This window comes from Dromaius novaehollandiae, chromosome 1 (assembly GCF_036370855.1).
Source record: "Dromaius novaehollandiae isolate bDroNov1 chromosome 1, bDroNov1.hap1, whole genome shotgun sequence".
NCBI classification, from domain to species: domain Eukaryota; kingdom Metazoa; phylum Chordata; class Aves; order Casuariiformes; family Dromaiidae; genus Dromaius; species Dromaius novaehollandiae.
The window spans coordinates 121,390,260-121,534,438 of NC_088098.1; the positions used below are offsets into that span (position 1 = coordinate 121,390,260).

Sequence of the window (144,179 nt, forward strand, 5' to 3'; positions counted from 1 at the left end):
ACATATTTCTTAAATAAAACCTAGCTTCCTCTTGACCATTGGGTTTGCCCTGAAGGGAAAGCACTTGGATATGATAGCCAAGGAGAAACTCATTTGGCCTGAGCCAATGGTGAAATAACCTATGTGACAGAGGGGCATAAATCTCTACTTCTGAGAATATGGAGAGGCTAAACTAAACAAAACAGGATTTCATGCTAATGTGTGAAAAGGATCTGGGGAAATCAGAAGGGGTTGAGGAATAAGAGAGTTCTTTCTTCTTCCACACTGGTAAGTGATGTTTTCTCTTTCTGATATGTGGCCTCATCCCACTCCCATGTAGGTCCCTCCCATACTGATGTTCTGTGGACTTGCTGACATTTACAGAAAAGTAGTTCTGCTCCTCTGAAACAAAATCTGTCACTGGAAACCCCTTTCCTGTACATGCCCTGTTCCAATTAGGCTTTACACAGAGCCTAATGTAGTAGGCCTCTGGACACTGGTGTGGACACCAGGAAAACCACGGGAGCAAAACATTTAATTTCCAAACTTTTATACTTTAGAAGGATTTGTTGTAGAGATTATAAGGCATCCTTTAGGGGTCAAGTAGACCATGTTAACGCAGACTTTCAAAGCTGAATTCATTCCTAATCATATTTCTGCTAATAAATAGAACATCTTCATTGATATGAAAGGCACAGAAAGGATTTTCACAACCATCATTATGTCTTCACTGACAAACACAGCAGCTGCTTCATCCTCAGAGAAAATCTTTAGCTTGGTTCTGTGGCTCTGTTTGCTGCCTCAAAGGAACTTGTTCTTCAGCCATAGCTGGCAGGGCAGATTTGCCTTTCAGAATTCCAGGCAGCAAATTTTTTTTTAGTTTGCTCCTTTTTGATATCAGATGCTTTTTCTTTGCGGGAAGGATATTATCTTCTTGACATGCAAGAGTCCCGACTGCACATCAATACATGGAGAATGGAATGAAAGTCTACTATCAGCATTAATATATTTCGCCAAACTCATTATTTATATTCCCAACATTCATGCAAACCTTGTTCATTATGCACTAATGCATACTGCCTCCATGTGGCAGAATATATCTCAGATATTCTTTTCTCTGACTTGAATTTCGCACAGTCTGTCTGTGGCTATGAATTTTAGAAATAGAAGGAGCAGAATCCACACACTATTTCTGCAAGAAAGAGCAATATGGAGATGAAAAAATTAATGAATCACATTGGTAACAGTGTTCTTCACACAAATATTCACCAGGAACACACAGTAACATACAAAGGCTATATATGTATATATAAAAATGCTTTCTCAAATGTTTATTACACAATGAAAGACTAATTGATAAAAATTCACATCCTGAACTTGATCAAAAGGGACTGATTGCTCTTCAGGCCTATTAGCTAAAAGCAATATCGAAAGAGCAGTTTTGAAAAATTACATAAAATTGTATCACATTCTGGTTTCACTTCATAACTGTTTTGAATCAAACTTGACTAGAAGACCATTAAAGTTGCTTTAGCATTAGACCGGCTATCTGATTCAAGTAGTACTAACACTGTGTTATGGGTACAGGGTTTTTCCCATCACTAAAATGGATAGTTTGTGAAATTGGGTACATTTTCTTCCACACCACACTCATCCCCACCCCCAAGCCCCAACCTCCACCTACTTTACCAACGTTGTTAGATACAAGACCTAAAGAAGAAAAAAAACAACTACTGTTTTGCCCATTTGTGTCTTTACATTTCAGTCTCTACAAGGTGACCACGAGTGCATCCCAGCTCACTGTGAACAAGGTCTCCATATTTAATTTCCAGACTGGAAAGAAGTGACATGTTATGGCTAAAAGGGTTTTGTAAATCACCACTGCCATATTATTTAGGATTTCCCTGCTTTGATTAAGATGTATTGTGATGCTTCTGTCATATCTCAATCTTACTGCACAAAATACACAGTGCAAGGGGGTGCTAAATTTAGGGTGAGATTTTTTCCTTTTTCTTTTTTTTTCTTTAAAGACAGTGCAATGTCTAGAGACAGTGTGAGAATCTCGAGATTTGGGTGTTGCAGGGTGCTATTCCAATTTTAGCTTACATTTCATTGTATAAACATTTTCACATCTCTGTTTGGTATCCAGCAAACGATCCTATTAGAAATTTTCCAAATGTTTGTGTGTTTTTGTCTCTAAGTACTGTTCATTTCAAATGTTTTTCAAGTATAAATTAGTAGCTATACATCTGTTGTTGCTCTGTTTGAACCTGCTGCTGTCCTGACTGCTGTTGCGTTGGCTGCGCCTGGGGCTGCAAGACATCAGTTTGAGGCACTGCCCTCCATGTCAGAGGATGCTGTTCTGTTATTTGGTTCCCTAGAGGAGCAATGGAGTTCACCAAGGTGGTCAGATTTATAAAATGGGCCACAGACTGAGGATTGGCTGCCTCTGGCTGCGGCTGGATCTGAATGTCATTTTGGCGGTTGTGCAGCATAGCAGAACCACTGACAGTGTCAAACGTCACGGTGAGAATTGAGTTGTCCAGCTGTAACTGGCGTTCAGGTGCAGTGAGATGGCCCACAGCCACTGGCTGCAGGTTTGTGAATTGGGTTCCAGCTGCCGTAGTAATGGGGGTAACAGTGATATTTGTCAGCCCAACAGAACTGGAAGGGGCTGTGACATTTGGATCGCCGAGGGTCACGACCACCTGAGAAAAAAACACAAAGGTAACCTCAGGCTTGTATCTTGCAGCTGTGTACCAAATAACTAGCATCAAGACAAATCAACTGAAAGCTGATGAGCTCGAATGTTGCTACTGTGAGTGAAAGAAATCATGCAGATGGAGGGCAACATAGAAAGCTTGGACTATAACAACTTCCAAGTATAAAACTAAGAAGGTAATAGGAGAGAGGCATGTGTAACATTCAAAACAATCAGCTGAATTGACTTTCAAGCTTGTAGTCGCAGCTTCAGCCAGGTATCTGGTGAATAAAGAGACGGTAACACCACAGAAACTAAAAACAAGTATAAGGAGTTTATCGGGACTGACTTACTCCTTGTTCTTTTCTTTTTAAGTGTCTATTTATCTTTGTATTACCATGACTTATCACACTAGCCTTCAATGCTCAAATCATTCTTGTGTTTGCCATTAGGAAAACAGAAGTATCATCCCTCTAAGCAATGCATTCTGCCCCTCACCGTTCTACTGGAGCTCACCTGCTGAATGCTCTGTACCGCTGAATTAGTCTCATCTCCAACATTTCCTGTGAATTCTGCTTCCTTCTCTGTGTATTCACTGAAGGCAGGATCCTCACGCACTTGAGCTTCCTCCTCGTCACCTGGCTTTTGCTTTCGTTTCTGGCCACGTTTAGGAGCTTTCATATGCTGTTTACCTTCTGGTAACTCTCCCTGTTCCAAGGCTAATTCCGGCTGGAGGGAAAAATTTCAAAAGAAAACATCAAGTCATTTTGCTCAGTGAAGTTCTGAGTAAAGACACTATCAACTGAAGTCAGTTCACTGTTGATTCTCAAGTGAAGAGACAAACTTCAGCAAAAAACACATCTGAAGGAATAAGCACTCGCCCTGTAATTCCCTCCATTTTATCAGCACCTATGCTATATAACAAAACAGATAACAACTTGCATCTGCTTATACTGTTTAAAAGATGGCATCCATCTGGTTAGGCTGGGCTGACTCTCTAAGGTCAGACACACATTCCTTGCCAATCAGCCTATGCCCAATTTATGATACTTAACAAGAAAGTAATGTTGCCCCCCTTGCTCCCCAGTAGTCCCGGGGCCTGGGACCTAGTTCCCCTCAGAATTCTGCAGTGGTGAGTTTACCTGAACAATCCCAATAGAGGAGGCATCAATGGTGGTAGTTTCTGGCAGCTGCTCTAAATCATCAATCCTCACTGAAAGAACCTAAGGACAAATGGGTATCAGCCTAGTAAATTGCAGCAGTGCAGACCACAGACGAAGAGTATAGCATTGTCCTAGTATGTCCTATCACAAAGCAAAAACGATGTAGTCTAACCTCAACCATTCTGTGATTCTGTGATTTTACATACATCATCAATATAATGAATTTAACCACAACATTTTTTAAAATAATAAGCTACATCTTCTGGCATATAATATTTTCCTTTCTCACTGCAAACCAGCAACAAAGTTTAAAGACAACACTAAAAGACAGCTTTCATATGCTAGACAGAAAACAACCCTCTGAGAAGTGAAGAATTCTACATAAAACAATGTATTTGTCAAAAACCTATTATTTCAGCATTTCTGTTTATAAACCTATCAACTGTGTCCTACTCAGTTATTTACAGTAGAATCTATAAAATCTATACATCTCCACTTATCAAAGAACAGAAACAAATTGCTCTCTAAATGGCAGGGATTTAGCTGCACTCTTAATGCAAAAATCAATAAACAAAGCTTTTTGTTGACTTCCTTTCCCAGACATCATATAAAAACTGCAGATAGTTCAAGGCAAAGCAATACTGATGATAAACTGGTTGTAAAATAAAGCCTTGAAGGGAAAGGACAAGCCTTAGCCAACTTAAACAAGAAATGCTGAGAGAAAACACAATAGATACTGAGAAATTTAGAACACAGACACAACCCCACTGGGGGCATACCAAATATCCCTCTAGCCCAGATTATTCACAGTCAGCATTCATCTTTAATACTGAGAATAATTTTGTATCATCGGGAGATGCTATTAGCACCTCCCTATTCACCACATTTCTGAATACCAGTAATACAATGGGGAAGAAAATAATCAATTATGCTCACTAATGGCTGGAGACAAAACAGGAAAAAAACATACATTTAGGTAAAAAAAAAAAAAAAAGGGGGGGGGGGAGGGAGGAGGATTTACATAATCAGACAACTTCATTTTTAGGCAATTTAGACAATGTTTACTACCTAAACTTAACACAACAAAAGGTCTTACTCAGTTAAGTGCATGTTTAACAGACACCATTTAAACAGGGAATGGTTTATACTTGGCCAAAATTAGCCTCAACAGAAAAAGAAAAAAAGAAAAAAATAGTAATTCCTTTCAAGTCACTAAAGGCCACAGAGCTTCTTAAAAAACTCAGACAACCAAAAAGCCTCACAATCTACCTGCTGTACTAACTCACCTCGGGATGTTTACGCCTCATATGTCGACTCATGGATGCTCTGGTAGAAACCTTTGTCCCACACAGCTGACAGCTCTGGGCTTCTACCTTATCATGAGTGAGTTGGATATGCTTCTGGAGCATGTAATCAGTGACATACTTCTTATCACAAACTGAACATGTCCACTGTTTTCCTACTGGTGGCAGATGGAATGAAAAGCTGTTAGCAACAGCACCTGAAGATGAGTATTGTATTGGCAGCATCTCAATGAGGGGAACATTTTTATGTTGGTATTACATGATATATAACACTAGTTCAAGACTAGCAAGTCCAAAGCATGCCTAGGAACATAATTAAGTTTTAGTCTTTGGACACTGTTTTCCAGAGGACTTACCTGTATGAATCAGCTTATGAGTCTCCATTGTGTTTCTCTCACTGAATGTCTTCCCACAGAGCTCACACATGAAATCTTTGATTCCTGTATGAAGAGTACATTTACATCAGAGTGATAGTAGTCTAAGGCACCTGGGACAATTATAAACCTCACATTACTAAAAAATACCTCCAGCCAAACAAATAGCAAAAGCCCAGCTTCACCAGCTATTTTTATCTAAGCCATGCCACTGTATCAGACGGAACATGAATTCCAACAGAAGTTTATGTGGAAAGTGAAATTTTTTGGGGGGAAGTGAGAACTTGAAGGCTAATTTAAAAGAAAAACAACACTTTAGATCTATCCTAGACCAAAACAACCTCCCTTAAAAAAGCAAAACAAGAAAACAACCAAACAATATTTCTTTAATTGCATACAAGGTGGTCTTTGCTTTCCCCCCTTTTTAAAAAGCAGAATGTGCATATTTTTTCTAATAGTGTTCCTCATACTCTCTGACTTAGGAGTTTTTCCAGGAACCGCTTAACTGATTCAGTGCAACTTTTACACATCTTTAGAGACCTCACCTGTGTGTCTTTTGTAATGCTTCAGCATATTCACTTTCTGTGCAAATTTTCGGTGACATTCCTTGCATTCATATTCTTTAATCCCCTTGTGAAGTTTCATGTGGTGCCGAAGTGCATGTTTTGTCTTCATTCCTGTGAGACAGAAAGATACAGCTGAAAGCACTGTGAGACAATTAGTCCACTTCCCTACCTTCAGAGAGGAACTCAGGACAATCATGTTGTTAGCCAATAGCTTTAAGATCATCTCTCTTAGGTATCCACAATTGTGTGGATACCAACAGCAGTGCACATTACCATTATGATTTTAATTCCAGGCAAAAGCTCTGGAAAATATCTGAATAACCACTGAAGAGAAAGCAAAACAGCAAGGAGAAGCAAAGACAAAACATCACTAGCGAGGTCAGACTTACTGCCTTCCAGTAAAACACCAGTTCAGATTTGTTCAAGTTATACTATATATAAATCAAAAGTCAAAGGGAATTTACTCTATTTGTTAAGCCTGAAAACAGTCTAGAATGAAAAAAACGTGTTCACTTTTGTGCTGCAAATGCAGTAGAATTCAGTCAGGCAAGCACTCCTCAATCTAGCAGAACAGAGCCAAATTTTATTAAAATCAGATTTGTCTTAAAGGGCATAGAAAACTAAGGAGTGTAAAATGACAGGTAGTTTATACACCCATAAGGGTCCTGATTAATATAGTTTCTAAAACTAAGAAATACAGTATTTATAGCACTCCAAGGATTTTCTCAATATTCAAAGAATCGAATTAGTTTTAATTCACATAAATTCACCTGCTATTCAGTATCACAAGTAATGGAAAATAAGGCAATAGACATACCTTTGCCACATTCTGCACACAAGTATTCTCTGATATTATCATGGACTCGCATGTGTTCTTTTAACATGTCTTTCCTAGCAAATGATTTGCCACACTGTTCACAAGCATGACTTTTTACACCTTAAAAATAAATTTAAAAGACAGCATAAACAAAGAGTTCTAATGAAAAATGTGCATCCCCTAAAAACTGACTAAACTCTGGTAAATTAAGGACAACAGTCCATCTGCATTGTCAACTACCTCTTTCATAGGCATTACAGCCCTAACTGAATTAGGAGACAACGGAAAGGGAGAAAAGCTGACTTTTTGTGTGAGATATGAGAAAAGATAAAGGCTGAGGTGGAAAAATGCTGCATAGCACAAAATAATAAAGAGCTGTTAAAAAAGATTTTGCAATAGCAGTTTTCAGTCTGTGTACAGGTGGCATGCATAAGGATTTGAGGAAGAACCAAATATAGAATTAGGATTTTTAGCAGGTGAATCCTGCATTATACTAACAAGCGATCTAGGTTGTGTGCCTCCACCAAGTATCTTTCTTAATACTATCTGCTTTAAAAAACTGCTGTACACTAAAATGATAAATACAGCATTTATCTTATAGCATCTTACAGTAAAAGATGACTAATTTCTTCCTGAAAAAATAAGGAAGGCACTGGAAGCAGAAGTTTCTTTTTAATATTGATAATGAATAAAGAAACACAACATTTTTACCTGTATGTATAAGCTTATGTCTTTCCAGATTCCCTATACTGTTAAATATCCTTCCACAGATTTCACATGGATGGATGTATCTGAAACCAAAGAGACCAAGGTGATATTTTTTTCTTGAGACAGAAGTGGTTTCCAGTCAGCTCTGTCAGTCTCTATATTTCATCTGTTAACATGAATTACTAGAAAGGTTTCCTTGAAACGTAAGTGCAGTTTAAAAATGAGCCTTAAGAAATCTGTAAGTTCACTGCAAGTTTGGAGCAGCCTGGCATTGCTGTGTCCTCAAATTACAGTTTGTTTTTTTTTTTTTAACTTTTGCTAAAAATATAGATTTATACTTTACAAATCCCAAACTGGGAGGCTTCTGACTAATCATGCATGTTAAGTGAATTGTTAGGTGACATACAATATGTTTCAAGCTTTTAATACGCATTTTGACACCTATTAGACAGGTATTTCCCAGGTAGTTTCAGGTATTTCAGTATAGCCCAATTCTCTAACAAAATCAGATGGCAGAACCATGTGACTTCAAAAAGATAGTCTTCTTAGCAATCAAACATTGCATCTTACTTCTGCACGTTAGGATCAGGTAGGTTCTCCCGATGAATGACCATGTGAGCATGGTAGGTTGCCTTCAAGGCAAAACGTCGATTACAAATGCTACAGCCATAGCCTTTCTCCTTGTGCACGTCCATTATGTGCTTCAGATACTCTTTCCCTCTGCCGAAAGTTAACTGTGGAATGAACCAATAGTGAATGAAAGGGGAAACAAGTCCTTGGTAAGAAAAACAGATCTGGTAACACATTACTGGGATCTAGAGTCAGAGCTAGTAGTCAGAAACATCCTGTGCATTACTACATAAAGAGAGTATTGCAAAAGCCAGACTTAGTCCTGTACCTGTTTGGCCATTACAAGCACACAAACACATCACTACCGGACATCAGTTAACTCACTTGGGGACTGTAGTTTGAGATGCTATCTCTGGCTCCCTGCTGACAGAGGGCAGAAGTGCAAAATGAGAAGGTGGTCACTCATTTTTGGACAGAGAGGTACTTCTTACACTGCACAGGTAGACAGCTGCAATTATACGTGCAGCGAGCAATGGCCTTGAAGAGAGCCCTATCTATCCCCCTTTAGCTGTCAAAGCAGGGACCCTACAAATGGAGAGAGTATCTTTTGGGCTCTAAGGGTATTTCTATTCTGCATATTAAGCTTTCGGACTAGTTCCAAAAGAGTTGATATTTTTGCACATTGCAGGGCAGTGATTCCAGCTCAGCTCATAGAAGCACTACAGCTGTGACAGACAGCTACTCTCCCTGGACTAAGTAACCCTATATATGTGTATATGCTCCTGCACATCAGGGCAAAGTGTGATAATGACATGTTCTTTTGTTCTGATTTTGGAACTAGTTGGGGTATTTTTGACAGCACTGTACAGCTTGGTGAAGAGGTGCTTTGGGAAGAGAACACAGAGATCCTCAAAAGCTCAGAAGAGATATTTCAGTAAGACTAATTTGTATGTTGTCCTTCCTTAGGAATATGCGAACAGGTATTTTCAGCCAAAAAGAGCCTCCTCATCACAGGTAACACTCATTTTCCACAGCTGTTTCCTTATGCAACTGTTTACTTCACAAACACCTACAAAAGCACTAAAACCTAGCTTCTAAAAAGAGCTTTCTAATTTCAATGGTGCAATTCCTCTTATTTAGCAGGATGTATTTTTATATAGCTCATGTACCCATTAAGTATCAGATATTTAAACTACCACACTGAAAGCAAACGTGCTTAACTGCTATGAAACCACATCTTCTGTTCGCTGACATAAGCCCCACTTCAACCCAGTTCATCTTACAGTAGATATGGTATGTGCACATTTTTAAACTTGCACTGTAAATGGACAACAGACAAGAACAGAAGACTGAAATATTTTTGTCATTTTAGAGACACGGATATAAGAAAGTCTAAGCACCTTCACCACATGAAGTGTAGGCTGTGAAACAGACTCCAGTTTCCAGAGGCCAAGTTAGTGGCTTAAATACCAAAATCCCCCTGTCCCACTTCAGTTTGGCCAGTTTTGTTGTTCTCACAGATTGCTTTTGGATCGCATCCACCCCATCACAGTGTGCTCCCCCAGTTAGGGTACAGAACCCAAATGGGCCTTGAGGACCCATTCTTCTCCATTACTTCTATGCAAAATTCAAAAGCCACGCCGTGAGAAGATGAAAGAGACCTCTCCCAACTGACGACCCAGTAAAGTATATTTATGTTCTAGAGGACTATCTAATCTTGAACCATATCATTCAAAAATTCTATAAAGATTTTAATTTGTACGTAATTAAAAGGTAGCCTAAGAGCTGAATGCTTCTTTATATTTCTTCCTACAGTCTTGCTTGTTTCCTTACACAAAGGGAAGCGTATGCATATGTACTTATCCGTTTAAGTGTTTAGCATTCGCTTTGCAGAACACCAGCTGATGTTTTATGGAATGGCATCAGTCCACAGATCAGAGGTTAACAAGCACTGCACAGAGAGTAGCCCCTCAGATTGGTCCTCTCTTTGCTAATCCTCAGTGTCTTTTAAAATTCTGAATAATTTGTAGATATTTCCTCTCCCTTCCCCCCATCCCAAAACACATTAATTTAGAAGTATTTAAAACTACCTGGCACCTTTTGCAGCTATACTTGTGAGGCTCAGAATCTGCACTTTCATCAGAGTTGTCATCGTTTTCCTCTGATGAGATTCCAATTTTACCAATGAACTCTTCCCTCTGGTGATCATCCATTAGTGCTATGTCCTGTTTGGGTGGGGAAGAAAATTCTTTCTTAACAGATCAAACAGTCTTAACAGATCAAACATCTGCTTCAAAAGGTAACACCTTACCAGCTCTTCTGCCATGCAGACTGCCTTGTGTTAACAACTACTATAACACTATTTAAAATATTCTCCCATGTTATTCGATTCAGGTAAATATGGTCCCTCTATGATTAAACAAGGAACAACCACTTGTTTAAGCAGATAAAACTCAATTTTTGTCTATAAAAAAGAAGTGAACTTTAATGTACACAGAGACTCAACTGGTGCAGTTTTATACTGATGGAGGCATCTTTATGGGCATCACTGTGTGATACAATTTATTTCAGTTCCATGTAAACCCAGTTCTGTTACAATAATCTGTGTCTGTTAAAGCACTATTAATAGGGTTTTTTTTTTTTTTTGACTTAGAGCATTTTGACAAAACCAGGTTAGGGACTGATCACACAAGCAGTTATGCTGGCAGATACAAAAGAATGACCACCACTGGCATGGAATAGGGCAGGACCAATTAGTTTTCTGGTTTGTTTTTTTTGGTGTAAAGGGAAGAAGATGGCCGTGACCTCTCAGCCCAGCTAAACTACAGTGGGAACAACACATCTGTTTGCAGCCTTCCTGTGAAAGAGGTATTTATTCTCCTGATTTAAACTGAGCAACCTCTGTGTTTCACTTAAGGTCACAGGGGTGGTATTTACACTACATTCAGAAGAGTGTCCTGCGGTGGTACTTGAAATAACTTTAAATACAGTAGTCCAAATACTCTGTAGCAATCCAGCTGTGGCAACACAGAGCCATGGATAAATTTGAGCACATGTGCTAGGCTGCTGTAGCAACATCACTGCATGGAGTACATAATCATCGTTGTGTTGCCAGTACGAACACATAGCCTTACCATTATCAATAGGTTTATTGATAGGTTTATTAACATTTGCTAAGTAATGTGCCTTTTCTAATAAATTATTAACACAATACCTTAAAATGGACATGAATATGATCTCGCAACACATCCACCCTGAAGAATTTACGTCCACAGATTTCACAGGTGTATTTCTTGTCTCCGTGTGTTAAAAGATGTTTATTCATATTGCTTCTACATGAAAACACCTTAAAAAAAAAAAAAAAGAAGGCAGGCAGGCTTTTTCATTGTGTTCAGCAGGGCTACAGTTCTTTAGAAGTTAGCCAATGAATAACACAAAACATATTTAATTTCTTGTTCCCCACTTTATGTTCATTCTAGCCTGAAACATGTGGGAGGTCCTGTTCTCCAGTCAGCAAACTACCTTAGAAACTACTGACACAGTAAAATACATGAATACAGTTTCAGAGAACTGACTGAAAATAACTCTTGAGCAGAGGTGGGCTTCCAGCAAAGCTAGAGCAGAATTACATAGCATACATTTAGAAATATTTAGACAGAGTCTTTTGAATCAAGAATGCCGTGTCTTCATTGATATGTAACAAGTCCAAAGCATCAAAAATGAAGGTCCACACAACCCCAGCTTAAGAGTTTCTTGAGTACATCGTGCGCTATTAATCATTAAATGTTTATAAAATCACTAGTTGAATCCCCACTCTTCGTTATCTGTGACAATACCAACTTCAGATCGTGAGTATTAAACACCCAAATGTAACAGTGCCATGACTACACAATGACTTCACTTTAAATTCTAAGAGAAAATGATTCCTAATGGACACAGTCAATTCCACCTTTTTACATTCAGGCATAAAAACTTCATTCTAAATAATGTAAGTCACAAGGTTTCCCTGACAGAGACAGTGACCATGTTATCCTCTATATTGTGTTATTTGTCCGGAAAAGAAATCTAGTCTGAACCATTCTTATCTACCATGGGCTTCGACATATAATGGAGCTAAGGCAGTTTAAAGAGTCACACATTAGCTGGGCCACAGCTGATAACGTGGTAACTGACCACGTGCCTGTCTGAGTTGCAAGGTAATCTGATTTGGCATATAACCTCAGTGAAAGTCATTCACCTCAGTCTTCTGGCAGGTGATGTGTCTATTCAGGTAGACTGTTATTGTGGTTTAGTACATGGGTGGTAACTTGTTATGCCACAAGAACTCAGTTGGAGACTCTAGGTTCAGGTGCATAATATCCTTGGAGTATTCTTGGAGCTACAACACAGAGCTTCACATGGCAGACGCTGGCAAAAAAGCCTACCTTCCCACACACAGGGCATCCTGAAGGCTCCTTCTTGTAGCGAACCATGTTTTCCGTGCTGTGCTCAAAGTCTTCTCTTTTGACACGCCTCACCCCTTAACAGAACAGTCCCCATCAAAAAAACAAAACAAAAAAAATAAACCATGTTTTTCCACTCCAATCTGCATGCCCTTTCAGGTGAATACTGTAAAGAAGAGTGAAACACTGGGAAGAGCCTCAATGCAGAAGTTAATTCCTAACAAAGAATCACCTCTTAGTTAAAACAGTCTCTCAAGAATATAAGAGCAGTCTTGCAAAGTGATATATTGTATCCTACTGGTTCTTACACCAACCCTAAAGTGTCTGAAAACAGATATTTATTGTTAAGAACAACAGAGAAAAGCCAGACATAGTAGGCCTTGGCACTTCAGTCAGATATCTGGCCTAGAAATTCCCTCCCTCAGTCTCTAAGGAGAAAACCATCTAGCATCACCTTCAGTGCTCAAGAAGGACATCAGATCTCTCTCTGCTACTTTCAAGGGGAAAGAGGGCTATTACTGTTCTGTGACAGCTAAATGTGAGACTTCTCGCTATTGTCACTCCACCCCTTGTTCCCTACTTCATGACACAGAGCTGAATCACAGGAGAGGCCAGTGATAGTATGTCCAAGACATCAAATTAGATAGACTGATTAATTTGGTGCTATCATCTAGACTAGTAGTACCATTTTAATACATACCTACACAGTCTATAATCACCAAAGTTTTTCCAGAGTCTTTGAGTATCTCTAACATCCTTAGATATTTGTGATTTTAAACAGTCAACTCTTATAATCTCATTATCATATATTCTCAAGATTTCAAAAGACAACAAAGCACACAGCACTCCATTTATACTATACTGGTCAGTTAATAGTTTTTAAAACCACATTTATACTTACTCAGTGCTCATTTTGAGTCTTACATTGCAAGTAACTCTCTGCCCTCAAATTTTCAAGTTACCCCAGACTTTTTTTAAATGAACAGAATTTAAAGAAAGAAAAAGAGATCATTAAAATCAGCTAGTCTAAGCTATTGCATAATAAGCCAAGCAACTTACACTTGACCATTAGCAGCACCAGATTCAACCATATGAGGCTGAAAAAGAGATGCCCCTCCCACAAAGGTTTCACAGAATTAGACAACTCCCCTCTAAGATCCCTTACTATTATTTTTAATAAATGTCTTATTTTGCTGAAACCTGCTACCCTAGATTAGCTGATTAAAAAGTGATAGCTATCATCCTGAATAATGTGCAATCATTTTTTTAATCTTTCCACCTCAACTGCCATTTCAAGCGTAATAATTAGGTTCATCTGCAGTATACTTACCTTCCAAGTGTCTTCTTTGATGGTCCAGCATGACATCCTTCCGGTAGAACATCTTATTGCAGATTTCACATGCAAACTTCTTGTCTCCATGCTTTTTCTTGTGTTTTGAGAGATTACTGTTTGTAGAAAAGAATCTGAAGCACATCTCACACTGGAATGTCTTGTCGTCTGTAAGCAAGAGAAACAATGCAACTCTTTACAGATGAAAACAGTTTTTGTGTATTTGTGAGGCAGACAGTTCTTTTGTTAGGCCTGAGTATTCACATATAACCCATCATATCCAAACTGAGGGGAGAAATGTGAAAACGTTTTTTTTTCTTTTACTTTTAAATTTGTCTTCCCATTAAGAACATAATAAGCATCAAACAACCTACTGATTGCAATCTATGAGATTAAATATCACTGAAATGCACTAAAGGACACTTGTTCAAAAGCAATAAACATGTATGATGCCAACCTGAATGCTGACTCTAGCATCACAGTTTCCTCACATGGGCCATTTCCATTGTGGTCTAGTATACATTAAAACTCTGTTTGGAGTGGATTCTGTTACTGTTGATCCAAGTTTTTAATGTTTGTAGAATCGCTGAGCACATGACAACCCTGCATCACATGAGTAGCTACGTCTAAACGACAGCATACCTCTTCCACCACTGGGTCCCAATAACAGCCGGTACAAAATGCTCCAGAAGAAAGTATAAAATCTCTAATGCGGATCATTACATGATAATAGGCCTATAGGCAATTTGTTTTGTCTTCAGTATTTAAGACTTTCCTTGGAACATGAAAGCATGCTCCAGTAGATAGAATCTGCCAATGCTACAGCAATCACAAAGAAGTAGTAGTTTGATTTGTAAAAGAGCAGAGCAAAAAACACTGCTCATTTTGGCAACAGTCAGTTTAGAGAGAGAAAATAAGTTGCTATCTTTGAATGAAGAGAGAATACTGAGGTCACTTGGCATTACTTTCCATTCTTTATGAGGCAGGGCTTTTATACAAGTTGTAGCCTTTGAAAGGAAATGGAAAAATCTACTTTGGATAGTGTTGGAAGCGGCAATTACCCAGGTGATTCTGGTAGTTATCACAAGTCCATAAAACTAATCAGAATGTCATTGTGTAAGCATAAGACAATTCAGAATAACTAATGTGAGTAATCACAAGGGATGGCTATGGGAGAAAAAGACAGGTTCTAGTTGTATTAAGAAATACCTAGTGGTATCAAGAAATACCTAGAAAAACTAGTGCAAGTATAAGGAAAGCATGAGAAAGCAGAAGAAAACTGTATTATCAGGAACTACAAACTACTGATAGTCTGGCCCTTTTCCAGTTCCTCTATCTCAGAGAAAAGAGGTGAAGCTCTCAAGAAGGAGAGTTTCTTTCACGAAAGAAAGTTAAACAGAGATGGTGATGGGGTATCTGTGAACATACAACTGAAGTACCAGTGAGAGTATTAGACAAGTGAGCAGGAAATACCAAAAATGCAATACATAAGTGGAATTGTTGATCTACAGATTACTGATTGTATATTTCTTAACACAACAAGACATTTTTTGAGGAAAGAGGAAAAGAAGAGGGGCAGGTTGTTTGCTGTGATGATGAAAAAAATCTAAATAACTACTCCCTCTTCCTAGTTACTATTCTGAGATGAGTTAGTGGACATACTCATAAAACTGAGTTAGCATGACAATAAGCTGAATATCACCTTCTCACCTGTCCTGCAGTTATGGAATTCCAATGCACTCTCTATCCGAAAGGCCTTTTCACACGTGGTGCACTTGTATCTGTACTCACTGTCAACCTGAGGATCGCAAACAGTGAGTGTTTAAGGGGACAAAAGCCAAGTCACACCTGACAGAGAAAGTCTGAATCTGAACTACTTTTTCTGTTTTTCTGTCTTGTCTAATTCATTTGTTTAACAGGACATTTAAATATATATTGGTGCAAAATTCTGGTACTGTATTATCATATAATCTGAGCTTTATACAAAAACAAGAGTGGGCCATGCACCTGTAAGTGTGCACTGGTCTTCCTTGTAACCCCCGGTCCAACATGGAGACACTGAGTTTAGGAAAAGCAAGATATAATCTGACTCATGACATCTAGCTCCAAAACAGGGCTAGCAATTGCAATAATGGAAATATTCACTGATAAGGCTCCACCATAGGCACGTTTACTATTTACATGGCATCAGCACTGAAAGGCCCTCATCAACAGACAGAACACTCCTACTATAAGCATCGTATGCTTACACATGGGCACACAGCTCTTGATGAGACAACCTTTATCCAGATAGTTCACACACTAAATGATGTTATAGGTTGGGATAAATGAAACAGGACAGGCAAACAAGACTGGAACAATCCTACTTAGTATAATAAACTGAAGTCAGATCTCACCTCTAGATCCTGCAGGTTCAGCTAACTCCATCTTGTCTTGCACTAAACGATGCCTGAAAACTTTCTACAGGAAATTCAGACACAAAGAAGGACTTGTATGCCCCAAAGGGTGTCCACATTGTCCAAATTCATAAGCTGGTCTAACAGAAGATGTTACCTGTCCCTATCAGTCTTGTCTCACTTACAAGAAATTCACACAGATATCCACTCAAATATAATTGACCCAAACTCCCCAGCTAGCACCTGGGAGCCCACTGTACATTTTCACCTTTCCTCAGAAAGAGCCTGCTAGTCATTTCCACTCACTTCGTTCCTGCTGTGCTTGTATGAAACATGCTGCTTCAAGCTCTCTTTACGGCTGAATAGCTTTGCGCATTCCTCACATTTAAATAGTTTGTCACCTGAAGGGATCAATCAAGATAAAGAAAAAAAAAAGTCGTCAGAGACTGATAATAACCATCTCCAGGCAATCAGGGGAAACCAAAGCACAAGCAATTGCAAACGAACAGGCTAGAGGTGGAAAGTTTTAGCTATTCAGGAGATCCACAAAGTAGTTTTTGACCTTTTTCATTCTATTTAAGTTTTTCTACTGACAGTTATTTGGTTTGGTTCCCCCACCCTTCTTTAATATTATTTTTCACAGAATCCTTAGAAGCAGATTATGGACTCCTGGAACAGCAGATCACAGGCTAAAAAGCACTCAGCTGGTATTTACACAGCAATGTTTCCCATAAACCTGTGAAGATGAGGGACTATCTATATGTAAGAGGACAGAACAGTTTTGATTTAAAGACCAGATGTAATGGAGAAGCCGCCACATCCTTGTACCTGTTTAAAAATATGCACCTGAATTCAAATTGTAAATGTGCTAATTTCAACTTCCGACTATTACCTTCTCATGCTTAGGTCTGCATAACTAAATGAATACCCCAATGAGAGGGTAAAAAAGAGCTTTGTTAAAATTATGTATATCAGTATCTAAGCATAGCCTAGCTCTTTTACTCAAAGGTGAAACCAACAAGAGATAAAAACTATATGCAAGGGAGACAAAAGCAAACCCACCGTGAGAACGGATGTGCCTGCTGAGGTTGCTGCTGTTCTGGAAGATCTTACTGCAGATACTGCATTGATAGACTCGTTTGTGCTCCCCAAGTTGTTTTATCAGCTTCCGACGTATACCATGTCTACTAGAGAGAATTAAACTTCTTTTGAGGGACATGGTGTTTTGGTGATGAGCAAACCTACTGGATTAGAGAAAGAAAGGCAGGGACTGAAAGGTATCCCACAGGTTGCAAGAAAGAGTCCCATCAGCTGGCAAAAGCTAAAGAGTGTTATGCTCAGCTTCTGGCGGAAGGGGGAACACTGGAGCTTCATAATATCCAAGGTGACTTCTTGGCCACCCACTGGAAGCAGCAGATGTCAGAAAGCAGTGCACTTTAAATTATCTTCACCCAGGCCAAAAAAAAAAAGAAAGAAAAAAAAAAAGCAGCAGCCACCAGCCTCAAAGATTTTCTTTTCAGATGTCTCACAGGAACATAAAGGAACTGTTCTGCTTATCCTCTAAAAACATTAGCACTATTTCAGCTTAGAAACCTTGGCAGTATTCATGCAAAAAGCATATATGGTAAGAGGGCAAGAATGCATCAACAAGCAGTACTGCTCTATTGCCCAGCAATTTTTGATGGCTCTCCACCTGCTACGGACTTCAATTTATAGTATTACGAGCTAATCTTGAAACATCAGAGACTCTGCTACACAAAAAATCATTCAAAAAGCCAATCTTACTGCGACAAAAAAGACATAAAATAATCTAAATTCAAATGATCAAGAATCAAATGATATGTCACTCTCCTTGATGTTGTGTTATACTGAAATTTTCCCCTTCCCATCTCTAACTCTGAAGTGTCACATACACAAATCAATTTGAAGTCATTTATGAGTTAAGACACAAGTAAGATTGAATAATAATGGCTAACACACATTTTTTAGCAAAAATATCTTTGTCTGTATTATCACCAACACTTAACAGGAGTAACATTCCACTGTGCAGCTGCAAGAGGCCTTCAGAATCACATCAAGTAAAACCAGTAACATGATGGAAAATAAAAATCATGTGGTCTGTGCTCCAAAATTCATACCACCAATATCACACCAACTACACACTATCTTATAGCGCATGAGCCATCTTCATGCCATTTAGAATCAGCTCCTCTAGCAGAAGCACACAATTTTGTACTAATAGAAAAGAGAGCTCCGTGGGCCCAGAATTTGAGCAGAACTGTTATATGCTACATAATCTTAATTGAGAGGAAATTCTGCATCCCAGAACACTTACTTTGTCACTGAACTGATGCTATTTGTGGTGCTAGGCATCTTTCCTAAAACCAATTCCATAATCCTCTCTTCTGCAGCTGAAGGTAGGGCTACCTCATCAGGTGGGACCTCAGTTACAATTTCAGCTACCCGTTCCACTGCAAACACATCACAAAAATATGGCATTAATGTGGATAGCTAGATAAAAAACTTAAATGCAGAATTTTGCTTTCGGATTTGTAATGGGATGTGGCACTGAACTGGCATCTATGACAAATAATGGATGGGTAATGACTTCGTAAGACTTGCAATATAGTGAAAGAGGCTACTGAGTCACAAGTAACATAGCCAACAGACAATTTCTTACAGCAGGTGCTTTCTTGATATAGCAGTTCCCCAACCTGTTACTAGGGGCAGTTGACTATGCATCATGCAGCTTCCTACTAGAACTAATAGAATTTCCTGCTAAGGTAGAGAAAGGAAGGTAACCTTGCTGCAAGGATGCTTCCTCTCCTATTTCCGCTTGCAGGAACCAGGGCAGGTCTCTTGTAACTACTATCCTCTATTTTTCTGGGCTTCTCTATTACTAAAACTCTTGCAGGAGAAAGCAAGTAACCTAAGTGTAGATGCTGCAACATTTAGTGTAGAGACAGAACTCAGAGGTAATTAACATAAATTTGTAAATCATCTGCTTTAATGATCTACATACAAACTAAAAACCTCCACCCTGTCTGTGTGCAACCTTTTAGGTCTTTCTGAGAAAGCATATGAGGGCATATGTGGCCACTATTTTATTAAGTCTCTTTGTTTTACCTGCAGGATCTTCCTCTTCAACAATGACAAGGGGTGCTTCTGTTTTTGCTGTTTTTGGCTTTCTTCCCCGTCTGGCCTTCCTTCTTGAGTCTGCACTGGCACTAGTAGCTTTATCACAAATCGTGGTCTGATCCACAGGGGGAGCCTCCGTTGCTTTCTCTGGAACAACCTCATTTTGGCTTGTTTGGGGGGCACCTTTGGCTTGTTCCAGGTGACTCAGCAAGTGCTCTGGATGAATGGTAAAGAACATGAGAGCAAAGAGGGAAGAAACTGTTATGAAATGCTCAAAGATATAAATCAAACTGAAGTCTATCTATCAGGTCAGCCTCATTTAACAGACAATTCAAATTATTTCAAAAGCAGTCAAAATATGCTCTATTAAACTCTCAAAATACTCTCTATTTAACTCTCAGCATGCTCTCTATTAAACATCCAAATGATTACTAACATGGACTGAAATTTTTAAGAGGTTTGTTAGCTATCACTGGAGAAAGGCTGTGCCCCACTCATAATGGGTACATTTTTTCCAAATGCCCAAGCGATTTTGCAGCCTGAGTCTCTCTTTCAAAAATGATTCATAAAATAATCTTCAGAGCTCAAATTCTTTTGAAAAACATATAAAGTAGTTCAAAATGAAATGCAGGAAAATAACATGTCTTACTACCATTATTTAATCTGTCCTGTAAATACCAGACAGAAAATATCATGAAGTGTAAGTTGTTATCACTGATCTTATACACAGTTCACTGAGTCCACTATCTTTCATGTTCTTAGCATCCATATGGTACCTTCTAGACAATAATTTCATTTCTTCTGGATTCAATACCACAATTGTTTGTCTAGAGAGTTGCCAGGTGACAACATCAGTAATGTCACTGTTCCATCTTCCACCCTAACCCCTTTATTTTTAAGAATATGTAACCAAAATACATAAAACCTTTATCTTACTGCATCATGGATAGGGAAATGGCTTCACAGCATCTTGCTCTGGAAGTGCAGAATTTTCCTAATGGCTCTTAGTAGTCTCTCATGATTTTCTCCCACTTCTTACCTGTCAGCAGCTGAGGCTCCTGGAAAGCAGATGAACACACTTTACAGGTCCACTGGCCGGACTCTGCTTCTGCAGCTCTACTGCCTTCTGGAGTGTTCACTAAATCATGATAAGAAGAAACACTCAAAAGCTTTGAAAATCTCTGTCACCTTGTTTATCTTGCAAGGACTCCCTGCATATCACAAGGCACCATTTAAACAGTAATAGGCCCACTGAGGCAGCTGCTTAAATCTCAACTTCCCAGCTACATTTCATCAGTGTACTGAACAAAACATAGCTGAATGCATATAATTTGCAAGAAACTGTTATACATTCTGAAGTATGATTTATTCTCTGTGACCACATGAACATCTGAAAAGTCAGAACAGAAACCAACTGGTGCCAGGAGAGAATACTGGAGCTCTTGTAAACTCTTGAGGGACCCTATATTACTTTCTAAAGAAGTGTGATGATCAAAGGCACAATATAAAGCATCTCTGCTGTGACTAATCTTGAGCACCTTTAAAACTGGAGTTACCAGTACTCTTCTAGGCCAGAAGACAGAAGGAGAAAAAGCCTCCTTGCTCCCTCTGAAGAGCATCAGAGAAGCAAGAATGTTTAGATTAACAGAAGAAATGGTGATGACAATCACCAAAAAAAACCCCTGTTTTTGAATAGTTTCATTAATTGGATATTCTATAAACTACCATATTAATGTTTTAATTCACATATGAGCTCACATGCGCAAAGAAAATAAAGAAAAAATTAAATACCATTCTAAATAAACTAGTAGAACATGCTTTTCTTTACGTAAGGGGGAAAATGGATATGGAATGAAAAAAAAGAAAATCAGGAAAATGGTACTCTGTTCACAGCCCATTGTCCTTTATGTCCTTGCATGATCTGCCTGAATTTATCAAGAGGATCTGATAAATGTGGACTGGTTCACCGATTTGTTGGTACACACAAAGCTGAATATTCCACAGTCTACAAGAATCCCCCAGAGAAGGATGACAATGCAATCAGGTTAAGTGAATAGCAGCGCAGGAGATTCAAACTGTACTTAGTTCCTGCTACAGATCTCCTGTATCACAGTGAGCAAGTCAGTTAATCTCTCTCTCTCTCTGCCTCTGATTCCTATCTGTAGGGCAATGATAAACATAACTTCCTCCCTCTCGCTCTTGTCTCTTAAACTGAAATAGGAGATTTTATGGGGCAGAGATTATTCCTTGCTACAAGTGTGTTCAGTGTGCTGCACTACAGAGGTCCGATCTTATTCATGCTATAATAAATAAAAAAGACGAGGTAATTCAACAACAGAAATTCCTCCTGCAAAGGCTATGGAAAGAACCTCCTATCTTGAAAAGTTTGTCCATGAGGCCAAAACAGCCAACCTAAACCCCAGTATTTTGCATAACTAAAAGAAAAAAACCATGTTAGTAAGCACCACGTAAGCTATTAGCCCTGTCTTATGAAGTTGCACGCTAATAAAATTGAAAAAGTGCTATTTGCAAAACTGAAGTCTGTTTTGGAAAATTTTCCCTGGTTCTGCACTTCCCTTGCTCCTTACATAGTTCAAGCAGGAAACCCAGAGACCCTAGTTGTGCACTGGTTTGCCAGGAAGATTGCTATGTCTTCAGGCCTCCAGGTAGGCTGCTGGGCAACACACTTTACTTGGAAACACAGCTCTGTCAGTCTACAACAGCTTTGTAGGCAAGCAGTCAGAATCAAAAAAAAAGCACATTTTGTTTTGGAAACACCAAAACATTGCAACACTGGGAATACTTTAGGATTCCCAAAGTATAGTACGCAGCATTCTGTTTCTACTGAAGTTGGACTTTCCAATGGCAGGATGGAGGTAGGGGGGGCTGTTCTTCAAAATTTTTTTTTCCGGAAAAATTAAAGTTGTGCCAAAATGAAAGACAGCTCTCTGGCCAGTTTCCACATTTTAGCTGTTACAGTATACACTTCTGACAAAGTGCTCTGTACACATCTCCAGTGACTCTTCCCTTCCTCTCCTGGCTATTTTTGATACTACCAAGCAAAATTTAGCAAAATAACTTTTTCAGAGAAGACAGAGATTACTTCCTTTTGATCCAGATTCCTGCACTATGTATTCTGATTTTACATTTAGATGTGGCAGTTTGTGTTAAATGGGTTCTTACTTTCATTGTTCTACTTATCAGAGATTAGGGGGTTTTCTTGCTTGACAATTAACCTTCGCGACTGAGCTTCTGTGACACAGCTAGGGACTTCCGGAGCCATTTGTTCTTTGCCAATAGTATTTGCTTTGCTTATAAGTTTATCTAAATTTGAGTTCCTGTGATCAAGTACAGTCTGAACTCTACCAGCCTTCTTACCATGCTGTAATTTGGGGACAGCCGCTGTTCTTGTCATTTCCAAACAGCACTGCTCCTATGCTCAAATCCTTTTGTTTTCTTCTAGCACCTGATCATTCAAACTATTGCACCTTGCACAAGAAGTTAACTGACTTTCTCTGGAACACCTGCTCACCCCCTTATACAACCCTAACCACCTCCAAAGTCAGAAGCAGTTATGGAATTAGTGAAAAATATTCACCTAAAAGTTTTAGGACTCTCTATTTTCAACCTGCATAAGTATTTTAAGTACAGACCCAAGCAAACAAAAACAGACTTTCAAATCGTCACTGAATTCATTATTCACTGAATGATATATGACCATAATAGATGCATAAATGTGGTAAACCTAGTAGCTCTTTAGATCTGAATCTGTCCTCTAGCTCCCTTAAAAATACCAAAATTTTGCATACCTGCTATGTCAGCTACTGGTATGCTGGATTTCTTTGCTTTTTTATGAGGGAAGACAGCAGATGAAGGCTTTGAAGAGATTTTGTTCCCTTCTTTATCATATTCCATTACTACCAGGCACATATCTGTGGAGAGGAAAAACAGTTCATTTTCATTACTTTCCAGGCACTTTGGTTCTCTTGCTGTGTACTAAGGGGTAATCATCATAAGGTGTAAACTTGCTGTATGGCAGGTATACAAAAAAGAATTTTACATAAAATCCTAACCAGGATATTCTTATGCTTGAATCTCATACAATGTGCCTTTCATATTGTGGAGTGTATATTTAAAGTGCTGAACAGAGCATGAAGGATGTACCTGAACAATTTGTGTAAATATAGATATGCACACGAAAACACATGAACGGGTTAAACAAAAGAGGAAAAAGAGGAAATATCTTAATTAATACTGAGTGGAAATATCTTGTAATTCAGAAACATGTTAACAGCACTGATTCAGCTGCAGCACTTAAGACTGTGCTTACCATTAGGAACAGCCACAAAGCATGTTGATGGCAATGGCATCTCCCCAAGCCATTTGTCACCCCCAAATTATATTCAGCATAGCAGTAACACTGTATGAGAATACTCCCAACTCAGCAACAGAAAAATATGCCCTTGCAATGCTTAAGGATTTTGCCTTTTAGCTATAAATCTAACAGTAGAAGAAAACTGAGGGGCAGAGGAATAAAAGACCTCTGGTAATTCTAACCCAGATTCTAATGAATCTGCTGTCTGTCCTTGCCAATGCACAAGCTACCATGTGGAATGATAGCTCCGTTTTGAGTTTATCTTGTTCTAGTGGGTCCTGTGTAAGGCTCCAGCTGTAATGCCATTACAATGGCTTCTTTAACAGATCTGCATATACATTTAGACTCACTCTGACATTTGGGTTACTGTGCAAAGAAGATGAAAGCTCTTCTACCCAGATGTGTTTTGATGCAATTACCAGTTCTTTAGTTAAGAACTATTTATCCAGTTTGCTCAATCTGAAGAGGCTGAATGATCAGCTAGGTTATCCATCTCTTTCTAAAAACCCAGATACATCACGGTGAAGAATCTTCTGGTAGGACAATCATGTATGCTGGTTAGCCTGCCTCTAAAGGCTAACAAATTCAGGGTCAGAGCCTATTAAAAAGCATCGTCAACTGCCACAGCAGGGGATCGATCATCAGTCCCCAGGCCCTTAGAAAGGGAAAAAAGGCCCCCAACACATACCATTGGCAATACTAGCGACCTGCTTCAGCACTGGCTTTTCCATTTTTTTGGCGTAAAAAGCTGCATACCACACTCGCAGCTCAGTTCCTGGTGGAATGTCCCGGGAGGTGGTGAAGTAAATATCATTGTCATGCTGGAAGGCAGTTAAATTCTGATGTTCATATTCAGTGGCTGGCCGCACCATCATCATCCAGTTGCAATCATCTTCATTTGAGGTATCAAAATACACTAGGGGCCCATCCTTCTGGAACACCTGCCAGACAGGCAAACAGGCAAAATAGGCAGTAATAAAACCAAAACAAATAATGCATAGCTAAGAAAAATTTTTATTTTCTGCTTTTGCATGTCTTTCATTGCATGTGTATTAGAAACAAAGCAAGCCTCAACACTTGCATCAGGAAAGCATCAAACACATCTTTAGATGAATAAGGCTGAGATAGACTGCTGGTGGCAGAATGGGAACAGACTGAACTTCTATCCTAAGAAGTCTTGCTATAGCCAGGAGTTTCTCACTGGAATTTGAATGACTGCATCAAGGGGAATGGGGGGGGGGGAATCCAAACAGCACACTGTGAAATACCCATCAGCCCTTGCATTGCATTTCTAAACCTTTATTACTGAGTCAGGTATTACTGAAAAGGGAAGACTGAATTAAATTTCTACGTTAGTGCTTTCTCCAAGTAGGTTGTCAAGAGAAGAATAACACAAATGGAAGACAAAAAAAATATATTATTCTGCATGTTCCATAAACCTAATGCAGGTGCAACTCATTGAGAAAACAGGACCAAACTGAAGAACCTCATTAAAACACTGAAATGAACTGCTACAGTCATGACCCCTTCTGCATCATCATGTGCAGAAGGTGAAAGACAAGCAGTTTTCGTGATTGTATCCTAGCCTTGTCTCCTATAAGAATGTTCACTTCAAAGACGCAGAACGTGCCCCTAGCTCATTTCTTCCATATCTTGTCGAAGGAAGGCTTGTGTAGGTGGTCTGTTACCAGGCATGCTTAAAAGATGTCCCAAATATTTCTGTCCCTCCCGCCCCACTTCTTCATAGTTGTAGATAGGATAAAATCATCACAGGTAAAACAGAATCCATGTTACTGCTTTTCACATGCTGTGTCTTACCTTCAGGGGAAAAACTGATTCTTTTTCCAGTTTGGCAACTCTCTTGGATTCAAATGGGCCAAACTGGGTACGTTTCACTAGCTGCGTCAGGGCAAATACGCCTTCAGTCCCGTCTTCCAGTTGTCTTATCTCCAAATTGGAAGGCAGAGATGATCTAAGAATTGAAGCGAAAACTGAGAAAAAACAGATGCTATGCAGATCAGTTATGTATGGCACAAAACTGGAGGAACCCATGGAGGAAAGAAGTCAGCACCTATTTCTCCAATCTCCAGTGACAGAAAACTCTGATTTCCATCAGGATTTATAAATAAACAGAGGAGAACTACCAGCAGTGCAAGAAGGTTGAGCCAGGGATTACTTGAGAGCTCAAGTCCAGCAGAGCTGACAGGCTGCATCTGAGGGCGCTGACTGGAGAAAGGCAAATGTAGCAGCTATCTTCAAAAAAGGCCAAAAGGATGATCCAAGCAATTACAGGCCAGTCAGCCTGACTTCAGTCCCTGGGAAAATCATGGAGCAAGTCCTTTCTGGAGCCATTTAGGAGCACATGATGGAGAACAAGGTAATTGGAAACAGTCAACATGGAAGGACCAAGAGTAAATCACGCCTGACAAACCAATTGCCTTCCAAGATAAAATGACTAGATTTGTGGATGAGGGAAGAGCAATGGATGTCATTTACCTTGACTTTAGCAAGGCTTTCAGCTCTGTCCCTTGTGTCCAAGTTGGGGTACCATGGTCTGGATGGGTGCACAACTACTTGGGTAAATAACTTGTTGGATCGTTGGGCTCAGAGGGTCATGGCAAATGGTTCATACTCTACCTTGAGGCCAGGATTAAAGTGGGGTACCACAGCGGTCTGGGTTAGGACCTGTCCTGTTTAACATCTTTATCAGTGACTCAGAAGAGGCAGTGAGGTGCACTCTCACCAGTTTGCAGATCACACCAAACTGAGAGGAACAGTTGGCAAGGCTTGGAATTGGCTGGAGGGATGGGCCAGCAGGAACCTTATGAAATTCAGCAAGGACAAACGCAAAGCCCTGCCCTGGGAAGGAGGGAGCCTTGGCCATGGTGCAGGTTGGGCATAGCCTGGCTGGGGAGCAGCTGTACGGGAAAGGCACTGGGGGTCGTAGTGGGCAGCAAGCCGGACATGAGCCCACAGCGTGCCCTGGCAGGAACGAGCAGCTGCATCCCAGGCTGTATGAACAGCAGCACCACCAGGAGAGTGAGGGATGCAACTGTCTCCCCCTGCTTGGCACTCATTAGACCTCATCTATGCACTGTGTCCTGTTTTGGGCCCCCAATACAGGAAAGACATCAACAAACTGGGGCAAGTTCAGGGGAGGGCCACCAGGATGGTCAGGGGCTGGAGTATTCACTCAAGAGGAGAGGCTGGGGGAGTGGGGCTTGCTCAGCCGGGGAAAGGGACAGCTGCAGAGGGACATAACAGCCAACCCCCAGTGCCTACAGGGATGTCACTGAGAAGAGGGAGCCAGGATCCTCTCAGGGGTGTGTGGTGGGAGGACGAGAGACAATGGGCATGAACTGAAACAAAAGAGGTTCAGACTGGATGTCAGTTCTGACTGGAACATTCTGAGGTCTCTTTCAATCTGAATTATCTTCTGATCTCTAAATGTTTTTGCTTTGGCAAAGCTTAATTCTAAAGTAATCTATGTTCTTCTCCAAATTCAAACACCTTACATACTTAAGCAGATCATAGCTCTTAAGATAAAAGTCCTGTAAGTTTCTCTTCAGTTTTCTAATTCCCTTATTACATCCAGACACAGATCACAAGTGCTTCTGTCTTCAGTGCCTCTCTCACTTACCAGACCAGCTTCTGAGAAGAACTGTATGTAAGTATCTTTCTTACATAAAATACAGAGAGAACACCTTCCAGAAAACACATGTGACCAGAACCACCATATTGGTTCTACAGATACCAACTGCAACCTTGTTTTTTCAGCTCTGTGCTAATGGATGAAAACCTAAAAATAATCAGACAGCCTACTGACTGCTCTATAAAAGTTGAAACTGGCTGATCTACTTTCATGTCTAGTTGGAGAAAAATATAAAAAGATTACAATCTTAGTGATAAGCAAATTAATTTTAAAAAAAAAAAGCTTTCACTTTTAATAACAGAATATGCAAAGTTAGCGATGGTGCAGTTCAGGAGACATGTTTCTTAACATTTATTTTTCTAACCATAGAGTATCCATTTTATATTCTCAGTAGGACAGAGGAAAATAATGATCAGGTGATTAAGCGACTAGACTGGTATTTAAGAGATTCAGCTGCAGTTTGTGGTTAAACTTCCCCTCGACCTCAGACAACCCACTCACTCAGCTACCGTTCTCCAGATGTAAAATAAAGACTATAATGACATTTCTTCTTCCCCTTTGTTATCTTATCTGTTTTCAACTGTAAACTCTTTGGGAAAATAAATGTATTTTTCTTTAACAGTCATTTTTTTAATTCTCGTTTGAAATCCACTATCCAGCAGCCAACATTTCTACTAGGAAACATTTATGCATCTGCATGTCAAAAAAGGCTGAAAACCAGTGCTAACACACAATATTGACAAATGTTCTCAGTTGGAACATCTGGATGTTCCTCTAGTACTCCACTGTATGAATAAACAGGCATACTAAATCACAACGCAACAAAAGAAACAAAAGAAAAAGAGGTAACAGCTAAGAAATAATAGTTTAACTTGTCATTGCATCTACTTAGTACAGCCTGGAGATCTACTGCACTGCCTAGTTACTGTGTCTTAGCAACCCACCTCCATCATCATTTCCTATCATTACTACAGCATTTCAAAATTACTCTTATGAATGAAGCAAATTATTGTCAGGGCTATTAGGACAGCAGTCCCCACTAACATTAGCGGTTGGAGTTCATTTATTGAGGATTTTCAGACAGCGGAAGCTGTTCTAGCAGGAGCTTCAGTCAAGCTGCTGGACTTCCAGAAGGCCCAGAAAAATGGCTATTGCTTATGCACATGTATAGCAAATGTACACTTTGAGACACAAAGAGCATCGTGCCCTTGAAGGGAGAGGTCATGGCACGTGCACTGCAGGTCCAGCACATTTAACATTTGTTGTAAAATGATCCTGGGAATATACAGCATGGCCTATACAGCCAGAATGTGTGCGCTTGCTGGCCATGTTTTCTGTACATGACTTTCCAAGAATAAATACGGAAGCCTAAGCACATCTTAGAGTAGAGCAGCATGAAGCTATTCAAACTCTCTTCCCTTTTTGGTGTGGTACTGCCTTTTCATGACAGTTGTCTCTTCTCCTTAGCAAAAGCCCAACATTTTGCATCTTAATATAAATTTTGCTGAAAATGACTGATTGCATTTCCCTGTAGAATGACTACTCAGTATTGTTTTCTCCTAACTAGATGTATTCTGTTTGTTTCCTTTGGCAAGCATGAATGTTTCTGCTGTGACCAAAGTAGCATCTATATTCATTCTTAAAGACTCACAAAAATGAGAACAACTTCTTGTTTGGCTTCTCAGTGGAAGAATTACAGCGGTTATACCAAGCAGGAGGATACAAGCATTCATATCACTTGGAAGTTCTCATATACTTGTCTAAAACTGGTAGGCACATCTGAGAAGGAGAACAAGTTGCAGGTACTGAGCCAAAACAGAAGTCATCACCCCATCTGGCACTATCTGACTCTTTGCTGGAAACCTCAGCAAAGAAGCCAAGTCTTGAATGAGCAGCAAGATATTTTTTGGCTTCAATTCAGCAGAGCACTTTAAGTGTGTGCTTTAGTTTTTCTATTTAAATAAGGCCATGTCCTTTTTGTAGACTGGGCTATCAAACAGTAAATGTGCTTTAAAGAACTAACATGAACGTTGGTTAATTAGAACTAACGTGAATGTTACTTACCTGGCTCTGCTCAATACAAAGGAGTCTTTTACTGTCACCACTGGGCCCAGTTCAGGACACTCTGAATCATGGTACTGCCCACAGTCTTCGCACCCTGTAACCAAGCAGAGAGCATGCAAAAAGATTCATGAAAAATACATCTGTAGAGCAGCTGCCTTTCTCTTTCAAGAGCTAAATGCAAAATCTACCACCAAGCACACTATATATAAAAGCAGTTGCTCATTTATATTACTTTAAAGAACATGTATGATTGAATGACAAGTTAATAGCTGACACCTATGTAGATGAGGTAATGGATAATACGGGTACTATCAGAAGACACTGTTTAAATTTTTTCTCCAAGAAAATATTTGCCTTACATCCACAGTAAATATTTTGCTAAAAAATGGGATTACTCTTTAGATAAAGTGCCATAACATCTAGCAGCTAAAGAAAACCACACTACCTTCACTAAATCCAAATCCTTTAAAAAAACAACTTGGATAGTTCGGTCTGTTTAGGGTACGGACAAAAATCATGGCCGTTTGTGTCAGCAGCCGAACCTCCATAGACCTCAGCAGAGCAAGAACGCACAGCAGGTGCCAAGCTTTGCCTAGAGCCACACCTGACATGCTCGTACTCCTCACGCACAGCCAGGGAAAGACCGGCACCCAGTTAGCAGCGCTCGGAGATAACTTCTGGTGCCTTTCCAAACAAGTCAGCTGACTAAGCAATATGATTTGGCTACACCTTAATTTATTTTCAGCTCTCCCAAATTAACTTTTAGTTTAAGTGACCGTAAATTACCCAGAACTGAATGGCTCCTAAGAAACAATTCCCAGACTTGGATGATTTGAAACCTTTTTAAATAAGCCAATTTAGCAGAAATTCAAATACACATTGCTCTACTGTGAAAAACAGCTGTCAAACTGCACTGCCTGGTCAGCTGCTGACACAGCTGAAGGGATCGTCACACAGAGGTTATATTCCTAGAGTGCTGATTTCCATCTGAGCTCCGCATTCATAAGGGCAAGCCAGGTTTCCTCAGAAAGGCTGCAAAGTGTGACATGGCTAGACATTTTTGGGGAGGACAACAACAAAAAAAGACAATTTCATTCAAGAGTATACCCTGCTGTGGAAAGCATATTCTGTATTCCTAACTGGAAACCTCTCCCTCCCAGTATTTACCTCAGTGAACTAACAAAAGGATTTCTTCTAAGATGTAGAAAAGGAATCCCAAATTACAATACAGAACTCCATTTCGTTTTTTTCTGGCAACAAAACCAGCATAGCGGTGCAAATCCGCATACATTTCACAAGTGGAAATACCAGCTTAAGCAATCCCCAATCCTGGCCACTTCTTCCTCTACAGCCGCTTGTGGTGCCTCCTGGTGAATTCAGTAACAAAATAACCTTTTTTCCCCAACACTTTATTTTTCAGCTGAACCAATTTCCTAGTCCAGTTTGCTTTAAAACATCACAGACAGCTGCATCAAAGGAAATGACAAGTGGACAGGTGCCATTTATGTAGCAACAGTGGCAAATCTAAGGCTACAGCCAAGTTGCCTTACCCTCTCCTATGCTGCAGTTTACCATATCATCCTCCCTTTAGGTGTGCCAAACTCAATTACCTGTAGGTCACACTGCAAATAACATTACTGAAATACTCTGCGCTAAACATAACTTTCCAAAAACAAAGATGGTAGAAGAGCCACAGAGGAATGTGTAAACCAGACTGCTGAAATGAACATTATTCACGAACAGCTGTCACAAGCAGTGGGAACAGGAAGGAATAACCAGAACAACAACTTCTCAAACTGGATCTGGTGCCAAAGGAAACAAAGTACTTCACAGTTTCCCTTATCTCTCAATTCCACCTAGGCAGCCCCCACTTGGGCACAGAGAGCCACTGCACAGGTTCAACAAGGCGCACACGGCATTGTCCAAAACTATGTGCAAGAATGAAACTACATATTTCTCTAACTCTGTGGATGAATGATCAAAGCAGGGAAAATATACTGACACTGTGTGGCATGTCTCAAAAACTGAGGGATATCTAACAGCAGACATTCCCCAAGGCTGGTATACTCACTATATGTCACACTTGCAAGAGATCTAGACTGCAGAAAGAATACAAAACTAAACCTATGGTTAAATGGTAAATTGCCCTGTGGGGAGTATATTCACAGACTTCTATAAGAAATATTCCAAAACTCTCTGATGTCTATGAAATACATACTCAATAATGGTAACGATGGGAATTCACAGTATCATTTATAAAAATTCACTTTTTCAGACTGTAAGCAGTTCCCATATCCCATGGGACAAACTTACACAGAGCCCCAGAAAGCTCCAGAAATTCACTGACTGCAGCCTCCACTGGAAGGGGGGAAAAAAAGGGCTGTGTGACACACAGCAACTAGGAAAAGATACCACATCCCCATGCTCTTTGATATCTACCAGGGTCTTCTTATGAAGGAGAAAATAGAGTAACTTCACCACCAGTGTCTGCAACTCAAAATAAATAATGCTTATTGAGTCAACAGTGTTTTTGAAGGAACCCTAGTAAATTTATGGTAGCAGGAAAGGTGCAACTTTCTTCCCTATACAACTGTGATAAAGTTGATGTGCAGCTGAGGAGCCACCAAGGCTCAGAGCCTGTGAATCCAAACCACCAAGGACAAATGCTCCCCTCTGCTCTTTCCAGATCAGATCCACAACACTTGGGCCCCTTATGCTCATACAAATAGCTTAGCGGACTCTAGATTTCTGAACTTTTTGTCCTTGTAATATGAGGTCCTGCATGTCCGGGCACATGACAAGCAAGGGCTGTAGGACAAGCACTCCACTGCGGAACAAGCCTACTAGCCAGGCTACATTAAGCACAGGACACTGCCTAATAGACTCCCTGGGCATAACAGCTCTGTGGCCTCTTTTCACGCTCCATGAGCCCATTGGTCTGTGCATCCAAGCCTGGCACACATGGTTACAAGCGTAAGGCAGACCACAAAGCTGAGCTGCAAGCGCATGAACTGCAGGCCTAGCCGCAGAGGCACAAGAAAACACAGCAAATGCAGGGTGAGACTTGGCAGGTCCATCCGTGCATCTCCTACTGGGCTGGTCCTGAAAGGATAACCAGCCTGCCGCAGTCTCCTGCTGTGCAGGTGCAGATCTTTAACTTACACTAGATGTCAGAGTTCCCCACAGCAATCCCTGGTTGCCAAAACTGGCACTATAAACAAGGGCTTAGACTAGTCTTTGGCAACGCTGAGGCCTTCAATCTCACTTATTTCAGCTATGAAAAAGCTGTTCTACTAATTCATATTCAGAGGTCTCTCTATGCATTTGCCAACAAAAACAGGAGAATATATACACTTAAAATTAGCAATCTTCTCTCTACTCCTCCATAAGCTATTTGAGCTTCCTTTACATAAATACATTTCTAAATAAAAATGAAGTCTCTTTTAGTGTTTAATTTCAGATGTTCTGTGTAGACAAGTCACATCACGGAGAGGTAAATCATCTTCCTTCTAATACTTACAGATAAACATAGTCTCATCGTTGCCATCTTCTGCCATTTTTTAAACCTGCCAAAATATAAAAGAGGAAGTTAAGGTCCTGAATGAGTTTTATTTTCACCATACTATTGAAATATCCATTTATGGAAAGATGATGCTGACTGACCCAGAGGATACTCAAACACACTATTGGCTCCCGCAGGGGTATAAATGGAAAGTTAAACATAAAACAGAGTTGTTAACAATCCCTCAGCGATTGCTGTGTCATTACATGTGTTACTGAAATCACTACCAAGAAGCCTAAATATCTGTAGCTCCACAGACATTTCGTTTTGAGGCAGTGCTGTGTTATGCAGCTCTCCATCCCCTTTCTCGCCAACCTCCTGCCATTCCTGTGTGTCTCTGCTCCCCCTGCTATAAGCTTTTGTGAAGCCTCAGAAGGAGCAGGGTCAGGGCACTAATCCAGGCCAAAAACCAAGTACTTCAGAGACAAGGCTCATCATGCCAAGCTCACTGAACTGTCCCACACAACTAGACAGGTGTTATCGAAGGAACAGCTCAAGCTGGCACTGCCGCCAAGAGAAACGTCGAAAAGTAGTGCTTAGGCCACTTTCATTTCTCTGGTCACCTCTAATCTTTTGATGTGATGCGCATTTTCCTCCACGGTTTTTCAATACAACATCTATCAACTGTTCTATTCCCTACAAACAGACTTTCACCATTGTGCAGTAAAAGAGCATGTTCTAGTGGCGAGTTCAATAAGACAAAGCTTAAGAAAACGGAACAGCGGTGGAAAAAAATATATTACGAAATTGCTGGTGTGCATCCAATAAAACCACACAAAAGTATTTGAATTCCAGGTACCTGAACAAAGATATTTCTGAAGTTAGAAGAGGAGTACATCTTTAAGATGCCTATCAAAGCACACCATAAGTCAAAGTTTCTGAGGGTTTGTATGCTTTTAATTTAGTTAACTTTATGTTATTTTAATGCTCCTACCACATAAAATCATGAAAAAATCGATCATAAATGAAGTAATTTTAGACTATTTTTACATTTTATGCATTAATTAGAACATAACTTTGAGAGAACAAACATCTTGAAAGATACTTTGACCTTCTGCTGCTTTACTTAAGATTTTAAGAAACATTCAGATTTTGGAATTGTTAAAGAAAGTTCTGCATATGGCAGAAGCACAATTTTACCCCTAAGTATTTTGTATAAATCACAAATCGTAGCTGTTATGTTAGGGACACAACTCCCTCAAATCCAAAAAGGGATTTCCACCTGTTTCAGTGCATTTTTCATCTTTATGTTATACAAAACAAATTCGATAGTAAGGAGCTCAAATTCATAAGAGCTAAGGAATGCAGAATTAGGTTTCCGTTCCACACTGTGTGCCTCCATACCTGTATTTTTGAGTTTGAGACACCCAGCCCCAGTAGTGAGCCCTCCTCTAGCAAAGATTTCTCCTAATGCCCCAGTGGGAGGCAAAGCAACATGAAGAACCCAACCTAAACCAGAGAACGATGCTGCAGAAGCAGCAAAGCACACTGGTCAAGGAGAAAACTGGAAAGAATAAGAGACTGAATCTGTGAGACAGTGGAGGACAAGAGGAGAGCAAAGATGGACAAAGAAAACACCAAGCAAGCTGGCAGCACCCTGTTTGAAAGAAGATAAAGCATTTCCTACTCCAACGACAAAAGCCAATCCTAAGATTTGCACTAGCATAGCTGTTACTCAGATTCAGTGTAGGGGCAGGGGTTCCTGTTTGATGCACAAATAATGTTGCTCCCTTTTTGAGCTTACTCTTGAACACTAATATTTCATACTCTCTGCCCAGCTGGGCCGTGGAAATACGCCTCAGGCTGGTGCCCAGAGCAGCAGTCACTTCTGCACAGGTATAAGCTCTACTGACTTGTCAGCACCAGTGAAGCTCACCGGCCCACATTCCTCCTATTTATTCAGGCACTGGCAGCAGCTATTACATACCTACGCCCGACTCCAGACTTCTGCCAAGTCTGTGGCTAAAGCCACTACGGCACCTACTCGTGGGCATGTCAGGATGCAGGGTCTGATGCAAGGCTGTCAGCTGCACTGACGTTCCCCTCCAGCTCAAGCCTCCAGAAGTAGTAAACAGCTTCCTTTGTCAAAGCATAAACTGGTCTCAATTAGCAAGGCACAATCCACCGTCGCACGGAGTTAGGCTGGGTGTAAGGCCAGCATGCCAACTAACAGGAGTACACGGCTCCTGGTCACAGCAGCAGATACTGCTGCTCAGTTACCTGGGCAACAGCCAAGGGAGGCTTTTGGGCACAGAGTCAGGGCACCCTGGCGTGCCTTGGCAACCCTGTCCCAAGTACGGTCCTCCTCAAATCTATTTCACATCACTGCAACCTCTCGTAACACCTGTTTCATGGGTAAATGGCTTGCACTGCTCCTCTGTGGTGAAAAGCTAAGCCTTCCTCGGCTATGACTTTTGGGGACTAGACATTTATACAAAAGTACCACAAAAGCCCCATGCTGGGAACAAGCAACAATTCAGGGAATTTCCCAAAAGCTCCTTCCCTGAAAGCACTGTAAACAGTGAAACAGGTACTCAGGGAACCCCAGAGTATGCTGGTACAAGACAAGCCATGGAAAGTGTGTCATAGGTTGTTGTCAAAAATGGTTTGTTTTGCTTTTTAACAAAGATGTTTTGTGGATGGTCTGCACTATTCCAAGGAAAAGCTGTATGTCCAGTTATTTTTAGTTTTTGTCCTGACAAGACTGTCACCCTAAATATGGCTGAATTAATAAATACGATCCCTGGTCAATAGTTCAGACACATGGTAGGCGCAGGAAGACGGACAGTGCAAGTGCAGCAAGATCCCTAATACTCCTGTGTAACCTGCTCTTCAAAGGTATTTGCCTTCTAGTACTATTCTCTGTGCAGCACTCTTCACGAACAGCAGATTGACTCTAGAAATATCTTAGTTAATAATAATGACATACGGCATTACAGAAGCAGCTACGTCAATCTTGTTCTAGGAGCCAGAAGATGACAATAACGGTAAAGGAGATGAGGAATCACAGTAACATAAATAGTGTTCAGGATGATGGAGAGGAACTGTAAAGGTCCCTCAAACATACCTCACTCAGTTGATAAGGACACTAAATCTCAGTTATTATCTGGATTAGCTTAATTTTCATTTTTGTAAACAAGTACTTTTATTTTCTACTTAACAAATGATTTCTGCTTCGTCAGACATCTTTCCCATGTCAGCACAATGACCTCTGAAAAAAACAGGAACAGATAATATTACGTATCAAATACATCCAAAAGTGCTGTGTACACAGATGCTCTGGGGCCAACATAGTGTATGTGCTAAGGGAAACAGTCCAACATGCAGGTGCAAAAAGAGGACTACCTTGCATTAGTATTTCCACCCTGTTACTAAATCCTCATGGTCTTTTTTTTTTTTTTCCTTCCTACTTTACAGGAAGCGTAAGAAAGGGAGGACAACCCCAAAGGTGGGTTTAACAGTTCTGCTTTGCGGACGTAATAATTTTCACCCACAGATCACAAAACTCCTCACAAATTTCAAATGTATTTCCCAAGAGTTTTTGAAATAAGTGTCATCATGCCACATGCTCCAGCTGGTAAACTCAGTCATGGAGTGTCACATCAGCTCACACGATGGTACTAAAGACAGACTCCAGAATTTTTTACTCTGAACTGATCTGTTCTGGTCCATGCCTGCGTGGTTTTTTTTTCTTTTTAAGCCCTTATATAAGAAAAAAACATTCCATTAAGTCACTCATCCTATTGCACATGATTATGTTCTTGTCTCGCAGAGGTAATCAAAGCTTATGGGAATTCCAGATACTTTCATATAAAACAGACAGCAATCATTAAGCAGCGAATAATCAGGTGAAAAGCTGTAAAGAAACTAGACCACAGGTACAAAGCCTAATTCTGGCTGCAGAAAAAGAGCAGAAAACCAGAATTTTCTGTTTGTGTAATTAACTGAGTGATTTTGTGCCTGAGAGCTGAACATATAACTGAGTGAGCAAACTCCAACTGCAACAATGGGCCTCCAGAAACTTTAAAACTCATCATAGGTATCTGCACAGTATCATGTGTAGTATTAGTGTTATGTAACTACTCAAGCTGTAAGTTATCTGAAAATGTAAGACCAGGTGTAAAAGCGTATTTTCTTCTAGTAAAATGCTGAAAATCAGGTTCCAGTGGCAAGTTGCATAACTTTGAGCTCACAAATGGATTTAAAAAATAGGTAAGAATCAAAAAAAAAAACCTAGTTCCTAAAAACTGAATTTAATTTTATCCTGTTGGTTATCAAATAAAAAAGTTTCCCTTTCTCCTTACTTAAATTTTCCCCTAAAATCCTTACGGTGGACTTCTACTAGCGTGAATAACTAACCTGAGAACACCACAAGTTGGATGGGTATGACAAATACAGGCACGCAGGCAGAATGCACTACGAAACATGCTTTGTCTGCTTCATGATGTAGTCTGATTTGTTCATACTACTGTTCAAAATAACTAGAGAATACATTCTGGAATATTTTGTACAGTAAGGCCTTATATTTATAATAAATTATTACAGTTCTACTATTTATTGCTGAGAAATGGAGGGCTCCATGGTTACATCCAGCCGCTGGGAGCACAGATTAATAAAGCAGTTACTGAGTTTATACCACCTATTCTTCAAACATTTCCTACAGTCACATTCACCACGCCTGGTGTGAATAAAGCACACGTAAAGCTTGTTTAATGTATACGAGCAGAAAACAAGTGCACTGCAGAAAAATTCTGTTTATGAAGCATTGCAGACTAGGGATTTTCCTTTTAGTAACGTAATCAATGCACCACACCTTCTTCCAGAAGGCACGCACGTATAAAGGGAATTAAAACAGAAGGGCCAACAGGCTCTCCAATGAGCTGTCCTGCCAAGCAACTCAGCTGCAATACATAATTATTAAACCTTCCTCCTAACCCCATCCTCTCCCGGTTTGATCACGCCGTGCAGTGACCCCCGCTGCCTCGCCGAGGGGCTTCTGCTAAACGAGGAGCAGCTTAGTGAGACCGACCGGCGGCGGCGGCGGCGCCGCTCCCCCGCCAGGCTCCCGCCCCGCCTTTCACCCCCGCAGGCCGCGCTGGCGGCGCCGCTGCTCCGCCACGCCGGTGCCCGGCCCCCGCCATGGGCTGTCGCCAGCGGCACCGACCCAAGCGCGACCGCCGGCCGCCGCCTCCGCCCGCGGCCCAACGGTTTTACCGGCCGGGCCGCGCGCGCCCGCCCCGGCAGCCGCCCCGCGAGCGCCCCCGCGCCGGGCGGCCGTTAAGACGCCCGCACAAAGCCGCCAAAGCGGAGCCGCCGCCGCCCGCCTGCCCCGGCTCCGGCCGCGGCCCGGCGAGCCCGCCCTGCCGCCCGTGCCCGGCAGCGTGGCGAGGCGCTGCCGCCGGCGCGTGTGCGCGCTCAGGGGAGGGGACTCGGCGCGGCCCCGCGGACACGGCCGGGGGCGGACGGCGGCGCCCCGCGCCGCAGCCTCCAGGAGCCCGGCGGGCGGCGGGGCCCGGCCCGGGATCCGGGAGCGGCTCCGCCGGGTTTTGCTTCGGACCCGCCTCGCCCCCCTCCCTACTGCCCTCCCTCCGCGCGCAGCGGCGCGGCCGCTGTAACAAAGAACAGGCGGCATGGAGGAGGCGGCGGCGGCGGAGGCGGAGGAGGAGGGGCCGCCGCCGCCGCGGGGCCGCCGCCGTGGGGCCACCCGCGCCCCGGAGAGCGGAGCGGGGAGAGAAGACGGCGCCGCGGGAAGGGGCGGCGCGCGGGCCGGGCGCGGGGCGCGGCGGGGCCCCGCGTGGCGGGTCCCGCGTGGGGCTGGGGCCCGGGGGGGGGCGAAGGCGCGGCGCGCGGGAGCGAGGGGAATTGGCGTTACCTGCCTTGGGAATGTTCAGACCCGGATCGAATCCGGACTCCGGGTTCCGATCCGCTCCGGAAACCACGCGCCACCGGAAGCCGGCCCAGCCGGCGGCAAAGCACCATGGGAGCCGTAGTCCGCGCGCGGCGGGGAGGGGAGGGCCGCGGCACTGTGGGGGGCGGGGGCGGCCGCGCTCCCTCGGCGCCGCGCAGGGGCCGCCCCGCCGCGGCCCGGTCCTGGGCACCCGGCCCGGCCCGAGCGGCTGCCGTGAACGCGGCGGCGGCAGGCGGGGAGCGGCCGCGCTGCCTCGCCCCTAGCAGCCGCGGGCGGGGGCGCCCTCGCGCCTCGCCGCGGCCGTTGGGGAGCGCGCGGGTGGGGGCAGCGGCGCTGCGCGTGGGGCCGGGGCGGGCCGGAGGGACGGGGTTTTCCACACACATTTGTCGACGGGGCCCGCAGACCGGGCCCGGGAGGTCCCCTCCCTGCTGCCTCGCCTTCGCGGCTCTCCTCGCTCCGGCGTGGGGCCTGCGGCGGCGGTTTGGGCCCGCAAAAGGAGGGTTGCCACCCTTGACCTTGGCTTAGCGCCATGATGATGCAACGTGGGCTCTTTTTTTTTCTTCTTTCCCTCCTCCTGGAGTGTGTCACGTGGCAGGTGGGCAATCACAAACGCAGTTTGTCACCTGTACTGGGATTGAGTCAAAAGCAAGGGTTCGTAAAGCACCACATCAGGTGCTTAGTAGGCTGTAGGCCCTGTGATTTTTCCTCGGTAAAGCACAGAACCAGCAGAACAGATGGGTTATCTGAGTGTCTGTCTTGTTTGTACCTGAACCTCTTTGAGACTAACAAATTCAGCACCACTGTTCGTAAGTCTTGTCTGTCCTACATTAGTAAGACTTTCTCTGGGCTCAGCCCTACTGTTCTCAATAGCAAATACAGCAGCTGCATGCATTTTTATTCAGAATCATAATCAATGATGCCTTTTTATATAATGGGCTACTGCTGAGACTACGTGCCCAGGAAGTCAAAAACTTGGACTCAATACCCTTCTCAGTTTGAGAGGTTTTATGAGTCTAGTTCTGACTACTTGGGTACCCTCCACTCCTCCAGCGGAAATAGGCGACTATGCAGTGAGATCACACATTCAGAGACAGGCCAGAGTCAAGAAGTACTTAAGCATTTTGTGTTAAAGCAAGATGTCCAGACTTCTTCCCCTGGTAAGAAATGTTGCATATGATGCTGTCCCCCAAAGGCCCAAAGCTCCCCAAAGTTCAAAGACAATGGAAAGTGGGCTCCAGCCCTTTCCCATGGATGTGCCCTCATGCAAGGCTATGTCTTCATCAGTTGGCTAAGGTCAGACCCCCTCTCAGTTTCTGGCGCTATGCATCTTACATTCTCTTCTGCACAAGCACACGGCAGTAACAGGAAGAGGGACAGGTAGAGGCTCTGTTCTTGTGGAGTGTGTGAGTAAACTGAAACAATGCAACATCTGAATTTTGGAAATGTTGCTTTTTTAGCAAAAATTTTAATATAAAGAGGGAAAAAACCCTTGTTCTTAAGAATAACTCAACAGAAGTATTCAACAGGCACAGGAGGAGTTAGGGGAAATTTTTAAGGCTCTAAGCACACATACAGATAATTTGCTTTTTTGCGAAGAGCTAAGCCCACTGGCCTTTAATTTTGTATAGTCTGCTTTTACTCCTTTTCCCCACACACTTCTGTGCATATCACATTCACTATGCTAAGTCTTTGGGCCCCGGCCTGGGTTGCTTCAGCATCCAGTGCACAAGCATGATGATCAAAGCTGCAATGCCTTCACTCCATCAGAATAAATATTAAATAATTCAGAATATTTAGATGTACATTTCCTAGCTGTAGCAGTCTGGACTTACAGTGCATGTGAATCTGGACCCTGCTGCTCTAAAACGATTCATATATTTAAGCTTTAATATTCCTACCTTTCTGCAAAGTTAACATCACATTGCAAACTCACATCTTACACCAGGTGCTCTGGGATAGAAAGATTAGTTAAGAAAAAAAAAAGAAGACATCTTCCATTTATTGTTTAAGAATGATGAACTGGAGGCTAGAGTGTGGCACCTAAGTTAGTGATACCTTCATTCCTACTCCAGCTGTGATCTGTCTTGTCATTCTTGCTAGTGTATACTAATGGCATCACACAAGTTTAAAAAAACCACCATCAAAAAAGCCCACCCAAAATTAGAGAAGGAAGGAAAAGTAACAAGGTTTGTTGTGAGACTGTTAGGGAGTTTCAGCTAAGCACTTCAAGAATATGAAATAAACAGGCATATAAATGTGGGCAGTAACTCCCAGTAAGCTAACATACAATTTCCTTGCAAAAGGAGGTACAGCTTCACTTGCTTTGTGGAGGGAAGAGTAAATATCATTGTGGCTGTCTTCATGTGAATGCCTGTTTTTGTTTTTTTTTTTGGTTGGTTGTTTTTTTTTAGTTTGGTAGGGCTTTACGGAAACAGTAATTTAGAACCTCTTTCAGTAAAACAAACCCAAGATTAAGGTTATTCCCAGACAGTGCTCATGTTAGTATTGCTGTCTTTTATGAGATCTGTGCCTGAACACTTTCCCTTACCCCAAAGAACCACTGTTTTTAGTATAACACAATATAACTTAGAGAAAAGTAATGAACAACATTATTTTTTATGAATGGAGGATTCTCCTCCTGGATAAACAGATAAAGAGACTGTTAAGCAACAGGTCAAATTAGTGAAGGAGAGTAGAAGAATACCATCTATTATGCTTGGCTGACTAGGTACGACAGCACACTACACAGAGACAGTTAGCATTTATTGTATGTACAGCAGTAGGTATTTCTTTTAAAAATCCTCAAGCTTTTTAGTGATATAATAAATCTGTACATCATAGACTTTTTAATTGTATCAACTTATTTGTGTGTACACACACACACACACACACACACACACACACACACACAAAAGAAAAAAAAACACAGAAGAAGGGACTGTCACAGTTGAATGCTAGGAATAAATGTTCTACCCCATCCGGAATATCAGAGCATACTACATTGTTGGGAAATACAAAGTTACAGTATTGGCAAGACCCCAGTCCCTTTCTTCCCAGTTACTTTCACACCACACTAGCACTTTGCATAGCAGCAGCTATGATATCCCAAGTGAAATGATATTGTTCGCCCTTGACTTAAAGTAGTCACCCTTGTTAAACAGTTAATCTTGAACTGTTTGTCATCAAGGCACACAGTGAAGCATACCCTCACTGTAAACACCTGAACAAATCCACGTAGGTCCTGTGGGGGTCAAAGTATGAGGTCAGCTGTTCCCATTCACAATGGGAATTGTCTTAGCCTCGAGCTATGGTATACTTAATTCTTTACCAGGATAAGCACTTATCTCAAACTTCAGCTCTACAAGTTAAAAACTGTAGTAAACTGAGAAAGTCTCGTGACTCTCACCTTGTATAGAGCTCTTGCTCCTTGTAACAACTAGAATTACCAGAGCTGAAAGAGATGTTAGAGGAAGAGCAAGGCTCTACTTTGTTTCCCCATACACTTTTGATAGCATTTCATGTAGACAGCTTCACCCTTTTTTCCTATTATATTTCACACATCAGAAGAACCAAACGTTACAAGAAATACACATCAGAACGCATTCACTTGAAAGCCACCTTAGAAATAGCAAGGAGAGGCAGTGCCAGAAACTAGTGTAAAATGTCACTGGTCCTCAAAATTGGTATCGTTACCAGGCAACAGATTCCTTCCAAAAAAGCAGCACCAAAAACCAAGTTGTTTCTAGAGCTGGACAGTAACTACAGGTCTGTATAACCTAGAGCACCAAAGTCTCTCTCAAACAACAGGGGGGAAAAAATCTACTAGAAAGCATTAGAATAACACCCAATATCCATGCCTGTACAGTTTATGATACCTCCATTACGTCAAACAATCAAACAAGTTTGCTAATGGTATTTTGCTTGTTAAGTGAATATGTACTTTTCTCCACTACCGTGTTCCTTCTCCTTCCTGCTGCCTCGAACCTTTCAACTTTCATATATAGTTAGGAGTAAAATGAATGACTTTTTTTCCTGAAGTGAATTGGATATGCAATACCGGTGACCTAGGGATAAAGGATCCTTTCCCTCCATCTCAATCACTTCAATAAAGTCACCTAGCTTGCCTTCACGTTCAAGAGATAGGTAGCTTTATTGTTTTAATCTACATAGAGAAAATAAATTTCTGTAGATCTTAGCAAAATTTCCATTAAAGCTGAGGAAAATCTTGCTTAGGTGAGGATGCAGGTTTTCTGCATCAAGGCAAATGAAAACCTAAGATACCATAAAGCAAAACAAACCCCATAAACACAGGTTAAGATGATTCAATTATGGGCAGAAAAATTCTTTAGAAAGGAAAAACAAACCTTCACAGTGTAGCCTTTATAAAATAAATACTATGCTTTCTTTGCTATATATCACATCCAGAAACACAGAAGTGTAAGAAGAGGGGCAAAAAAGAAGAAAGATTCTATGAATTGTTTCCAAAATATTGTTCTGAAGTAATAAAATTAGAGGACAGAAAACAAAAAGTTTTCTATGTAATATAATGCAGAGATTTGATCTACTGTGCTCTTCTAATGTGTAGTTATTAAAATTTTTAAGATTGTAATCTTGATAATTTGGAGGTTCCTTTTGGCACCTTTCAGACAACTGCAGAGGAAATACTCAGCACCTGATAGGATTAGTCCCGGCTTTAATTCTGCCAGCTTACAAATCCTGTCCTTCCTACTCTGAACTGTAGCATAGCTCACACAGGTAGTCAGGACCTAACTCACACCAACATAACTACTAGTACACAAAATACAGGCTTACATCTCCTGATCTTAAAAGGCAACCTCCTGAGGTGGAGAAACAGGATTCAGTATTATGGGCTTTTGAGGTTATCACTACTGAGGAATTCGACTGTCTATTTGGGTTTAGTACTTTAGTTTGTTACATTACAGAAATTACTTGTAGAGGTGTAGGAAGAGGTGAGGAACACAGCAGCCAGATATGGAGGTTGAACACATTATCAAACCAAACAATGTTTATTTTCCTGAGGAGTGAAGGCAATTAAAAAACAAGCTTCCCTTTTTACCCCAAATGCCTTGTTTTCCTCATCTGAATAATTAGTTCTTTCTCAATATATGCAAGCTCAAACCTATGAACAGTTTGCAGTATTGAATACTCTCAGTCCCCACCATTAAGACATGCATTTAGGCAATCACCAAGACCTTAAGAAAGATTTTTTTTTTAAAAAAAAAGAACCACCTCCAAGGCTCATTTTTCTTTGGGGTAATATACAAGCAAACCCTACTCCTGTGTTCTGCAAGTTACTCAGCATTAATTCCACCACATTCTACAGTAAAAAAGCTTCTGTAAATTAAAATCCCAGTTCAGTAATTTGAACAGACTTCAAGTAGTGATACATAATCCCTTTACATTCCCAATTCTACAGCTGTTAGCTTTTAGTGTAAGGGGGTGTTATACATGGAACTTAGTCTCACCTTAATTACACTTTGATTTCTTGAGCTCAGTGCTCAGTTTTACTTTTCTCCTTCAACAAACAAGACTGAGCATTTAAAACACGATAGGGACTTCATTTCTCCCCATCACGCAAAGAGCTCCTACTAAGGTCAATGGGAAAAAGTGTATGCTGAGGGAACAATATCAGTCTTTCAATGCTCAGCTCATGAGCTGCTATAGAGCAAATGAAGAAGCCTAAATGAAGAAGCCTAACTTCTACTTTGTGTTAAATTAACAATAAACAAAACTTTTCAAGCACATTTAAGCAGGACGAACCTGTATTACTGACCTGGGATTTCTAAGCACATTAAAGGTCTAGAATACTCATGTGTAACAAAAATTTTTTAAACATAGAATATTAAAATGCCTTCAAGTGTTTTCATAATAAGCAGCATGCTTAAACATACAACTGTTTGATAGTCTGGACTGCTGTACTACCACAGTGATTTTACTAGGCTACATAAAAACTGTATTTTTAAACAGTAGGCTCAGTTAAAAGATTTTGGCAGTTCATTTCTTTGAATAGTTTGTTCGTAAAATTAAAAAAAATCCTCTAGATTTATAATGTTTGTAAAAATATTTGCCAGGGAACCCAGAACCCACCAGAAGTTTTGAAAGGTATTTCTGTTTTTCAGTTAATTTCTATTTTTGAAGGATGCTTTAAAGTGTAAGCCCAATTATCTGCCATTTTTATGCAAACAAGAAGTCTTTTAAGGGGAGAAGAAAATCACTGTTGGCAAAGCAGGCACAAATCTGTCATCCATTTATGTCAGTAGTTTTGATGTAGTGGGTGTTTTTCTTGGCTAAAGAGAACAGGCTTGGTCCTTTGTTCTCAGTAGGAATGTATACGATGGAAAAGTACAGGTATGCACAAAAGATGCTGCCTGTGAAACACCGACTGATATTTCACTCTTCTTTTTAAATATCTAAGAAAAGAACTACACCTTTACTTTCACCATTTTTTCATTTTAAGGAGCCAGCTGCTATATTTAATGATGAAAAAGTCTAAAGCCCAGCCAACCACTCACCACGTGACAACACTGATACCTCTACTAACTGAAGTTAGGGGATTATTACTTTTTTTTTAAAATAAGCTCTCTTCACAACTGCATTTTCTAAGATCTCAGTAAGAGTTTGGCATCTAAAACAAGCTGTCTAATGGAAAGCTTATGTAGGGTTAAATATGCTCTGTTCAACACTTATTGCTCCTAGCTTTGCATTTGATGCGATCATTAATATACTTGTCTAACAAGTACTTGAGAGAAGGAATTAGAAGCGCTAAGACAAGTTGTTGCATTAGCAATGCAGCTTCTCACATAGGGAAGAAAAGTTACATGTAAGAATTTTTATATGTTTTGTTTGCAAGTAGACTTGGGTAGACTTAGAAAAAGTTCTGTTTTTAAGCATAACTTATGCACAGAATATTATACAATATGCTAGGATAAGTATTTGCATAATTTATTGATTTATGGCTAATATCAAAGGCATCTCTCCACCTACATGGACTGAGCAGTTAATACAGCAGGCTACAGTTATTACAGCAGGCTATCTTAATCAGCATTTTAGTTCTGCCTCTAAAAACTTACCGTTTCCAAATTACAACACAAACTGGATCTGGGTCTCTCTTTTGTCTTTCAGCCTGACTAGAAAACCAAGTTGAGACTTGCGTTGCTACTATTCCGTGTTGCAGTAAGGAAGCACAGTGATATGTCACATCTTTTATAGTGGTTCACTCATATAGCAGGTAGGATTTTTCAGTTCTTAGCTCTCCGCTAATGTAAACTAGGTGCTCATATAGAAGTCCTCCCCACCTGCACCATTCCCTATCTTCCCTCATCTTCTGCAACAAACCACAGAATCCTCCAAATGCTGCCATGATACAATTCACACTTCCTGTATTTGGAGGAGCAACTCATTAATTATAAAGGAAAGCATTCTGGAAAAAATAAATGAAAGACAAGCTTTCTGTTTATTCCTGGACCACTGTATTAGTGAACATCATTTTATGCAAGTCATCAGCTGCATATGTATTCTCTAGTACTGCTCTGTAAACAACTGATCAACTGATGTGCAAGTATCCCATTAGAGAGTGTTCAGTCTTATATGGATGGTTCTGCTGAAGCACTATTCAGTTTGTTCTTGCTTTTGTTCTTGGAAAGGAGCTTCCTGCTAAGGATACGTGAAAGTGTCCCTCCCTTCTTGCGTGTTTCCTCTGACAATGGCTGCTGCAGGTAGACAAGATCGTTGTGCGATTGACTCATTCCTGGATCCTTCTGATGATGCCGCCGGCGAAAAAAGAGTTTTGCGCTTTTTTTCAAAATCCCACCTGAAGACACAAACAGCAGAGGACACTTTAGACAGAACAGTGTGCTTTCCTGTTAGGTCTCAGCTGTAACTATAACTGCAACAGTACTGCAAAAAGCCTCAGTCTTAGTATTTCTGATTTAAATTCACCCTTTTAACTATTCAGTGCAAAAGCCATGTTAGAAAGCTAATAGCATTTTAAAACTAAAGGAAAAATATCTATGGTCTCTAACCTAGTGGGCATAATAGTCCATGAGTTCTGTCTTGGACCAAGTCATTCACATTACTTCACATAGTGGTAAACTCAAGTATTTACTGTGCTTTCTGCCAAAGGCACACATACATGCACTACGTGCTACTGAGTCTGCCTCGCCCCACGGCTGATCCAGCCCTGTCCCAGCTGAACACCACTAGGAAATTTAGGCTGCACAGACATATGTATTTCTCTGCTTCTCCTCATTCCATGCAAGTATCATGCACACTGAATCGCTTAGATTCATGAAAGACTATGGTAGTTCTAGATATATGCATATACATACACTCTTAAAGTTAGCACAAAAGTTCAGGAAGATGAGCTCAATTGTACTGCAGAAACAGTCCTTCATTGAAAGAAGGAAAACTAAGGTCAAACATGTCTATGAGCAAGCAAGTATCAAATCTTCTGATTTCAATTTCTGAAGAGCCAATCCATGCATCTTGTAGAAGCGTCCTTCCTTATACTTTATTAGTTTCAAATGCTCTTCTGAAGGCTATGGTAGTGTTCAAACACGCACATGCACAGCATTTGGTGTGGGTTGTATGCTGGGTTCTCACATGTCAAACAGGCATATTCAATCCTTCCAATAGATTAATAGTACAGAATATTTTATGGAAAGAATGAAACAGGAAGTAAAGAAATGCTATAGTGCATCTCTGCTGCTTCACACATCAAAGGAACCGAGAAGAAAATTTTAGCCCATTATGCACAAAATGAAGTTGGCATTTTAATTCCAAGTGCAGGATACTGTTGGTTTCTGAGAACAGTACCTGGTAGTCAACCTTTATGCAGTAGGCCCATACAAGCAGACAACACATATTCTGTAAGAATTTGGAAGCACCAACTAGAGTAGAGATTATGAAGCATTTGCTGTTTTAAAATCTTGTTAGGAGTAACAATTCAGCTCAAACAGATTAAAAATATTACATCTGCTTCCAATAGGCTCAGAAATCCTCCCAAATCCCTTTCGTGGTAAATTAGTTTAGGTTGCTTCATTTTGTTGTATTCTTTCCCTGATACCGTGTCAAACCTATTATGTAGCCATGGTAATTGCAGCTAGCATCTCACCAGGGACTCATGTTCACAACACAAAACGCCAGTAGCGTCTTCTTTTGCAAGCCTTGATTTTTTGGTAGCCACCATTCTGAAGAATTCCACTGCCCCTTTCCATATGCACACGTGTGCCTGAGACGTGTAAGGCAGTGTGGTGGCAGCTGGCAGGAGAACCGCTCTGAGCTACCAGGGACACTCAGCCTGGTGTCAGTATAGCAGCCTAATGTTAAAATAGCAACTCTACTTTTGTGCAGAATTGGGTGGTGTCATTGTCCAGGTGGCACAAGTCAATTTGAAGAGAGGAGGACCCAGATAGCAAGCCAACACAGGAGCCTTCTGGCAGTCAGACCGGTACGTGAGGGCAGTCATCTCCTTGACAAAGCTTCCATAATTTGTGCCCATGCCACTATCAAGCTTCCCGTTTTTCCTCAGCTCAGCTACTAATTCCTATCACCATACAATCTTGATTCTGCTTTTTCTCCCTGGTTGCAATAAATACAAAAAGCAACACACAATAATTCTTTCACGTGATACTGTCTAAAAGCTAGAATTGTCTTCTAAGGACGTCACACAGGCTGCATGTCGCTTTGCACAGCAACAGCTGCAGAATAGGCCAGATGCTTCTTTGTTCAGACTGGAACAGTTACAAACATGTACTTGGGATTATTACTTTTTATTTTAAAAGCAAGCACTCAGCATCTGGGAAGATATTCTAGTATGTTTTGTCTTGCTCCTGACACGTATGCATTTTCTCACGGAGCATGATGGGATCAGAGCAGAAGTCGGCTGAAAGCAACTGGAACTCATGGATTTGAATCTTGACTGCTCTCCCATCACCTTCTGGTTGATCTTTTTGAAAAGGCCAAAAGCCTGGCTTACCACTTCAAGTTGTTGTCAACAGCATAAAAGAAACACTGTTCTACCCTGTGATACTGACAGTTGTTACTGTGCAAAGGCTGGTGGGGACTGATGAGGCCTCACTGCTGTGTAGCTTTTGTTTTAACAGTCAGCTGCTCTGCCCAGCAGCCTTGGCAGCTGCAGCTGAAGTTGTGCCAACAGAAGGGGCAGGACAGAGGAGTTCATCCGTAAGCAGCTGTTTAGTCCTATCCATTCAGACTCATTTCCCACGTTAGGAAACAGAACCGAAGTGAGGAACGCTGCAAAAATCCTGCTGGTGACCTGGTACAACTTGCCACAGCTGACGAACTGCAGGCAGCCATTGCCTGAGGACAGCACAGGGTCAGCACAAGCAGCAGCCCAGTGACGTGAAAGCTCGCTGCGTGTTCGGAGGTACTCAGGTCACTGCTACCTGGAAGCTTGCCACGTCCTCACTGCCACCAATCAATCTCTAGCCAATTTGGCACGTGCTACCTGTCAGTGGCTCCAGCTGCTGTGGAGGCATGCACCCCTATTAAGAAGGCAGGGTAAGGAAAATCACAAACTTGGTGATACTCGTGCTATTTGCATGCTTACTTCTCAAGTTTTACAGGATCCATAAGCCAACTCCACCCCTAAAACCAGGAGATAAGCAGAGAGCATGTCAATAATGCTGTACAGCCTGACTGGTCTTCACAGGCTCCTGAGCAGTAGCTTGGGGTGCTCAGAAAAGGCTTGTAGGGCTAGGATCACTTCTGAGTCTCATTTTTGTTAAAGAAGGAAGATTTGCTCCCACATCTACCTGGATATGAATAGAGATCACTTCTTTCCACTCCTTCCCAATTCCAAAACAGCTTTTACCGAGAAGGTTGTGTAAATACCTGCCAAGATACTTATAGCTCTAGGAATTAGGCTAGAAAAGAGATCTGGAAAACTGAGCAGCAGCTTTTAAAATAAGCATTTTGTGTATGCATATCCAGATATGAGGTCACACATGGTTTGCATGAGAAGATGGCTGATTGATAACCAGATAGGACAGGAATGGTCATGATAGAGATCAGGAATGTACAGTGCCCTTCCAAGCCTTCCCTTGCTGTCCATTCTGCATGACCCACCTGGATAGCACATCTACCACTCAAATGATTTGTTACAGCAGACTAGTCTGCTAAGAGGTCTGAGCACAGGAAGGTATTTTGGAGGGAGGAAAGAAATGGATGGGGGAAGAAGAAAACAGGTGCCAAACTACATTTTGCTTCAGTTTTACAGTGAGTGTTCCACTGCAAAGCTACATTTCCTTAAAAAGAAAAAAAAAAAAAAGACAAAAATAACTTACTGTGTAGGCAATTAATTCTGGTTGGCATAGTAGTCCTCTTAAGTTTACAAAAGGGAATGGGTAAGAAAGAGGAAGTCAGAGAGGTAGAAAACAAAAATATGCAAGAATAAAAAAAGATAATGATAGACAGTTCTAACTTTAAATACTACACATGAGAGTTTTTAAAGCAGGGCTTTTTTTTTTTTTTTTTTTTTTTAATAAAGGGAAAGCATTTGACAAAACAGAAACCTTGAACTATCAAAGCTAACAGAAGGTGGGGGGGTGGAAATACCCTATCTCACTCCATAAAAGCTACTGAACTGTGACAGAGCATGGATTCAAGACTTCCACAAGGAGATATGTTTAAGTCATTTTTTGAAACAGGTTTTCTATGTTTTTTAGGATGAGAAAACTCTTAGAGATCATTTGTGCTTTTTAGCAGTCCTATTCTGCAGCATGTAACCAGAATCTTTAGAAGCTTGTTCTCTTTGCAACATACCACACAGGGAAAAATGCAAGCATAGCTTTTGAAGAACAAAACTAGGCAACAGCTCACATACAAGTTTCCACTTCTTTCTTTTAGAATAACATACTAAAGAAGAGTCCAGAGGTTTTGCAAAAATCTCGTACAGCTTCCTAAAATTTTCCAGGCTCCGCATGAGAAATATTACTTACACTTACCCCAGCCCTTCCCCCCAACAACCCCCAAACTTCCTAGTGCCTGCCCATCCATGCCAAAATGATTGCTGGTGTATCATCCTAAACTATCCGATGGAATAATAAAGCCGTGAAAATGCAGGAAACCTTGATGTTCTAAGAGAGAGCCTTGGCAAAGAGATCCAATATATACTTTATGTGGGGGGAATACTCCTATCTAGCAATATACCGAGGTTTTGTACTAAGCCTTTTTACAGTATCTCTGGGTAAGGAAAAAGTACAAAATAATAAAATGAAAGAGGAATGGACATTGGTGAGAAGCACAGCAATTTCTGCAGCACAGCAATTTCTGCAGCTTATATAAGCAACCCGTGAGACTGTTCTGCTACTTGTTCAAGGAGCAGGTGGGAGCCTTCAGAGATTTTCAAATTGCAACTATTCATTGTTTAACTATATAAGCAAAATTATCTGACCATTTATTTTTAAAATCGCCCTCAATTCCATTTTCTTTAGCAAAATGCATATTGATGAAAAAGGTGAAAAGGGAAAACTGTTTTAAAGGTAGTTAAGAGTGCATTTCTGGCTTGGCCCTGGAGTTGCCTGAACATATGCTTTTGTGAAGGCAGCGAAGTTACGTGCTCAGAGATGAGGGAGGGAAAGGAACACAAGAGAAAGCAACTGTGGGACTCTTGCCATTTTCACTTTAGTAAAGGTGTAGCACAAGTCTTTATTTATAAAAACACAGGTTTCATCAAGGAATTGACAATTTGGCCACTTATCTCTCCTAGATAACTTAGTTGGACTTAGTGATCTGCCCTTCAACTTCTAAGGATAAGCCCTTCTATTTCCTGATGAATAAGGAAGCCTGGACATGCCTGTCTAAGAGCTGCATGATGCCAGTCTTTATTGTTGTTTGTAAGGCTGCTTCCACCAATATCATAATCGCAAGAAGCTTAAGGACAAAAATCAGTAACAAAGGACAAACTACTCCAGAGTGTTGTATGACACTGCCAATTGTGTACAGAAAGCAGTAGTTCATTAAAGGGGAGGTAAGGTCACATACCTTTAGATTTTTTCATGCTCCCGATTTCTGAAACACTTAATGAGCTCCCGGACATTTCTTCACAAGTCTGGTCTAGCAGCATGTTGCTGTTCCACTGCTGGCTGCCATTCTCCAAACCCCAAGCCTTACGGTCACTTTGCTGTGGGTCAGTATCAGGTACTGTTTCTGAAGCACCTAATGATAGCTTTTCATCAGAAGTGACTTTTGCAATACGCTCCTCCACAGTGGGTTGATTTGCTTTTTTGCAAGAGCCATCCATGGCTGCAGCATAGTCCATCATCAGTGCAGCTTCACTGTCCTGAGATAAAGAGATCTGCCCAGGGAAAATAAGAGACAACACTGACACAAGCCACTCTTCTGGAAAAAAACAAGTTTCCCTGCAATGGTTCTGTTCTTTTCTCTTCTTACACTTCTATTTGAGCTGCTTAGGCCCATCAGAAAGCCACAGTGTGAGGGTCCCTGGTTTCACTAAAGAAGAGGAGCATATAGCCAAGTTCTAATCACATCATTAAAGCCAAATGACTAGAAAAAATATTTGATTACATGCCTCCCACCTATCCCCAGCCCCTCACAAGTAACGACACCTTTTTCCTGTATGTGCTGCTGTAATGAAGTATCAGCTTCCATAGACAAAAATCTCTCAGCATTTTTAAGAAAATAAATATCAAAAGATTTCATCTTGTACAAGAAAGACTTCTTGGCAGCTGTATCATCTAAACACAAGTCCACGCAGTCCCAGTGCCCCCACTTTCTAAGCAGACATATCTTGCACTGTGGTGGCTGATCCTCATTCTCCCCGCCTCAGCACAGCCCAGTGATGACAACGGGATCAATGCCAACTGAGCCAGCTTTTCCTCAGAAATTTTTAGGGAAACTGTGCAGAACAAGACAACTCTACAGCAAATGATTGTACAGCAGCCTGCAGGGAAGGACTACAGGTAGGAACCAAGTAAAGAGATTGGCGGTGTGGATGAGGGAAGTCTGGAAGAATACTACATACGCTATGTGAGAAGCAGTCCTCTGTTTCCCCACCCTCTGAACAGAGCCCAGAGAGGACTAGAAGGTTTTTCAGAGGGTTTTGTTTAAAAAAGTTTGACAGGTAGAAAAATCTTTCATACCTTTTCTGTGCATCTTCACTTCATGGCAAAGCACAGGGTATGACTATCCTTTATTCTCACCTAAATTGGTCTGTCCAAATCCCTAATCATCCCAGGCCTGTCAGGCATTTTTTAGTCAGGCTGTCAATCTAAGCCTTAAACAAACAAACAAAATTTCCCCCCCAAAAAACCCACCCTGATTTGGCTTAACTTGAAACAGTCATTGAAACAGGCACACAGAGCTAGATCCTACAGAGCCTGCTGAACTGGAGACAGCAGAACACATTAAGTTAGTGTCATACTCAGCAGAGCAAAGACTTTTTGGTATTAAGCATTAAATGTGAACGTTGTTTTATGGTTTACCTTTGACACCCCTGATATGATAATGGTGCTTTTCTTTCTAGGAGACTTCAGCTTCTGCTTTGCAGACTCGCTTAACTGTCGAATAGCTGCTTCTGCAACGGGGTCAGTGCCATTCAATACTAGCAGTTCTGGATGGAAAGCAGTTTTTCAGAGAAGAAAGAGAAAAACAGGAAAAATCAGAGCAAAGAGAGGTAGAATTTTTTCTTGACTTAAAATTCAAAGCAGCTAGCAGAAATCGTTTAAGTAACATGTACCAAACCACCTTCCAATCAACTGCCTAGCTGCTGAGTTTCTTTCCTTTCCTTTCTTCTCAGCTTGGTCCATCTTACTCAGTCTTCTGAGAACAGGCACAAAAGCTTTACTTACAGACCCAACCCAAAGCATATATGAGGTTTTGGAGGCTTATACAAAACGTCAAATTATTTCAATGTATTACTACACTACAGTGCAGCAACTGTTATCCAGCCCTAAGTGGTGGATAGTGTCAGATATCACAGTCATTTAGAGCCATAGTGCTAACATGGTACATGGTACAAAGCTAGCATGTGCTAGCACTTCTTCAGGAAACTATTTTGCTCTCTTTTCCTTTCACTGCTCAGCATTTCCAGATTTGCTGATGACACTATGATAGGATGGGGAATGCAAAGTGGCAGCTACTCTGCTCTTCATAAGCTGCCTCTACAGTCTGGAAATTGCCCTTCTCCTTTTTGCCTACAAATATCGTACAGGAATACAGAACCTGCCTTCTAAAACACTCTTTAAACACAGGCACAACAAGTTTGTTTTTAAGCGTGGCTACTTCTGTCACTTAATATACATGTACTTCAGGCACAGCAAATATACACCAATCAAGTTCATCAAGCTTAGAAACAAACAACGGTGAGAAAGTTAATGAAACAAACAAAAAAACCCCCTAATTATTGGTCTGAGATGGGCTCTTTAATAAGAAATTTAACAATAAAAGAACACAGAGAGGTATAGCATTAGAGTTAATTAAACTGAGTAGTGCCTTTATTATTAAGCTATTAAGGCACTAAAAGGCAAGACCTAGTTATGCTGCACTAAGTATCTCAAATACTTTTAGAACCTAAGAGCATGTGTGCACGAGTGGTACGCATGCATACACGTCTACCCACTGATAACAAACTCCTCCTTTTCCATCTTCACAGCCACTGCAAAGCCCCACAGCAGCAGCTGACAGTGTCCAGGACAACGTCAGTGGCACTTGATAATTTTTATTACTGTTCTCATTTAGAATCACAGTAAGGCCATGGCATCTTTTCCATAGTGCTTGTTGTTGTTTTCTAGCTAAGAGCAGAGAACAGGCTTCATAGTGGCATCATGTTTGTAATAGCTATTACTTAAGTTATTGCCATCCTGAATGCTCTTTTGTATTTCTTTCTTTTGACTCAAGCTTTTGTCCTAATGAGTAATTCTTCCTGTTATGTTGTATAAACATTTCACAGAAATTCCCCTGCATTGTCATAAAAAGAAACACACTGTCCATATCTATTAATCTGCTCTTGGTTTTATTCAGATGAGTTTTCCAGTAAACGCTTTGTATCTTTGATACCATAATCAGTCATGAGAGTCAACACAGAAGTCTAGCACTATCTTAGCATTTCCTAAATTGGCTTAGTAATACCTTCCAGCTTTACGGTATCGGAGTACTTTTTTGTGTGGATGCAGGGAAAGATTCAAGTGCTAGTTGCTATTCATGGTTATTCGTTCACGCTCTTCCCCAGCTTTTTGTCCTTTGTCCAATTCATCTCTCTCTCTACCTCTATCGCCCAAGCAAGCATTCTGACTGTTCCAGCAGTCTAGATCATCTCCAGATTGTCCCTACGTGCACCTCGAATCTACACAGAGAAAACTCAACTCCACAAGATCTGCCATTTGCAGCTAGACTGGATCCCCTCTTTCATTACTGTTGCCTACAGAGCTACAGAGAGAACGAAAAGTGACCATGCAAAGAATTGAACAATATGCTGAAGATTCAGAGTTGCACCTCAATATGGTAAAATTTGACAGAGTCAAAATCAGGTTTAATAAGTTAAAATACAGTCAAAGTGAATTTATAAGTAAAGGTATTATCAGTGCTACCTGAGATTCTGAAGGCGCTTCATCTGTATGCTGGGTGACTTAGGAAGGTGGACGAATGGACGAACAGGCATAGCAAGATTATGTATTTGCCTCAGCCCAAGGCCCAGTGGCAGGGTTGAGAAAAGAATTTAGTTTTCCTACTCTTTCAGCCTGCCTTCCATCGAGCCAGCCACAAGGACTTGTCTTCAGAAAGGGGACTCTGCAATGGCTAGAGAGGTAAGCGTCATAGGGTTTTCACTCAGTATTTTGTGCTGTGTCCCTCATGGCTTAACAGAGGAGGGATCTTACATTCCAAAGGAGGAGAAAAGCCAGGCTGGCTTTTATGTAATTGCCTCGCCTCTCCAAACCACAGCTCATTGTTATTTTTTCAAAATTAGTAATTTAAATCACCAATTAACAACAGACTTCTATTGCAAGATTGTTTGTTACATCCCTAACCACAGCCTTTGCTAACATAAACATCTCAGTGCCTGTTGAAAGGCAGTAGCCATATGGGTTTGCTGTTACTTTAACAGGATTACAGTAATCCCATGTGCAGCAGAGATAGATGTATTCCGATTAGAAACTTTGAACATTTCTGTTACCTGTATCTGAAGATGATAAAGTTTTGCTGACTGGAGCACCGTGGGAATGGATAGCTTGAATAGAGAAATCCTTTTCAATCACCTTTACTTTAACTGGAGTTTTCACAGGAGAATCTGAGAAGCAAGTGTCTTGGTTATTTATTTAAGCTATTCAGGACACTTATAACCAAAATAATAAGAATTTGTTATAACTGTGTTAAAGCCTGTTCAAATTGTGCCTGAGAAAGTTGTTTAATACAAATTCTCAACACATGTCTGTGGTAACCTGACCCCAAAAGACCTTTAAAATGGAGGAATTTATTGTTTTTAAATATTGTACTGTAATATGCTAGACAATAGCCACTTAGGTAAACGACCTGCTTTGACAACTTAAAAGAATGCAGTTGTGTAACTTCACACAAAAACTGTTTAGAGGTTTCACTTTCATACTTAGCCCAAGAAGAACCAAAGAGCCTACTCCTGAAAGGAACTCTGAAAAACTTGTTCACAAGATGACACCAATCCTCATTAAAGATTATCATCGAGGTCAGAAGACACAGGATGGTCTCTCATCAGCAGACATTCTAAGAGTCTGGCACTTTTGTAATGTAGAAAGTCAGCCACCAAAACCTTGTTCTTCTGCTTATCACCCTACCATGAAACTTTAAAGCATGTACAAAATATTAAACAGAGCATTAGCCACTCCTTTGGTTTGAGCAAGGCTTCATGACAATTAAAAACCTGCTACTGAAGAATACAAAAGACACCCCTACCACCAACATATCAGAGAAGTCTGGATGATAGTGGCCTCCCTTCCCACCTTTCCCCAACTTCTGTTCCCCACAGATAATCCTAGCAGTGAACACAGAAAGAATTGGACTGCCTTACCTGTGCTCAGTGGAGAAGATCTCCCTTCTAGTCGGGGTTTGGTTTTCACAGCAGTTACAGTAGTGACCACAGTCCCACAGGGCATCACAGTTCGATCCTTTTCTATCTTGGTGGCTGGCACTGGAGAAGAAACTTGCCAAGTCTTTAATTCATTAGGTTCTATAAAAGAGAACTAGGAAGACAAAATAATTTCACTTTAGAAGCACAATTAAGCAAGGACACTAACACTCCTACCTAGTACTCTTAACATTTTTATCACCATTCAAGAGCCAAATTGCTAATTCTTCCGAAAGGCACAAATACATCCCGAGATGATACTATACAATATGAATGTGCTATTCTGACTTGGCCATACATTACGCTGTGCTGTGAATGACTGCCCAAAGCACAAGATGAGCATTCGCAAGTGCTTCCAGAAGTCAAAGAACCACCACAAAAGCATTCGAATGCAGTACCTCTGCACTAATGGATCCTAGCCCAGGCCCAAGCTCTGGGCTGCTCTCGCTGGCCTGGCTGTTCAGTGCAAAGCTTTGTTGGCCAGAAGGCTGTTTCCTGAACAAGTCAAGAGGTACAGTTGCCCTTGCCGACAAAGAACCTAGAAGAAATAAGAGCAACTTAATCAGCACTCACCTGAGCTGTCAGTATGTTTAAGGGTAAGACAGGGAAGAGGGGAGAACAAAAGCAGCTAATTGCAAGAACTGGTTCTCACCACAGTAAGTAAGTTTTCAGAGCTTTCTTTCCTTTGTATGACTATTCCTCATGCATGGCCTAATACTGTGCAACAGAGCAGAATGGAGACATGAAGCTTTACTTGTTTGCTGCTATTTATGGCCTTTTTTCCCCTCTATATGCAGAATGCTTAGGGGAAAAGAAAAAAAATCCAGAAATATTTGGAACATTACCATTAGGTTCTTGAATAATTGCCACAACAAATTACCTCTTGTCTTTCATTTCAGAGAACACTCCCTGGATTCCTGTTAAATTGGTGTATCTCATTAGAAATATTCTTTCTTAATCTGATCTTTAGTACAAGTTCAGCAGTTCTCTTGTTTCTCCCATTAGTTTATTAGCTACATTAGACTGGAACAAACTATTAGCAAAATTACTGCATGATTTCAGGGATAAAACGCTAGCTCTAAAAAAGAAAACAATCAAATATTATCCAAACACAAATCCTACCTCAAGCCTGTAGGGAAAAGAGCCATTAAGGATTTCATTACTGTTACGAACGCTACAAGGAAGGAACTTGAGAGTTTCATGCTATTATTTTTTCCTACGAAATCCAAAGACAAAGAGAGATCATTATATTCAGATTACCTGGCTCTTTCCTTGCTAATATGATTCTACTTTGAGTTTTCCATTCAAATTTTGGAAAAAAACAGCTAAGGTGGTACAGAGGGAAGAAAAGTGACTACCAGTGCAGCCAAGTAGGGTGTTTTTTCTCAAGAAACAAGGCAGAAATTTACTTGCATTCTCAGTATGAAGAGGAATGTTACTGACATTGTTTGAAAGACCCATTACTAGAGATATTTGGGTATACGCAACACGACTCTTTATTCAAGCATCAGTATGTGTTTTGTGACTGTGTATAGATCCTATATCCTTAAATTCACTTTTTGGAGGAGGAGGAGGAAGAAAACAATTCATGAAGTGCATTCCACATAGTTCAGTTGCAACAGTCAGTTTGGAGGTTTCCACTTAAAAAAACCCTACACATTTTTACAAACAGCATCCACTTCAGAGAATTTTTTTTAAAGTACTCCCTTTTTTTTTAAAGCACTACCATTGACTTCCCAATCCTGCAAATAATCACTGAATATCTGCAGGGAATTAAAATTAAAGGAAAAAACAAAATCCAATACCACACACACATTCCACTTGGCTGTATTACTTATTAATTATGGCTTAGACAACATATTATTACCCAAGCCAGATTTAATACATTTTTGGGCAATACTTTACCCACTGTAACAGACACCATAGTAAAAGCAGATTTTTACTGCTGTGTGTGGAGAGTTTTGGCCAATACTTTATAGCTTTTTCCTGAACCAAGATGAATACAACTGACAGTACTAAAACAAGGGAAAAATAGCTGAACATCAAAGAGCAATGCTTCCTTTTTTTACAGATAAAACCTGAAATAAGCAGAGGCAAGCAAATTGATTCAACAGGTGAAGTACATGGTTATTCTTTCTAGCTAAAGCAAAAGTTTGTACCAGCAAAAGAACATGCAGAGTATATTAAAAGAATCTACAATGTGTCATCACTTTAATAAAGCACAAGTAATGAAGTACTTGGAGTTTACAAGTTTATAAATCTCACAGAAAAAGCTCAGCATGCTCTCTGCTCTAAAATCCTACCTTCTCCTTAACCTCACTAGAAATGCAATGCTCCTCCAACTAAACAAAATTCAATAGTGCAATGGAATTTTTTTGCCATTGAAGGCTAATTGCAACTGCAACAACAGAATCAAGTAGTAAAAACATTTAATTCCCCATGTTTTATATTTAATCCAATATAACTGGAACTAATGTGTTTTATACCGGGTAATGGCTAGGCGGCCTCTGGGGCTTGGAAAGGAAGGATTTAGGAGTAACCATGATTTCCCGTCAGTCAGAGAAAGGCAAGAAAAGCTTAACTTGAAAACAAAGTTACCCACAGTGGATCTGTTAAAAGTTTAGAAGCCTGAAAAATTAGGATACCAGCAGATGGAAGAGCAAGGATATTGACAGGCTAGAAAGAAACAGAGGCTCAAGTTTTCTTGGTAATTTTAACTCTCACTAGGATAAACAGAGACACTTAAACAGTGTACTTTCTCATATGTCCATGCCTGCAGATGGAAGCAACTATGTACATAGATAGCACTTAACTCATATGAGTCAGGTATCACCCAAGAACTCACACTGTAATTTTCCACATGTTTTTAACTCTAGGACCTTAATATGAAGACAGGTTTACAGAGATTATAATTGTTCCTCCGTCTAGGGTTCTTCAGAGCCATTATTGAGGCGAATCTGATTTGACTACCAAGACAAGTCAGCAGAACATATCTACACTTGAAAATAGGTTTCAGAGAATTTCTTATATGGCTATACAGCCAGGTAGAACTAAAAGAGGACTTAGGTCAACATTTAGCAGTACTTGTGATTATGCAAAATAATTTAGTTTTAGTACTTACTATCCGACTTTCCATCTTCTACTATTTGCAGTTGCAATGCTTTTGATTTGGCACTTAATTCACTGTGAAGTAAATGAAACTATGTTAGGCCTTTGCATGCAAGTATTTTAATTCCCTTCCCACTTACTAGATTTTTCCCTTCCCTTTCTAGTTGCCAGCACCACAACTTTTCTTATCCTGCACTAAGCTAAGCAGTAAAACTTGCTAACTGAAGCAGGCAGAATTGTCAGAGTGCTGGGAATGCTTTGCACGTAGTTTCTCTTGGCCTCAGATAAGACTGAGAGAAGGGATCATGGTCAGCATACAAGTTTGGGTACCTCCAACATTGTTACAAAATGGCAGCTGCCTAAGATTTCAGAGGCTTTTCCTCTCCCCAGTAGTTTACAAATATTTCTGTTCAAGCTGATGCTGGTCCCTAATCATGACTGCTACACAAAAGCAGTAAGAAGCTGTTTTTCTCTTGCAAGCTTGAAAGTGAGTTTTTCCCAAATTTGTAAGTGGAGATGCTGGAACAGGTCCAATCAACAACTTACTGAAAGCTGAGCAGTATCCTGCCAAAGCAGGAAAGCGTCCTGCAAAAGCAGGATGGAAGCAAGTAAATAAAGGTAGTTACAAGTCTTACATGAGAAGAGTGAGCACTACTTCTCCAAAATAAGGCTCAAGAATGTTTCAAGAGAATAAGAACCAGCTGCTATGTAACAGAACCAATCTGAACTATTAGCAGAACTACTGGCATTTGTAATACTTTATGGGATGAATTAGACAAGAGATACAAAACCTTCCCTCCACTCAAGCCAGTGAAGCAAACAGTACCTACTCAGGAGTCTTCTTGTAAAACTTGATTTTATATCTTTTTCAGTAAGTATTTTGCCAAAAACCTTGAGGGCGTGCATGTATGTATTCTACTTTTCTTCATTTCCAATTCAGGATGATTTAATGTTAGTTGTAGACATTTCACATCCATCAAATGCTTTGGGACATTATCCGTGCAGCAGGTTTCAACCTCTCCCCTGCCACTATCATGCCCTTCTGTACCTCCAAAACGTCAAAGAAAGCACCTCAAAGGTATCAGTTGCTCCTCTTCCTATAAGGCTAAAGCACAGACTGACATAGCAGTCAGCACACTGGTCTTCAGGCTAATGAGGTATTTTGTTTGAAGGAAAAATAGGGAGGGGGAGAAATTAACATGAAAGAAAGTATGCAGACAAATCCTGATCATTTATCTTTAAAAATCCCACAGGACTTCCCCAAGCTTACTTCAGGCACTTTTGAAAAATACCCAACACCATGGAAAACCCAGCATTATCTCTAGTGTGAAGGCCAAATTCCAGTCAATTTAATCACATCCTGCTTGCTTGCCCTCTCTCTGCACTTTTGGTAGGAAAAGGTATTCTTATAAACTTCTTGTCCGAGAGCGCTGGGTACGACACTGAACAGACATGCTGTTCCACCAACAGATGGCTGAAGTGATTCACAAACCCAGTGGGTGAAGCACTTTGAGATACTCCAGAACAGAAAGTTGCTACAGAAGTGGGTTGTTTCTCTTACTGTGGAAAACAAATCACATCATGTTAATCCCCAAGTCTTGGTGGCAACATAGCACACTGTCACAGAAGAATGCAGTCTGATCTGTGGCTTTCCATGAAAGCCTTAGATCCTTGAAGCTGAAAATCAGACTATATAAGAGAGAAAGTCACTGGACTGCAGGTGTCTTAAGGAGGAAAGCTTCCTAGCTGTTTTTCTACTCGGCAGCAAGATGAGAAGCAGGAGCACACACAGGCCATATTTCTCCATTAGGCAATATAAAAAGATGAAGCCTTTCAGTGTGGTCATACAGCATCAATTTTTCTTTGCTGTCTATAGTGACTTCAAATCTCCTCCAGCCCTCACACACATTCAAGGGGACCAGTGTTCTTTAAGGCCTGTGCAACTCCGGATGACCAGTCCTGGTGCCTTCCTTTAAATCGAGCAGTCCCTGCTGCTTTTCCCCCCCAGCATGCCTGTTTCTGCAGTGCACGCACCCATAAAATTCACAAGCACAGTTCAGCAGACTGTGCAGTAAGGAAGAAGAAAGATCTGTGCTCTGAACACTCATTGCCCCTCAAAGTTGTGGAGAGGCATGCAGAAGTTCACTCCATCCTCAAGGAAGAGAGGACTCAGCACTGACAGGAGCAGCACTGAATGCATGAGCAATTCCCTACAAGCTAAGCTTCTGCTTTATGAGAGAAGGAATGCATACAGTAGATGGCAGGTTGTGACTAGACAGTGAAGAAAATGTCATAAAAAAACCCAAGCAGCACTATTCTTTGATATCCATATATATTTTTTTATATATATATAAAAATACACACACAAACGCACAGAGAGAGAGAGAGAGAGAGAGAGAGAGAGAGAGAGAGAGAGAGAGAGAGAGAGAGAGAGAGAGAGAAGCGGAGGGAGGGAGGAGTGGAACTGCAGTGGGATAGGAAAGCTACAGAAAGAAAGGACCACAGAGATCTGCTAGGCATCAGGTGCCTCTCGCATGAATACCCTGGTAGAAAAAGCCGCATCTGCAGTACATCACATGGCAGCATCTCTTCCCTGTTTTCCTGGGAAGCTGCTTGTGCTCTCGTGTGCGTGTCTAAAGCCACTAGAGAAACACACCTTTGATCCACCCCATCAGTGGCTCCCCACACCCAACTCAAACAATACAGAAGCTTCCAGGTATTTTCTACTCTGTCACTAAAGAATGGAAATGAAAATAGTTTTAGAACTGTTTGCTTTTCATTGTATGCATAGAGGCTGTGCAAGTCACAGAAAATTGTGCAAGCCACCCAAAATTCCCATTTTCATTCTACAGAAAAATCTAGTTAGTTTTACACTCTCCTTTCAGTAATAGTTAGCATTCTTTTAGACAGTCAATTTTTTTCATACATTTATATTTCCCATTGGAGGGAGGGATGGGAGAGAAATCACATTTCCTGAAATGCAGTTTTCAAGAAAAAGTGAATTCAAAGCCTTGCCAACACTTTTTTTGGCACTTACTTAAAGCACAGGGTAATTTATCATGCTTGTTATTGCTGTCATTTACTAGAGTCAGGTATTTGCCAGGGAAGATTCAGACCTATTTGCTCTCTTATCCATGCAAAAGGTAATTAGGTATCCTGAGGTCCCTACCAGTGCCAGATTTCTGAGGCCAACTGACATACTTGACAGGATATACTTCAAAATATAAAACAACAACAACAAGTAAAAACAACAACAACAACAACAACAAAGTTTTACTATAAAGTGTTCTCAGTAGGTAAGTTACTTACAAGATAAACTCTTCTTTCCAAAAGGGATTTGCAGCATTTTTGGCTACAGAGCTGGAAAACTTCTGCATAGGGTCATTCAACTGAAGTATACATGCAAGGTTTGTGCTGCCTATAAGGGCAAAGAAAAATCAATAGCCAAGTATTAATAATCCATCACCAGTAGGCACACTTACTCAAAAGAAAGTGAAGACCCTCATCCTTATGTACTGCCCATTTGAACAAACTACTGGAAACACTTCCTCACCCACCCACAGAATACACTTCTCCCTTCCATTCAGTTTCTACTCCATCTGCATTAACGGCTGTGGTCAAGACTGGGTCACCATTGTCCTACAAACTGCTCAGTATAGCGTGAAACATGATGACCCGATTTATATTTTGGCATGAAGCAAAAAGTTGTACTAAGGTGTACAAAGACCAAAAGGGCTGCGGACACAGAACAAATACCGAGCAGGCAGTGGTGGTGGACAAAGTAAAGTTGTGTTGAGCTTCTTAAAAACAAACAAACAAAAAAAACCCCAGACGTCTTCAAAGTTCCTACTGGGCAAAATCACAGTAGTTTCTTTGGAAATCAAAGTAAGGGTTTTTTTGAAGTTTTTTTAGCAAGTGAACAATCATACTGTATTAACAATGGCTTTAGGGACTGTAGCTTTTAACAAATTCATGGCATTTCAGAGTGCTGGCGCAGAAATATCTATAACCTCATCTTGCAACTTGGTAGAGTCACTAACTGGCATATTAGAGTAGTTATACTGCTATTCCGGGGGAAATAGTTTGTACAATGTGTTACTCATAAAATAGTTTCTTTTGTATGTTTTTTACAGCATCAGAAATCCTCATTCAGTCTTGGAGTTCCAAAATGTCAAGGAGAGCAGCAAGAAGCTCAGCACTGACTTTGTGCAGATCGAACACAAGACATGCTGCCTCCTGTTCTCTGGAAGAATCTAGCTTTATATTTAATATTATCAACTCAAAATTATCCTCTGCTGGCTATCTGGGCTGTGGATGAGCCCTATCACAAGCACACGAGCAGCCTGAGCCTGGCAAGGTTATTAGAGGAGACAAAGCACTATGTACATGCAGCTTATTTGCGATCTAACCCTGGAATAAGTAGTTTAGCTGCTTTCACAGCGTGCTGAGCCCGAGTTAATGAACCTGGGGCAGTTTTCTGAGAAGTCAGCCATATGTCTCTGCAGCATGCTTCTGCTGCCAGCAGTGCTAAGCAGCCTGGTACAGAAACACTTGCATAGCTGCGCCTGGAATCACACTGGAGCCACCGAATGACCGACAGTGAAACGAGGTATTTCAACATCACTGCCCTGCACCCTCTGGTCTACACAACCAACAATTTTTTCCTTTATGGCAGAAATCAAATTTTTCCCCAGATGATCCGCTGTGGACCATATGGTACTAACCTAGGACATATGTTGGTTTATATACATAAAATAAGGAGACAAAAATAAGCACAGCCCATAAGCAAAGGCCAGTTCTGCCACGGATTGCTCACCAGTTGAACTACTATGCCTATAGGTAAGCCACAAGCTCCTATAAAGCAGGTTAGCAATCCATACTTTAGCTTAATGATCCAGAGAAACAAACACCCTCCCTCCCCAACCCACCACGTATCTGTGCAGGTTAGCCTGCAATGTTGCAGACTCTTATGCGTCTTAGAGAGCTGCAACATGACGGTTAATGACTGCTGCAAGAAAATACCAAGAAGGGGGAAGGGAACAATAATTAAAAGGCAGCAGGCCAAATCCAGAAGCTAGCATTGCCAGCTGTGCAATATTTCCATCACATTTAAAGTGAGCGACCAGTTAAACCCCAATATGCGGCTTGATTTCTCATACTAAGTTCCAATACATTTACACTACAAGAGTTGCTAGGGAACCAGCAAAATTTCCTCCATCTCCTATTAGAAGAACAAATGGTTATTTGTATGATAACCCAGATTTTGACATCATAGAGCACATTAACTGTCCCCTCTTCCCCTCAGTTTCAAGGAGGGAGCAGAAGGGCTTCCCATAGGAGGAATCCTTTATTGTATGCACTCCACGCTCATAAAGGTAACTCACGACTTTTAAAGGCACTTCAAATTAGGTTGCCCTCCCCCATCCCCTCTAAATAAATAAATAAATAAATAAATAAATAAAGGACAAGCAGAGGCAGCCAAAAATGATCAGCTCTTTTGAAAAGCTTAGCTTGCACTATGAAATTGTAGCATAATAATGAATTCTTAATGAATTTTTTTTTCAATCTACAGTTTCCAGCACAGTTTTATTTATACATGACATTTCACTGCAAAGACTTCCAGAATTACTATAAAAATAACTTGTTTTTAAAAAACAGTCTGTAGAAAGTTTTAGAAAAATCACTTCCAACCAGGATGAGCAAAGCAGCATTATCCAACAATTTGGGTTAGAAACTTATTGTACCTAACTGAAAAAAGGAGTACTGCAAGTAGAATATATTTGTCCAAAACTAGTGCCTTCACCAACTTAGCAGCCACAAACTGCCACTAAAAAAACAGTTACGGAGTTGTTAGTGACCATCAGTCACAGGACCTCAAATCTGCATTTTCTTTAACAAAATCTGAAATATGCTTGCTCATGCCTCAAGCAGTGATGCAGGCATGCTTGCACTTGAAGAAGCTTTAATACTTGTTAGACAGGCTTGGAGCTTCTTTCCTAAAGCAACAGTGCAACTTCATTAGGCAGCGACCTCCTTTTTGGCTTCATTCTCCATTTGCCAAGAGGTACTCCCCCCCAAAAGGTACTTTGTTAGAGGAGGGGAAAAAACCCAACAAAACACAACCTTTAAGGAGAGTTTACATAAAGGAGGAGAGTTTTAGATACATCCACAAATTGCTCAAAGTAAAGAAAAGCAGCTGTAAAAATACAGTAATACTGAACCAAACAAACCTCACTGCTATCAGCTTAATGAAGAATTGGTTTTAAGCCCACCCCCCTGTCTTGGGTACACCCAAAGAGGTAACTTTTAGAAATTAAAAATAAACTCCAGAAAATAACTGACCCATTTTATAACTTATGCGCAATTCAATTTGTTCAAAAATGGTGGATTTCTTTTTTACAAAAAGATCAAGATGTTTACATAATCAAATAAGCTAAAACATACAGAGTTTTGTACAAATGTGACTAAGTCCGTGTCTCAGAGTACAGCAATTGCTTACAGCTTATTTTGGGACAAGTTTGTAAACTAGAACTTCCAAATGATTTCAGCAGAAAAAAAGCTCTGCTTGAAAATGAGCAGCATCATGTGGACTACATTACCTGCAGCATGGTGATCAGTCAGGTTTACCATGATGTTCTTTACTAGTAGTTTCAGTTCATGAGCCCTTGGAGGTTTAGGTGGACTAGTGCCCTGAAGGACAACGCTTATGTTTTGCACATTCTGTGAAAAGCAAGCAAAACAAGAGGGATCATGCATATGCAAATACCAAACATTTTAACTTCTGTCACATAATATAGTGAAGTAGATATCTGACGTGGTGTAACATGAACAAATAGCCACATGGGACTTTTAATCACAAAGCCTTCAGTGCCAAAGGCTATGTTATTCTAAAGTATGTGTTCCAGTTGTTTCTGATCACTGAACTGTGTTAAACTTTCTCATTCGTGGGTCATGAATAGATAATAAAAACACTGACCAAAAGACTTATCAAAAGATTTAGGTAGGAATAAAACTTACCCGCACCTCCTGTATATCTGTAGGCTTTGTACTCAACACCACAGATGCAGAAACTGAACTAAAGAGGTTCTTCAAAACATCTGTGAGCGTTTCAGATATTGCACATATCCCTGCTGTCTGTCCCTAAGAGAAAACAAACAATCATGCTTTAAAAATTCAGAAGAATAAAAGTTTAGGCAAAAAACTAATTTGGTACATCCAAACTTCCAAAGCTACCCAAAATTAACTTTTTTAGAGAGAGAAAAGATCTCTGCTGCCAACAGCAAAACATACCAAGATATCATGCAAACCATTACTTAATCTTAGATCTTAAGCATTAAAGGAAAACTGGAAATATACACTAAAAAAGTCATAAGCTGTTCTGAGAGTTCAGGAGGCAGAGCCATTGCTAGCCACAAAAAAAGAGTTTCATTATCAGTTTATATCTTATGATGTTGTTTTAAACTTTTTGTACTGTTTCGCGCTCCACCGAGAAAGCAGGTCAGGTCATCAGATGAGTAAACTGGCACAGTTCCACTGATTTAATGGGAGTTATGCCAGCCTGCAACAGCTGAGAACGAGCTAATCCTGTGCTGCACAGAAAAATTATTATAGCACCTCTTGGGTGACTTCAACTTTGCTAAAAAGTGCACTGTATGGATGGATAGTCATGCTGCTCCAAGAAACTGACTCATGTGTTTGCCCATCCAAAAATCTCCTGATAATCTGCATTTAACAACACCTGCTTACACACTTCCTCTTTGACGCATCAGAACACATCGCAGATTTTGCTCACGTATGTAGCTTCAAGCAATTGCTTGTGAGGCTCATGAAGACAATGAGCCATCCCTCCCTGCCCTGTGACCTTGCAGAAGTCTACTTTCAGTGCCACACTACTGAGAAGTTCTGTTCTGCTTAGCGTCTTCAACTGAGTGAGTTTTGAAATTAAGTCAATCACAGAAAGCGCAGTTTGATACTATATTGCTCCAAAGGTAGTTCAGGCAGACTCTCAGTGAGGTTTGTTTTCTATTCTTTAGAAAAGCATGAAGTAGGAGACAAATCTGGCCTAAACAACATGGGACTCATCCATCTTTTCTTACCTGGTATCACATTTGAGAGATTGTACTATTACAGAACAAGACTTTAAAAGAAAGGGAACTGATTTACAGATGTAGGTACAGAACAGTTGGACAATTCCCTAATTATACAAAGCAGAAAAAAATGTGTCCTTCTGCATGCTGTAGTGTAATGAGAGCATGCCTCTAGCAAGTGTGCTATGGCTGACTCACAAAGTAGTGCCTACAAGCGAGGTCCTTCTGCAGAAGTCCACGCACACTGATGATAGTGACACTGAATTTGCACCAACGGGGAGATCAAATGATGAACTGAAGGCTTAATCCTGGTATTTTAGCACTCAGACTGTGCACTATCAGCTGTCAACACTTCCCACTAGCTTACCTGATCCACACTAGTGCAGCCACACAACATAACAAAGCCATGAGGAGGTGACAGCTCAAGCCTGAAACAACCATCACTGAGCAAAGCTGGACAGCTCTGCTACCCTGGATATCCTGCAGCATGGTCCTCTGCTATAGGGACCTTGTGCCTTTGGCATACAGTTCCCAGCACAGGAGACCCCACAAGAGATCGTTTCAGCAGTCTCCATCACATTATAAGTGTAGGAAAACTATGCGGAATTATTTTTGCACTTGTAAAGGTACGCTTGCAGCTTGTACAACAGGTCAAACCAATTTGGAGCAACAGCCCTTTCCCAGGAATTACTGGAGCATTATGGAAACAATTAGGATGTTTCATAAAAATCCCAAGAATGTTGTGTAGAGAGCACTACCTGTTTCACTACCTTATGTAATCACCCTTTGATGACATATAGCTACTGTTCAAAATATACAACAGCATCAATTGATTCCACTGAAAGTGATTTTGCTTTGTTCATGCTGTGCTCCCTAAAACAGCTGCCAAACAGGCAGCAGCACATTTCTGCAACTTGCCAATAATACTCCACAATTTTAAAAAAATATTAATACAGTAAATTAGACCAAAGCTTCAGTTTCAATAATCATTTTCGTGATTTGTGGTATGTAAATAAGCATATATATTGTTGTAAGTTTTCATAATTTGGGAGGTTATTTCCCTCCCCCAGACCTTACTTAAATATTGCTTGATGAAGAAAGTTGTAAAATTCCAGCCAGCTCTAATTTGCCACCAAATTGGTCCGACATTTTTTACTTTGATAACAGCAACAACAGTAATTGGACTTCTACTCATACGCGTTTTCTGATGCTTTCATAGTTATTTGCAAAGCAATTTGGTTAAAGGGCCTCCTTTCAGCCAATCTCACTTTCAGCCATCATAATTTGGAAAGAAATGCTCGATCACACCTCACTTCACTAGCAGAACAGTCAGAGTAGCTTAATTGCCAACTAAAAAGGGTAAGACAACACATTTTACCTTGAGCTTGACATGGACTAAGGGTCTGCAGTCAGCTACTGTGGCTAGCATGATGCACAGCAGTTCATTAAGTCACAGTAACATCATGACATGTAGGACCAAGCCCTGCAAGTCATCCAGGCGCCTAAATGTAGCTCAGGTTCATCCAGCTTTTATCAACAGAAAATAGACTCTTATTATTTTCACCTTGTCTGACTGATGACGGAACTACTGTGTAGATGATGATCAGCATTTAAAGTTCTTTATTTGTGCACAAAATATTTCTTTCGAAAGGGGAAAAACCAAGACACAAAAGCTGTCATTAAAGTTTAGGAGCTGAAGCGATTTCCAAGGTATAGGTTGCTGACAGGTTTCAGCTCTGTTTGCTTCCCCTCCTCCCCAAATGCTAATAGAAATTTCGAAGTGAAAATAAAGCCCTTAACTATTAAGAACTTAACAGGCTTGTTTTAAAAAACACAGGCCAAGCAGGGTGAGTTGTAACTGCTTTGTAACTCTGGCGTCAGGCATCTTTCAAAAAGCAGGTTTTAAAGTCCAGCCAAATACATTGACTGTTGCAGAGTCATTTGCATTTGTCAGTAAGTACTTAATGATTGTTCAATATGTGGATAATCAACATGCCAGTCCAATGCACAAAGGTCATTTATGTTGCTACACATGCCAGTGGAATCTACATTAAAAACATACTTCAAAAGACTTGTTTGTCTTTAATTATGAGTTTTACATTTTTGTGTATAAAAACTCCGGTAATAAATTATTATGATACTAAGTCGCTCAGTACAGATCTTCAGAAGCAGCTCTACTATGGAATAAAGCTAATTTTTAATGAGACCTCCAGTCAGAAAAATGACCTCACAAAATAAAAGCAAGAGAAACATGGTGCATCCACTGTTGTAAGAAAGGCCTAACAGCCACCATTCTTGTGCCCTCCCCTCCCCCCTAAGTAAAAAGAATTATGAAGGGTGAAAGGCAAAAGAAAGTCTCAAATCATGAAGGATCTTTTTCAGGAGATTCGTAAACAAAGCCCTAGTGACTCACTGCTTATATACTAAGGTAAGGTGCAATTCGGAAAGCCTCAAGACACTTTTATGTCACCTATCTTTTCCTTAAAAATCTTTAGTTTTTCAGAGCTGTTTCTGAACTAGGGTTGCCAGATTCCAAGGCTGATTTAAGCTAAGGGATAGGCAACTTTGCAATTACTTTGATGAGAATATCATTACAAATTTTTTATAAGTGCTTTGAAAGAAGGTATTTGGGAACAGCCATTTTTCATACCTTTAAATTCGCATGAAAAATATTTGCCAACTCATTCATTTGTTTGTGAAATGCTTCAGAAATCTTGAGAGAGGCTCCTAGATTTCAGAGATTCAGGGTTTTGACTGATGAGCCTTGGCAAATTTCACTGAAACAGTTTAAGACACCACTGCCAATAGATAACTGCCCTACTCTTCTACCAAACAGTCAGCAGAAAGGAACAGGCATTTTTGCTTCAGTTGTTCCAGCCTGGGTTGGTATCTTAGCTCTAGCCACTTTCCTTGCTACTCTAAAGCAATACCTTGGGTTTTGCACTGAAGGAGCTGAGACAGGTTTTCTCAGCTCCCCAGAGCAGAGCGACAGGGTGACAACCAGGGGCAGCAGCAGCAAGAGTTGACAGCGCTTGTCTAAAGCCTCTCCAAACCCGGACTACATTTCTGCATTAGACAATTTGTTACAACAAATAAATAAAACTTACTGACTGACCTCCTGCACTGATGGCTGGATTTCAAAATTGGTTTCAGAGGCATTAATGAGGAACCATTCAACTTTGACATCTTCTCCCTTGTCTTTCACGTAGAGCTGAAGCTGTGGATATGAAAAAATATATGGGAGAGTGTTTTTGGTAGTCTGTAAAGAAATGGTAAGCCACCCTCCATACTAAGGCTCGCCAAAGCAAGAAGAATATCAGTTTCTGAGTGAACAAATGCCAGAGTGACAGTCTAAGAAGACAAAAGTTACTTAAGCTTTGAGAATGTATGCCAGTCAAAAAAGGATATTTTTTGTTCTATGCATCTGAGTAACCTACCCAAAGTGCTATTTATCCTGTCTTCCTACAGAAGAAGCTTACTTCACAGATTTATTACTTGCACCAGATGAATTTTACTATTAAATAATTATTTAATAATATTGTTTTACCTGAGTTAACGTGACCTTGTATGCATTTTGCAAACAGGTGATGAAAACTTGAAACCACCTTTCAGATCTTGCAGCTTAGCCATGAGATTAGATAGAACAACAACAAAAAAGAGAGAATAATAGATAACACTTTACCTGCAAGTGAAGTGGAGACAGTTTCACACTGTACGACTGACTTTCTGCAGTAGTGGGTGAAGTATGTGAGACATTGACACCAAATGTAATGGAATCTCCCACAACGTTACAAGAAACCACCTAAAGAAAGGAAGGGTGGGGGAAGACAAAGGAAGGGAGAAAACAATTTAGTAGTTAGAAGAATGTATGGAGAGGGTAGGAAAGGAACTAAAAAGGCGTTTAAGCTACCAGGATTAAGCTAAATTCTGTAGATGGAAGATTTCCAGGCAATCCTTACCTCCTGCCATACATTCAGTTCTAAAAATGGTACATCACATTTTCACTTCTGGACACGGAATTTATAATATTCAGCAATTACGGTATTTTCCGGAACTCCTTTTGTATTGCTATCTAATACAAAACACACACATACACACACACATAAATATATAAATATATATATATATACACACACACACACACACATACATACACGCACATATATATATATATATATGTATGTAAACTCAAAAGTTTTGAACTTCAAAAGAAATTCATTCCTCTTCCTCTCCTGCTCCAAACTGAGCATCTTATCACAGGATAGCTGGTTTTACCTGACATTCATTTTTTTGGCTCAGAAACTAACTAAACAAGATTGCTTTTAGTGATATCTCACAAATAGGAAACTTTGCTAGAACACTGCTGCTGCAAAGAAGAGGATTTTGGTCAGGTAACTCCAATTCCCAGTGGGGTGGGGAGGGACAGGAGCCTTTTAAAGGCTATTCAAGTTTTTGATTAAACCAGGAAAGGCACTGAAATTTGGTAATGAGGCTAAATATTTGAGACAAGTTTGTACGCCACTTGACTGCAATATACTTCATTAAATACACTCCTACACTTTTACAAGCAGTAATTTAACTTGTTATCGCACCAAGTTTACAAACACAGAATCATTTTTCCTCCCGCTCCTCTGTAAACCAACTTCAGCTCCAGAACTGCTCTTCAAAATTCAAAGAATGTACAGAAAGCATCTTGCGGCACAGGAAAGCCCCAGATACAGGAGAGAGAACTCATTCACTAAGGTCACAGAGAGAAGTTCACTTTGCAAACAGCTCTGCTGGTTGCAGACAGCTGCTTGTCAGTGTTTCTCTGTGGCTACTGTCCTCACAGCTTCAACATCGGAAAGGAGAGCGTGAATGCTCCTTAAATTGATTCAAGCAAAGTTAATGTAACCAGGTTAATGCAATGCACAGACAAATAATTCACTGCAAGATTTGTTTGACGGAAACTCTGTAAATATGCTATTAAATTATGTTTGTGTGCTTTACTGCTTCACTTATGGGCACTGAAATTGAAGTTGCAGGCTTTAAAATGAATCACGTCCCTTCTGGAAGATCCTTATCAGTCTCTCCTTAAATATATTTCATCTCCCAGGGCTCTACAGAACATATTAGAAGAAGCACTGGACCATTATCAAGAGCTTCAGAGCATATCCATTAAGCTAGAGACCTAATTACAAGGGAGCAGGAAAGGGAGGGGCAGGGCAGGAACCAAACACAAATCCCAACCACACTCACAAGCAGCAAGCTTTGCCTTTTCAGGTTTATGTCTTTGGCCAAGGATAGTTCGGAAGTGGAAAAATCCATTTCCCTCAATACTCCCCTTCCCCCAAATCAAATTCTTTCAGAATTAATTTGTGTTCCTTACTCCCATACAATCAACATGAACAGCCACTGTTACGATGTAAGAAATGAGTTTTAAGCATGTTTTTAGTAGCTAACAAAACCAAAGAGCTAACTTTCTGCTTATTTTGCTTGTAATTGAGTTGAAACATGGAATAACTCATTTTATTCACCGTAAGGATGGATTCGCATGGCTCTTCTTTAAACACTTTGAAAATGAATAGGTTCCTCCCTCTTTTTGGAGTGCAGGTGAGGAAAAAGGACACGTATAACAAAAACTCCTGACACTTGCATGTCCTAAATGCAGTGCTTTACCATCCATACACAACTGATCCATCCTCACACGCACAGGAAGTTCAGTGCATTCACAACAAGTTGGACTTGCTGCACATTTGATGTGGAGCCACTCTTCTGGAATTTCTGGATGTCTAAGAGCCAAGGTAGCCAGGACTCGATTGATTACTATTAAAAAAACAAGTGTGGCAGGAGAGTTGGCAAATGTGTTCACGTGCTTCTTTATTCTTAAACCTCACTTCTAAGTAAAAAATGGAAACAGCCGCTTAAGTCAGTAGAACTTTTATTCTTCTTTTTCTACCTTGTCAAGAGATCAAAACCCATTAACTGATATTTTTACCATTAGTTTAGGAGCATAAGCCAGTAGGGTTTGGGTTTTTAATCTCCTTGACTCCTTTCTTTTCTTCCAATGTCATCTAGAAAATCCTACTCCCCTGCCCCCCACTTTAAATAAAACAGCTGTGGTCTTTAGGCACAGAGGTCTGTTGATTTTGAATTCAGTCAGAAAAAGGAATTGGTTCTATGTTTACTGGTAGAAAATAATTCATCTTTCTATCAGGCGACCTCCTTCCTTCTGGGAGCAACAGGATGATTCACGGAATAGGAATACTGAGAAAAGTAGAATTCTGGGCTAAAATTAGAAGAGAAAGAGGCTCTGTTTTCATCTAAGATAGTGTAACAAGTGGTAGGGAGCTGATTAAAAAGAGACCATAACTGCCACTTCCCTTCCTAAGTGACATTCCTTCAGCAGTGTAGCCGATAATTTTGATAGACCAGAGGAGAAGTAAATAGACCATTTGCACCAGAACAGTAACATGAAGAAAAACACTGAAGCTTCCTGTGCTATGCTCCCCTTCTTTCCTGCCCTCATCCAACCTGCTTCCTCATATTCTTTTTCCCTGAACAGATAAAGAGCAATTACCAACAAAATACACTTTGCTCATCTCCTGCGACTTAGGATGAAGCTGTAGTTAGAGAATTAGAGACAAAACGTGTTTGTCAGCAGGAGAGGAGAGGGTCTGGCAGACAAGCAGCCCTTTCTGCTAGGCAGAGGAGGGAAAGAGGAAGTATATACGTTCATAAGAAAACAGCAGCATCTGAACTAATAGTTGCTCTTCAGCCTCATTCATCTTCCTCATCTCTCTCTCTCTCACACTTCTCCATCCCAAGGACATCCTTAGTCATCGACACTTCATGTTTTAATAGAGTCTAAGAAACCTGTCATTTCCATCGCAAACTGCTCAAGCAAAATTAAACCCTTGCACCACTGCACAACAGCTCTGACTGGCTAATTCTGGACTCCCAGAGGGGTGATGCCCCACTCCTTCCTTGCTATCTTACATCTGGACGAGCAAGACTTCCTGAGGTAGAGGAGAGAGGGTGTGGTGAAGCAGCAGCACAAAGAAACTGGGACTCTTCCACCACCAAGACCAAGACGTTTACTGCCTTCAGCACCTCCTTAGCTCCAGCGTTCCCACATTGCCTCCTACTGCACAAATAGCCCACCACCAGCACTGCTGTGCATTCCCAGGCTGCTCCGCACCGCCTTGGTTCCCAGCATGTCCTCAGGCGGCCTCACTGGCAAGGCTGCCTCCTCCTCCTTCTCATCTGTCTGTCAACCCTCCCCATGATCAACACAGCCTGGGCACTTTATCACGCCTACACCAGGGCTATTCTTGCTATTTGCTCAGCACTCTTCAACCTTCCCCCTCACTTGCCTCTGCCTTCCAGCCACTATCCCTGACTGCACTAGCCCCAAACTAAGGCAAAACCCCTGGATTGGGCTGTGTTCTGTAATTGTCTGACACTGGTATCTAGCTCTACTGAAGTGCATATGCACTAACACTTCTACACATCTTGCCTTTATGTATCTAAAATTGTTAGTATAATTATCCTAAAAAAAATAGGTTTCAGATAAACAACTATGGGAACTAACAAGAGTGAAAAAGCATTACAGTTGGAATAAGGCAGAAATATGGTATCTTTCTAAGACACCAAAGTGTCTAAATGTGTGTACTCACAGCTAATTAAGTCTTTTTCCCCCTCATTACTACTTTGTCCTCTCCCTCCATACCTCTACTTCTTTTTCCTTCCCTGTTCCTCTGAACAGGGCTGTAAAATTTCTATTTTTTCCCTTCCTGAAGAACTAGCAAAAGTTACTTCAGTTCACAAAGAGAATCAAGATGCCTCTGCTTGTCACACTTGGTGCCTTTTTGCCTTGAAAAATTTCAGTGTAGGCACTGGCACCATATCGAGTGATGCTTTACACACAGCCTTTTTGTTATTTTGAATAGTCTTTCTCCCTCACCTCCCCATGTAAGAAAAAAGATTCTCTCCAGTAGTGAAGTGAATGGCAAATGGTCATGATTTAAGCAGGAAAATGTTATAGTCCTATAGAGAAAGTTCTTCTTCACCTCCCTCAAAACCAAGATTGCATCAAAGTGCATGTGTAAAACTCTCAGCACTGCAGGCCTTGATTGCCTTCTTTCTGCAAAGGAATTAATTTTACTGCACATGGCAGTTATTTCCAGACAGAGTAGGTTACTCAAGGCTCAGAAATGCATATCAATAGAAGAAGTAATAAAAATCTTTAAAAAGTTTGCACAAGAAAACAAGTATATCATGAGACAGCCACAAAGTGAAAGCTGCCATAAACTCAGCTGTAGGGACCAGTATGCAATCAGATTTATGAAACCCATGGTTTCCAATTTTTGTTTCAGAGTACTACTCCGAAAAAGAGAAGGCTCTCCTTTTTTGGCACAAAAAACTTACCTTGTCAATGGCCACACAGACGGTTTGTGTGCTCAGCTTAAAACCTCACCATAAGAAAACTTTCCAGTCAGAAACTTCTCTCTTTTTACAGACATAATACTCAGCTGTTCAGAAAGAGAGTAATATTGTCCTCCTCGGTCACCAGGGCCTAGGTATTACTTCACATGAGGCTTTCTGTAGCTTCTACACCATTCCCTCCCTACCCAAGCAGTTTACCAGTTGACAAAGACAAATTCAAGCAGAGAAGACAAATGCAGTGTCTAACCCAGGCACAGCTAGGGGTAGATTTTTAGAAGCCTGTAACAAAGCGAGTTTGCGGGCAAATACAACGAGACAACCTCAGAGCCAATTTTCCAAAATGATGATCAACATAAGGGTGAAGGCAGGGTGAGTGATGGAATGAGTGCATGAAGGAAGAAATTTCCATGTAAGCAGCAGAAGCAAAACAAAAACTGATAGAACGAGTGAATTTTTCTATTCCTCTGAGACTGACAAACACTCAAATTCGAACCAGCGGAGAAAAGGGAGGCAGGGAGGGAAGAAAAGGAAGAGAGAGAGGGAGGAAGGGAGGGAGAAAAAAAGAACAGGGAGTACACGGAAACAGGACAGGAAGAATTTTTTAATCAGCCTATCAGGTCAAGTGAGCACCAAAAAATGGTAGGAGGACAAGAAACAGTACTGGTATTTTAAAAGAGGAAAAATAACTAGCAGAAATATTGGTCTGTTGGCTTGGCCTCACAAACACACAAGTGTTTGCAACCAGTTTGGAAGACAGTGTAGCTGAAGACAGAGACAAATGGAAGACAGTAAAATGTAAGAGAGGTTTGCCAGTTCATGCCACAGTAACTCGGAGGGAGATTCACTTGCTTAGACACAGGCATATACCACCATGAAGGTTGCCTAAGGTGTCCCAGACATTTGCGCAGGGCTGGCAGATGTGATCCAGAAGCAATAGGAGGCCCACAAACTTTGACAGCAGCAGCTGGAAGCTAGGCAGGACACCTAAGCGCCCAAACCAGTATTATCTCTATTTAAGCAAACAGATCCTAACTCTGACGTTTTCCTTTGAGAAGACACTCAGTTCTTAAGTAGGTCTTTATGTTGTTGGGTCTATTTTAGTAAGTCTTCCTATAGGTTACCCCACTGATAATTAAACTTGTACTCATTCACATTTTAAGGTGAACAGGGATGTGTCTGAAAGGGAGAGGAAAGCAGACGAGCTGCTACCAACCTAGAGGCAGGTTACAAGGGAGCTTGTCAGCTGACTCTCATAGTTTTGTCCGAAAGTCCTCAATATACATCTACCAAAGTGTGATGCTAAGGGAAGGAAGCTGGGAAGCAGCAATATACAAGAAAGTTAGGATATCACACAGAAATGCTGAAAAACCTTGAAGACTAGAAGAAACTCAATTTGTAATACAAAGCACGTGCGTATGAGGATTAATAAACACTACTATAAAAGGGAGCTTATCACTAGAAGAATGACAAAGGAAGAAAGACCTGGATGCATTAAATCAATCACAGTATGATATAGCCATGAAAGAGGCAGACTGGAATTTTAAAACACATGAAGAAAGTACTTTCAGAGACACAAAAGAACCAGTAATTTCAAAGCATGATGAGACCTCATCTGTAGTGCTGTGTGTCACTTTGACATCTAGTTCCAAAAAAATTAATTTAACTGGAACAAGTGTGGAGATGAATGCACAAGAGTTACTTATAAGGCAAGCCCACCCTATAAAAGGAGACTTAAAGGAACAACCTATTTAGCCAAGCTAAACAAAAGCTGAAAGGAAATATAATTCCTTCACAATGTATTTACTGACAGCAAGCACCAGGGAAGAAAAGTAAACACATTAGGGATAAAGGATTATATTAGTACAGAGAAGAAAAAAAAGAAAGGAAAAAAAAAAAAAAGCTATGTGGTCCCTGATTCCATTTAAGCTTGAAAAAGACAGTCATTAGAGCAGCAAAGCTCTGGGACAGCTTTTCAAGCAGAAGAGGGAGTTAAAGGACAATAGCAACCACACACGATGGTCAGGAAGCTTCACTCAAAAAATGCCTGTAATGGCATGGCTCAAAAATAAACAGAAACAAACACACGCACATAATTAGGAATGAATCCCAGTTAGTACCATAGCGTTCAAGATGAGAACCATCTTTTCTGGAGCTCAAAACAGCCTTTGCTTCACAAGGTCTTTACCAGCTTCAAAACAAGTGCAGCTGGAAAGTCCAACTCCCCAGTGCGACACTAACGTAGGCTGCAAGTTCACAGCGGGGTGACTGGAAATGAAGTAATGAAGATGAAGCTGCAATAGCCACATGGTTGAATAAGGCCTTCTCAGGCATGCTGCACAGCCCATCTGAAAACAGTACCTCTCATGAACCTATGAAAGAGTCTTCCTTTCTCTCCACCGTTTCCTCTAGCAAGATTCATAATACAAAAATTAACCTGAAGCTTTGATATTTGTTATCACCTACAGTGGTACAAGATAGTGATTCTTTGAATAGCAACTTATTATCAATTTATTGAGGAAATCCTGAACAGTGGGTACTCTTCAAGGTATTTTTCCCCTTTCTATTGAAGCATGAAGCAGGAAAAAGAAAGAGACCTCTGTTGTAGTTTAAAGGTTATAAAACAGACAGAAGTTTGCTCTGTCCAAACCTTTCTGTGCCAAGTTCGGGACAAGCGAGTCAGCTTTTTGCTGCATGTTTTTTTACTGTCAAGTTCAAAGCTTCTAGAAATAGATTACAGTAATGGAAATATTGGCAGAAGTAGCTAAGAATACTGCTAATGCTTACTATATTAAAGTAAACCAACCAACAACACGCAGTGAAAACAGGCCACTTCGTTCTATACATTTAGGCTCTGGCCCAAGCTGGTTACAAATCTGGAGTAAAGACTACATAAATAAAGGCTTTGTCAAAAAGTAGTGTGGTGCAACCATCATCCACAGAGCAGCTCAATCATCATCACGATGGCATGTGCCAAACTCACAGCAAGGAACTTCCCTAACCGTGTTTGCATCACTGCATTGTGAGACATAGACCAGTTTCATACCTTTAAGCTTCTTCAAGGAAAGGACAGCATGTATATACCTAAGGACTGCATGTGTCACTATGTGTCCTCACCGTGAACAGAACCATCAGCAGTAATATAATAATTACAGTCGGGCTGGTGATCCCATGCTGTTTTGGTGTAAGACTGTATGCAAGTGTTCCCAGGCATGAGGCTCATGCCCAGCACCATGTGGGCTCATCACCTGGGTGTGCTCCATGGCCCAGCATCCAAGGGGACAGAGCACCACCCACAGCAAAAGACAAATATCACAGCGCTCTACCAACGTACACCTGCATTACATTATTACAGATTGCATGCTTACTGCTATTTTGACCTCCCACCCTCAAACCTCTATTTCCTTTTGTGACCACAACCTCTCTGATGCAAGGCCTTGAAAATACATATTTGAAGTAAACCAAGCCCTGGCTGCTGACTAAGGCACCTGTATGCTCTTGCCACACAGATCACAAGTAAAGGACCATGCTGAACCGGTTACAGGAATACATCTCATGCCAGCTGATGCCTCAGGCAAGTGCAGAGCTCTGTGGGATGCTACAACATTGAAAAACATGCAGCATATGGTCACACACTACATTCAGAGCCAGTCTCATCAGCAGCGAGTTACAAACTCGCACCATAAGTTTGAGTTCAGACAAGGTGCAGAGAGAGATTTCTATTTCACATTAAATTCTCTAGTAATACTTGCAAAGATAAAGCAGTTTGAAAAGAGGGGGAAAAATCCTTTAGACCCTTGGTATTGCCTGAGGAATATGTCAGAGAGAAAATTAGTGCATGAGAGGAAAACTCCTGAGGCACGCATTTAAGGAGGGAGTAAAAGTAACTATCAGAGTGCCACTCTAAGGTTATTATATACTGAAATCCAAATAAATTATTCAGGTTGTACCTTAACTGAAAGAGTAAGAACAATTCAGAGAAATTTTTCCAGCAGCTGTGCACAAGATTACGGAAATGGCTCTGGGACAGTTCAGAACAGCCCAATTTACATAAGCAAAACTGCCATAATTCAATACATTTAAAAATGTGCTTATATTGGTTTAAGCTCCTGTGAAACCACATTCAATTGTTGGCCATAGTATAACAGCTCAATTAGCATGTTGAAATGGCTCAACCCAAGGTCACACAAGCACGAAAGACTGCACAAGGGAGGGTGCAGGATCACAAAAGCACAGGTGGGGGAGAGCAAGAGAACAGCCCTAGAGCATCCAGCAGTTAAATTGGCATAGGCTGCCATGGAGCCAGAAATCACCCACTTCTACTACCGAAGCTATCCCAGCCTAACCATGGCAGCATAGGGCACCACGAACACTAACTTACCTTGCTGCTACGGCAATCAGAATACTTAAGCTAGATCTAAAAAACGTAAAAGTTGACTTAAGGACTGAACACAGGTGCTCCTGGCGGTGTAACATGACTTCAGGGAAATCCAGGACCATGGCATCATGCTTCAGTTCTGTCATGCAGGCAAGACCAAGGAGGGTTTTAGCCTTCAGACACTGCTGCTTTGTGATCCAGGCAAGAGCACTGTACTGTGCACACCAATTAAGCCTCACTAGCCCCTACTGCACTTTGACACTGACACTCATGTAATGGCCAAGCCCACCTAGCAGACTGGAACCTCACAAATCATCTCACATGCAAATACATTTGCAGCCCTACCCACTTTTTAACATTTTAGACAGTGTACTGCATTACACAGAAGTGTTTTTGTGCTGTCACTCCCTACCTTTCATTTGTAGCAGTTTTTTCTTCATTGCTGGCTTCACACATTATACAAAACACTACTTTAAGCCCTGGCAGTCCCCTCTCCTTACAATTCCCTTCACATTGACATCTCTTCTAGCGGCACTGAGTAATGCTAACACCAACTCTAAAGCCCTCCCAACTCCACTCTCTCTAGCCAGAGCTGCTGGGGCACAGATCACTGGTAGAAAAAAAAAGAAAAAAGAGAACAATTGCACAAACACCTTTACATGCTGGCAGTCCCTAACTACTGGGCCACCAATTAGGGTGTGACTGGTAAGATGTGTATCAGGCAGATAAGCATGCATAGTTTTCAAAGGAATCATAGTATAGCTGCTTAACATCTAAAGCAGACAAGCAAACCTGAATAACAAAACAAAACTAGAAAAAAGTACCGAGCTAATTTGGGTCAGGTGCCTACAGCTGTGTGCCAGTTCAGATGTGACTAGTAGTTACAGTAACTAGGATGACAATGCAAAAGCTATCATTGCTAATAATTTTTCCTTCTAATGTATCTCATTCCAAGAGCCACATTCTGCCTCATTTTAATATTACATGCATTAAGTATGGAGAAATACACTTCTGAGGATGCCCTGGGAGTGTCTGTGTGGGAAGAATTGAGACAATTCTCTCCTCACCTGCACCTGTTCCGTTGATCCTTACGTGGTCAGGGCTGATGAAGCAAACCTTGTAACCAGCAAACCAAACAGCAAGAGGCAGATAAAGACACTTTACTGGCCCAGAGGAGAAGTGTCCCTTTCCTTCTTCATGAATTCCCCACCCTGTGCTTCAACAATAGGACGGGGAACCATAAGATTGAAGGTGGGGGTCGGGGGGGGAAGGCGGCTGCTGTATGAGTTCATTAAAGGCATATATGTAAACTTGATATGACCCCGTTTATTGTTCATTTGGCAGAAGCCCTGTGACATACACTGTTCATGACTTGCAAAAGAAGTGAATAAATGTGAAGAGTTTACACAGGTTCATTAGGGAGGCAGTCTCTTACCAGCCTTGACAAGTTTAGGTCAAATGTGCAGAAGTAATACCAAACGAAACTCGCACTGACACTAATGAGTAAAGAAGTTATGCTTCCTACTTAAAAGTAAGCTGAAACAAAACAAAATTGAAATTTACCTTCTCTTGTGCTGACTTTACAACACTAACAACTTCTTTAACTGTTAGCTCAAGTGGTTCTGGTGGGTCATTGTCCTCAAACGTAAGCAACTGTGAATCCTAAGAAAGAAGAAAAAAAGAAGCATTACTTTATTAGGTGATGTAACTATCACTTAAAGATGAGCAACGAAAATTCATTGTCAGTAAAGTTCCTGGAAGAACCAGAGACAGAACTGCAAATGCACATCAAAACTTGTTTATATCAATTGCATTACACCTTGCTACATAATACAAGGCAGAGCCTAAAAACCTATACTTATGACATAAATATAGGCCTCATCATAACTCATCTTTCACTGTAGCAGAATATATTCTGCAGTGCTGTACACTGCAGAACAAAGCCCACAAGGAGTGACAGAGTTCAGTGAAACTGCTTTTCTGAAGTAAGGATTAATCAGAGCACCATATTTTTAAAAGACATTTTTGGTTTGGCCTAGCAACTGAACTAATACTTTAAAGAAAAAAAAAAAAAAAAGAGTCATATGGCTCCAGTGCCAAAACCAAGCGAACCCAAATACTTGCTTGCAGAGGTGAGGGAAGAAACCCTTCTCCCTCCCCCTCAAATCCAACCTCACATGTGAAGATTAACAACGGTGACAACTATTTAGCGTTCAGATACACAGCAAGAGAAAAATACCATATGCCTGTTTTTGCAGTGAGGCCACACTTTCAGAAACATTAGCGACCACATTTCGCATGTGCTACACACGCTTAGCGGCCAGTGCCGCTTTCCCAGCCACCCTGGGTTGTTTTGCTTGGGCGCAGCAGCACGCACACAGCAATGCCATCAGCTGTGCGATGCTGACATTGTTCGGGGAGCCTGGCAGCGGGAACAGCACCAGGCTGCAGTGCCAGGCGGCGAACTCGTCCGAAGAAAAGGCTCCAGCTGCTTTCTTAGGGAGGGAGGGTGTGTGTGCCTAGGTCTAAGTCGCTTTGGTCTCCCTTTGGGGACAGTGCCGGTTTTGGGGGCTGCTGTTTGTTCCTAGAGGGTTACAGTTTCTAGCACCTGTTCCCAGATCGTCCTGGCTCGCTGCTTCTCACAAGCGCAAAGCAAACCTCGGTTTCTTAGCACGCAGTTCTCCAAACCACGTGGCCAAGTTTAAAAGGGTAGGCAAGGTAATTTCCATTTTTCCTTTCCACTGCCCTAGTTTACAGCGCTGCCTGGAAAGTGTTAAACTGCTTTTCTTATCTTTCACACACACATGTTCCCCAGCTCTTCCTTCTCCTCTGACCTTCCCCCCAACACACAACAAGGAAGCCCTCTGGTGCAGCTGACAAATGAATTAGTGCTGTCCCAGACCCATACAGATGGCTACACACAAATTTAGAGAGTTTAGATACACAGCGCTTCCCAGACAGTTTAACCCTGGCTTTTTCCACTGACACAGCAAGGATTCAAATCCTCAGGACCAGGGAATTAGCTGGTCCTGGCCTCGCCTAACCTTGCCGCCTCTTAGAGTTGGCTGCATCACTATAAACCACCGAGCAACATGTCACATTACATCCTTTGCAAACAGAGGCGAGGAAGGAAAGGGGCTGGCCAAGTTTTGCGCACTCCTGGCCAAGCCGGCTGGAAAGCAAACAAGCAAAAAAGGACCCCCCCGCCCCCCGCCACGATCCTCCAGCCATCCGCAGCGGGCCAGCCCTCAAAGAACATATTTACAAAGAGTCAGGGCGGCATATAGTGAACACAGACGAAGGCCGGCCATGGGAGTTATTTGCCGAATGACTCGTCCAGGTATCAGGAGCGACCGGAGCAGGAGGGCCACCTCCTTCCTATGAATTCCTACCAAATGGCAACCAAATATATATATATATATTTTTCACATGCACACATACAGATATGTGTGTGTGTGTGTATATATATATATGTATATATATATATATATACACACACATAAATGTGGGTACGGGGCGGTGACAGCAAGTGTGCTGTTGCTGCGCCCACGGGCATCTTCGCCCCCCCCCGCGGTGCCTCCGAGGCCCCGGCTCCCCTCAGAGGGCAGAAAGCCCCGGGGGCGGCCGGGTTCCCCCCACGGCCGCCCGCTGTCACACCCGGCTGCGCCGGGCCGGGCCACCGCCCCCCGCCATTTCCTGCCCGCGGCACCGCTGCCGGGGCCGCGCCCCCGCGGCCAAGCGCGTTTCCACCCGAGAACGCGCGTGAGGCAACGGCCCTACCCGGCGCCCGCGCCCCTCCCCGGCTCAGCGCCCCGGCACTCACCGCTCGCGCCGCGGCCTCGGCGCCCAGCGCCGCCACCCAGGCCCGCCGCCACTGCCGCCGCCAGCTGCCCCGCGACAGCGCCCAGCCCAGCACCGAGCCGCCCTCCTCCAGCAGCTCGTCCCGCGGCGGCGGCGGCGCTGGCGGCAGCGGCGGCGGCCGCCTGCCCCGCCGCAGGGCCAGCAGCGCGTACTGCACCAGGTAGACGGCCACGGTGGCCAGGGCGGCCACGAAGAGGGCGACCAGCGCGTACCAGCCCAGCTCGCCCAGCCAGGCAGCAGGCCCCGCCATGACTGACCATAATGGGAGCCGCGCTCCCGGCCCCCACGCCCGCGGCCGCAGCGGCGCCGGCCGGCGGCAGCGAGAGCCCGCGCTGGGCCCCAGCCGGCAGCGGCGTCCGGCCGCCTCCCGGCACCGCGCCGCGCCCGCCCCCGGCGCAGTCACCGCCCGGCGCGGCCCCGCCCGCCCCCGCCGGCGGGGCGCCGAGGGGAGGGAGGCTCCGGCCCGGGGGGGCTCGGTCGGCGGCGGGGGGAGGCCGCCGGGGGGTGGTTTGGGAGGGGGAGGCATTGGGAGGAGGGGGTCCCGCTGTATTAGCGAGTGCCCTGAGCAGAATGGGCTGAGCACAGCTCTCCCAAGGGTGTGTGAAAAGGGGGAATTCAAATAGAGACGCTGGAGCAGAAGAGATTTTCAAAGGCCCAAAGAAGACAGAGGTGTCAAGCTAATCGTTTTTGTTGTTTTTCGTGCAACAAAAGGTCTCCCCTTACGTCACTGTTACAATTTGCAGACTGAGAAACAACTGTAAATTAAAAGCCATCCACGAAGACCCTCACATCTTTGTACTCAGCTGATAGATGCCTGCTTGTGGGCGTAGTGGGAGCTGGTTAACTAAATGGCCTGAGTTTCCAATAAGAAAGATCGTATAACCTTTCAGTTCGAAAGGCTGAGACGTGCTGGCCTAGTTACGTCGTAGCTAGAAAGCCCAGCGGAGAGAGTTGCCACACTGCCCTCAATAGCGAGTGTTTCATGAAGGCACCCCTTCACGTAACAGAATAACACTGGCAGGTCTATGACCATACCTGCCTTTCCGCTTGTCACAGGATCAGGGGAACACCTAAGGACATTACTATGCATTTATTTTTCCTTCTACTTCATAACAGAGGGTAAATGCAAGTTTCCTTTTTCTTTCCTGGTACCTCAGCACCTGCCCCTTTTCTCTGCCAGGGATGTTACACTCACTGGAAGGAAAAAAGGCGATTCTGTGTTACCCTGTGCTCTCTGACACTTAGAGTATAAATTCAGAACTAAGTACTTTCTGCAAAACATGGGGAATTACCACTGATATCAGTAGGAGGTTTGCAGAATGATAAAGGGGAGGAAATTGTCTTTTGATAGTAGATAGAAGTTTTGTAATTATTTATTTCTGTGATGTTCACCTTTAGTAAGTTCCTATTTGGTTTGTAGAGTGCTACCTCATCAGCCCGTCGGTATGGGTGTCCTCATTTTTGTTGTCCTGTTCTTTACCAGCTGTTTCTTTCTCGGTGATTCTCTTTTACCTGTGGTAGTTCCTAGCCAAAGGGCCTCACTTGTATATTTTGCCCAATCCAGGCACCAAAATAACAAGCAGTTAAATCACTGAGGTTGGCAGTGAAATATCATTTTCAGTTCTTGCACCACTGAGATTTAGATTAATGCCACTATAGCCTTGAAAGAGCAGAAATATCCTTCCTTTGATGGAAACTGAAACTCCAGACCATTCGAGTGTGCACCATGGACTGCAGAGGTAGATTACCAGGGCCCGGCGGTGTCCCAGCTCCAGCACAGGCCCCTGTTCCAGGTTCCTCACCGCCTGGCCAGCGAGTGCTTGTTTGCTGTTCCTTTTCAAGCAAATTCATAACTAGAGGTAGAGACAGAAAGAAATGGGAAGCGAATAAATTACCTTAACATCTTATTTAATACAGTACTAATTACTAACGCCAACTCCTCATGTCAGTTAAGTCTCTGAGAGGAGGAACAGGTTGTTGCCTGAGAAGTGATTTGATCATTTTCTGTTGTGAATACATTACCCCCACTTGCACCTATGAACTGCAGACTCATCAGGGCCAGAGCATGGTTTTATCTGCTGTAGTTAGTTCTCTGTGAGGGCATAAGAATGGCTACTCAGAGGTTGAAGTATTTGCCTGGGACACAGGAAAATCCCTCATTTTCTTCAGTGAGGAGCTCCTTCTGCCTGCCTGAGTTTAGGCAGGCGATAGAGGGTACACCTACCTGATACCAAGGAGCAAGGGGCCGAGATCTCCAGAGCACCACGACCAGAGCTATATTGCCAGGTTGACACAGCAATATACGTAGGTTAATTGACCCTGCCGCGAGACTGGATTTATTAGCTGGGTGCTAAGCAAGAGTAAAAGACTACATTTAAATAGTAAGAACAGCTTTCCAAAGCTTCATTGACTGTCTTGTTACTGGCAATATTTTATATTTTTACTTTTAAAATATAGCCAAAATATGTGGCAGCTAATACTTAAATACTTTCATGTGTCCCCACAAACTTAGAATAGCCACCTCTGAACATTCAGGACCTTATCTGTCAAAGTATAGCTCGGGGGATGCGATTAGTAAGTAAAGTAATTAGTTCATGGGAATTGTGATTGTTCATGGGAATTGTGATTCTGACTTCCTGCTGGTCTCTGCTATATACTGTGCCTCTGTTAAGCAACTTCTGTATTTCCCAATAAGTACATCTCTCTCTGTGATGGTTGCAAAGCAAGTTTAAAAAATATAAACTGACTTTTATTGATACAGAATAGATTTTAGATGGATTCTACAAGAAACTTATGAATGCATCATTCATTGCAGTTACCTCACATGTCAAGTTTTGTTTCTTTGAAGTATTAACTTTGTTAACAGTTTCACTTTCTGTGTTAGAAGGGCAGGAAGAAAACTGCAGACCAGTAGTGTACTGGTAGAGCTATCCTAGAAGCGTGAACAAAAACAATAAAATATCTCGCCTGTTAGTGAGTGCAGCTGGGTTCATCATACATCTGAGTTTCAGAAGTGCTCTTTTTTTCCCCCCCAGACAGAATGCAGGCAGAATTTTCAGGCTTTGACTGTTTGTCCAGATTTGTTGCAGGCAAGTGGGACCACAGCTTGGACTTGGCACAGGGACTGTGGGAATGGGGTATGCCTGGATTCTGTCCTGACTTAAGCCGGGACACAGCAGAGTATGCACTCAGACTTGGGAGCCAGAAAGTGACCCTGACTCCCACAGTATAGATATATGCAAAGGGGGCAGGATGGGATCATTTAATCATTTATTATTTATATCTATTTAAATATTTATTATTCAATCATTTTCATTGTTAAAGCTGTACGTAGAACAAAAAGAAAGCAGTAGGATCACGGCAATGAAATGATCATTTACACAATTACAATGTGCAGAGATAAAATCAGACCAAACCTTTCCTACTAATTCTCTACCTCTGAGCCCTAGAGTATTTCATTGCACACAATAAAAAAAGAGAAGGTTAAAAGAGGCCATCCATGCAGTCTGATAGGAAGTCTAAAACAAGTACTTTGTCAGGACAGCATGAATGTGTGAGAGGTGCTTATTTTGTCAAACTGCACTTAGCCAGCCCAGGTTATTCCAGCATCCCAGGTTTCTGTGTGAGATTACCTTTACCTGTGAAGTGGATATACCCATTTCTTCATTAAGAGATTTTGCTAGCCTAAAAGTCAGCTTGAGGTGATAGCACTTCACACACTTCACAGGGACAGCTCTGCCAGCAGAAACAGTCTGTCAGTCTTCACAAATGAAACGTGGCATGTTACTTCCCATGCAGAGGGGACATTTCCCATTCACATGTAGCACTTCAGCCTCTCTCCCACTCTTTTACCTGCTGTGGCAGAGACAGATAACAGGCATGTCCTTACACCTGCTGACCTGGGCACTTGGCAAGTCAGCCCAGAGCATGTGGAGCACAGGGAGGCATGACTCGGGAGCCAGAAGATGAGTTGCTGCATTTGGTCCAGCCCTTTCTTACACTCTTCATCTTGGGTCTGTTTCTGTAGCCCCTTTCTATTGATACAACTTTACATGTGACCCACCTTGCCTCAGGTGACTCAATGTACCAAAAACTTTGTCTCCTGCTTTGTGAGTCTTCTGAGAGTGATGGAAGGAGGGTCAGCTGGGATCCCCAGAGGAGCCTTGCTGGAAGACGGTCAGCAGTCTGACAGCCAAGCAGGTGTCTCTAAACAAACTTTAGTAACTAGGAGGGTTTTAATAACATGTGGGGCACAAGGCTAGCACTGGACTAGCTCTCTATCTGGAATGAGTCCCCTGCCTCATGTCTTCCAGAGGACACCCTCTTCTCCTTGGGAAAGGAGTCTTGTTCTGTACAAGGCTCCGAGATGATGATATCATTAGGCCTTCACTTTTGCTTTTCATGGAAAATTAGTAAGTACCACCATGGTGTTTGTATTCATCCAAGCACATCACTATTTCACTCATTCACTTCAGAAGTCTCTGATCATTTTATCGTATTATAACTATTTTACTTTTCTCTTTAGGATCACACTTTTCCTAGCCTCTAATATTTGGGTAAATAATCAATTTCTAAGTGGTCACAACTTTGTGAAATGAACAAAGGCTAATGAAAGGCATTTTATCTGGAATTGCTGATCATTACTTTTACTTCTTCTATCTGGTGGCATAAGTAGGAAAAATATTTTTGAGTGTATTATTTTTTCTATTATGATGATTTCAAAAGTATATTTACTAGACTTCCGCAAAGCACTGTGTTTTTTCAGAAACTAAAGCATGCCAAACACACTCCTCTTTTATTTTCTTCTTTATTTTTACTTGCTGGAGCCAGTTATATTCTCTCCACCAGAGAGCGCAAGTAGTACTGGAGGCCAGGAGGTCTCCGACTATGTTGATGGTACCGGGAGGGAGAAATTGCTGCACTCTAAGCAAACATGCGAGCTGCCTTCCTCAAGAATAGGCACTCTCGACGTGACAGGTGATATCAATTAGATAAAATTCCTTGGTTTCAGGTTAGTTTAGGCTTAGAACTGACATTGCAACCAAATGGTTAAGGCTTTCCAGGTCCAAAACGGAGCTGAAGAATCTCCTGACAAGGAGCTGCTGGAGAGATTCCTGCCTTTCTCTCTGACTGTTGGGCTCCAATCCAGGAGATGTTGCGCTTCCCAGGGGTGTGTTCTTCATCTGTGCAGTACACTCATATGCTCCTCAGACACATGCTAGGAGACACTAAGACAAATTGGCTTTGGGAACTTCATGCATCAGAAAGAACAGAGGACTTGGTAAGTAGTAGAAAAGATTTTCAAGTCAAGAAACAGAGCAATGGATCATCCTAAACAAAGGCAGTTTGGGCAATGTTGTAGCAAATTAACAGCAAGAGTATGAAATAAAGGCTTATGAAAAACCTCAAACCCCAAACCTCCCTCTAGAAGCACAGTGAAAATGCTCCAACTCAGCTGCATGGTTAAGAAAAGCCAAGGGCATGTACCAGTTTTGTGTTGTGCATGATCCCAGAGCACACCCCCATGGATGTTGCACTAAGGCTATAACGTCTCAAGTCTTGAGTATGTATGTATAAGAATACTCACAATATGACCATGCAACTCCTTCAAGTTATTTGAAGGAGAACAGCATGTGTTATGACACAAGCAAAGGGTAAAAAGCTTTTAATTCCTCAATCAAGAGTTCATGCTATGTTTAAGAGCATTGTTTCTAAGTTATGACAATAGTTGTTAAGCTACAACTAATCCTCTGTATTTTTTTACACGACTGTCTGCACTGCTGAAACCATTGGGATAAACTGGCATCCTCCTTGGCATTTCCAATAGGAAGCCAATGACCACAGGATCTGGAGATGAATCCCTCTCTCCACTCCCAGATGTCAATTAGACAGAAAACAAGCTGGTAGCCCAGGATGGTTAATGAAGGAAACACTGGAGTAGAAGACAGTTTTTAGACAAAAGTGTATTATAACATCCTTTTAATGTAATAAGGAATCCTCTCCAAACCCAGCATTTGCCACATAACAGAGATTAAAAAAAGAGATATAATATAAACAACAAAAATATATTTTTAAAAAGAGAAATTCACCTTCTGTTTGGTGACTTTGTGCTGGGCTATTCTGGTGGATGTGATGTTGCGTTCTGTTTCTGGCTCTTCCTAGTGCCCGTACACACAATAGATTATAGAGTCATCTTCATAAAACTCAAGCTCCATGAAGTACTCTCCTGCCCATGCCTTGTGAGCTGTATTAATACTTCCTAAAAAAGTATCCAATTTCAAAACTCATTTGTTAATATCAGAGATTCTCTTCTAGTCTTTTTCAGAGTGTCAGTTTGGTGTTTTTATTTCTTATGCTTTTAAAAAATGCATTTACTTCTACATGACTCAGCCAAACTTCTCCTGAAACAAATATTCTGAATGCGAGCTAACAAATCTAAGTTTTCTGCTTGTGGCACCTAGGTGTCCAGTTGATTGATGAGTGAAGAGGAGGTAGCAGCAAACAGCAGATGCCTTGTTCACCACAGCCCGGGGCTGCCACATGGAGAGGAATTCTTTACCTTTGCGCTTACAGGTGGGAAAAGCCGTTTCTGTCCTGCCATTGACTGGACTCCACACAGGCTGCTCTGCAGAATGGGAGATGTGCATGAAGGCAAGGACTAGCCAGCTGGAAAAGGAGTAAGTGGGATGGTCATTGACAGATCTGTATTTACTGTTCTGTAGATCCTTCTCAGGTTTCAGCAGCTTCTCTTTTTAGGACCCACAGGTGTATGTGGCAGGGTGGAGAAACTGCTAATATAACTCTATATATATAGTTGCTACACCCACTGAAGTACTCAGGATATGAGGTTTCAAAGCCTGCTTTCAAAAGGACCTAACCCTCCTCTAATGTAATATCGTAGGGGAAATATTATTAAACAATCCTTTGGGAAGTCTTTCTTCCCTTAAACTCCTTCCTAGACTTTATAGCATGGAGGAATGGATGTCAGCCACAAAAGGTTAAAAGGTGTCAAGATTCCCAGAGTCTCCTAGCTGTTTGTTACGGAAGGAAAAAAAGGAACCAAAGACCAGTAGTCACCACAAATGACACATTAGAACAGAGGCTGATGTTTTCTTGTTTTTAGAGGAGCCTCAGTGTGCTCCCTTCTCTGTCTCACGCTCTTCTGCTGTTGCCATCCTCCTCTCTCCATCCCCTTCATTGCACTTTGTTCCTCTAGACATCTGCCTATGGAGCCTGCAGACCTCAGCACTGCCTCTTCCTTCCAGCAGAAGCATCCATGGATGCTGGTTAGCCCAGCAGATCATACTACCACACACACTGCATTTTTTTAACACACAAGCACTTCATTGAAGAGATGCATGTTGCTAGATGAGAGGCTGTGCCCTCAAATATTAGCTTAACCTAACAATTGCAACCATGGCTCTATGGCATTCAAGAATTCTATCCATCCTAGGTCCTGGACCGCCAAGATGTTAAGAAATTGTTAAGGGCTGGACCCAAACTGTGGAATTGACAAAAAGCAAATCTCTTTTTCGGGTATTTCCCTTTTTCATGTAAAAAAGAAGGGAAATAAGACTTGTATATGTTGCTTCATTGCAGCTAACACCTTGAAATTTTCCATTGCCAGAGCACTTCAGTAGTAGAAATAGAAACATTACCCACATAGATCTAATGGTAAAAATTATCTTATTAGTGTTTGGTGATTAAAACAGTGATAACTAGAAACATCCTATGAATGGGAAAGTAAGTGAAAGTTGCTGAATCTGTCTATGGAGCAATTGCCTTAGAAGTGGAAGGCTGAAAATAAACCGAAGTATAACCATGAAATTAGGCACAATGCTTATAACATCAATGTCTGTAACTTTTTATCACTTTGGTTTGCTTCTTGACTTCTATGTCAATATAGATTGTATGGTTTCTAGAGCAGACATTTTGTGTGAAACATAAGCAGACGTTAAGACTGCTCTGTAACCATAACAGAAAGAGGACTTGTATGCAGATCTTAACTGGATGCAAAATGAGATGGAGGAGTTTTTTTATGGTGAAAGGAGAAGAGGGAGCCAAACCTGTGGTGATTTACCTCTGTGAATGGATCAGAGAGCAATTCTCCCATCTCTCTCCAACTTTTCCACAGCTCACTGCACTTCTGACATGTAGGGACACTCCAAGGAGAGATGATGTAGGAAACTTTGTCTCCCTTTTCAAAGGGATTTAAGGAGCTTGAAGGGCCCAAATCCTCTTGACTTTGGAGTGCCCCATACTCCAGGGAGCCCCTGCCAGCCCTCTCAACCCTTAATTCTGACCAGTTGGTAGATCCAGTACTCCAGCTCTACCGGTGTGTTTCACCTGACTTGCTGCCCCCCTAACTCTACCCAGACAGTACACACGTGTGCAGTGGCAAGCATGAGGCTAAAAGAATGAATAATTATTAAGCTTGTGCTTTTACCACGAATCTTATCCTTCTGACTAAGCCCTTCTTTGCTACCCAGTCAATAATATTTATGAAGATTCTGTTGTAAGTGAAATTGGTCAATGAGATCAAAGAATATTGCCCCAATGAAAAACAGTGAAGGCCAGCAGATATTCGTCCAAGAAGCTGAGGAAACAGTCCTAAGTTTTCAAAGGTAGGTATCAGTCTACTTTGAGAGAGGAAGCTAGTAAACCCTCTTCCCAAAAGATAGAGATCACTTTCTGTACCATAGGAACACGCATACTGCCTTCCCCAAGGGTTTTAGAAGAGGAAGATACACGTAGCAAAACTGCTTTTAATGAGAGCACTGCAAAAAAATCACATAACTATTCCTAGCAGTGTATTTTCAAGCCAGTTTTAGATGACAGAGGTACTCAGTTGATGTAACCTTGCTTCCACACAGTCTTGTTTTAATCACTGATTGCAGAGGAAGCAAAATTTGGTCAGTGCTCAAGTCTTTTGAAGAACTTTTCTATAACAGCTGGTTTTCTTATTTTTTTCCCAATAAAAGGTTCAATGGGGCACTTACTGAAACAAACAAAAAGTCAGTATTTTACTAATGTAAAAGTTATCATTTACATACAACAAATAGATGAAAAGATGCTCTTTTGTAAACAAAATTCCCAGCCCACAGACATAAGGGTATGCACAATAACATCATGATCTGCCAAGAGATTCCAGTATAAGACACAATAATTCAAAAGAAACAAAGTGTAAGTTTATTGGACACCAACATTTCTTAGTCAAGATCTAAGTAAAGAAAACACACAGTAGAAAAAGTTGTACAAAGCAGCAATGGATTTACATTACATTAAAGAAAAAAGTTATCCTAAGCTATTAATTCTCAATCCTAAAAAAAAAGTAAAAACCTATTCTTAATTAAAATTCAACACTGGTGTATTGAACCGATATACAATGACTACAAGGTATACAGGATTATAAAACCAGTTTCTTTTGTCTTACCTCTATAACTCTTTAAAATGACAAGTGATTTTGTATAACTAATTGGGAATTTCTGTAGCAAATATATTGGACAAATCCAGCTTCTAGAATCTTTAAGAAAGCATTCCCCTGTACCCAAGCACTGTAAGTGATCCCATTTTCCTGCTTTTCAGAAAGGGACACTGTCAAGAATAAGCCTTAAAATTTGTATTTGGTATGTGTTCTTTTTGTTTTTACATACATATTTTAATTAAACATGCTGCTGCAAAAGTGGGAAGCTAGAGACAATCCTTGTGTCTTTAAAAAGTATCACTGAGAAAATCAAAAAAGAAAAATGGATTAAGTCCTTTATTCTGGAATAGTTAGAGGAAAAAGCAACATGACAAATAAGTTCAACCCACAGAATTCAGACAAATTTTTCAGACATCCTTCCAACAACTGAGGATGCTCTTCATACGGTATTTTTATGCCCAAGCAGCTCAAGTATGATGAGTCAATTCATGTTTTTAAGTTCTTTGATTTTTATTAGTATCAAGTATTGTTAATACAGATAAGTACATTTACAGTATATAACTCTTCTCTTGATAGTGTCCCTTTATGTACAACAGTTATAGTACAGTTTTTCACAAGTCATTTTAAATAAACAAGAATCAATGACATTAAAAAAATACTATTAGGCTGTGTTCGGAGAAAAAAGAAAAAGGATTTTAACACTGATTCATTAACAGCAACATAAAAAAAATCTAAGCTTGCTTTGATTTTCATCTAAATCTTCTGGTAGGAAAATGTAAACAATTTTATTGAACAGTATAGGCACACGCCAGATTACAGGCTCATGCCAAATATTTGCACCATCACTGTCAGTGCTGAGAAGTTAGGCATAGTCTGTCCTTATCCCATATGAGAAACTTCCACTTTTGTCACCGGAAGCTTGGAATAAAAACAGAGTACACGTAGCTTCAGACCAAACCTGCATGCCCTACTTGGGGGGGGAAACAAACAAACAAAACACAACCAAAATGTCTCCTGGCTGTCACTAAAAGGCTTGCCTAAATAGGAAATGCAGGAACAGGTCTCTTACAGCTGTGTGTTTTGGTTCATTCGATAAGGCTGTATCTTCATTCTGAAATACACAAGACAGACTCTAGTATCACCCACTGCTTCAGCAGATTACCTGCTCAATTAACTGTCAGGGTGTTTTATACCCCCTTACAAATTAAGAAAAAAAAAGATATAAGAAGTACAGACTGTATTAGTACTGGTTCACATCCTTTGTTTTTGTAAAACTGCAGAATTACACGCTAGCTGTATATGCAGTTTTTATATAGAGGAAGATTGATTTTAATTTTTGGTTCTACAACTAAAAAAAAAAAATCCACATGTATTTTCCTGCTATTGCTCACTTGCAATGGTTGATCATGGTCCCAATTCAGCAAAGAACTTAAGCAAATGTTTAAATAAAAAAAAAGGGTATTAAGACTGATCTCAGTGGAACTTAAGCATATGCTTATACACTTTGCCAATGCTGTGCCTGAAGTGGGCTGGGGGGGAAAAAAAAAACCCCAAAACATTTCCTGGCTCAATCCTGCTGCTCTTCAATGTGATGAAAGTTTTCACTGTACTTCCACTAAAGCAGGATTGTTCTGAGATTCAACTGACAGATTATAAAACTAATCAAAAATGAAAGATTTAAAGATTCTAATCTATATATTAAATCATCTGCACATTCCTTCACGAATTTTAAGAAATAAAACCAACCTTTTATACTTAACAAGATCTCTAACTTTGTGTCACTTCAGTACATAGTTGCAAAATTAAACAAAATATTATGAAGATGGGTTTTTGTATCTATAGATTTGCCTTTTATTCTGCCTGTGGCCAAACTAGACACTCTTTAAAAGACCTTTATTTATAAACAAGCAACTAACATTTTCCCCCATAATTTAACATTTTAAACATATATTAAAGTCATATGTGGAAGCATATTTATTCCATATCCTCCAAAATAAACACTTCTATCAAGGGCTTTTTAAGATACTGTATAAAAGCTAATAGAAAACCAGAACTGCTATATATACATCTCATATTTAAACTTTAGAGATCCTGAATTCCTTTTCTGGACAACAGGAACTGAATTTAAAAAACACAGAACACGCTCAAAGTTAAAAACAATACTTAAAAAGCAAATCTAAATAAAAACTTAGAAGGAGGCTATTTAGACCAAAAATATTTTATGGATTTTTTTTTTTATAATACATCTTATACTAAGAAAAAGGTCAAAGTTTCTTCAAAGATGTTGCACAAGCTTTTGATTTTAAATGCCTGGTATTTATCATATTGTATAGTAGAATCCCAGTTGGAAGTTAGATGATCATACGATAGTTGAAATAGTTGCTATTTTCTTTTAGAAGGCATACTAATTTTTAAAAGGCTAGATAAAAACTTCTGAATTCCTATTGCATATAGGAATCACTGGTGAAAACTTAGGCACCATTTTACAAAAACATGTTTTCACATTTTGTATGCCCAATTTCTTTTCTTAAATATGTTGAAAGGATATTTAGCATGGTTTATGTCTTTCTGATTTTGTTAAACCAGGTTGAGTGCAATGATCATTTTATGTTGAAATTATTTCTTGTCAGTAGGAAATTTAGTCTTATGGGGTGGAATAAAAAAGTCAACACCTAAACTTTTAAACAGGTACATAGGAATCTTGCTTGAACTGCAGTTTCACTTGCACAGTTTAACTGATATTCTAACAACTAGCGTAATTATATTCAGATACAATTTGCCTAGAATAGGACAAAACACATTACTATTAGAAAGTGTTTAGTAACAGTTGTAGATTTTCATCAACAATGAAACAGAAAAGACTTGAAACTAACATTGCAAATTTCTGGCAGCTGAAAAAAGTCTGGGGTCTATACTGAGCCATTTCTTTTAAACTTAACTTCCAGGAGTGGGGCGGGGGAAATCTGCTTAGAAAGAAAATGGTTGGGGCTTTGACAGAGAAAAGCTACTCCTATGTATGGCTAAGAATACCCTTTCTCAGATTCTGCTTGTGCTTAATTTTGCTAAATCTTTGTATGAGTTTGCATTTCTTTTTACTTCTCTAGGAGTTCTGGATGGTGAAGGAATGCGTGATTAGAGCCATACAGAATTAAAGCCTCACTCTTGCTTCCACTGTAATCAGTGACCCAACTCCTGTTGCTTCCCATGAGCAGACTCGGTTCTGACTAGGTAGTGTGGAATGCAATCCTTTCCATCTCCCTCCCCCAGTCAAAGTTGGTCAGGATCATAAATACTGTTTGCATCACTTACATTCCTGCTGTTCATTCTTATCCATCACCACTCCATTAAGGTTAAATTCTAGCAGAAGAATGTTTCACTGTTAGTCTACCACCTACTTCTGGGGAAATATTTCTTCTGCTTACAGAATAACTTTGGACCCTTACCATAGCTTCTGATAATTACCTATGATCCTAGTCACATTAAATGCTCCAGTTGTGATTTGAGGTAAAATCATGGAGCCACACAAAATATCTGCAGCCCATTATTACCACGATTTTCGACAAATTAGAAAACTGCAACACAGTATCACAAATGATAGAAAGCAGCAGAAAAATATTCTATGCATCGTATTCATAAAATGCAGTGATTGTAGTGTGGTGTTTTTTCCTCTGCTTTGAGCTGGATATGTATGCTTAATACAAATTTCAAATACATACTTCTTCATTTATACAGGTGTCTATATAAATATTTACATTTTTAATTTCTGTTAAAACATATCTTTGTACTCGTGGCCAAGCTTATTACTATGTGTAGGAACACAGCTTATATCTTCTATCCCTTAACAAGCTCTCATTTTTCAATTTAATAGTTATACATTCCTTTGTAGTTAGAATTACAAACAGTTGTACAAATAGCAGAAAAAATTATGAAATTTGTCTGACATCCATTCAATCTTAGTTCATATTTATAAAGAGTACCATTTGAATTATGATGGCTGTTTATACAATGACAGTAGCTACCGAAATATCTATAGTAAATTAGTCTTTGGGACATTATATAAAGCAATGTACCCTCCCTCCCCCAATTTTTTCGTAGAAACTTATAATTAAATGGCTGAAAGCAGGCTTGCTGCTACTTTTAATATAAAATCTTAATAACAATATTGCTGACCTTAGATTCTAGTTTGCACAAGTTCCATATAACAACAAAAAAAATTCCACGTTCCCTTAAAATGTCAAACATTCATATCCAATAACATCAGAATTGCTCAAACTTGAGGTTTATTTGTTATTGCTAAAGATTTCCAAGACCTAAGTCAATACAGCGAGATACTCCATCCACTTCTTCCCTACTTCAAGTGCTCAACAACTATTTATATGGAGCTTGTGTGGTCTTAAAAGAAAAAAAAAAGTTGGTTACAGTATTTCACTACTATAAACTCACAGTTAGAATCCAAATTGTTGTTGCTCTTTCGTTTAATATATAGTTTTATATATAATACACACACGCACACACCAACATCACAGGATGAAGATCCATGCATACAATCCAGATGTGATCATATTTCAGTGTTAACGAAATTAAAATTCTTCTGTTACTATTAGATCCCAGACCACAGTATTTTAAATTACTCAGGCTTCTATCTACTAACAGTTAGTTACCTTAATCTTCAAATCCAAGCAGCATCATAAATTCCTGTTTTTTCCATTGCTGTTGCTTTGATCCTCTTAGATTTCTAGTTTATATGGCATACATCTGAGATCCTGAAAACAGCCTCCACTGAACCAGTTTTTTAACCTGTTAAAGCTATCTAATTGTGTGTCTGTTCATGGCTCCAAAGACTAAATGCTGTCTTGAAAGTCCTGTGACAGAGTTTACACATGTATTGTCTTTTGAATGTGATTGCTGAGAGTGGTGGAGCGTGATAAAAGAGCGTATCCGACTCCTGTGGGACAAATAATTTTTCAGTAGTAGTGGAGCTTTCGGACAAGCCTGTTGGACTATCAGGCTCCAAGGGCTGGATTTTGGGTAAAGGCGGGGGTGGAGGCAAAGGTGGTGGTGATGGGGAATTAGCTGGTGGACACATCTCGGTTTCCTTATTTGTGGACTCCTCTGCAGCCTGTGACATGTGAGACTGGAAGTGACTCCACAGCCGGAAATTGGTTCGGAAGGCCTTGTTGCACACGTGACAAATAAATGGCTTCACAGAGCATAAGAGCTCTTGGTGACGCTCCAGTTGCTTGTGTACAGTAAAAATTTTCCCACACTTTTCACAGGGCCACAAACCAGCATCTTTGTTCGAGACTACTTCTTTAGGTTCTCTGCTGGCTTCAGTGACCTCATCCTCTATATCATCTGCAGGCTCTTCTTTGATTTGAATTTTAAACTGCTTGGAAACACTTAAGTCCTCAGGTAGGCATGAGGAATCTTCAGAATCAAAATTAATTTGTTCTGATGAATCGCTGAATACGCCATCTTCCTTTGCAGTAACAAAATTGTTTATTTTATTGGTTTCTGACTGAGGAGGCAATCTTGATGAACTAGTTATTTCTCCATTGTGATCCAGTATAGGTAAAGAAAAGTTCTCTGTTGGAGCCATTGTGTTTTGATTGTGAACTTCAACTTGATGACGCCAAATACTAAAGGATGATTTAAAGGTGCGCATACACTCAAGACAAGTAAGCTTCTTATATTCACACTTGCTTTCATGCTCATGCTTCAGCTCTGGAGAGGAAAATCTAAGGCTGCAGTAAGGACAGACAGTAGCATTTCTACAGAGTCTCTCATGATTTCCTTGTTCAATAAGTGAAGAGAGCTTAGCACTACAGAGACGGCACTGATAAATCTCTTTGTTTTCTACTGGACTTTCAATATGAATATGATCTTTCTGCTTAGGAACCTTATTTACTCCAATTGGTTTTTCCCCTGGATGCATTTTTATGTGCTGTTTAAATTGAGAGAGGAAACGGTAAGTTTTCCCACAGTAGGTACAAATATAGGATCCTTTGGTTCTTGATCGCAAATTCCTTTTGATGACTTGTTGTGCTTGTGAAGCAGACTGTCCCTGAAAACCTTGCTTGCCACGTCTTAGTTTAACTATCAGAGCTTTTTTTATTTCTCTCTCTCTCACTATATCAATGAGTTTTCTTTGGAATTTTTCATCCAAAACAGCATGTGAACTGGAAGCTGGTGAGGGATTCTTCACAATTCCATGTTGCGTCTGGCAGTGTGTCCACACTTTGAAGTTCGTGTGAAATCTCTTGTGGCATATATCACAAGCATAGGGCTTCTCTGGATTATGATACATGTTAACGTGACGGTGAAGACCTGCTGTTGATCTAAAAATCTTAAGGCAGTGCTTGCATTTAAATTTTTTGTTTGGTCTTGCTTCTTCCATCTCACTGTATTCATCTTTACTAACATCAGAATCAGGAAAATCAGCATCAAGGTGCGTAGGGCCTTCCTCAAAGTTATCTTCTGACCCAGGAGAGCCCTGCTCATTCACCTTCAGTTTTTTAAATGGTAGTCTTCTATCAGCTTGAAATCTCCTTTTGGCTGGAAGTCTACTTGGTTCCCTATGATCATCCTCAGTTTTAAAAGCAAAGTCTTTATCTGTAGATGTTGAAGCATCTCCCACTGTAACTCTTATTATTTCAGAAGGATCTGAGAGTGGACTGCTAGGTTCAGTTTTTATTCGCACCTCTGTGAGAGGGGAAGCAACCTCCCTATCAGTTGACTGAGAGGCACTGAACGATCTAAGGCGATGTGGATGTATTACCTGTGGTTTCTCATCTAAGACTAATTTTTCTGATGACTCTTTCAAGGATGTCTTCTGAGGTACAACATTAAATGTCTTCCCCTGGGAATCGTTAGTCGCTGGTGAGGAGGATGATGATACCTGTGAAGGTTTTAGGTCAACAGAAGGTGAATAAATAGGAACCTGACTGTCCATGGACAATGATCTTCGAAGGAGACTTTTTACAAGTGGCCCACTTCTGTCAATACTTTGGTTTTCTGGACCAGATCCACTCGATGGGATTACTAGTCCCAGCTTTGAGTAGTATAGCAAGTTCCTGTCTTCTCCTTGACCATTTCCTTTCCCTGACTCTTGTAACAAAAACGTAGATTCTGATGAGCCCCGCAAAGACAACACTGGTGGACGTGATCTTTTTAATGACATCTCTGTGGCTTTTCCTCTTAAAAGCTGACCACTGCCTCCTGGTTCATCGCTTGCAACTTCCTTCTCTGCTAAAGGCTTTTGAGGCAATACTGTATTCCTTTTCACTAAACCACCTCTGCTCTGATCCTCCACAGTTCCAGAAGTTTCATGAAGCTTGGTATAGCTCACAGGAGTTTCTTTCAGCCATCTCCTTTCAGTCAGTGTTAAGCTGTGAAGTGATTCAGTTGGTTTTGTTACTTGTGGTCTACTGTTAGTTTTGACAGCAACAGAGGATGAAGGTTTAGAAGTATGGCTTAAATCATGTTGTGTTGAATTTACACTTTTCCCTTGTGCTTCATTTCTGTTCTGACAGACAATGACACTTCTCTTCTGAGAGCTACTTTCATCTTCGTCCTGATACAGTATTTTCTTAATGGGGCATGCCGGAAAAGGAGCTTGAGGACTCTTAGAAACAATGTTTGTAAGAAAGGATATTCCAAGACTGTAGCCCAGTTCTTGCACAGCTGCAAGACTGCCTTTCTCAATGAACAAGGATGAAGAGTAAATGTAGTTTAACACATTATCGAAAGCATCTGGTTCACAAAAGTCAAGCTGAAACACTGACTGAGACTCATTCTCCTTATTTGTGAACAGTGTCTGGAAGTATTCACTGCTGGCAGCCAGAACATTTTTATGAGCTCGAAATTTCTGATCTCCTACTATAAGAACAACATCACATAGCTGTCCCTTTAGACGCTCCTCATTCAGTGAGCTTAGAAGTGAAATGGCATGCGCTGGATTTATGTAATGCAAGAGCCCCTCCATGATTCTGACGTTTCTGAAAAAGAACAAAGAAGATTTTAGGTTGTTTTATGTAAATGGCTGTTAAATATAAAGTAAACACACCTAATCCCTCTGTACTTGATAAACAAGCTAAACACTATCAACATTGTTGAAGAAAGCAGCTAAGCTTTGAGAAGCATGAAAAGAAACAGCTTATGATTCTGTTTTCCAATATACCTTAAAGAGCTAATGTTACACCAAGGTTATTATACCTAACTAGTAAGAAGGCGGGGAGCAGGTCTTCCTGTAATATATTCACACTTCTCCACGTAAAGGAATATGGTGTAATCATTTCACATTTGATCATCTTTTTCTCAGCATTAACTTTATGAAGAGATACCTTGACAACTACATTGATAAACTCCTGAAACAGATATCTGAAGCTTAGTTATGCCAAGTCACTTTTGAGGCTAAACAACCCTGACAGCCTCCTGCTGACTAAACAAATTAAAGGGTTTTTCTTGTCATTTTTAATAGGATGATGGAAAGGATATTAATATTAGGGGAGGGAGAAGGAGTAAGGATTATTGTCTCTAATCTAGATTACTCATCATTTTGCTTATATCTAATGAGTGTTGTTTATATATACTTTTAGCTATGAAATATGTGTCACTCCTTATAATTCCACTGACAGGATCTAGTTTCTTGGAAATTTCCTGATTTTAATCAAAGTATCCCAGAACTGTTTTGTTCTATCTTAAAAACAATCAGCAAACTGAACTCCCCATCCTAGTCATTAACAAAGAGACTTTATGCCCACAACTCATATACTAGAGGAACAGTTACTCCTAGATGCATCTAAGAGTACAATAAGCACAAATTAAACTGCAGTGCTGAAATCCCATGTCCCATATGCTTCAAAACACAGCCTACTCTGCACTGCAGGATGCCTCAATAACTCAGACTGCTATGATTAAATATCAAGAAAGGAGAAAGTCAAGTTTTAAGTTAAATAAATAACTTCTGTTGTATAAATTGAAATTCATTTATCTGTGTTACAAGCAAATCTGAAAAGTCATAACTCTGCAGTTAATAAATGGGGATGGGAAATATTACAACTAATAGGTCTAAGCAATCAATGATCAAAGTCTAAGTTGGTATTATTGAGAACATGACTTAAAGGGTGTTGCCTACAGTCTTTCAGTGCATTGCTCATATCACAGGACTGGACTACCAATTCTACATCTAAACACACTGAATGAGTTAATAGTGTCATGGCAATAGCAGTAGCAAACTGTTTCTTCACCAGAACTGTCTCGAGTGGAGTGTTTCATAAACACTAATTTACCCTTAAATCAGATAGTTGCAATACATATTTCCTCACATCTCCATCCAAAAAGAGCAGAGTATTCAAGCATCTATTAATTCTGAGAAACCAATCTGTCTGTCTGGGGAGCAGGCTACCCATCTCTTTTGTGGGCGTACTACAGGTGTGCATGTGTTTGCGTGTGTCTAACTGATCCAATCTACTCTTGTGGACTGAACACCCATTAACATTTGAAGTGTATTAGAACATGCGTGCCAGGAATGCATCTTTTGCTTTAGCTTTGTCTGAAAGGAATTGAGTTTGCATACTCAAAAGATTCATCTGTGTTGCAAGTTAGAGCTTGTTATATGCAGATGAGATATTAGCAGTGCACTTATGAAGAAAATTTGAACTAAAAACATTATTGTAGAGACACCCACTAAAAACTGATGCAGAACCCATGCTTCAAGGACAGATCAGCTAAGGGGAATATTAGTCAAGTATTTTGAAATATTTTCAAATTGTTCATTTTAATCTGCTTCACCCAGGCCATCTGAATTCTTTCTATTTTAAATGGGAAAGTATTCTGGACTGTTTTATTAAAACACACCTTCAGAGACTGGAAGAACTTCTGCGGTTTCTGGTGTGCTCACTTTAATGGGGCGGGGGGAAGGGGAGGAGGGAGGGGAACCTCCCCTCCCCCCCCCCCCCCCCCAAGCAAGGCAATTCAAAAGTTTCAGGTAGCCTAGGGTCCCCTCAGAGCTTAGAGCCAAAAAACCCGTAAGAAACACTAAGAGTAACATTTGAAGAACAACATCCACCAACAGTTTGTAGTTTCTGCAGATTAGACCAGTTTCTTGTATAAAACACAAACTAAACACTATGCAATTAGTGTGCATCTATTTATCCACTGTAACACAGTAATGCTATTGGCAGAGACAGGAATATGCGCACCTAACGCAGAATCCAGTAACCACATCTTCTTCCCACATTTGCCTGTCTTACACACAGAACATTTTCACTTTATTACATTAAACAAGACAGAGACAAACATCCTACTAAAATCTTCTATAGACTTTACAGACTAATAGCCTTTAAAACACAACAATTATAAATAAAACATGTTATGATGTGTTAAGAAATAAAACCAGAACAGGTCGTGCAGAACCATTTTAACATTTATACAGATTGCCAAAAAGGCTGAAACACTTAGATGCAAAACAAAGAGTTCCAGTATAAACATACAGTGTATTGAAGTTTCACTGTATGAACACTTTCCAGAAACAACAATTTAAGACGTTTCTGCCCCTTTTGGTTTATCTTTACCTTTGCACTTGCAGTTCACAACTCCCTCAGCTGTGCCAATACAAGTATTTGCAGGCTTGTATTCCACAGAAGATCAGATAATAAACAAAAAAAATAACACTTCTTTTCAAATGTTGGTCAATTCTCTATTTAGAGTACAATCTCAAGAACAATTGCACTTGCATAACTGAAGAGACTAACTGTAGCAAAGGAGCAGTTATAGGAAGATAAAATCACCAGTCTGCCAATAAAGCTGATACTTGGGTAACTATATTCAGTCTCAATACAAATGGTGTGCCTGGATATCGTGCAGACAACAGAAGTATGCCAGCCTCTTCTAATACTAGATTTGATTCCAAGTGTTTGCGGAATCATACTTCCTCAGCTGAAGATTATTTTGCCATTATCTCCCCAAGCCTTTTCCTGTCAGTCTCCAGATCATCTGTTTTTCTTCTCTCCAACCAGTTTTTCCACCTGGCTTCAGTACTAACTGGAAACAAAGCTGTTTCCTATTTTCTTCCATGATGTCTGGGTGACACCAAGAAAATCAGTAACAGCATACCAGAAAATCTTCCCATTTTGTCTATGTGCTATAGCAGCTCCTGGTTGTCAGGAGAAAGTTACAGCAAGATTCCAGGCCCAGGAAGGGCAAGAGCAGCAGGAGGCTTGCAGCCCTCCTTTGAGAGGGCAAGAGATTTTAACAGCCCTCTACTGATCACAGCAGACTAACTTTCAGAGACTTCAGTACCATACTTGGTACAAGATTTTTTTCTTTTCTTTTTTTTCTTTTTTGGAACAAGGATAGAAACAGACACCTGTGCTATTCCAGAATGACTTTCTGCTGAAAAGAAACCTCTACTCATGAAAGCTCTTCACAAGGAAAGGGTGGAAAAGCCTACTCTTTGCTCCGCTGTTTCTTCAGCAGCCACCTTCTTTTGGAGTGGCAGTTCCCCCCTTCCTTTCCTCTGTCCCTTACTCTCTTGTCTCCCGCTCCCAGCCCTGTGGTACCCTCCTCTTCCTTGTACCAGCTCTGCTGCTCGTCTGACCTCTCAGTAAGCTCATACAACTCCCTAGACTGAAAGGATTCCCCTCCCTCCTGCCCCCAAAGAATGCAGCAACAACCCAGCTTTTTATATCTGTTTTCTGCTTTATAGGTTAGGGGCCGAATCAGCTCACTGAGGTCAGATGAGCATCAGAATTGCTGCAAGAGAAGAAATGCAACTACCTTTTGTCAGCAAGTTGTTTGATCAGCTTTGCCTATCTGAAACTTCAACTTCAGAAACGATGAAGCCACCAATACTGAAATGTTAAAAACAGAAATAGGCAGTCATTTGTGTGAACAATTTCAATGTAACAGCTTACGCTTGCAAATACATAACCAACTGAAATAAGATGTTAATGTTACCTGTTGACTTCCATTATAACTACATAGCTGTCAGCTAAAGCTATGTTAATAGCATGTTGGGGTGGTGGTGGGAAAGACAATGTTCTGAAACACTTAATGAGATGCAACGTTGCAGCAAGGAGGTGCTAGGGCTGTACGAAACTGCAGTTAGGACTAGAAAAATACGAGGAAGGAGGAAGAAAAGCACACAGAAGAGACAGGCAACAAGGAAGACTTGACAGGGAAAACATACATAAGAAGTGAATAATAATAATAGAAAAAGTATAACAAAAAAATATGGATTATGAAAGCCAGCCTGGAAATACATGCACCTTCCTGGGGCATCCCCACGTAAATGCAAGAAAGTTGCACTTGGTTGTGAGTGCTTTGCAGAGCTTTTGACGACTCTGACTATTCACATGCTATTTCAGACACAAGAAAAAAAATTCCCAATACCCAATAGAGGCCTAGATACAAAAGAACGTGCTCTGCTTAAACTTCTGGACAGTATCCTATAATAGATTTTACTATTTGAGCTTGACCATAATTTATCAAATGCTTTTGCTCCCATCAATAGGCAGTACAACATGAATATTGTTTATACAGCCCATTGATATTTATATATACACATATACAGACATACACATATATGGAAGTAACTAAAAGCCAAGCTTTGAGCCCGCAGAACAAGATTGTTCTAACTTCTGTAACTTTTTCCTAATTAAATATTGGAATGATCTGGTATGACTCCTTGCAGGAAGTTTGGGGATTTTGTCTTCTTCCTGGATCTAATAAAATATGATTTCAACTTGTATTGCTACGTTTTCCACAGTAGACAATACTGAACTTTCTCCAGGAAGATAAACGTTCTGTATTTCCAGTAGATCAGCAGCAAGAAGAGACTTTTTAGAATTAAGATAGGTAGTAAGCTGGCATCACGAACAGGTAAGCACAATACTTGTTAATGTGTGAAATTAATATATGTTTCCAACTGTTTATCCTCTGTACATACAGAAACAGGAATTTGAGGAAAAGAATGAGTTGTATAGTATTGTGTAGTGTCTTTATTTTGTCCTCCATTGTACACAAATCATTAACCATTATCTTGACACAGACCAGAAATTCTATTTTAAGTTATAGAGTCTAATTTTCATGATCAGATCATACATGTAGTTTTGCCACTTGACACTCTAAATAGCTCCTCCTGACATGCAGCAGACTACAAAATCTCATAGTAACACCACAAAACTCCACTTGTCATTTTTTTACAAAGAATAGCAGTTAAGGGTCCAATTTCACCTTAATCTTAGTCCAATCTAACTGGGGATTGATACTGCAAGGAATACTCTATGCCTCCTCCCCCACTAAGGAAGGAGCAGCTTGCTGTCAGATCAGTAAGCTGATCCAGCTCACCATGGCATTGCACAACTGCTAGATGTAAGGCAGAGGACAGGAATGTGCACTGGTGGGGAAGCGAAGGGAGCAGATACCCCTATGGCTGCAGCCTGCAATTAGCTTGGGAATAATAAGCTGTATCTGTAAGGCTGAGAAGAGCCCAGATAAAATACTGCTTCCAAGTCCAACAAATCTGTTGCTTTGAAATGCTTGAACACTGTCATTGAGACCCAGCATTCCTCTGAAATTAATGAAGCCATGAAAAACACTAAACAAGACAAAATACTCTTAGAAGATACTCAAATATTGAGTGTCTGAATTGGACAGTGATATTTATATCCAAGGAGACAAAGGCTAGGTCTTCGTATGACATATAATCAGTGATTCTCTGTGGACAAGTTTCAGTGAGAACTTTTTCTTACCAGAGCATTGTTTAATAAAGTCTTCTGGGCCACATAGATGAAGAAAGTCTGTTTCAAGGTTACTCCTCTTAGTGCTCTTTTGTGTCTTTCACTTGATAGGTCAGTTACCCTCACCCCGTTTTACCTTTTATTGCTGAGGAAGTAAAACATCACATACTTTCAGCTCACTGTCCCAAAGAAGCTCTCTCCATTCTTCTGAACCTCCACATTTCTCCTACATTCTCTAATACATGCCTGAAGTGTGAGGCTAACTATAAATTTAATAGTTTGACTCTCATTATGCAGGCGTACGTTACCTACAGCATGAAGATGTTGATTTCTGGCAATAAGGAAGAAACTCAATACTACTACATCCTGATGCTTTACTATGCTATTTTTAAGGTAGGTTAGAACATTGCAAGTCACAGCTGAGACTTTCTTCAATTCATTCTTTTAAAAAGGAAAACTAAGGCAGTTTAAATATAATTTCCAGTTATTTGGCTATGAGTTTTTCTGATACTTTATAAAAACATGTTTTAATCTTTATGAATTCTTTTAAAAAGAATTTGTCATGGCCTCAATACCTTGACTGAAAGGTATATGACTCATCATCCAAACTGTTGTAAATAAAAATCAAAAGAGACCAAACAGTTTAAAAATTCCTTTCCCTCGGGAGTTCCTCAGTTCTTATGTTCTTGAGCTTTGTCACATTGCCACTAAAATCTGTAGCGGGAAAAAAAATGAAAGACTCAAGTGCAGAATGCATGATTTAAACACTTATAAAAAAACTCATCCCCAGAAATACTTCATGCAATTTTTGATAAAAGATGCATGGAATCAAAAACTTGAAGCAGAGAAACACCAAACGTTCACACTTCTTCTACAGGTTGAATTCATTACTTTCTTAGTATCATTGAGAAATACTTACCAAACTATTCAGTCAACTGCTTTACTATATATATATGCCACCCTTTCTTTGCTTAACTGGCCCAATTCACAATAGAATTGTGTTCACATACTGCTTTTAAATTTTGTTGGTATAGTCAAATTGACAAACCCTAATCGTGGGCATATTTTTATTAATATAAAGGTGTCTTTTATAGGCATAATATATTTTGGATGGGAAGACAAATTATTTATGCCCATATCAGATACTTTTCTATCATCAGAATTGTGTTTACAAAAACGTTTATACAAAAAAAGGGGGGGGGGAGATGGGGGGAAAAAAAGTCATGGTCTTAATCGGAAACATGCAAAACTGGTACAAAAGCTGAAATGTGGGTTAAGCCTAAGGAATTGCCAAGTGAGAAACACTGATTCAGGGAAAGTAGCCATCTTCCATCCACTGAATGGATCCAAAGAAAACTCTATTCAGCCATCATTAACTGTGGGCAAGACACTGGCAAATGAGAGAGGATACTGTGAAGGGGAAAAGACAAGAGCAATTTCATATAAGTCCAGTAAGAGAACATTCAGGGTCATGAAAAGCACATGGAAGATCTTCAACTTACACAAAGTCAACATGTATGTGGAGATGGGCAATGCCTCACAAAATTGTAAATAAACATCCTTTTACATTTTTATTAATGAAGAAAGCACTATACATTTTTTTATGCCTCTAAAGAAGATATGACAAGGAAGCCGGTCCTATTGTTACTAAAATTCCAGGGAATTTGGCCACTGACTTCAACAGCTGAAGGACTGTGCCCCAAGCTAGATCCCGGCACAAAATAAACTCATTCCATGTGGTTGTGACTGGTGGATTTGGCTGTGGCAAATAGTGATTGGAAATCATATTTCCTATAGCTTTTGCTTCCATGTTTCTTAATTTACTTAAAAAGGATTTTAAGATGCACCTACTGGCGTGAGTTCACTATTTTTGAAAAATTCCTAAAGATACCCACAGATGCATTCAGACCAAAATGTGAAATAGTTACGCCCAAAGCAGCTCTAATGCTTTTTAGCTGGTGAGTATCAGTCCCATTAGGGCCTACTAGTATACTCCTACTTCCAAAGCATTGTGGTTTCAGGTGCATGAAGCCACACAGTGCTGGAGGAAAATAAGAAAGCCAGAGGGTTTTAGTGGGCTTGGGCGGGGAGGGGGAGGAGGGGGAAAGAGGGGAGAGCTGTCCCTGAGCTAGCCCCAAGTTATCAAAGGATTACTGAGAATAAGTCACAGCCTAAAGATTACTCACACTGTTAAATGCTAATGTAGGATAACTCATGGATAAGGAGATTAATGCTGAGAGGAAACACAGGAAAAATGTTTCTACCTTTCCTGAAGAATGCAATTTAATTGTATACGAATTACTAGGAAGGGAAAAAATTTCACAAAAAATTATTTTTAGCATTATTTGGCCAAAGGATTTTTCATGCCTTTTCATCATAGACTGCATGGAAAAAGTTTTGCACATCACAGTTCTTGATGTTTCATTACAGCACATGGCAGGGAAGGGGGAAATCCATCAAGATTAGGTGATTTTAAAATGTTATTTTCTATGGGCTGCTGCAAGACTTCTGAACTGATGGTGGTGGGAGGTAAAATGAGTTTAGGAAGGTAGAAAAGTTGCTCAATGCTTTCTTTTCTTGTTCATAAAATATACCTGAACTATGCTAGAGCAGCATGATACAGAAAGTAGCCAATGAGGAAAGACTACCAATGATTTCTTATGCCACTGCTGAATGAAAGAAAATGCTGTAAAATTGCTGTCTTAATATCATCATTAAAGGAAAAAAAAGGGAAAGATTATAGCATATAGACTGATTTTACATCTACAGCACAAATATTTGGGGAAAGCAATTTACTCTGCTCAGAAGATATATTTTAAAGCAGGGCATATTGCAGCTTTTCCGCTTGCAACAAAGGAATTTGCTGTCTGTAAAGACTTTTTTCTTTCTGAGGAGCTCAGATCATTAAAAGTAGTATTATTCATTATGAAACAGATCACTCAATCAAAGGTTGAGAGTTCCTTTCAATGAGCGCTGAGAACAGCTGCAACTGTAGTGTGCAACTCACAGCACAGCACCTCCCAGCGCAGTATATACCATATGGTGGTTACAGCCCAACTTCCTCTCCTCAGCTACTCTTCCCTCTACCCTATAAATCTATACCTGTTCATAAATCATAGTTATCACTATTTTGCAAATAAAGTAACTTTCAATTTTGAAAACTGTAAGTGAAATCTACTTGACTATTTAACAGTAACTGACTAGCAGCTACTGAAGTTCAAAAATAGACAACTTCAATACAGTATGACAGCTCACAGCTTTCTGTAAAGTTCTTCTAGACCCAAATGTTGGTTCACCTCTACTTGAAGGCAACTAATTTAAAGGAAAGCAGTCAGCCATTACTATGAAGATGATCAAAGAATCACCTATTCTTTACACCAAGTATCGGTACAGCCCCTAGCATCAAACAAATACAAAAAGCTGAACTCACAAAACCCATTCCCTTATCGATTTCAAGTTTTTAGTGATACATAGAATTCTCAACTTGAGAAGTGCTTTGAATCTGAATTACCTAGTAGAATGTCACCCTACCACATGGAACCTATGTAGCAGGAAAAAGCAAGCACAAATGCTCACATTTATAATACCTGCACACAAATAAGTATACAGTGCAGAGCAGACTTCCGGAATTTCTTACAAGCTATTGCCTTTTCTTGCATTAAGTTAGATTGCTAATATATTGTAAAGAAGAAGATATCTGAGACTGAAGTCACTAAGACTTCAATCCTAATTTGGATCGCAGGACAATGTTGAAATTAGTGGATGAGCAAAAGCATCACTGAGAACACAAGAGACATGGTCACCCACTCTCAGTTCTGATCCCCGGGAGTAATCTTGGCTCCAGCAGGCTCAGGGGAGCTCACAGCTGGAGAAATCGCTGATAAATCCTGTTCTGGCAGACATTGTTGTAGCTCCAGAGGTTGCAGTCCGAAATCTCCCTGCAAATCCCTACTGAGAACATGTAAAAGGTAATTCTTCAAATGCTCATAATTTGGCCAGATAGCATAGATTTTCCATAGCTAGAATAAACCAGATAGTCTCATCGGACTATAACTCTAGTAGCATGAGGGTAGTAAAACTTCTCAGAGGATGCCAGATCCCCCTTCACCCAAGACACAGCCACAAAATTTGTTTCTGCAAACAAAGCTTATAAAAATAGCTGCTAAAGTTTGTTCAAAATGTCCCCACAAAAACATCAGCATAAAGCTGATGGAAAATTTTAGTCAAAACAGTTAAAGCCTGTCCAAGTTTGAGCAGTCAGAATAGAACATTATGATTAGTAGCGTTTAGGCAATACAAATATAAAGCAATACTAGCTTTATCTGTAACACAGCATTTACTACTCCTGATTTAATATGAAAAGCCTTGTTGTACAAAAATATATTCAAAATATATCTTTTCACGTTAACACTGCTGCAAGGATAAAAATGTTCACTATATCTTAACTATAAAATCTTAACTGCAGTCACAAAAAATTGCGAGATAATGTAATTCATCGCAATCTTTCCTTACATCTATAGCCTACCTGGCTCTTACTTCTACTGTGATTACTCCAAGAAAAAAAAAAACTGAATAGCTTTTAAAGAAGTGCCATTTAATTATTAAAAAGAGCTTATTCAGTACACGATGAAATCAAATACTGCACAGTATTCTGTGGCTAATAAAAGTAACTCCTTCAGGTTCAATACTTTACTAGACCCACATCCAGTCTGAACATATAATGACAGTTTGGACTTCAAAATTAACAAACTTTAAAGCAAAATTACCTCTGGCAGCTGTGATTGCATAAAGTATCTTCCACAGCTTTTTCTGTAAGTTTGAACTAAATGCTGCTACAGAGCACAGAACTTATTTTCACCAGAGCATGGGATGTATTTTTTCCCCTTATTCATGAATAATACAGCCAAAGAGAGCTTGGACAAGTAAAACTATACTTCCTTTAATACCTGCATATACTTATACATTGTAGGAACCTTGAAAGATTACTTTCCACCCTTAAATTTGTAGGCTAGCGCAGCTCTCCCGTCAGGACACATCAGGGAGGATCTGTGGGACACAGGCAGAGCCTTCTCTGTCATATTTTACAGGTCAGACCAGACAGCTGTGCTGGGGAAGAGCCGTGACCTGCACTCCCCGCGGCCCCACAGGCACCGCAGCCGTTGAAGCGGCGCGAGGCGGGGACTAACCGCCTACCGGAGGGGGCGCGGACGGCGCAGCGCAGGTACACAGCCATCTACACGCGGCCGCCGCGCGCCCCTTCCCGCCCCCGCCGCGTGCGCGCCCCTCCCCCTCAGCGCGGCGCAGGCGCGCGCACGCCCTCCCCGTGGTGCCGGCGTTCCCCCGCAGCCCCGCTCCCCGCCTCACCGCGCACGCTCGCGAACGCGCCCGGCCCTGCGTGCGCCGTGAGGGAAAACGAAGGCAGGCGCTGCGCCCCTCCCGTTCCGGCCGCCGCGCAGGCGCAGTTCTGCGAGTCTGGCAGAGGGCGGGCATGGCACACGCGCAAGAGCCAGCTGAAGCGCAGTGCGGGAACAGAGCATGCGCACAGGGGAGCTCGGCAGGTCTATGTGGCGAGTGTGTGCCGGCGCAACGGACACCAGCCGTTTCCTCAAAGCCAACAGAGCATGTGCAAAGCGGAGAGAGCCGAGTTTCGTAACCGGCGCAGGCGCAGTGCCCTACTCTGGGACCGCAGCCCCGCTCGGTGGGGGGAAAAAAAAAACACCTCAGAGTTACGTCAGGAAAAGACGCCTTTGTACACGGGGAGACCCATACGGCGCGGGCAGCCCCCAAAACGGGCGCGAGACGCGGCCGTTACTCACCCTCTCCGCCGCCAGCCGCGCCCCCCCCGCTGCCCCCCTCGGCGCCTTCTTTCACGATTCGCCCGCGCGCGCTGCTGCCACCGCCGTGATTCCATCCATCTTGAATTTGACGTCATCCCACACCAGGGATGAGGTCATCGAAGGGAACGCTCGTCACGTGCGCAGCGTTCCGATTGGCCGGCGCTCGCGCGGGGGGCGAGGCGCTCGCGCGGCGGGGAGGGTGGCGGCGAGAGACGGTTGCGGGGATCCCCCACCCGCGGCCCCTCCCCCGCAGGTAGCGCAACCGCCCGCGGCGCAGCGCGGCACGGAGGGCGGGCGCGGCGCGGCCGGTACCTCTTGGCGGGGAGTCCCGGCAAGCCACCGAGTGCCCGGCCACGTCCCGGACTGCCGTCCCTCCCTCCGCCGCCGACGGCGGAGCGCGCGCGGAGGGGAAACTGAGGCAGGCGGCGAGAGGGCGCGCGGTCGCGGCGGTTGTGAGGGGCCGTTTTCCCCCGCCGTGTCACGGTGAGGCCGGGCGGCGCCCTGTGGAGCGGCAGCGGCGGTGGCAGGGCGCCGCTGCGGTAGCCCTCACGTCCAGCCTGCCCCGAGCCCGGCTTCCTGAGGACAGGGGGTCTGCTGGGGCTCAGCTGCACGGTCAGGATTAATTTGTAGTTCACGTAATTTAATAATATATCTCACTATATTTTTTTTAATGCTTGCTTTTCTAAAATGTGCAGCAGGGTCCAGTGCAGCCTCCTAAGAAGCTCGTTTTCGAGTGATAATGCACGTGATGTCTTCGCAGCCTAGTCCGGAGTCCTTTGGCGTTAGCAGGGACACACGCGTGGGCATTTGTGCGTTTTGGATCCGACCCTTTAAAACTGCTAAACCCACTCATCTTGATACAACTTGAAAAATTATAGTCGACTTTATCGTTGCTTTAGGCTTTCTTTTCATTGAAATGAGCCAGTTTGAATTAAACACCTGAATAGGGTTTTATACGCCAAAATAGAATTATTAAAATTTGAAGAGTTTCTTCTTAAATATACATTAGAATGAGGAGATTTCTGTTCTTGTTGAAGGGTAATCTGGCCCTTTATCACTTCACTGAAGACAGCTCAAATTCTAGAAAGTGACATCTAAGCTATGTACAGGTTTGCAAATAATATGCTTTTAGATATTCTGCATAAGTCACAAATACTCTGAAATAGTTACTAGAATCCTTACATTGTGTTTCAGTGCTGTGTTTAAATCCCTTTCCCAAGGAGTCAAGGCAAATGGTTCAAGCCACATTAAGGAAAACTGGCAATGTATCTCACTGGGTCCAGCTAGTCGCTCACCTTTCTAGATCTGCTTTTTGTCATTGCTAGCTCCTTTGGTGGTTTCACAAACTGTGAAACCATCTGTGAACGGAGCATTTTTTTCATTCACACATTTGTGCCACTGGCTCTTCTCTCCTGGCATTAATGTGTCCAGGTGACGAGCCAGCAGAAAAACCCAAACAAACTGCTTGGCTTAATCTACAATACTTTCCTGATCTGGCTTGTTGCATGAGTATGCAGACAAGTGCACTGGCACAACAGTGGGCCTAGTGTTGTAATATGAACAGTGAGGAAAACAGTTCATCTGTTAGTATAAACAAGTTTATGCACTGGAACCAGCAGTGTTACCAGAAGAGCTTTTGTGAAACTAACCTGAGCTCATAAATCTGGCAAGGCCCAGCTAACTTTTTCACAGATGCTCAGTTATTTGTCATCCAAACAGAAGCAATTTGGCCTTGCATAACTATTTTCTCAGCCACAACTCTCCAAAGGGGCCTGTGTCACAGAGAACCTCCATGCTAGTACTATCCTGTTGAAAACGTTACGTTTTTTAAGGTCTGCTCACATATGTACATGCGTACACACGCATATAAATAGTGTTATTGTGCTGTTTTTTATTATCAGTATTTCTGGATCTGTCAAATTCCCAGTGATACTGCAGCTATTAGAACAGAACCCACAAGGTGGCTTGTGTAATATTGGTACCAGACAGCAGTTACGCTGCTGATTTGGGAAAATTTTGAACAAAATTAACAAAATATTTGTGGTTTCAAAGGGCACAAGACAGATATGTCTTAGACAAATACGTCTCAGAAGCTGACTTTAAATAAAGTTGTATAGATACTTTAATTCCATGTAAATAAGATTTTTCTTGATGCTAATGAATCTAGGCCAGGAATTAATGGTGTGGAATTTACTCATTCAGAATTATTTGAATATTTTCTCATTCTTTCAGAGTAGCATGTTCATGAACAATTCTTTCAAATATTTCTAATTTTAAAAGCTTCTATGGAGCACTTAGATTGATATATTTTTCATATACATATGTGTGGTTGCAGCTGTTATTGCCCAGTGCATGTTTGTTGAGTATAAGATTTGTTTTCCATTCAGAGCATCTATTAGCTGTTCAGATTCACTTTTGATCGTTCTTGCCAGTAAGTTCAGTCAGTGGAATTTTGTCAAAAACTGAACCTGTGCAAAAAATGAATGTAAAGCAAATTATTTATAAAATGTGGATGATTGTACATGGCCTTTGGGGAAAAAATTACCTGTATATGTGAAAATTGTAATATGCTTGCACTGGTTGTATGTGTAAGTATAAAAAAGTTACTCTTTTTTTGTGATGCAAATACTGTACTGTAGTACAAAGTTGTATACTTGTTTGTTGTTTTTTAATATAAATACTTGTTTCATTTTCAGTACAAAAATATTTTAAATAAAGTCATATCCTGGAGCTAGGCTGCCTTTTTCTAGAGCAGTAGTTTCAACCCTTTTTGATTTATAGACCTCTAAAAATTTTCCAGTGAAGGTTTCAACGCTATGTGACAATAGGTTATTTTCTTTCACAGAGAAGTATCTCAGAAACTCTTAGGCAACCACAGGTCAGCAGTTGAATAACAATTTTCTAGAGGAAAGCTTGTGCTGTGAGAAGGAAAAGGGGAAGGGATAAAGAAAGAAGAATGCTCATTAGAAGGAATGTTATACAGTCTACTTTTGCTTGATTTTAGTGAGGGAACCTTGGCAAGCTATAGATGCAAAAATGTTTTCATTTTGATAGATCTTCTTTGAGTCTTGTGTCTGTACAGAGAGATCCATTCCGTATTTTGATAGCCTTTAGGAGTATATAGTGCCACCGCATCCCCTCCTCCCAGCCAGTATGGCTTTTCAAACACTAAGGTTTCAAACACTAAGGTAAATACTGTAATAATAGAAATACTGTACCCGTAGGGCCGGAACATAACGTCATTTATGTTTTACACCAAAAACTGTGGAATTATTACTGCCAAGGACGTATTGTATGGGGAAATATCTCTAAGAAGCTGCCTCCTCTCTCAGTTTGTCTTTAAAAACTTAGTGATGGAGCAAATGCTAATGGTACGGGCCATAGTATCAGTGTTACACTGTCCCTCAGATCTATGGTTCTATCCCAGAACCCTTGAGAAGTGAATTGCTATTGCTTGTGATCACTGAACGTAGTTGAACGAACCAGTTTCTTTCACTGTTGAGTGCAGCAAATGTTTCTGGAAGTGCTAGAGGTCTAGCTTTCATGATTCTAAATATTTTGTCAAAATGCAGGTGTCTCATGACTTGCCAAAATACAGAGAAATAATTTTCTACCAGTTTTTCATTGCTGACAGCTGTCTATGAAAAAGGAAGCCTGTTTTTTGCTTCTTTAATGTGTTCTTATGAAACCTCATAATGACTGTTAGTAGGTAAATAGAAATCTTATTTTTTCTAACTAGAACCTATCACTTCTCTTGTCAGAAAAGAACTGACACTGTAGGTGTTTGGACAGAACGGGAATAGAATGACAAGCAGGCAGTAATATATACAATCAGAATATTACAAAAGACGCAGTGTTTCCGTAATCAGTGTGAAGCAAAATACCCATACAGAACTCTTTCTTAAGGTTTAGATTTCTTAACAGGAAAATAACTATCATGTGGTATAATGTAAAACTTCTGTCTTCATTCTTGGCATTGAAGTTTCTGAGTACCAAGTTTTGAGCTTTTTTAGCTGTCACCCTCATTCTTCTGAGAATAACAGAATCTAGTTAATATTTTCCACTCAGAATCCACATGCCTAACAGCTCGGACTGTTTCAGATAAATGCTGCCAGACTAGTACAAACTATATAGTAATATTACCATAGAAGACTGCTACCTAGTAGTAAACTACTTAAAAAGCTACTTTAGAAGGTGATAGTTCCATGAATCAGACAATGATTCAAAGAAAAATACACTACAGATATTAAGGCATTCATTCTCTAAGCAGGAGGATGGTCATGTTACTACTATGATTGTTGTTTAAAAAAAAGGTATCTTCATTCACATCTGGTAAGCCATTCATGGATTCTTTAAAAGATATGTTGAAAAAAAGCTGCAAGGGCAACTGAAATACAAAATTTGTTATGGTGCAGCAGATTGGCTGTGAATTCCTGTTATCGGTTTTTGCAGGTCTGATTAACTTCAGCTGGAGTTGGTTTCTGAGGTCCTATAAAAATAAGATCCAGAGTATTCTGATTATAGTGAAATATAAAAAAGACAATTTTAAAAAGTGGCATTGATTTCCCAGGTACAGATGTGTATGTCCTGGCTCTTTATTTCAGACAAACTGTATATAAAGAAATTCGGGAAAAAGCAAATGGGAAAAACAGATATTCTTGATATGGCAAGCATATTCTAGAATTATGTTCCTATACTAACTCCAAGAGAGGAAAAACGAAGCAAAATAAAGTGTCTCATGCTTGTTATAAAAAAGGAAGGCGTGTGCTTTTGTTCATGTTTAGCAAAGTTTATTTTCAAGAATGGTAAATGGGTTGATCGTGCGAAATTTTGCATTAGTACAATAGTTATGTTTATCATCCTGTTTTCCTGTAAACATGGCTTTAGGGATCAAATTCCTTGGCAGACAGCACTGTGACTGGAGCCTCAGTTCTCTAGAAGGTTTATGTAAGTGGATCAGAGAAAGCACCAAAGAGCTATTAGTGCTATGGAATATTTAAGAAGTCAGCTTGATGCTTTAATTCCTCAGTATCAATCAGACAGTTTGGCCTCAAATAACAGTCTTCTGGGGTTAGAGATTACACAGAGATAGGTAGCAATTTTCCAGGTTGTGAGTGCATTTGTGTTTGTGCATTCTTAAGGGACTGAAAAGATGGGGTGTATGATGGATAAGATTATTTTTCTTTTAAGAAGATTGTATCTCACTGTTAAAAGCAATTTGTGGTAACTTCTCATCAAGTAACAAATGCAAAAATCAGAAAGAATTATGGAAATTGAATTTTCATTACAGGCTTACTCAAAAATTGTGTCTGTGTGTTTTTGTTTCATCAAATAGTGCCAGAAATGTTGTGTTATTTTTACATGAAGTTTTTTGAGTTTATGCAGCCTAAAAGTATTGCATGTACTGTATTCAAGGATGCTGTTTTGTCCCTAAGTTATTTCATATATTACATCTAAATGCTGGTCTTAAAACTACAAAATAGATATTTCAAGGAGATCTTGCAATTTATAAAAACTCTAAACTTAATTCAGTGACTTTCTGTGCTCTATAAAGACAAGACTATGATCAGGAGCTGAAACTTGCTTTTGGGCTGTGAGTATGGAAATAATGCCCTGTAACAAGAGTGGGTCAGCTTTTGCAGTTTTATGGCCTTTGCAGTTTTATTGATGTCATTTCAGTACTGATTTATTTATTACTGAGTAGAAAGTTCAAGTGGCATGGCAAAAATAACCGAGACACCAAATTACTGATGTCTTTATGTTCATTCTTCTAGCTGAGTTTCTTATTGTCAAATCTGCACTGTCAAATTACATTCTTTGCATGATGAATTCAGACCCAGACCAGAAAAGGGATTTATTATGTAAACGTTCTACAGTTCTGGCTGCCTAAAATGTGTAGGAAGGCTGGAAAGTACAAAAACACTGTTCTGGAAGAGACCTTTTTGCATGACCTGCTTATGTGTCAATTTGACACTCTTCCCACCCCCACCCCCCCCCGATTCCCTGTGGCAGTTCATTATGTATGAGCAAATTATATATGAACAACAGAGACGCTGTCTGCCCCTTCAGTGCAAGGATCTTGCTTTAGGTCTAGCTCACTGTAATGTGTAACGCTCTTGGGATTTGATAGGTATATGTGTTTACCTGCTTTTTACAAACCTGCTGTTTACATAGAATGCTATGAATACATGTTGTTTCAAATGCTGAATGCGAAGAGAGAAAATTTGTCCATGCGATTACACAATTGGCTTCCCCTCCCTGAGTTATACAAGCATTACTACCTCCAAGGTCATTCTCGTAGTTGGTTATGTTGGCAGAGCTCATAGCTCTAGCCTGCACACCACCAGTATGACTAAAATACTTACTAGAGAAGGACGTGTAGAAAGGAAGACTTCAGACAGTCCACCTCAATTCTTGAATCTCAGCTAGGATCCTGTGGTAGCCCAAATGGATGTGTGCTGCATATGTCTCAGTGTACAATATCTAAGTGTCAATTTTGCTGAAAACTGGACTTCCGCCTCACAGCTGATGTGCTTTTGGGCAGACTGCAGTGAAGCCTCAGCATTCTAGTGCATGTGACATGCATTACCATAAGAGACTGGGTACCTGATGTTTTTTGGCATAGATTAGGAAATTGAACAGAATCATTGTAGAGAGGATGAAGAGATGCAGACAAATCTTTGTTTTAAACCTTTTTTATTTTTGTACTTTGTGATATTTTATGTATGTCTGATACATTGTGGTGTATATTGCAGATATGAAAAGACATTTTACTAGCTGTGGTACCTGATGGCTCATGACTAGAGAAATCTTAGGTTGACATTGGCCTTAACATCATGCAGGTATATTCTAACAGTAGATTAGAAGCTGATGACACTTATCAAATGCTAATTCAAAGCACTGAAAATACTGAAAGCTTCAGAGCTACATAGGGTCTATAGAGGGACTTAACTATTGTGTTTTCAGGGTATGTGGCTATTCTTTCTTCTGTTAAGGTCTCCTCATATTTCCAAAGTAGCACAAAGTAATATTAAAGTTGTCTTTAAATATTAATGGGAAGTTCCATGTTGGGGAGGGTCTGGTGAAACCCCAAATTTCCCTTTGTATGGGGATGATAGAGGTAGTTGAAGTGAGAGAAGACTGTGGGTGCCATGCTGCTAAGAGAGCATACAGGAGAATTGCTACTGGAATCTGACATGTGTTGGAGTCTATATGGGGCAGATGTAACGTGCAGGAGAGTTTAGTTCAGCCTTTTCGAGGCTAGAGGAGAGGGTAGATTGCAGTGATTTAGAGCCAGTCTTAAATTCACAGCTGAGGAATCTGACTGCCATACTGTTGTTAATGGATGCTGGAGTTACTGAAGGGGTGTATTTGTTCCCAGCAATCTACAGAAAGGTGTGATGTGGAACAGAAATTCTGCCCTCTCATCTCTAGGATGTTGCCCAGCTGCCTGGATATGATTTTTCCCTCCAGCTGGACATTTTTTCATTTCAAGTAAGGCTGTACAAGTTCTAGTGATATGTACAGGGTCTCTGCATCGGAAACCTTTTCCCCATTGCTTCACAACTGCTGCAGACCTACAGTGTCATGAGAGCTAGCCTGTGGTCTCTCATTTTATTTGTTAGTGTAACGCTGTCCTGGAAGAGAGAAATTGAGAAGGGATTCTACAATTTATGACATGCATGACATACTATTTTACAAAGATGATGAACTGATCTTTAGATTAATTTGTATCCTTAATTGACAATGTCACTCTTGGAGACTGGCTAGCATGCATGGTATTTTGTGTGCTGGCTAGCTCTTGTGTATGAGACCAACAGAGGGGCAGATTGCCCATTTTAAGCTATAGCTTGGAATAGAGAATTTCTCCACTGTACCTGCATAAAGCTGTAGTAACCAACACTAGCTTATGGTTTCTGTTAGCCAAATATTTTTGAAAGATTGTATCTGGAATTATTTTACTGTTAAAGCTAAAATGACATACTTTCTTCCCTTATATGTTTCATCATCCCTTCTATTTTAGGTCAGATGATTCATCTCTGCATTACTGCTTCTGCATTTCCATTGCCTTAATTGGGTCTTTCTGAGGCATTACGTTCCATATGTAATGGACAAATGCTATTTCTAGCAACATGGAGCTTTGTCTTTTCCTTCCTTCTGTCCTTCCTTCCTATCTTCTCCCTCATCTTTGCGTTTTCTGATTCCCTCTCCTCATCTTCCTCAGTCCCAAATGGTTTCTTATTTCTTGCCTGTATTGCACTTAAGCCTTGAAAGGAATGAGCTGGAGGACTCCACTCACTCTTCTACTAAAATGTGACTTGTTTTCTTTAGGCAGGAGTTAGCTCAGAGGAAAGTTACCACCACTTTTCAGAGTGTTTTAAGTTACAACCAGGTATCTACAAAAACCCTGCAGGCAGAGGATGTCAGGAGATATTCTAGATACGATGCCAGCAGTTATTGTTACTCATTTATAGCAGCAGCCCCATGACACACCGGGTGACGTGGTTGCTTTTCTTCTCACTGGACTTCTCACTGTGACCTTTTCCCACCAAGGTATGTTTTCAACCACCAAGGACAGCCCTCTGTCTGAGTGAGTGCCAACACAGGGATAGCAGCTGCTCAGTATACAGTTATCAAAAACTGGGCTCAGACTAATTGCATCTCCATCTGTCAGGTGGCTGCAACTAGTGGGTATGGAGAGACAATTGCAAGTGTTCTTGTTAACCACAGCTTAACAAGTTATCTGTTGCCAGCTAAGCTGAAAAATGTGTCTGGACACATGTTTTTAGCCGGTAGCAAATGTAAAATAAAATACCACTGAGAAAGGTGAACATCAAAGTGTTTAATATTTAAAAAAGACATATGCAATACCAAATCATTAATAGATTTGAGTTTAAAGATGATATATGCATTTGCATTTTACAGGAAACGTTAGAAAATTACTTCATTGTTACCTACCTCAAATTCTGTGGGATTAAAAAATTCTGAAGTTAAAGAGGGCTGTTGCAATTGTGTAATACACCTCTCCATGTAAATAGGCCATAACCCCCCTTGCTAACTCTGCACTGAATTTATAGCTTCTGGTGTAGCTTTATTTTTTTTTATTTTATTTTTATTTTTTTGCTTCCAGGACTTGAACCTTTCAACATCATCTCCTCCTCAATTAAAAAAATTTAGGGAAAACAAGAAGCATTTCCTCTGAAAATGTTTTAAGCAAAAAAGGTAATTAACTTAATCTAATAGCAAAAAATATAAGCTTCCAGGACTGGAAGCTATAGCTTTATAAATTCAGAGAAGGAACAAAATGCAGGGTTATTTTAACAGGATAATTAACCACTGGAAAAATTTACTGAGGGTTATGGTGGCTTCACTGTCATCAAGACCGCATTCCTACTTGAAATATCTGCAGTAGCCCGTGCATTGTGCTTGGCGCATTCCTGTAATGAGTGCACCAATGTTGGTGTGTCCTGAGCATGGGGGAAGGCAATTTGCCCTCACAGATCTTTCCGAAGTTCTGAATGGGGCAGCTGGAAGGGTAATGTTGAGTGGGCATAACTAAAACTCTTAATTCCCATTAAATTGTATACTGATTGTTATCACTTGATAGTGTTTAGTGAACGACAGAGATTCTTTTGTGTTTTTAAATCTGGTGAAATTTCTGGACATGTTTAGTTTCAAGTATGGACTCGCTGGAATAAAACCTAGTCAGAACTTTGCGTTGTCTCACTTATGGAAGACCTAAAAATAATAAATTCAGGGCATTCTCTCAAGATACAGCAATCATTTCCTGTTGCCTGGCAATATCTCCCGCACTGAGTACAGAACTGGGAATTTATTTTATGATGGTGTGCAGAAAAATCTGTTTACAATTTTCCACTGTGATTCCCCCAAGAGGAAGAACCCGTGGCTCATACAGAGAGAGCAAATGTTAATGACACCTTCTATTCATCCGGGCAAATTTATGACCAAGTTTCTGTTCCTCTTTCTGTATTTCCATACATATTTACTGAAAGACACCCTTGTGTTTTCTCAAGCTTATTTTCAGTGGAACTTAGTTTGAAGTCATCATAAATAGCTTATTAGAATGTAATTTAAATTTTAGTTTATTCCTAAACACACCTTAAAAAATCATATCTCCACATGGCTTGGAAAAGTCTTTTACCTTTTCAGCAAGCAAGCCTAAGAATTTTTCTAGTGTATCTCTAGATGACATTTTACTATCCATAATATACATGATGTCGTTTAAATGTAACTTCGCGCACTCACAATATCTTGTGCTTGGTAGATCAACATAAATACCTGAATTTTATAATAGGCTTCAGCCAACTAAACTGCTGCATGTCCACTGAACTCCTCTGAACAACAGTAGTTTTTCCTATCATTTGTAGAACTGGGGCATTTTTGTCAGCGAATCCAGCTCCCAACAATATAAAGGATGAGCTGAATGTCTTTGTTCTCCTGGAATACTTTGACGAGAAGTGGACAACAACCTTACTGGTACCTCAGGCTGGGATACACCCAGAGAATTCCCACATTCTGCATTTTTGGGGACCATACTAACACTGGAAGCAGGCTTGTATGAACTGACTCTATAAAAAAAGTCATGAAATAAATCATGCAGAGCTCTTCTGATGAAAGCCACAGCGGACCTATTACACATTTAGAAAACAAATACATGCTAAAATCAGTGGTTTCAAATAGCTTGAGTTTTTTTTTTACTGTTGTAATTTTAATATTTGGTCAATCCCTCTGATAACAGTAAACCCCTAAATCTCCTTTTATGGTAAATTCTATTAAGAGTGAATCCTGCTGTTGATGGGACAGCTGATCAAAATCAAGCTTAGCTGGTGATGAGCTCAACTGAGCAAGTGAGATTTTGTTCTTGTTTTTCTTTTGTTTACATGGTAACTGTCTCTTTCCTTTTCCCATACAAATGAGTGTCATGTAGCATAGCTGAGATGTGTTGCCTTTTATTTGCCAGAAGAAGTTGCTAATAATTGAATCAGTTGAACACTGAAATTCGGAGACAAGGATTTTCAATGGAAAAAATATTAGTATACTGCAGGATGAACCTGGTGGCATGTTAAGAACACTGTGTTAGTCCTACCTCCTAAAAATAGTGAATTCTTCTTCTCCGGCAGGAGAGATGGTCAAGTTTTCTAAATCATCAACATATACTATTTGAGTTACAGATTTTTATACCATCTGAGTGGTTCTGAACAAAATTTCAGTAGTAGCTCCCTTTTTCATAGTACAGGAAGATAATTCAGACATCAAACTGATCATAACTAAGTCAGTCAAATACTTTTTGAAGAGAACAGATTTTGAATTGATCCTTAAACATGCAAAACAAAATATGTTTGTTTTCATAGAAGCTAATTACGTAATGTGATTTAGCTTGAATGCAGAGAGCTGGAAAGAATAAACAAGTTAATAAGGTGCTATGGGACTTGCCTTTATGGTGTGTATGTAAAGACTTGTTAGGGACAGAGGCTTAAACTAAATTGATAGATAAAATTTCTAGAAGCTGTTTACAACATCAAATTCAAGAATCCAATGCACAGGGAGCCATTTCCTTGCTCACTGATTGCACACAGTTGCCCGAGACTTTAATGCAAGCTATGGCTTCTTATTTCTTTTTCTTCCTCTTTGTCTCCTCTACTTGTTTTAGAACTGGTCCTTCCTCATCACAATCACTTTCTGTATGACTTGTGATGCTTACAGAGTGTAATCATGGTTGAAAAATGGGTTTTGTAAAATCAAGTTTCAACACATCAATAGATTTCCATCATTTTTAATTTAAATATTAACGTTGAATCAAAATTTCCCTTGCAATGATTATGTCATATATGTATGTGTTTGTGTATACTTGTACATATGCATATATTTGTGAATATATACATATACATGTACATATATGTATACACTTACATGTACATGTGCACATACATGTACATATGCATATATATAGGCAGAGCACCAAAGCAGTTAAGAAACAAACTAAGCAAACCAGATTAATCTATGTTTACTGTTTAGACTGACGGAAATGTAAAAGGGGAAACAGAGAAGGGGAGCTACAAGTAAATTAGATATAAAAACTCTTTCTGTTGGATAATCATTAGTTCTGCTTATAGGAATGCAGAACAGATTTTTGAAAGTGGATATTGAGTTGTGTGCCTAACTCTTACCCTTCTAGGAAAATGGTCTTCCCAAATTTAATTTTAGGCAACTCTAGATTGAAAATCAGCCCATCTCAGCAGGGACTAGATGGTTGCATAATTTAGGCACATGACTCTTCAAAATTCAGATCTTTGTTGGGAAAAAAAAGAAAGCTAGATCTCCCTTTTTTGTGCTTGGCACAGCAAAAAGGAAGAGCATATCAGTGTCATTGGAACTTTCCTTTAGCTCCTTTTGATTCTCCTTTGAGGGTGTTTTAGAATCTTCTTAAATGGAAAAAAGTTCTGACTTTTCCTCATTTTGTCTGGCCAAAGGACCAAAGAATTACGTAGAGCACATTATTCTGAGTCTACATCACTCCTTTGCCCAGGGAAACTCCAAGCAGTTTGTTAAATTTTGGGCTGTTTTGTGTCACTGCAGCTCTTCAGAATGCATCACTATCTCTAGCATGTCATTTTTTAACATGAAAGCATTGCTTTAGTTGTAGACCGTATGATAAATGCTTTTATTATTAGGCTCTTGTTACTATAAAGATATACTTGTTACTAAAGGATGCTTTTCTGTGTCTTTCCATACCAGGAGGTTTCCGCCATGCTAGTAAGGATACATACTCACCAAATCCTGGGAGAAGCGTCAAGTTCCCACACTGAAATCAGGGTGATTTTCTCAGAGTGTTGATAAAAGGTCTATCCATCTGCTGCTGTTTATGAGCACTCGGATCCCATCCCGTGAGCTTTTCCAATGCCCAAAGTAGATAGTTGTGTGTATTGCTCTATATCCTGTCCTGTGGCCAACAGTTTAAAAAAAGGATTCTTGTTCCTCTTGCTCCTGGAAGTAGAAGATTCTATCAAAAACAGATCTTTGGCAAGCAGGGAATGGCATTGCCTTCAGGTGTTTATCTTAGTGCATGATTACTTAGAATCAGGGGCATATTGGCAAAGTATTAGTTTATTGTTGTCATCAGCTAAGCTTTTGCTTTCTTAAATCCTGCGCGGCTGAGGCATGAAAGTTTTGTAGACTGTCATAAAGCCTTTTCTGACCTTGCCAGTGGGCCCTGGTCCATCCATCCCATCATATCTTTGAGAAGCCAAGAACAGCAAATTAAATGGAAATGTGCTAGATGCAATCCTATTTCGTTTGCCTCCCACTTTTTAAAGAGAAGTGCACACACATTCTTGCGTCTCTCATTAAACTGATGCACATAATTATATCAGCAGTATTGCCTTTTGGAGAAGAGTGACATACCCTTGACTCCCATGTTTCAATGGGAATTTTTGGCCTTGGATCAGTTCATGAGCTCAGACCCTTTAGTACGACAATATTCAGTAGTTTTTAGAATACATTAGAAATGAATTATAAAGATGAAGAGTGATGGAATATGATGTGTGCTGATATTTATACTTGGCATTTGAAAGATATACTAACGTTAATCATGACAACAATCACATTATCGTCACCCTTCAGTAGTAGCATTGTTATTATTATATTTATAAACCGAAGGCCCTATCATTTTCAGCAGCAAATAACAAAGAAAATACTCCCTGCCTCAGAGCACTTGCAATCCAAATCTCACAAAGGACAGAGTCATGTGCCTCTTTAACCAAAGCCAGATGTTTGATTTCAAGGAGGGAATTAAAATCTATTTTCACTGAGGAATTTTTCTCATGCAGAAGGTTAGCATGGGAGAAAGCACACAGGAAGTTTCCCTACTGGCGTTTGTGCTAATTAAGGGTGCAGAACAGATTCAGTAAATAACCCACTGTTTTCACAAGGCTATAAACATTTTGAAAAGCATCTTTTGAGCTTTAAATAACTGCTCTCAATATCCGGCAAAATGTGATTTTTTTTTTTTAGTTAATAGAGTCAAATAATTTTAGTGGGGATTTTTGTGTTCTGAAAACTGGAAGGAAAGAAAAATAAAGAAAATGGTTTTCCTCCTGTTTTATTATGCATCACCACATCTTTCTTTTCACCTTAGGATGCCAAAAACTGGTTTGAAGTCCCTTTGGGTTCTAAACATCCAACTTTAGGTCACCTCCTTGCCAGGCATCTCTCCTTTTTCTCAATCAGGTTTGCCAAAAAAGTCATTGATTGTTTCTGTTTCTCTTACAGATTATCAAGCCAGTGATGCAATACAGCCTTTTGTCCAAACCAGGATTTAGATATCTACTTTCCCTGTCAGCACTATGGTATTATGGAGAAACTGCAAATGTTTGTGGCAGCAGTTTATGCTTTAAGAGCGAGGAATGATTTTCATTTGCTGAGTACCTGGAGGAACAGACAGTGCTATCGGAGGCAGGGGAGCATATAGGAGAGGGTGTAGAAACAGCAACAGCTTTCCTGGCATCAGGAGTGGAAATATCAGTGCTGAGAAACTCTGCTGAGACAGAGCGTGGTTCTTCCCCAATATAATGTAAAACTCGTGTTCCAAGGATGGAGGCTTCCTTCTAGCTGCACAGAGTCCTGCAAAGCGCCCCCCCCGTGTGAGGTCTGTGGGCTAATATTAGACTTCCACTCTTCCATTACTTAATTCACAGGTACTGATGGAATAAGTCTTGTTAGCATGCTGGAAAAGACTGTGCATGCTGGAGCATTGCTTTCAAACTCAGCAGATGCTTCAGATGACAGAAGTCATTTGGCGGGCATGGCAATGTACACGTGTCAAAATGCAGAATCAGAACAGGATGCAAATAGCCTCCTGCCGAGTAATTTAGAGGGAGTTTTAACCTATTAGTGCCTTCTGGGCACGTCTGAATATTTGTTTGGACTTGGCTTCGTTCTGACAGACAGCTGTTGCAGCGGTGCTTAAAGGTAGCTTGTAATTTTATAGTGGGGAGGGATGTGAGCAAGGGAGTGGAAAACTCATAGATCCTTTGATTTTAATCACACTTATGATTTAGGGTCAAATCTCTGAACAGAAGTCATTTTTAAAACAAGTTATATTTGACAGAAGGCCAGTATTTTCTTTAAAAAAAAAGAAAAAAAATCTAGTTCAGTGGTGAGATCTGTGAAGCTACTGGTGAATTTTCTGTTTCTTCAGATTTCCTCAGAGGCAAAGATTTGGGTTCAAACTTGTCCAGTCATTATTTTTTGGCACCAAAATTAAATTTCTTATTCTTTTTTTTTTTTTTTTTTTTTTTTTTTGTGACCCAAGCTTCCCTCTACCCTAAGCTTCTATTGCATACTGTTTTTAATGATTTGTTTTATTTGCTTGGTTTAAAAAGCCCATCCTCCCTCCTTCCCTTATACTTAGTAACCCAGTTTTGTTGGGGATGACTTAACAGAAATAAAGAAAAGACACTCCTTTCCAAAACAAGCTACTGCAATTCCTTCTTCTAAATGAATCTATTCCAGTCTTTGGACCTTTTGACCAGGTAAAAATGTGCTGATTTCTTTTAAACCTTTCTGAAGTCCTCACTCATTATTCACACACTAGGAGTGGGGTAAGGGTGCTATAATTTGCCCTGTCTTTATATAATAGCTTCCCTTAGTCCAGTGTTTCTGATTTAAAAGATTCTTCCTCCTTCACGAGCCTCTCTGCTCTTAATTCAACTAGCTCAGGAGCATGCAGAGAACAATTTGCCTGTAGATCTCTCAAACACGTTTTCATGAGTATCTAAGTCCAATGCAGCAATAAGAGATCTTGCACAAATTGAGGAACATTTTCTAGAGTTTGGACTATGGCTTAGTTTCTGCAGAAATTTAGAGAAATCTCTAATCAGAAAAATGTACTTGGTTCTTTGTATATCTCTTGATTGGAAGTAAGGGCTAAATCTTATGTTGACTTTTTATAGGTTTTATATTCTGGCTGTTTCAATCTGTGCTTCAAAAATCTGCTTAAAAAAAGCAGGTTTTGTGTGTGTGTGTAAGAAAAGGATTAAAGGGGGGGAATGGCCAGTTGCATGGACAGTCCTCTGCATTTCCCATCCATACCATGGCTTCATGTTGGACAGGGATAAGAACTGGGAAGAAGTTTCAGTCAGAGGAGGGATACAGGCAGTAGTGTTTGCACAAACTAGTGAAGTCTGGCCACATCCGCAGGTTGGCCACTAGTGTTTGCAAGACATTGCCATTGCCCCATGGCGTTGGGTCAGCAAGGATGCGTGAGATTGGTATCACTGCCATGTTTCCAGTTCTTCACTGCAGGGAATGGATGGCCTAACCAGCGAGCTGAGCCAACTGCACATTGGCAGGGCTGGCACGCACAAGAGGCAGAGCAAGGAGGGCTCCCGTCAGGTCACCACCGAGTGCTGATACAGGGCAGACATGATCCTGTGTGCTGAGTGTGAGCTTCAGGTAGCCTCAGTCCGTGTACCGCATGGGGGGATGCTGAGCAGGAGAGACCCTCTGACTTTTCTTCCAAGTATGCGTTCATAGCAAAGGATGATACCCATCGCCTAGATGATTTTCTTTTGGAAATGCCTGTTTTTAGAGTTCTAAACAAAAAGCACAGTATAAGAATGTCTTAGATGGGACTTTCTTCCCTGCAGCACTGCCAAATCCTGTATGAGGTGTGATCAACAGTCTCATTTGGTGCCAAACTCCATACTGGGGATGGGATCATGCTATCAAGCACTGGTAAAAATAAGCACTTCTCTGTCCTCAGATTGCACAATCGGTACTCAGTAAGAGGAGCAAGGCTAGGCAGAGGCTCAGCATGACCTCCGCCTGACTCATATTTTTTCCTGCTGTTACCAATAAGAACTTTTTCCTCACAAGTCACTTTAAGATAGTTTATGAATGTTCAGGGAGAAACAAAGCACAACCCAAAGATTTTCCTGAGGAACAGTCTGCTGGTAAGACGGAGCAAATCGCTGGATATAGTCAGGGTTTGTTCTGTCTGCAAGACAGCACAGTTGAGCTAATTAACTTTTAGGGCTTTTGAGTGAGCATTTTTTACTGTAATATGTGAATGTTCCTTAATCTTTAATGCATTTTTCTCTAAAACACATCAGTGAAATAAGCAACTGTTACTATTCCACTTTCTGGATATGGATCTGGGGCTTACAGAAACAACAACCCCTTCAAGAAAGTTGCCAATTTAGCTATTGTCCATCCTTACATAGGCACAGCATATACTTGCAAAATAGTGCTTTTCCTGCTGCAGCTTTTCACAGATAACATAAGCAAAAGCATACTTTTAGCACTGTAACCATGTCTTTCACAAGGTCTGAAATGCTGAACTTTCTGTCTCCCCCTCCCTTCACTGCACTGACAAATTTGACTGGTGTGACATGCTCATGGTTTCATGAGAGGTCTGTGGCAGGGGCAGGGAATTCGGGTCTCTGAAATTCCAGACTAGTGTTTTAACTTTCAGGGATGAATATTTAAGGTTTCTGGAAAGTTCAGTCCTCTGTAGGGAATAGACATTAAGGTGTCTATTATACATATTGATTTTCAGGAGCTGGAACAAGTTTTTATGTTGATGACAGGAGTGATTTGTTTTGTCTATAACCGCACAAAAGTTACTTCTGGCTAAGTCAGCCTCTTCTTCTCTTCTGTTACCTTTTGGCCTTGCTGACCAATTTAAGCCATTTTTGACAGATCATCTGCAGCCTCAGAAGTAATTAAGTTCCTATAGGCTTCATAAAGGTCAGGAGTGGAGAAGAAAAAAGAAGCCTTAGCAATGCCCCCACTGAGGGGAAGACTGTAGTTTGAGCTTGACCTTTGCTAGACATCCAAAGTGTCACAGTAGGGGCAGTTTTAAAAACTGCCCTAATTGTGAGACAAGCTTCATGTGGAGGACACTGATAACAGAGAACACAATCACAGGGCAGAAATCAGATGGAAATCAGGCCTTATTTGTTGTCTCACTCCAAGAACTTCTTGTCGCCTTCATCGACAGCAACCGGCATGGTTTCACCTGTGCATTCCTGACCAGATCAGTTTATTTCCCTCATGAGATCCTCAGCACTGGTGGCATCTCTATCTATTCCCCCGAGTGCTGTGACTGTAATCTAGTCTTCCTCAGACCAAAAGGCTGAAACCAGATTAAAATGATGGAGGTCTGGAAGGGGATCTAGGAGAAACTTATTGACAGCTGATATTGAGAGGTCAGATTAAATGATTTAATAGTTCTCAGGCCTTAAGTTTCTTACATCTATGGGAAGACATGCTGGTTTCTGGAGCACAGAGCAGCTTTTATTAGACTGCCATAGAGGCCAGATGCATAGTCCTGCTCCTTGCATGCAAACTAGTCTGTCTTGAAAAATAATGACCATTTTGGGCATCTGAAATAGCAATTACTGGTTGATAGACAAAATAATACAAAGCAAAATGAAATGTTGCAGTAACTGACCTTGCTGGGTCAAACTCCTAGCCTAAATCAGGGATCTTCTAAGTGACTAATTAAATCAAAACTGCATTTGTCCAAAGAAATAAATGCATAAAAAGTATGATGACAAAGCCTGCTCTTGGCCACAATATTCCAGTTACTGATATTATAATCTAGGAGGGTCAAATCCTGTATGTCCCATCTCAAGTCTGCTCCCTCAACCTGCAAAGTCATCCTTAATGGATTTTGACATGGCTTTAATTGGCACAGCCCTTCTTTGTATAAATTGCATCGCTTTATATCAATTTGAACATTACAAATGTAATTGCAGAAAATATAAACAAAAGAGGCAGGAGAATTGATCAGTTCCAGATGACTGAGCCAGGAGGATTCTGATGAGCTCTTCCCAGAGTGCACTCCAATGTACTATTGGCACCATGTAGCCAGGGCTTTTATTCCACTAAGCATCTCCTTTTCCATTCCTCTCCTTGTCTTTCACCACCACCAAGGTGAAAGTGAGCAGTTTTTCCATGGGGGACCTAAGATAATACCTAACTGAAGGGAATAAGGTAAAAAAAAGACCAAAAGTCTGTCTATGAAATACACCAATGGTTACTAAAAATATAATTTTATGTAACTAACCATGCATATCAAGGTGGGTAGTTTTTCAAAATGATTGATAAATCTGTCTAGCTTCCTTGCAGGAGACTCTGTTTTGAGCTGTGATTAGTAAGCACAACTCGTTACAGCAACTGCAGTGAGATAAAGAGCATGTGCTGCTGCCTGGGATGCAGGGCATCATCTTAAACTTTCTGCAGTGCAAGACTATGTCTGAAAGATTTGAAAGTGATTGTAAAGGCACAGGATGCATGCTTAATTGTCTCTCTGAATGGTGTCTTCTGATATCTGTATTGTTGAAAATCTAAGTTGCTGCGTGCTTAAAAGATTATAACACTGAAAAAATGATATGAATCAGAAACCCAAATACTTTGCAAATTATAGGATAAATCCTAAAATACACAGACTTTTTTTAAATCAATTTCTTGTTTAGATTAAACCCTTACTGACTTTACTTAGAGTTTTGTTTGAATAGGGGTTTCTGCATATGTATATAAGATCCATTTCATTCACTATTGCAACACAGTTGTAACTTCTTGTTAATTGCCTCACACAGAATATAAGCCTGCTACAGCCACCAGCCATAGGACTGTGCTGTTGATATGCAAAGTTTTATCCATGTTCTTTAATAGTCATAAAGCTGGGCATGTACTTAAGTCTTTTAGAATATTAGTCCTCTAATATATGGTATGGAGGATCTTACTTCAGTTATAGAGGCCCTCAGTGATGAAGACATTTGTTTCATAGCCAACTCTGGAAAGCAGCAGCTGTTTTAGACATATGGCAACAGCATCCAGCTATTTAGACTAGTGAGTGCGAGACCCCAGATGCAATCTAATTCAGATGCCAGTCTGGAATTACCTGTATTTGAATTTGGCCAGGATGCACTATTCTTGCAGAATGTTCCAAGTAATTTCTAAGGACAAGAGATCATTTTTGTTAGTGCTGGCTGAAAATTTTCAATCAAATTGTTTTTTTCCCAGAAAATTTGGATTGTTCATTCAAAAAAAGATAAAAGGCCATGAAGAGAAATACTTCTATTTACAAACTGTGCTTCACTGACTGAAGTCCTTTTTATAGGTAGGATTTTCCAATCAGATTGCATCTTCTGCAAAGTCCATGGCCTGGGCCTCTCATAGTGCCTCCCTGTGCTAACAGGAGATGTAAATGATGCAGCCTAACTAGACATACTGGTGCATGCAGGAGAAGAGGAGCTGAGGTACACATTCTACTGAGGCATAACAGCGGTGTTTCCAAAACAAAAAAAATATATAATTTTTCAGTTGAAATTTCTCCTATACCCATTTTCACCAAAAACATTTTCAATGGAAGTTTGGGCAAATCTTTATTTTCTTTTTTTTTTCTTCCCCCAATGAGCTTCATGTTTTATCTTCCAGACAAAAGGGACAGCTCATAAGTGCCTCAACGCTACTTGGAGCTCTGGCTCAGCCCTCACTCAGATGATCTGAGCCATCCACCGACTCCCCTGTAGGCCCTGCATGTTCTCCAGGGGCCTAACCCTCTTAGCTTGCGAGTGCTGATAAGGTGTGCCTTACTGCCTGACAGTGTTTTACAGAAGTGATGTGGCTGATACCCTGAAAATACACAAATGAGATAATTTGCAGTTCTGACTCCCTTTCATCTGCCTTTCCCTTTAATGCCTATGAATTTGTCTGTGATATTGTTATATGTATTAAGTACTGGTCTGAACTTGTTCAGTCAGCTCCAGGAAACGCACCTGTGATTTTCCATACATCAGTATGAACTCTTCATAAAATATCATATTGTGTTTACTCCTTTTCTTTGTATAAGTCAAGCAATGCTGCATTGAGGTAACTGTCCTGTATTGTAAAGCTGCAAGTACCTTTCTCTTAGGAATCTGCCTTTCTGATTTACATGAGGAAGAGAAAGGGATTTTGGTTTTTCAAATATACCGATACATGCTCTGCCTAATAAATGTTCTTGTTTGCTTAGCATTGCTGTAGTTTATATTTTGCCAAAATTGAAATGAAATGAGGAGCAGAATGAGAACAGATAGTGAAACAGCTCAAATTCAGGAAAAATCATTTACAGATAATCTGCTTGCTTTTACTCTTAGTCAGTTTGTTTTTGAGGTACAGGATTAACCTTCCGGACCTAAATATAGTATCACCTGATGTGTGGACAGAAACAAAATTCAACATATATATATAAATGACAGCTGAGGTATATACTAATCTGGCTCCTGGCTATTAGGTATTCAAGGTGCAAGAGGGAGGAAGTGCTCAGAAGGATAAAAATGGACTAAACCAGCAATTTTGAAATGCATTTTTCTCACAGTGACTGAGGGTGGGCCAAGCAGAGCAGGTAGAAGAGGCGTGTTCCTTGGGGAAGGCACAAAGGAGAGTGCACCAGCAAAATTCCCGCTGGAGCCTACTTGTTTTTGTTTCTAGTAGTTATCACCCATCTGCAAAAGGCAAGAACAAAGCAGCTTTTTCCCTATTCCAAAAGCCTGAAGTAAAGACAATTGAGCCTGACTGCATTGGAAACAAAGCAAGAAGAAGGGCTCTTGTCCAGCATGGCTGATAAAATGGCGAGGATCACTGTTATTTCTATACTCATCCTCTGGGCAGCCACACGTCAGGGAAGGGGAAATGAAATTACAGGTGAGTGATGGAAACCCTGTCAGAGAACCATGGCTGTTATGTAGGATAGCTTAGTTTGGATGTGAGATATCTCTTTATTGGAAATAAAACAACCACAGTGACCTCTCTCTGGAGAGCTAGCAATGTCTCAACAACCATTTAAGAATCCTCTATTGATAATTAAACAAACAAACAAGCAAAAATCTAATCAAGCCAAACACATTTGTCCTCATCTCTTAGTCTTCAGGCAAAAGCCTTGTCATTACCTTTTTGCCAGAAATGAACGAGTAGAATTGCTGCTTTATGTTCAGTAATGTCCAGATTTTTATGGAAAAGCTCTTTAAACTTTTTTAACTTTTTGAGGAAATTATGTATTAATACACCTGGGAAATTTCAGGAGATGCATAAAATGAGGTTGTGGATGACATAATGTTTAACTCTTGTCTATGGTATGGGTTGTAATTGGGAAAAGCTAACCAAATTACTAAGTTGTAACTGCTAAATTAAATCATAACTTTTCTAGTTTAATTTATTTAGATGGGAAAAATTGTGATTTCTGGCTGGTTTTTGTTCTATCTTTTTTAATTAAGTAGTTTTGCAAGTCTCAATTAAAATATGAGACCTTTTTTTAAAGCCTTGCACATATTTCTCAGCTATTCTGTCAAATGCACATTAAAAACAGATATAGCTATAGAATGAGTGTCAGCAGAATCCCCGTTCTGCTAGCATTTAAAGTCAATGGTGTTGACTTTAAAAATAGTTTGGAAAGCCTAGAAAACAAGTCCCTAATCTATATTTTTTTCGTATTTTGGAGCCTTTTCATTTTAAAGCTGAGTTTTAAGCTTCCCTCTATGAGCCTGTTACTTTTAAGGTTACAAAAGTAAACTGCTATAGGTTACCTTTGAGGTTACATCAACGCAAGAGAGGGCCTTGTCTTTGCCTATGGCTGTGCTCAGATGAGAAAGGATTTTGCAGATTCAAACTAACAGTGGCATTTCTGGCACTTGAGCAGCTCTTGTGAGGTTTCCAGAATTGCAACTAAGTCTGTGGCATAAATACTTCCAAGCTTTTACTATTGCTGATTTTTAGATAGCAGGGCTGATTCAGGTTTGACCTTGAATTCTAAGAAGAGTGCTTTAGGAGGCTTTCTTTTCAGCCTCTCCTGTGAACATTTGTTTCTATTAATAAAATGTTTGCTTTAATTGGTTTTGCTGTTGCTTAGCATAATAAAATTTGTATTTTTCCTGCCAGTACTGAAAGCTGGTGGTTCCTGAGATAAAAATGTAAAGTTCAGAGACGACAGGCCTAAGGCCTAACATAGCACTACTAGTATCAGCTGGCTACTTTCTACTTTGCTATTGACTTCCGCTGTGTGTTGATGGAAAAACAGCCAGTGCAGTTTAATTCTGTTTGATAGTGTGGTAATCCCACAGGTGGGGGTAATAAGAACTGAAAGCCAATTTGCTAAAGAGCCCGAACTGATCTAAGCAATGTTGCTCAGGAAGAAACTGCTGTCAGTAAATAACTGAACTCTGTGAGCGTCAAAGCTACCTTTAGACTAGATGGGAGTGATGAATGACAGTAAGGTTGGTGGTAGTGCTGCATCTTATCCTGTCACCCTTAGTCTTATCTTTTTCAGAGAGTGTATCTTTGTACCACCATAGTGATATATTAAATCTGCTCTTTTGGCTTTGGTGGCTTCATTCTATACCTAGTATTGTTGTTTAAGTATGAAATATGATTTCATATCTGCTCTGACAGCTGTTGTTTCTAATTTTAAACTGTGTCTAATTCTGTATCATTTTACTCTGTTTCATACCTGTATGTGCATTGCACATTGCTGTGAAGCCTCAGCCCATTCAGCTGAGTGTGGAATTTTTACCTTTTCAGTGCAATGTCCTTGCTGTAGCCTCAACTCTGCATTGAGACATGTATCTTTGATATTCTCCGTACTCGCTTGCTCTCTTTGAATTCCTGCATTGCTTTAGCTATGCTGTGATATGAGTTCTGGTGAAATGGAGGAATAATACTGACAAGGAGTCAGGCTACACAGTTTTCTCTTATAGCCCTACCCCATCCTAACATGACTTTATACTTTAGCACGCCAGCTCCTTAATACTATACTTTTTCTTTCTTATTTCCATAGAACAAAAGTTGTTCTACTTCTTCCACCTTCCTTGATCACCAGCAGGTGTTTGTGTACATTCTTCAGATAAAGGCTAGATCCAAAATGATTTCGATACTGTTTCCATCCTAGTTTGGGTATTTAGCCATTGAGGTCCAAAACTGTGGCCCAGCCTCTCAGCCCTTTCCCTTCCAGCCACAGCTTTAACCCTGGAAGCACTTTATGTTCCACCATTATCTTACTCTCTGGAAGCAATCAAGATTGGGAAGGACCCTGATATGCTTTGGTGCACACTTCCAGTGCTGGCCTAGTCTGGATAGGGTGAAGCATTATTGTATCTATCTCGCATATATAAGCCTGATCAGGGTCCAGAAACAATTTTTTGTTTGTTTGTTTTTCCATGCCTACATGTCTAGAAGCATTTGCTGGGGTAGATATTCTCAGAGCACTCCTAACAAGTACCAAGGGAATGCTTTACAAGATGCAATGATGGCTACCTGTTTCTTCTAAGGCACTGCCTTGCGTTTTAGGTGAAATGGTAATCAATCATATGCATTGGATAAAAACAGCCTTTGACCTCTCATTTCTGATCTGGAACCTAGAGTTATTCTCTTGCCCCTCTCCCAGAGTGGTACCTTCAATACCAGGCATGGGGAGGCCAGCTTACTTTCTGTGGCTCACTTATGTCCCACAGCTGGGTACAGGTTTTTGTGATCACTTTAACCTTCCATCCTGGCCATCAGGTTTCTCTCCTGTGTCAGACAAGGTACAGGTTTGAGCCCCTTGGCTTGAGAAAAGCCATGTCCCCACTTCCTGCTGCTCACACCCATCTCCCTTGACTCTGTTCTTAAGGAAAAAGCACAACCCTAGTGCTTTTTAATGAGAGGCCTTTAAGCTGCTGTCTCTGGAGCTAGCCTCAGGCACCAGACAGAGGTGCCTTTCCTGAGGTTGGGGAGGAGGAAGAAGCAGGCGGTGGGATTTCAGGATATGCCCTTATTCCCGATGTTCTCCTGCTGACCTCTTCTCAGCAGCAGCATGTGGTTCTCTGGACCCTGCTGGGAGGTCTCTAGCTCTCCCTGCGCTCTCCGCAGTGCTCCTGGAAAGGTGCAGCGAGTGACGGCTGCGCCCTAAGGGCTGGGGAACTGGGAGCCGAGGGGAAACTGTGGCTGGGAGGGCTGGGGCCCCACCAGCTGGGGCCATCCTGCAGCACCCCAGCGAGGGAGCGGGGCAGGATGGAGATCAAGGGCAGGCTCAACCAGGAGGTGAGATCACCAGGCAAGTTCGCGGTGACCAGGCGGGGCTGAGGCCAAGCTGGGAGGTCAGTCTGCAGGTCAGGGCAAGGACTGGCACCAGTGGTCACCAGGCATTTCTGTGGGGCTGGGCCAAGACTTGGCTGGGTGGTCGCTGACAGTTGGGGTTGGGGGGGGGGCCGCAAGTGGGCAGGGGCACTGCTGTGGCATCACAGGGCAGTGACTGATGGCCCCAGCTGGGCTGAGATGGGGCCGGGGCTGGCTGGGAGGAAGTCTAGGGTGGGGGGACAGGGACAGTGAGGGCTGCTAGGGCCCCCAGGGCCTGAGAGCCCCTTGGCATCTAACACTGCCTTTTGCCCCAGGACAGAGGGCACTCAGCACAACTGCCCACAGCCAGAGCAAGGTGCACTGTGGCCCACTAGCACCATTGCCCCGGGGTGAGGGGGCACCTCACCCACACCTTGCTCCATGTGAGGCTCTGTGGCCTCAGGACTGCTCAGCAGTGCCCATGGAAACAGAGCCAGGGTCCAGGTGGAAACAGGGAAGGGCAGGGTGTGTGGAGCTCTGGGGCTGGTGCAAGTGGGAGGCACTAGCACCCTTTTACCTAGGAAATGGGGGGAAGGGGTGGGGATGCTAATGGATAATGGGGAAAGGCTGAAGCCCACAAGTGCTTGCCATGTTGTATCCACTGTTTTCTGATCCAAATCTATTTTCCATCATGGCCTTTGAACTTCTAAGGCAGGGGATGTTTTTCAGGTTGTTCTTATTCAAACAGTTGCTAAGATTAAGGCTGGAGGAAGACCTTTTAGGTCACTCAGTTGAGTTGGCTTCAGGACCCCGTTGTGGCCTATGGTATTTGTCCTTGTACTACAAAATGGATTTTCCTGTTCAAAACACTTTATATCAGTCCTGTTCAAATTCTGCCTGTATCTTTTATTTAACTGGAAATGAAAGCGATTGATTCCCAAGCACCTGATTTCTTTAAATTGTTTTGTGCATATTTCATCTTCTCTGATTCCCTAAGCTGTAAATATTTTAATTGCGTTTGTTGTATATACTATGTTAGCTTCAGTCTATCTGTTGACTGTCTCTAGTCCCTAAGAGCCCTCAAAAATAACAATCCTGCCTTAGCTGAATCCCTGCATCTGCTTCACATTTATCCTTATTAAAGTTCCTTTTACTTCATCTAAAGGACAATATAGACCTTTTTAATTCTATCCCATCTCTTTCCCAAATGGGACACAGGGCGACTCAGCTGCTCCAGCTTGTTTAATACCTCCTCGGAAGATAAACTGTTGTCAGCGACATGACTGTAGGTTGCTCACAGCTCATTCTTTTACTCCACCTTTTTTTTGTTTGTTTAACTGCTCCTGTTCAGGTACTTTCAGTTTGGTACATGCTTTATTTGAAACTAGTTTGCTTTATGTTAAATCTACCCTCATCATTGCTGGTTTCAGAGCTTAGAAATTGAGTCTCATTCTCAGACCTGCTTAAAATTATGTAGCTAATGAGCTTACCACTGATTCATTTAAACTGAAGTCAGTGAACCACAGCAGCTCTCAGAGGACCTGGTCTAACATTGCCTTTTACAAATGTAGACAGGCAACACAGAAGCTCCAGTAATATCTTTTTTGTCAGATACCTGAAAGTGCCCCCCAATGACATCTGACTACCTAGTTTTAGCCTACAGAAATGTCTAAAAGATGTCTTCTTCCAAACATCTACTGTTCTCATCTGCCTGTAAGTCACCCATCCTTCGTTGCATTTATAGTCAGGGGAGAAAGACAGGCACTTCAATGGCCTGAGCTTGGGGTGGACGTCTGAAATACTTGGATGACTCTGACTTAGACGTGCCTATTCCTCTCCACTCTTTATAGAGACAGTTTAAGCTGCTGAACTTAGATACAGATAACTGTGTGGTAGAAAGCTGAAGTAGCAAATATAAACCTTACTTCTATTGTCCCTAACTAAAAATATACTATGCTTTTTTCCCCCAATTTTTGTGTTTTCTATGTTTCTGATAACCCTTCCTCAGGTAACTCTAGAAACTCTTAGTCCATGAGCATGTATGTGAAGTTTGGAGCATGTCTACTAATTTCCTCTACACTTATTTGAATTAAATTGCCCTTTTTATGCTTTATACCTGAAGGCACTGAGAGCTATTTCAATTTTCTCCCAGTCTTCATCCCTTTATGACTGAAATCATGCATATGATGAGCAGTCACTACTAATTTTTTCTCCTGTCCACTTTCTGAAGTGACATTCTTCCTGACATCAGCTTTCCTAGAAATCATTCATTCGTGTTGGTTCTGTTGCTGTTATCTTATAGCAGTTTTTTTAACTAGACACTGCAGGGACCTTATGCTGTGGGATGAAGAGTTAGTACCGATCACTTTCTTTTCTGCTTTTTTTCCCCCAGAAAAAGGCCTCTCTTTGCTAGGCTATCATCTGTGCAACTATAGCCTGACCAGAAATGTGTTTAAAATGGTTGCCTATCAAAAGTCTTATGAGAAAAACACTTCCTGCGGAGGATGGATTCCATGGATGGTTTGTCCCCGGACATACTATAAAACGCAGTATCACACTGTTGAAGTCCCTGAGACCATGAATCTTACAGATTGTTGTGAAGGATATGAACAAGTTGGACTTTACTGCTCTTTGGGTAAGTTTTAGTCAGATTAACAGTTGAAATGAGTGCTTCTGCTGGAAGGTGATTCACTTAAACTGAGACTGAGGTTTAATTCAGTTCTGGGCAATAGGTAAAATCAGTGAGTCTACAAAAAAACTACAGTAAACTTGATCCAAAATGTTGAGGTATAGACATGAGAGACTAATGCTTCTGATTCACAGGACTCTGCCTGTTTGTCCCTCTTTCTCACAGATTCACCAGAGAATCAAAGTTCTAGATGAGCATGAAGAAGGCATTTACTTGTTTCCCATATGAGGGCTCATTACTTGTCCTGGTTCAGTCCAATATGTGTGGCCAAGTGCAGTAACTCACGTAGCCTTGCCTCGTGCTGTGTCTGCTCTGGGTGAGGTTTCATTTACAGTAAGAGCTTGACTTGGAGCAGGGTCAGTTTCTGGACTGCTCACCTAGTTTGGGTGTTGAGTTCAAACAACTCATGGCCTCAGGGCAAATTGGAACCATACACTTTCCTATCAAAACTATATCAGGGCCCATTCCAGGGCTTCCTTGGTTACCCAGAGCCGTGTTTACATGAAGGGCTAGAAACTGGTGAACCCTTTAGCAGACCTGATCTAACTTTTGAGCTTTTGACAAGACTCCTTACTTAGGAAAAGGTAATAATTTTTGACTTGAGCTGGAACTTTTTTCCCCTTCTCCTATCAAGGCTCTTTGTTGCCAACAGTCAATTCCTAATTTTTAGCACAATTCCTGAGAGTCACAGGTAGAAGTGATTCCTTGGGGAAAATGGCTGAAAGCCTCCAAGGACTTTCCAATGGGTTCCTATGACAAAGTGCCTCTGGCTATTGGTTTGCTGGGCAAGGTGCATTGGTATAAGCCAACTTTTTTCGAGTAGAAGTAAAATGGTGCAAAAGGTTTGCACGAGTCCCTTTTGGCAAAAGAGAAATTTATTTGGCTTTGAGTCCTTTAAGAATATCTGTAATCAAGTAAAAATCATGCTTGAAAAAGATTGTTCAGGTAGCATTTTGTGCTGGATTGTCTGTATTTGTCTCAGAAGATGATTCAAGTTATACTCATGCAACCTGCTTTTATGGACAAAATCATATGCTTTTAAGCTGAACAGGCATCCTGGGTTAGCTGGGTAAGCAGTGGATGGTTCCAGCATCCAGAAAAATTCTGTAGGACATAATTTTGTCTCATATTTTCAGTACGACACTGTATTTTCTCCATTTCCCCTTTTCAAGTTATCGTCCTAGGAATTTACATAGTATCAACAACATAACAAAAGATCAAAAAGGAAAGGTCCCTGGCCCTGCTTGAGTGACTCAATTCTATGGGAATGTCCCCAAAGCTGCTCCTGCTCCTGCATCAGATCACATAACTTGACATGGGCGGGTATGAGCCATATGTCTTGTCATGTGATCTGTCAAGAAGAATGTGTTCATCCTACTCTGAAGTTGCTTCAGTACATTGGAAAATGAACCTCCAAACAGCCTTTCCAAGTTGTTTTCTCAGTAATTGCTAATAGAATATTGTTTTAGGAGGAAAAAGCTTTTAACAGGAAGACTGAAACACAGAAGTGGTCCTTGTGTTTTATTCATTTTTAAAATGATTTGGTAGGGAAAAAGAATAAAAGCATAATTAGGCACACATCATCCCTCATTTATTGTTTCCTGCTATTGTTTTGTTCCTGTGGCTGTTGCTAAATGTCAACCAGGGCAAAATTTGACCCGCAGGTTACAGTATTTCCAGGCAGTCTTGTCAGACTGGCAAAAGACCGACTATTGATAATACATATTTTTCAAGCAGCAATTCCAGGTTGGTGAAAATCTCCAGGGGATCTAATTCATGTTCAATAGTCACTTCAGTAAGATCTTTTTAATATACATGCATGTGTGCACATTTGTACTATAAATAAATTAATCAAATGGCAAGGCTGAGAAGCAGTTGGAGAAAACTGCTTTTTTAATTCTGTAGCACAAGAGAATATCAGTGGCAGCCAAATGTTGAAGAGTGACTAGCAAGTTAGGCTTATCTATTTGAATGAGAAACTCCATGCTTGGTTACACATAAAAATTTTTTTTGCTAGTATAATTATATGCATTTTAGAAGCATCTCTAGCAAACGTGGAAGCTTGAGAGGTGTCTATGAGTTTATTTCATCCAATCCTAAAAGTCTACTGCAAAGGTTAACTTTGGAATTTCAAATTTAATTTGCCACATTGTTGATATGCACTCTGGGCAGGTTTGTTCATGAAATACTGTGATCATCCTGACTCTTTTCCTGTCAAACTTAATTTGGGAATAATTTAAACCATCAAAGGATTCATATGGTTTCTAGGTGATTTCTCTGTTTAGATTATTCCAGTATCTTTGCTTTTCAGGCCATTAGTCATAAATTCTGTGATTAGTAATGCACTGTCTAGACACAGTCTTAAATAAATGATGAAAAGAGGAAACT

The 144,179-nt window shown here is 40.8% G+C and overlaps 3 protein-coding genes and 1 long non-coding RNA gene across 18 annotated transcripts; 1 reads left to right on the top strand and 3 right to left on the bottom strand.

The window, feature by feature from the left end:
- Positions 1-1,283: 1,283 nt before the first annotated feature.
- PRDM15 (PR/SET domain 15) lies at positions 1,284-39,152 on the bottom strand. 10 transcript variants are annotated; one of them, XM_064525328.1, is made up of 25 exons: positions 39,014-39,152; positions 33,100-33,145; positions 29,580-29,673; positions 25,682-25,835; positions 24,552-24,804; positions 23,298-23,420; positions 20,528-20,626; positions 19,477-19,704; positions 18,686-18,821; positions 17,413-17,594; positions 16,657-16,751; positions 15,665-15,752; positions 13,955-14,122; positions 12,607-12,701; positions 11,397-11,528; positions 10,273-10,407; positions 8,183-8,346; positions 7,616-7,695; positions 6,905-7,024; positions 6,067-6,198; positions 5,504-5,587; positions 5,130-5,305; positions 3,823-3,903; positions 3,197-3,409; positions 1,284-2,687 (listed from the first exon to the last, which is right to left on the bottom strand). In XM_064525328.1, the coding sequence occupies exons 2-25, from the start codon at positions 33,134-33,136 to the stop codon at positions 2,214-2,216; spliced, it is 3,543 nt and encodes a 1,180-aa protein (XP_064381398.1). In that variant the 5' UTR covers positions 33,137-33,145; positions 39,014-39,152; the 3' UTR covers positions 1,284-2,213. The 10 variants fall into 10 exon arrangements, with proteins under 10 accessions (XP_064381398.1, XP_064381415.1, XP_064381436.1 ...); XM_064525345.1 differs by having other exon boundaries at positions 39,018-39,134; XM_064525366.1 differs by lacking the exon at positions 39,014-39,152 and adding an exon at positions 35,069-38,200 and having other exon boundaries at positions 17,413-17,591.
- A 2,643-nt stretch (positions 39,153-41,795) lies between these two features.
- C2CD2 (C2 calcium dependent domain containing 2) lies at positions 41,796-85,417 on the bottom strand. 2 transcript variants are annotated; one of them, XM_064525423.1, is made up of 14 exons: positions 84,967-85,417; positions 82,707-82,805; positions 72,024-72,143; positions 71,457-71,558; positions 67,278-67,394; positions 66,854-66,974; positions 63,564-63,672; positions 60,268-60,329; positions 57,545-57,684; positions 57,090-57,261; positions 56,223-56,336; positions 53,536-53,663; positions 52,076-52,388; positions 41,796-46,880 (listed from the first exon to the last, which is right to left on the bottom strand). In XM_064525423.1, exons 1-14 carry the CDS (start codon positions 85,252-85,254, stop codon positions 46,654-46,656), a joined length of 2,112 nt encoding a protein of 703 aa, XP_064381493.1. In that variant the 5' UTR covers positions 85,255-85,417; the 3' UTR covers positions 41,796-46,653. The 2 variants fall into 2 exon arrangements, with proteins under 2 accessions (XP_064381493.1, XP_064381486.1); XM_064525416.1 differs by having other exon boundaries at positions 67,272-67,394; positions 84,967-85,416.
- Positions 85,418-94,170: 8,753 nt separating this feature from the next.
- Positions 94,171-114,144, bottom strand: ZBTB21 (zinc finger and BTB domain containing 21). 4 transcript variants are annotated; one of them, XM_064525403.1, is made up of 3 exons: positions 113,987-114,062; positions 106,207-106,280; positions 94,171-102,425 (listed from the first exon to the last, which is right to left on the bottom strand). In XM_064525403.1, exon 3 carries the CDS (start codon positions 102,410-102,412, stop codon positions 99,239-99,241), a length of 3,174 nt encoding a protein of 1,057 aa, XP_064381473.1. In that variant the 5' UTR covers positions 102,413-102,425; positions 106,207-106,280; positions 113,987-114,062; the 3' UTR covers positions 94,171-99,238. The 4 variants fall into 4 exon arrangements, with proteins under 4 accessions (XP_064381473.1, XP_025977296.1, XP_025977295.2 ...); XM_026121511.2 differs by lacking the exon at positions 113,987-114,062 and adding an exon at positions 108,746-110,788; XM_026121510.2 differs by lacking the exon at positions 106,207-106,280 and having other exon boundaries at positions 113,987-114,144.
- Positions 114,096-116,738, top strand: LOC135330724 (uncharacterized). Of its 2 annotated transcripts, none has more exons than XR_010392785.1 (2): positions 114,096-114,619; positions 114,703-116,738. It is a non-coding gene; the product is annotated as an uncharacterized LOC135330724 (long non-coding RNA). The 2 variants fall into 2 exon arrangements; XR_010392784.1 differs by having other exon boundaries at positions 114,096-114,260.
- The last annotated feature ends 27,441 nt before the right edge of the window (positions 116,739-144,179 follow it).

Excerpts from the sequence above, each read along its gene's own strand:
- PRDM15 (XM_064525328.1), bottom strand. The coding sequence starts at position 33,136 with ATGGCAGAAGATGGCAACGATGAGACTATGTTTATCT. Across the intron at positions 25,836-29,579 it reads TTTGTATTGAGCAGAGCCAG|ATCATCTCTGCCTTCCAATT; the intron begins GTAAGTAACATT and ends TTCAATTCTTAG. Across the intron at positions 6,199-6,904 it reads GTGTGCAGAATGTGGCAAAG|GAATGAAGACAAAACATGCA; the intron begins GTATGTCTATTG and ends TCTGTCTCACAG.
- ZBTB21 (XM_026121513.2), bottom strand. The coding sequence starts at position 113,707 with ATGCTCTGTTCCCGCACTGCGCTTCAGCTGGCTCTTGCGCGTGTGCCA. Across the intron at positions 102,426-113,534 it reads CGCGTTCGCGAGCGTGCGCG|AAACGTCAGAATCATGGAGG; the intron begins GTGAGGCGGGGA and ends GTTCTTTTTCAG.
- C2CD2 (XM_064525416.1), bottom strand. The coding sequence starts at position 85,254 with ATGGCGGGGCCTGCTGCCTGGCTGGGCGAGCTGGGCTGGTACGCGCTG. Across the intron at positions 57,262-57,544 it reads TAGGATCCATTAGTGCAGAG|TTCTCTTTTATAGAACCTAA; the intron begins GTACTGCATTCG and ends TTGTCTTCCTAG. Across the intron at positions 56,337-57,089 it reads ATCTTCTCCACTGAGCACAG|ATTCTCCTGTGAAAACTCCA; the intron begins GTAAGGCAGTCC and ends CTTGCTTCTCAG.